The sequence below is a fragment of the Rhineura floridana genome, chromosome 11, assembly GCF_030035675.1.
Source record: "Rhineura floridana isolate rRhiFlo1 chromosome 11, rRhiFlo1.hap2, whole genome shotgun sequence".
Taxonomy (NCBI): Eukaryota; Metazoa; Chordata; class Lepidosauria; order Squamata; family Rhineuridae; genus Rhineura; species Rhineura floridana.
The window spans coordinates 42,978,770-43,094,189 of NC_084490.1; the positions used below are offsets into that span (position 1 = coordinate 42,978,770).

The 115,420-nt window shown below is 44.7% G+C and overlaps 1 protein-coding gene across 5 annotated transcripts; it reads right to left on the minus strand.

The window, feature by feature from the left end:
• Positions 1-18,967: 18,967 nt before the first annotated feature.
• Positions 18,968-111,671, minus strand: NGFR (nerve growth factor receptor). Of its 5 annotated transcripts, none has more exons than XM_061588785.1 (10): positions 111,489-111,671; positions 110,722-110,934; positions 106,551-107,378; positions 76,224-76,362; positions 46,633-46,992; positions 43,128-43,208; positions 40,386-40,469; positions 34,744-34,960; positions 28,568-28,728; positions 18,969-26,242 (listed from the first exon to the last, which is right to left on the minus strand). In XM_061588785.1, exons 3-10 carry the CDS (start codon positions 106,614-106,616, stop codon positions 25,941-25,943), a joined length of 1,410 nt encoding a protein of 469 aa, XP_061444769.1. In that variant the 5' UTR covers positions 106,617-107,378; positions 110,722-110,934; positions 111,489-111,671; the 3' UTR covers positions 18,969-25,940. The 5 variants fall into 5 exon arrangements, with proteins under 5 accessions (XP_061444772.1, XP_061444769.1, XP_061444770.1 ...); XM_061588786.1 differs by having other exon boundaries at positions 40,386-40,466; positions 43,128-43,211; XM_061588784.1 differs by having other exon boundaries at positions 43,128-43,211.
• Between the last annotated feature and the right edge of the window lie 3,749 nt (positions 111,672-115,420).

Sequence of the window (115,420 nt, forward strand, 5' to 3'; positions counted from 1 at the left end):
ATAAACACATATGCTGTTATATTCTCTAATCCAGAAGCAGCCAAGGTGGTGCCCTCCAGATGTTATGGGCAACAATTCCCATCATTCCTGCCTATTGGCCATGCTGGCTGGAGCTGATGGAACTTGTTGTCCAAAAATCTGGAGATCACCATGTTGGCTACCATGGCTCTAATCACTGTGCTACACTAGCTCTGACTTCACTTGTGCATCTTCGGGGGTTTATATCTTATTCCAGATGCTCAAGGAAAAAAGCCTCGTTCTAATTCATAGGAACATAAGAACATAAGAAGAGCCTGCTGGATCAGCCCAGTGGCCCATCTAGTCCAGCATCCTGTTCTCACAGTGGCCAACCAGGTGCCTGGGGTAAGCCCGCAAGCAGGACCCGAGTGCAAGAACACTCTCCCCTCCTGAGGCTTCCGGCAACTGGTTTTCAGAAGCATGCTGCCTCTGACTAGGGTGGCAGAGCACAGCCATCACGGCTAGTAGCCATTGATAGCCCTGTCCTCCATGAATTTGTCTAATCTTCTTTTAAAGCCATCCAAGCTGGTGGCCATTACTGCATCTTGTGGGGCAAATTCCATAGTTTAACTATGCGCTGAGTAAAGAAGTACTTCCTTTTGTCTGTCCTGAATCTTCCAACATTCAGCTTCTTTGAATGTCCACGAGTTCTAGTATTATGAGAGAGGGAGAAGAACTTTTCTCTATCCACTTTCTCAATGCCATGCATAATTTTATACACTTCTATCATGTCTCCTCTGACCCCCCTTTTCTCTAAACTAAAAAGCCCCAAATGCTGCAACCTTTCCTTGTAAGGGAGTCACTCCATCCCCTTGATCATTCTGGTTGCCCTCTTCTGAACCTTTTCCAACTCTATAATATCCTTTTTGAGATGAGGCGACCAGAACTGTACACAGTATTCCAAATGCGGCCACACCATAGATTTATACAACGGCATGATGATATCGGCTGTTTTATTTTCAATACCTTTCCTAATTATCGCTAGCATGGAATTTGCCTTTTTCACAGCTGCCGCACACTGGGTCGACATTTTCATTGTGCTGTCCACTACAACCCCGAGGTCTCTCTCCTGGTCGGTCACCGCCAGTTCAGACTCCATGAGCGTATATGTGAAATTAAGATTTTTTGCTCCAATATGCATAATTTTACACTTGTTTATGATAGCAATCAGGGCCCCAGGGCCTGTAGCTCCAGGGCTGGCCACCCTTTAGAACCGGCCCTGATAGCAATCATGGCTGGCTCCAGGCATGGTGGGGCCCTTGGGCATCAGCCTGCCCTGGGCCCCTCTGCTCCCCTTTTGTGATCCGTGGCAGGAGCCACACCGCGGATCGCAGGACAGGAGCTTCCGAGCCGTCCGCCATCCCCCGCTTCACCTACCTTTCTCTGCTGTTTTTTGCAGCTGCGCACACTGCACACGCGGGGTTGCCATCAATCAAGATGGCAGCCGAGGTTTCTGTAAGGGGCTGAAGCCTCTGCTGCCATGTTGGTTGATGGCACGCAGTGCGTGCATTGCTGCCATCAACCAAGATGGCAGCAGAGGTTTCAGCCCGTTACGGAAACCTCAGCCACCATCTTGATTGATGGCAACCCTGCGCGCACTGCAAAAAACAGCAGAGAGAAAGGTAGGTGAAGCGGGGTGGTGGTGGGCGGCTTGGGCGGCTCATGGAAGGGGAGTGGAGGGCCCCTCACGGGCGCCTGTAGCTCCAGGGCCCTCGGGCCAGTGCCCCACCTGGCCACCCTTTAGAACCGGCCCTGATAGCAATTATAGCATGTGAAAGGGGGTTAGAGTTGTGTCACCTTGCAGGTGGGGGAAAAACAGATTCTATTCACATTTAAAGGTGAATTTACCTGATTTGCACTTTTTGAAAGAAGATGAGAGCCAAAACACACCCATCCTTCAAAATTTGCACTTCACCAAATTTTGTAATGTAGTTCTCCAGCCAAGTAATGTGTATAGAAATGCATATACTACAGTAACAATAACATACAAAAACATCAGACAAAAATTAATTATATTAGGGGAGATTGCTTGCAAAAATATGTATATTAGGCAAAAGGGCATACAAATATATATATATTAGGAGATTTTTTTAAAAAAAGAATTGCAAACTGATGTGGTAATGTGAGGACCTGAACTTAAGACTGGAAATATGAGAAACGGAGAGAAACCGAAACTGAGAGATTCCCCCTTCCCTAGTCACTTGTCACTGGTGATGTCACAGTCTGGATCCCAGAGGTACCCATCGCACTCATGTCCATTCCATCTCACAACGTGTTCATGGTCACATTTGGCATGCTAGTTTATGGAAAAATTATTTCAGAGTCATTGTGAATACTGAGAAAATGTGACAGACATCCATCTTTGAGGAGAGACATCTGGATTCTCTCTGTAAGCACTGCACATTGATTGTGTGGAAAACAATGAACCTCAGGAAAAGCTGTAAAGAGACGCAGGCAAACCTCATGAATGGGAGCTATGAATTTATATGCTGCGTACATCTATATCACAACAGGCACCAGCTTAGAAGAGGTATTCTTCAGTTTTTACAAGAAACTATATTCAAAATAATTGATTTTTTAAAAAATGTCAGCTAAATCAGGGGTGCCTTTATAGTCAATCAAAGTTTTTAAACTGATTAATCTAACCCAGAGGTTCCCAAACTGTGGTCTGTGGACCACTAGTGGTCCGTGAGCTTCAGGTGGTCCGTGGCGTGTTCACATTAAATACATATATTGATTTTTAATTGTATTTTTATTGCTTCCTTTATTTCTTAAATTGTACTTGATTGTCTTACAATTTGAATTCTATGGAATGCAAACTGTAATACAATAAAATACATTATAAGCAATAAAAGAAGCAGTAAAAATACCATTAAAAATGAAACAGCATCTAGCCCAGCACATTAAGACAGGCAAAAAAATCAGTGAATGGTCTGCAAAGACCATCAGCAATTTTCAAATGGTCCATGGGGGGGGGGCGGGAAGGTTGGGAACCACTGATCTAATCAGTTAATTAAGTAATGATTTTACCCCTGCTTATATGTTATTCTTGTTTGTATCTCGTTAATACGTTTCTTTGGTTAAGTTATTTGAAATTCAAATCTGGAGAACATGAATTTTTATTTTCCCATGTGCAGTGCGCTCAAGTTAGGAAAATGTGGTGAAAATTCATTTCCTCCTAATCTGTTTTCAGCTTCTACTCTGCATCTGCTCAGAGAAACTCTTGACTTCCTGCATTTGAGCAAGGAAGCCTGGTATTTAAAAGCAGGTTTCAGACCAAATCGTAGCCGGACTTAACCGCCAGTCATTAAGTTTAATTTGAGCCAGGGTTGACCACAACTTAGGCGAAGAGTGACAAGGGCCCACCTTGCTGTGTCCTGACATTGTCCACCACATCAAGACTTCCTTGCTCTAAGCGGCCCCCATGTTTATAAAGACACCAAGCCAGGTCTTTGGGGAGCAGAGTTTAACTCTGGTCTAGCATGCAGCCGACATGCCCCCGCCTCTGTGGGCTTTGCAAGTGACCTGCTTTGCATTATTGTGGAATGTATGCTCCCTTCCACATGTGGCAGACAGATTGCGCCTCGGGGCATGGGGTGGCAAGCAGGCGGCTCTCTCCAGCTTCTGATGCGCAGGGCTTGCATCCCTTCCTTTCTCATCTCTTCCTCCCCCTTCCCTCCAAGGAATAAATACAGAAAGTGGGAGGGGGCGTCAGGAGGTGAATCCTTCCTGTTCAGTTGCCAGTAACCTTCTGGGATAATACGGTCTTGCCCTATTTACAGTCCATGGTTTTCTGTCATTACCTCTTTCTTCAAGCCTCTGTTTCTCCCTTTGCACATCCCCACAGGAGCACAGGAAACTGCCGCGTACTGAGTCAGACCATTGGTCTATTTAGCTCAGTATGGCAGTGGCTGTCCAAGAATTCAGAAAGGGGAAATCCCTAGTCCCACCTAGAGATGCCAGGAATTGAACCTGGGACCGTCTGACTGGCAGCAGCAGTTTGCCGGGATTTCAGATTGGGGTGTCTCCTGGTCATACCTGCAAATGCTGAGGACGGAACCCTGGGAACTGTAGATTACCTCTCATAGAGCTACAATTCTCAGCACCCTTAACAAACTACAGTTCCCAGGATTCTTTGGGGGAAGCCATGCACTTTGGGAATGGGAATGGGCTGCCTTCAAGTCGATCCCGACTTATGGTGACCCTATGAATAAGGTTTTCATGGTAAGCGAGGGTTTACCATTGCCTTCCTCTGAGGCTGAGAGGCAGTGACTGGCCCAAGGTCACCCAGGAAGCTTCATGGCTGTGTGGGGATTCGAACCCTGGTCTCCCTGGATGTAGTTCAACACTCTAACCACTACACCACACTTTAAATGTATGGTGTGGATGTGACCCTCCTGACATGCTGGCTTTGAGTTCTGACATCTCCCTTTTTTACAGGATGCATCAGCGAAGGAACATAGGAGGCTGCCTCATCCTGAATCAGACCATTGGTCCATCTAGCTCCGTACTGTCTACACTGACTGGCAGTGGCTCTCCAGGTTTCAGGCAGGGGACCCTCCCAGCCCTTCCTGGAGATTGAGCCTGGGACCTTCTGCATGCAAAGCAGATGCTCTGGCACTGAGCTATGGCCATCCCCACGAGTCCCCTTGGGAGGATACAATGCTCGCCAGAACATCAAAGCCTCATAGGTCATATAAGTAGACATGATAACCAGATGGAGTAGTAAGCACTGCTTGAGCACTCAGCAGGATCTCTGTCCCTGAGAGCTTGCAGTCTGCATTAGAGACGTCAGGAGTGGAGGAGCAGGTTAGGGTTGCTGTGTGTGCGCATGTGGGGGGGGAGGAGGAGGTGGGGAAGACAAAGGAAACACAGGCATGGCTACGGCACTGAAAAACGAGGATGCAGAGGAGGGACCTGAAAAAAGAGAAAGGTTGTTCCAAGCATATCATAGAATCATAGAATCATAGAGTTGGAAGGGGCCTTGTAGGCCATCGAGTCCAGCCCCCTGCTCACAGCAGGAAATCCACAGCTAGAGCATCTCCCGCAGATAGCTGTCCAGCCTCTGCTTGAAGACATCCAGCGAAGGGGATCCCACCACCTCCCTAGGCAGTCGGTTCCATTGCCGAACCGCCCTTACTGTCAAGAAGTTCCTTCTAATATCCAATCTGAATCTACGCTCCTGCAACTTAAAACCATTAGACCTAGTCCTACCCTCTGGGGCAGCAGAGAACAAATCTGTACCCTCCTCTATGTGACAGCCCTTCAGGTACTTAAAGAGTGCAATCATATCACCCCTCAGCCTTCTCTTCACCAGACTGAACATGCCACGTTCCTTCAACCTTTCCTCATAAGACTTGTTCTCCATACCGGCTATCATCCTTGTCGCCCTCTTCTGAACCCGCTCTAACTTGTCTATATCTTTCTTAAAATGAGGCGCCCAGAACTGAATGCAGTATTCCAGATGAGGCCTGACCAATGCAGAATATAGTGGGACTATTACTTCCCTCGACCTGCAAACTATAGCTCTGTTTATGCAGCCCCAAACCGCGTTTGCCTTTTTTGCCGCAGCATCACACTGCTGGGTCATGTTCAACTTGCGATCCACTACAATTCCAAGGTCCTTCTCACACGCACTACTGCTAAGCCGGGTATTTCCCATCCTGTACCCGTGCATTTTGTTTTTGTGGCCTAAATGCAGAATCCTGCATTTGTCTTTATTGAATGTCATTTTATTAATTTCAGCCCAATTTTCTAGTCTATCCAGGTCCCTTTGGATTTTATTCCTGTCTTCCATTGTGTTAGCTATCCCTCCCAGTTTCGTATCATCCGCAAACTTCATAAGGCTTTCCTCCACCCCATCATCTAAGACATTGATAAAAATGTTGAAGAGTATCGGCCCCAGGACAGAACCCTGTGGCACTCCACTCGAGACCTCCTTCCAGTCCGAAGCAGAGCCACCGATGACCACTCTTTGAGTACGGTTTTCCAACCAGTTGTGAATCCACCTGACAGTATTTCCATCTAGTCCGCATTTGACTAGTTTGCTAATCAAAAGGTCGTGGGGGACTTTGTCAAATGCCTTGCTGAAATCTAGATAGATGACATCTACAGCATTTCCACCATCTACTAAGCTAGTGACCCGATCAAAAAAAGAGATGAGATTAGTTAGACAGGATTTTTTCTTGACAAACCCATCCTGGCTCCTTCTAATCACAGCATTGTCATCTAGATAGTTGCCAATGGACTCTTTTATTATCCGTTCTAATATCTTTCCCGGTATTGAAGTCAGACTGACCGGCCTGTAATTCCCCGGATTTTTTTTTTTACCCTTTTTAAAAGAGCGGGACGACGTTTGCCCGTCTCCAATCCTCCGGCACCTCTCCCGTTCTCCAGGATTTCTCAAAGATGATGGCAAGAGGTTCCGAGAGTACATCCGCAAGTTTCTTCAATACTCTGGGATGCAGTTCATCAGGCCCTGGAGATTTGAACTCATTTAGGTTAACTAGGTATTTCCTGACTATCTCCTTATCAATCTCGAACTGCAGTCCCGACCCCTTACTGAGATTGCTACCAATGCAAGGTTGCACACTGTTCCCTTTTTGGGAGAAAACAGAGGCAAAATAGGCGTTGAGCAGTTCTGCTTTTTCCTCGTTATATAGAGCAGAAGGGTAAGAACCCCAAGAGAAGATGATGATGCTTTAAGTTGGATTCCTGCATTGAGCAGGGAGTTGGACTCGCTGGCCTTACAGGCCCCTTCCAACTCCGCTATTCTATGATTCTGTGATCCTATGTGCGGGCAGCAGGGGCAGCCCAAGACATTTTGCTGCCTGCGGTGAAAGACATGGAACACAGGAACATAGGAGGCTGCCTTATACTGAGTCAGACCATTGGTCCATCTAGCTCAGGACTGTCTACACTGACTTGCAGCAGCTTTCCAGGGTTTCAGGCAGGGGTCTCTCCCTAGAGATGCTGGGAACTGAACCTGGGACCTTCTGCATACAAAATGGATGCTCTGCCATTGAGTTATGGCCAAGGGGACACCCAGGAGTGGATGGAACTGGCTTCTTTGGTTCTCTTCGTTTCTCATTGTCCCAAACTGAAAGACCGTTCACATTTCTGCAGCATTTTGTCATTTTTTAAAAAACAAAATCTCACAAAAATCCATCAACGTTTTAGTGTGAATTTCCCCTAATATACACATTGGTGTATGCAATTTTGCCTAATATATACATTTTTGCAAAGCAATTTTTTCTAATATAATGCATTTTTGAATGTTATTTTCACTAATGTATGCATTTGTATGCACCAGGGCCAGCGCCAGGCATTACTGGGCCCTTGGCCACCAGCCTGCCCGGGCACATGGCTCCTGCCTGTTCTACCTACCTCTCTCCAGTCTCTTACTGCTGTGTGCACTGCACATGCAGGGCTGCCATCAACCAAGATGGTGGCTGAGACTTCTCTAAGGGGCTGATGCCCCTGCTGCCATCTTGGTTGATGGCACACATGTACAGTATGCTACATTCTGGTTCCTGCCGCAGCCCACAGCAGCCTGAGGCAATTGTCTCACTCTGTCTAATGGTAGGACCAGCCCTGTGTGTAGAATGCAGAAAGGAAGGAGTGAAAGGGGGCATGAACTAGGAGATATAGTCATGAGTGGGGGAGTGAGGGCTAGAACCTTGACACTGATATATAAATTGAAACACCACCCAGTAGCAGCCATTTCATCAAGGCCCCAAGTGAGGGAAGGCAAGCCAGGCTAGTCAGTAATATATCTGCCTTACGCCCCCTCTTAACTGTCACCTGGCAGCAACCATTCCATCAGAATACCTGAACTGTTTCCATTCCAGCTGATCGTTATAAAAACTTTAGGAAATAATGCCTGAGCTTGTTCTTTCCTCCTCCAACCTCATCTTATTTCCTTTCATGCCATATTTCTTAAATTGTAAGCTCAAACGCACCATTTTACTACTGAGCTTTGTAAACTGCTCTTTGTGGCTTGAGCAGCGGTTGTTTTTTTAAAAAGCTTAAAATAAATAAACAAATATGAACAAAACCAAATGGTTCTGTTCTACTAAGCATTCCCTTAACATTTATCATCGTTTTGAAATTCTGTTAAGCGTTATGCTTCCCTTAGCAGAACTCATTCAGTTCTGGAACTCTTTCTGAAGATCTAAAGTAGATCCACTATAGCCTTTGCTGAGGCCAGCTTAAAGGCTGTGTCAGTTCCAATGATATCAACACTCCAGAGCCTATGGATTTTGGTAAGGTCTGTGGCTTGTATAATGGGGATGAGACTGTATGCAGAGACTGCTGCCTTGCTGCGCCTGCAGAACAATGCTTGAAAGGAACTAGGGCAAGGTCATCCTATCCAAAAAGGAACTAGCAGAACGGAACTAGTTCAAGTTCATCCAAATTAACTTTTTAGAACATAAAAAGTTTATCTTTGGCAAACTAATTTCAGCATTCAGAATGTTGCACACTGCTGTGGTGAAAAAGTAAATTAGGGGACACGCTCAAGAAATAAAATGTCTGGCAGATAGAATGTGAACAGGTGAAGCTTTCCCTGAAATTGTCTTTCCATACTAAAAAAGGTTACCTTGTTGAACATGTGCCAGTCACACAAATATTAAAGGCACACGGCATCATTTGCTTTGTTCCTGTACCTGTACTTAAGAACATTAGAAGAATCTGCTGGATCAGGCCAGTGGCCTATCTTATCTAGCATCCCGTTCTTACAGTAGCCAACTAGATGTCTATTACATGGGAAGCCTGCAAGCAGGTCCTGAGTGCAGCAGTACTTTCCCCTTCTGTGGTTTTTAGGAACTGATATGCTGAAGAATACTGCCCCCATCATAGGAGGGGCTTCTCGCTGCAAGTTGTTACAGAACTACAATTCTCAGAGTTCTGGGAAGAGGGACTGACAGTGTTAAACCACTCTGAGAATTGTAACTCTGTGAGAACAGCAGCCTCCTAACAACTCTCAGCACCCTTCACTACACTTCCCAAGATTCTTTGGGGAAGCTGTGACTGTTTAAAGTGGCATAATAATGGCATAAATGTATGATGTGAATGTGGCCCAAATCTGCCCGATAAGCCTTAGGACATTGCCTCCATGTTTTGCTTTCTAACTTTCTTTATAAACGTCTGATTGACTTATTTTTTTAAAAAAAGAAAGCTTAGAGTCTGGGCCTGCTTGAGGAAGGGGCAGGAGTAGGGTTGCCAGGTTCTTGGCCTGAGACCGATCCTGTATCTTTAGGAGAAGAGAAAGTCAGCCAAGTGCAGGTGTGCTTGCAACTCTGTAATGGGAAAAACGACAAGGTGGGATTCTCCCTCTCCCCTGCACAACTTTTAAAGATAGAGAAGACCTCTTGGTTGCCAGGCCAGATGTGAAGATGAACTACCAATTGTTCAACCCTAAAATGAACTTTATTCACCTTTAGTTCCCCCAGCAATTATAGGAACTACTTTCAGGTGTAGTACAGATAGCACAGAACTAGTGCATTCCACTGTGGCAGAATGAATGCAGCTTTGGGTGGAGAAGGTGTCATTGCTTCAGTACAGGCTGCAGCCAACACTTGGGTCTTGAACACTTCCATGCATGGGTGGTGCATGGGATCTCTCTGTACAATGGGGGCTACACGATATCAAGCGGCTGCCAAGGTGCAGGAGCAAAGCACTTGGAGACTGTAGCTGCTTCAGGCAGACTGTGGCCCATACAGTGGAGATCAGTATGTCAACTGACAAGGGGGGTGGTGAGAAATGGCCTGGTCTGCATATCTGCCTTTAATGGAAGCTTTAGGGACATAAGAAACTGCCCTATATTGAGTCAGACCATTGGTCTGTCTAGGTCAGTTTTGTCTACACACTGACTGGCAGTACCTCTCCAGGGTTTCACTCAGGAGTACTTCCCAACCTTACCTGGAGATGCTGGCTCAATAACCAAAGACCTTCTGCATGCAAAGCAGATGCTTCACCATTGAGCTTTGTCCCTCCCCATCTGCAGAAATCAGCAAGGAAAGCTTTTCATGGGATGGGTGGGGTAGCCCCGTGCGCTGCTTTACAGAGGACAATCCTGAATTCAGCAGTGATGAATCTTTTCAGCCCGGCAGGCCAGTCCTCTACCTTCCCCCTACACACTGTAGGCCAACTTTGACAGGTGAGCGGGACCACCCATCTCTCAATCATCTGATGTCATAATGACATCTGGTGATTGATAGGTGTGTGATACCACTCACTTGTCAAAGTTGGCCTGTGAGGGTGTGTGTGTACGGGGAGAGACTCAGCCTGAAGGATTTAACTTCTTGTGCATCATGTGCTGATGCATGGGGTGGGGGTTCAATCCTGCTTTCTTCAGGGACAGCAGCTGCATCTCTACCTGCTCTACACATGACATCAAGCGTGGGACAGGTGGGCTTTGTTTGGGGAAAATTTTTCCCCACAGGCCAGAGGTTCCTCACCCCTGCTCTAGTTGAAGGAGTCTTCTGTTTAATGGGCTGGCTGGTCCAAACTGGTTTAAACCAAAAAGAGCCATAAGAATGGAGAGCAGGGGTTTTGAGAACCAGGCTACATATTACACTGTAGCTGCAGGTAGCATTCGTCTGATGTTGACCATCTCCACTGCCCTCAGGAGAGGATGGTTTGCAGCAGGCAGTGCTTCACACTTTCCCACCAGCCATTGTCCTCTTGAAGCTCACCCTCAGCTGCTTTCCTTCTCCCTCTAATTGTAACCCCGACTAGGATCCCTTGAAATTAAAATAATTCTGGTACCAGGGCAGAGCCTAGGATGTGGTTTGAGGGCTGTGCAATGTGGAATCCAGGTCTTAAAGAGAGGGGTGGTGTGACAACAGGAGAGGAAGCAATTTCTGATGGCAAGATTTTAGCAGATCATTTTATTTCAGAAAATAAAATTTGATATCTGTGTAAAAAGCCTGTTCCTTTTATAAAAAGGGGGGGGGGCTATAGCCTAGGATGGGATTCTCTTTCTCATGCCATGTCATTTCCTGAAATTCTCTCCACTGTCTAATAATGGGTGACCCACCGGATCTGATTACTTATTATGAATCCAATTGCAGCAGATGTAAGATTAAGGACCTGTTTATTCTCCTTTTCCCAAGGAACCTATAAAACTGCCAAAGGGGGTGTGGCTAAGTCCCACCATACCCCTTTTACTCTCCTTCCCTTTCCAAAGCTGATATTAACTCCATGCTCCTTTTCTGCCTCTACTGTTCATGTTTTTGCCTCCCACAATAAGACATTGATCCAGTTTCCATGGAGGTCATATTATGCAGCCCATCTCTTGCCTGCAAGGCCACCTGGTCCTAGGGATGGAAAGAGCTGTCTGTTTTGGTTCTCTCCATTTATTATTTTTCCAGTCTTAAATCCAGTTGTCCACATTTCTGCAGCAATTTGCAAATTTGTTTTAAAAACATCCTCATGAAAATTCCTCAGCATTTTAGTGTGAATTTCTCCTAATCAACACACTTTCGTATGCAGTTCTGACTGATGTAAAGGGCTATGCACTGGATTTGGTCAAGGCATTCGGAGTGAGTTGGGCGTAGTACGAGTCGGGTACAGACAGCCACAGATTGCTATGGATTGGGTTGGATGACCTAGGGCAATCCGTGGCTATCAGGGGGTGGGGCATCAGCAAAGAAGGAAAGCCAGGCAGGGTGGGAAAACCCTGCAAAAAGGCCAAGGCCTACCTCAGATCCGGGAGAAGGGAGGTGCAGCTTCCTGCCTGCCTGAGTCCTCCCCCCCGCACATCGATTCCCATGCTGAGAGGCAGTTCTGCATGCTGTGAGTGATGCTCTGCAAGCAGCTTTCCTAAAGGAAAGTCATTGGCTGAACATCACCTGTACAGAATTGCCCCCTCCACCCAGCATGTCATCTGTCCAATTGTGCAGCATATGGATTATACTACGGAAGGCCCTTTCCTTTAGAAAAGCCGTTTGTGGAGCATCACCAACAGGTATTTGGTGAAGGGCTTGATTCTGCAAGGTATTGCAATGCCTTCCCCCACCCCAGGTTCAACGCCTCTGCTGATCCTAGCGGTGGGGGGTAAGCATAACAGCACCCTGCAGAAGTAACGTCTTGATCGGGAGGGAGGTCTCCTTCCCCCACCCCTCTCTTAACTATATGTTTAATTAGGGTTTTGAAATGTACTTCAACATTAGCCCTGCCCCCAAAATTATTCAAGACTGGAACCAGGGCAGGGCAGGGGGGAGTGGTCCCCAGGTCAATCCAGGGCACATTGACCTGATGCCTCCTGGATCAGAGCCACAGAGTGGAGGAGAATGCTGTACACAGCCCTACTAATGTACACATTTTTGCAAGCAAGTAAAATCCATTTTTGCATGTTATTTTCACTCATGCATTGATTTTTATGCACACTTTCCCCTATTATAATGCATTTTTTTGTGAACATTGGTTGGTTGGAGAACTACATTGCAAAATTCAGATAAGTGCAAATTTCAAAGGATAGCTGCGTTTCAGTTCTCAGACGGAGTGGTATTCAGAGCTAGTCCTACTCAGGGTATTTAAATTAATAGACACAGCTAACTTAAGTTCATTAATTTCAACCCCCCATTCCTGTTTTGCTCCTGCTCTTCTGTCTCCCATCTTGGAGGATGCACTCCTCCTGTTCGTCATTCTTTGGTCTGTGTATCTATATCTCTCCATGTGTAATACACACACATGCACAGAGCCCCTCCAGACTGGTGGCTTTCTTTTTGCAGGGCTGTATTCTGCAACATGTCATTGACGCAGTCATAGCGCATTAATGCTGGTCCGTCCACACCTCATTCCGCTTTGTTAGTTGTTCTGCGATGCTTCTCCGATGTTACTGCACTACTGCCGTCTCGAGGGCGACAAAAGCCCCCAGAGTATTTGTGGTACAAAAAGTTACAGGATTTCAGCAGGACGTTGTGGGGCGTACACTGACTGGAGTCACAGCAGTATGACAGCCCCAAAACTTTTGCAAACAGTGCTGAAAGTGGGATTGCCTCTAAGGGCCCTGATGCCACCATGCACAATAAAAAGGGCACCTGGAGGGGCCCATAAAGCAAAGAAGGAAAAAGAGAAGCACATGCACACACTTTCCTCAAAGAATATATACTCCTAGGGCAGGAGTGGGAAATCTTTTTCAGCCTGAAGGTCACATTAGCTTCTGGGCCTCCTTCTGGGGACCCACATGCCAGTGGTGGGCGGGGCCAGAGGCAAAAATGGGCGGAGCAACAAATATAAATTTTCCCTTTGTACAATAGGCTACTTTCTACACACCCTCACACACCCCTCTCTATCCTCCTTCCAGGCAAGCAAGAGGCATGATCAGAGTTCAAGCACACGTTCCAGCCAGGCAAAAAAACGGGGGCGCGCGCGAAGTAGTGTCAGTGAGGTATGTGGCTTGGGGAGAGGGGAGTGTCCCTGGGAGCATACCAGGGGCCAGACAGAGAGCTGTGGAGGGCCACATTTGGACCCCGGGCCTCAGATTCCCCACCCCTGCACTAGGCTAGATAGAAATGCAGTGATGTACAGTATGTACTGCTAGAGAAAAGAAAATGCAAGGTAAGGAATATTAGGAAACAGTCTGAAAATAAAGCAGCAAGTTATCATGTACGCAGTGATGAGCAAAAGAGCGCTTACCTGTATGGGTTCTGAGGCACTCCCTTCTAAATTATTTCATCCATATTTAAAATATTTGGGGAAGGGCTGTAGTTCAGTGGTACCGCATCTACTTTCCATGCAGCAGGTCCCAGGTTTGATCCTGCCATCTCCAGGTAGGGCCGGGAATGTCCCCTGTCTGAAACCTGGAGAGCTCCTGCTAGACAACACTGAGCTAGATGAACCAATGGTCTGACGTGGTCTAAGATAGCTTCCTAATATTGTGACTTTGGTCTATGCAGCAAGAGGGTATTGGCACAAAAATAGGTGGGGGAGGCAGAATGAACAATGTTTTCAGCAACCACCATAGGGCACAGTGCGGGCAGATGACTGCAGTGAGGTTGCCTTCCCCTTCCTCTTCCCCTCCTTGAGCAGCTTGTGAGAGTTGCAGAGATGTGTGTCTCATCACTGATGTTTCAGAAGGTCTGCATCAAGCATCACCTTCAAGGGCAAATAGGAGCCAGGGTGGAGGTGGCATAGATATTTGGCAGGGGGCACTGAGTCAGGCCAAGACCACATTACAGATTGTGCAACCACAGCTGTTCCCACCCCCCAGTAAAAGTAGTCAAGTTGTGCTGCCCATTAGCTACTGGGCCAAGTTCAAGGTGCTGGTTTTGGTGTACAAAGCCCTGTGCAGCTTGGGACCAGGACACCTGAAAGACCATATGTAGTTTGATGAACGATGAGAGGGTACGGGGGGGGGCAGGGAGAGACAGAGACCACATAAGCTCTTTTGGAATTTCTGGGGGTGTTTAAACACTGGGTTTTGGTATTGCCACCAGTGTGTCAGATGTTGTATAGATGAGAGTCTCTGCCTTCTAGAAGTTTTATACCAGATTTATTTATATCTATATTCATATCCTACCTTTTTCCTCCAAGGTGCTCTAGGTGACGTGCATGGATCTCTCTGCCCCTTCCCATTTTAATCTTATAGCAATCCTGTGATTAGGCCAGCCTTTCCTAACCAGTGTGCCTCCAGATGTTGTTGGACCACAACTCCCATCAGCCTCAGCCAGCATTGCCAATGGTCAGGAAAGATGGGAATTGTGGTCCAACAACATCTGGAGGCACACTGGTTGGAAAAGGCTGGGTTAGGCTGAGGGACAGGCCCAAGATTACCTAATAAGAGCTTCATGAGTGAATGCAGATTTGAACCTGATCCTCGTTTTGGCACTCTGACTGCTACACCACACTAGCTTGTCAGTAAAGATGGGCATGTTTTCCTGGCAATTGAGTCCAAAGAACATGGGAAATAATAGAGGATAAAGTGCCTCTGAGCCTGTGCAGAGGGCTCTCTGAGTGCAAGCACGACAAGTCCTTCCCCACGTCTGCGATTATGAAAGACTTTCCGTTTCAGATCTGCTTGTAAATTGTTCAGTCAAGATAATAACCCCGAATTAAATGGCCTTCGCTATCTCTTAGCGTGTAAACAAGATGTAAAACAAAACTCCCCCGTAAAACAAGGAACATCTGGTGAGCTGCTTCTCCACCTCCTCTCATGGTCATTGCCAGTTCTTACTGTTTATATTCCCTTCCTGTGGGAGGTTTGGGGCTTAAGAGGAAATGGGTTAATATAAGTACTTGCTTAACATCATTCACAATCACAACTCAGGCTGGTGTTGGAGGGTTGGTTCCCTTCCCCACTAGCTTGGCATGTTGTGTTCTTTTTCTGGATAGCAGGAGGATAATATTTAGGCATATAAATGTGCACAGAGACATATACCCAGCTTGTTTTAATATCAGGGCTCAGTGAATTTTGAATGACAGTGACACCTCTGAGCATGTACAGAGGGCCATTCTCTTGTTACAGTCAGCAAGTTACCATTGTCAATTCCCCTCACATTTAGGCTTAGGAGAAAGCCACAAAGTATGGCATACAACAGGGAGGGGAGACCTCAGCCCTGCAGACTAAATGTGGCTCTCCAGGCCTCTCTGTTCAGCCCTCAGGACTCTTCCCAGGCAGCACACTCTCCCCAGGCCACACCCCTTCTTCTTAGATCACTTTCCTCATTGGTCTTCTTCCGTACCCTCTCTGAATGATTTTGCCGAGCTCAGGTTTGGGGAACCTTTGACCCTTCCGATGTTGCTGAACTATAACTCTAATCATCCCTGGCCATTGGTATGCTTGCTAGGTCTGATGTAGGGATAGGTGAGAATTTCCATTCAGTTCACATTTCAAGCTGAATTTATCAAATTTACACTTTATAAAACACTATGAGAACCAAAACACAGCCATCCTTCGGGATTTGCACTTATTTGAACTTTGCAATGCAGTTCGCCAACCAATGTTTACAAAAATGCATGTGTTAAGGGAAAGTGTGCATGAAAATGAATATATGGATGACAAGAACATGCAAAAATGCATTATATGACAAGAAATGGCTTGCAAAACTATGTACATTAATCAAAACTGCCTACAAAAATGTGTTTATTAGGAGATATTTCACACTAAAATGCTGGAAAATTTTCCTGAGGATTTTTTTTTAAAAAAAATCACAAATGGTTGAAGAAATAAGGAGAACTGAATTTAAGATTGGAAATATGAGTAATGGAGAGAACCAAAATTAACAAATCTTTCCATCCCTAGTCTGATGGAAGCTGTAGTTCTGCAACATTGGGTGGAACAAAGCCCAGCTGGAAGTGTTCTTGAAGCACAGTACTGCATCTTGCTTGCCTGAATGGAGAGATGCCTATGAACCTCTGATGTTTGCATGATTGGAATGTTGCCTTCTGTACACAAAAGCAAGAGTCATCTCTGTTGCTCCACCCACTTTTGCCGCTGGCCCACCAACTGTTGATATGGAGCCTCTGGAAAGTTGATCATAAAGCAATGCAGCCTTTCGTCTGAATCAGGCACAAATGTTTAAGAAATTCAGTTTCAATGAATTCAAATGCAAAGTGACCCAATCTGCACCTCCTGGCTTAACGTGCAGATTGGAACAGAATTATTCTTTGGATTTTGCACTTCTCTGAATGTGGTGATATAGTTCTTGGCTCAAAAAATATATGAAAGTCTGCTCAAAAATTGTATTTAGTATGAAGTGGTTTTAGAAATGTGTACATTGAGATAAAATGTGTATTTAAATAATAATTTGTGATAACATGCATATTTAAATAATATTTGAACATACTTTTTGTGCAGATTTCTTTTCTCCTCTTCTTAATCACAGATGAAAGTGAAAACAGGATGAATGAACACATGTGAAATTGATAATGGACTAGAAATAGTCTGACTGTCCATTCATAGATCACATCCACACCATATATTTAAAGCAGATTTAAAGCACACGACTTCCTCCAAACAATCCTAGAGATTGCAGTTTACCTCTCACAGAGCTACCATTCCCGGCACTCTTAACCAACTACTGTTCACAGGATTCTTTGGGGGAAGCCATGTGCTTTAAATGTGCTTTAAATGTATGGTGTGGGTATGACACTACTTTGACGTTCAGCTGTAGTCCTGCTTTTGCGCTTTCCTCTTTAACTTTCAACAGCATTCGTTTCAAATTATTACTGGTTTCTGCTAGTAGTATGGTATTGTCTGCATATCTTAAATTATTGATATTTCTCCCTCCAATTTTCACACCTCCTTCATTTATGTAACTTTAAAGTTAACAGTGAGGACATTGAACTTGTCAAGGATTATCAATACCTTGGCACAGTCATTAGCCAAAATGGAGACAATAGTCAAGAAATCAGAAGAAGGCTTGGACCAGGGAGGGAAGCTATGAGAGAACTAGAAAAGGTCCTCATATGCAAAGATGTATCACTGAACAGTAAAGTCAGGATAATTCAGACCATGGTATTCCCGATCTCTGTGTATGGATGTGAAAGTTGGACAGTGAAAAAGGCGGATAAGAGAAAAGTAACTCATTTGAAATGTGGTGTTGGAGGAGCGCTGTGCAGATACCGTGGACTGCGAAAAAGACAAATAATTGCTGTTAGAACAAAATAAACCAGAACTGTCACTAGAAGTTAAAATGATGAAACTGAGGTTATCATACTCTGGACACATCATGAGAAGACATGATTCACTAGAAAAGACAATAATGCTGGGAAAAACAGAAAGGAGTAGAAAAAGAGGAAGGCCAAACAAGAGATGGATTGATTCCATAAAGGAAGCCACAGACCTGAAGTTACAAGATCTGAACAGGGTGGTCCATGACAGATGCTATTGCAGGTCGCTGATTCATAGGGTCGCCATAAGTTGTAATCGATTTGAAGGCACATAACAACGACACTACTTACAGGCTGCCTTTGAGTTCTGACATCTCCCTTTTTTATTTGACGCATCAGGCAAGAAACATAAGAAGCTGCCTTATACTGAATCAGACCATTGATCAATCTAGCTCAGTACTGTCTGCACTGACTGGCAGCAGCTCTCCATGGTTTCAGGCAGGGAATCTCTCCCAGCTCAACCTGGAGATGGTGGGGATTGAAATTGGGACTTACCTCATACAAAGCAGATGCTCTACCACTGAGCTATAGCCTTTCCCCAAAGAATTTGGGGATGAAGATGATTTGGCACCTGTTATGATGATCCTCCTGTTGGACACATGGCACTACCAGTTGAAGAGATGAGTACACCATTCATATGCACAAGGGAGGACATGTCATGCCCCATAGCAGGTTCTTTGTTTTGGGAGAAATTACTTCTAGCACTGGATCTGGATAAACCACCTGTTGCAGTTCAGCCTCTGAAACTAAGCAGATTTGGACCTGACCAGCAAGTGGATGAGAGACAAGAGACCACCCAGGTGCTGGAAGCGCTTCAGAGATTATGCCAAGCACTTTGGATGAAGAAGACAGATGCAAAGCATAAAATCGCAATTGTGCTATTGTATGAAACTGCAAAGGAGCTGCCCTTAGAAGTGACCCACCTCTAGCCAGTCACATGCCAGTCCTGGGAAATCTTACACTGGCTCATCAGTTAGCGTAAATGTGCTTGAACATATTATATTAGTCAATGCAAGCAAAGGGGTCCAGGTCATTTATCCCTAAAAGCAAACATCTGTGTCTGAACTGGGCTGTCTGGAACAGATGTATGCACATTAACTATGTTTACCTAAATCTGCTCCATTTGTTTATTTTGATTGCAAAGTAAACTTGGAGGGGCTACAGAACTTAGAAGCATTTTTGGGTTGTCAGTTTTGTACAACGAGGGGAGGGGAGGGATGCGAAATTTTAAGCCGTTTGGAGAGTCACAGATGTGGCTAGAAAAGGCCAGACTGAGACCAGTCCAGGCTGAAAATAATCTACCTCCTCCTACACCCGATCACTGGAATACATCCAAGATGCAATGAACACATAGGTATGCATATTTATTCACATCTGAACAGTACACAGTTACAGTTGTCCACACAGCCACTACAAAATCATCTAAAATCACACAGGTGCATTCACTTTCTCCCCCACCCCCATCATCCCCCTGGAGTCATCCATCCATGCAAACTGAAAAGCAAGGGGAATGGGCCTTCGGACAATCACAGTGAAACCTACTGACCAATCCAATGCTTCTATTACAGAAATATTTATTAGCAGTAACAATGTTCTAATAAACTGTTGTTTGCATTACTGGCAAACCATGGGACAGGGTAATAACAGCTTTAAAAAAATTAAAATCCCATGCGTTGCAATAAAGAAATGAAAAATATAAAAGGCAGCAATTTTTTTAAAGGTAGTAACTTTGGCTATTTTTCTTTTAAAATAATTCTTTCTTCCTTTCTTGCTTTCTTCTTCACTATGAAATTCTTCATCAAATTTAGAAATATGCCAACAAAGTTTTATGGGGAAATGTAACTTTCCAATGTGTTTCTGTCTTTCTTTCATCGAAATATCTTTTAAGACTAAGCATGGCTTTGATATAGAAGTGCACTCTGTCTGTCCTTGTTAAATCAATGTATTCAATATAATTGGCCATTCTGCAACCACGTTTTGTAGATTCCACCACGACCCCCCCATCTCCTCCTGTCTCTCCTCTTCTCTCCATGGGTGGTTCTTAGCTTCAGAATTTGCCACCTGTTGACTTCTAGGATGGAAAAAAACATTTGGTTTTGTACTCCAGCACTGATTGATCTACCCTGGCTGTAGGAATAAATACTGTCTACAGAAATACCCAGCTATGGTACACCAAATTGATATTCTGCAAAGTCTTTATTATTAATGAATACTTTTCATTCAGTCCGGTGTTTTTTTGCATCTACCATGGAACAGCTGCCTCTTTGCCTGGCCTCCTTGTATTGTCATGCAACGACTCGTGACATGTCATCATGCTGCTGTCTGTTGCCCTGGCCACACCAGCCAATGATGTGAGGCAAAGGCAGGGAAACATGCAGGATGATGACATTACCACAAGGCACCATAGTTCGGTGGTAAGGCATCTGCTTGGCTATTATGAGAACAGAATGCTGGACAAAATGGGCCTTTGGGCTGATCCAGCAGCCAGGCTCTGCTTATGTTTTTGTGTTGTCCATGACATCTCAAGGATCAGGCAGCAAGTGATGGAAAACACACCCTGTGCTTGAGAGATGCCACTAACCAGAGCAGGGACAGTCCTGGCCAAACGAACAAAGAATGTGGCATGATTTAAGGTGACTTCCTATGTCCTATCAAATGACGTGGTGCCCTATAACAGGTGTTACAAGGAAGAGACATGGAACAATGGCAGCTTACTGCCACTTTATAATGCCTAGTTTGGCCCTGAGGGACATGTTGAAATTGAGTACACAGAAAGTGGGTTTTATTTTGTTTTTGAACTCTTTCAGTTAAGAACATAAGAAGAGCCTGCTGGATCAGACCAGTGGCCCATCTAGTGGCCCAGCATTCTGTTCTCACAGTGGCCAGTCAGATGCCCATGGGAAGCCCGCAAGAAGGCCCTGAGCACAAGAGCACTTTCCCCTCCTGTGGTTTTCAGCAACTGTTATTCAGAAGCACTATGGAGGCAGAGCATAGGCATTGATAGCCTTATCCTCCATAAATTTGTCTAATCTTTTAAATTGGTGGCCATCACTGCCTCCTGTAGGAGCAAATTCCAGAGTTCAACTATGCACTGCGTGAAGAAGTATTTTCTTTTGTCTGTCCTGAATCTTCCAACATTCAGCTTCATTGAATGTGCATGAGTTCTAGTCTTATGAGGATGAAAAAACTTTTCTCTGTCCGCTTTTCCCACACCATGCATAATTTTATACACTTTTGTTATGTTGCCTCTGACTTGCCTTTTCTCTAAACCGAAAAGCCCCAAATGCTGCAGCCTTTTCTCATACGGGAGTTGCTCCATCCCCATGATCATTCTGACTGCCCTTTTATGAACCTTTTCTAACTCTACATTATTCATTTTGAGGTGAGGCGACCAGAACTCTATACAGTATCCCAAATGTAGCCTAGAATTACCCTGGAAAACAGGACACGATTCAAAATGTATTGGGGATTCTTTATAGGCAGAAAAATGGTGATGGCTGCTGGTCCCGATGGCTATCTCCAGGTTCAGAGCCAGTATGCCACTGAATACCAGCTGCTAAGGAGCAACAGCAGAAGAGAGCTGGTGCCTTCATGCCCTGCTTGTGGGTTTCCCAGAGGCATCTGGTAGCTCACTGCGGGAAATGGGAAGCTGGACTAGATGGGCTCCTGTTAAGATGTTGTATGCTATCTATTTTGGTATGCCACCATAGGTGTTTTACTATAGGCAGTGTCTTCATGATCACACCCTGTTCAGCAGGAGTGCAGGATTTTTAGCCCTCCAGATGTTGCTGAATGACAACTCCCATCATCCCTGGCCATTAGTCATGCCTGCTTGGGCTGATGGGATTTGTAGTTCAGCAACATCGGGAGGGTCCTCCCTCCTGCTGTATGTAATGCAAGGCTCTCAGACCAAATTCCTCCTCATTGCACTACCTGGGGAAAGGTATGCTGAGTCATAGAAAAGTGGCTCCCACCTTTAAAACCTCCAGCCAATGTGTATCTCGGCTGAACTTCTGGCTAGACCTGGATATACTTCTTTGGCACTTTTGGCTCACTTGATGATGTACAAGATAAGAAATAATGGGCTTCTCAGCATGATTTAGGGAACCCAGTGGCTCTGCTCATCTCTGCCTAACAACAAAGAAGTCCTGTACAGTTATGTAGAGGGAGTTTTGCTTCCATTACCATTATTAAGGACCGTGCTAAAGTGATGGAATGCTGCAGTATATTACTGAGGTAAGAGGATGGTAGTATCTTCATCATGACATGTCTTTAAGGATAGGGTGGCCTGAGCATGTGGCTGGATCTGTTTCAGAATGTTCAGTTTCATGAGTTCACATCCAATAAAATATCCACTTGCATCTGTCACAGGTTACGACAGCGGGTAGCCTCTGTCAACAACAACAAAAAGTTGTTCAGTAACTTGCTACTGGTTAAACTTCAGGCTTCTCCAGATGTCCTGTTTAATTCAGTATTCATCCAGATTTGCTTGCTCAGAACTTGTGCAGAGGCTCAGTGATGTTGGCTCTTTATTGGGCATTTGTTCTGATTTATTTGCTGGCACGTACTGTTCTTCTGGCAGTTCCATGCTCGTATGTTACCACATGTGTTAATCAGGGGGACTAGCTGTGTCCACTGGGAATGCTACCAAAGTTTGCTATTAACAGAGCCTATGCTGGAACATACTGTTCTTCTAGCTGGGGTGGAATGGGTCCCAAAATGAAACCAGGACTTACGAGAATCTCTTGGCTAGTCCACAGCTTCTGTTAATTTCTGATCAGTCCCTGAGACAATTCTAGGCTTCTGTGCACATTAAGGTCTCACTGCGTTGCACAGGCAATCTTACTGGCAACACGGGGTATCAGGGATTCTTCAGATGCTCATTGAGGCCTAATGTGGCTCTGAGGCATCCTCTGAGCCTCTATACCCATCTGCAGAGATGCCATGCAACTGCTGACTTCATCCAGATCACGGCAAGTTGGAGGCCTTTTGTGCATGTACATTGAGATCTTGCAACTGGACTGGAATGCCATTTTTTTGCATTCTAGAATGTAGACCAGAAGGTACAGAGGAATCTGGAGGTGGGGGATGTTTCTACTGAAGCTTTCTGGGATTGGAAACCAATGCTTCTGCCCATTGGTATTTTAAAGGGTTTAACATCAAAGCTGTTTTACACCTGTTTGGTTTGAATATATGAAGAGGAGGCTGGTCTATTAGGGCACTGTCCCACCAGCCTCTGTCTGCCCTCAGCCAGCCACCAACTGCCTACACTGGCTGTCAGCTTCCTCCTCCTCAGCTTCAGTGTGGCCCCTGCAGAACTCAGCAGGGAAGAGAATGGGGATAAACTAGAATTTGTTGGCTTTGTTTGTCATTGGTTCTGCCTCTACCTACTGTTGGACTTCCTGCCTTCCACCCCACCAATCTCAACGAGCACCAGCCACCACTGAATATGTGCTGCTATTCTCTCACTAATAGTGGTTGAATACTCTCCAATGTACTATTGTTATATTCACTGATAACAGCTACTACAGAGTTGCGTGCACACTCTGGCAAGGAGTTACAGCTACCAGCATTGTGCTGCCTGTGTTAAACCTATGGTCAAAGTTGGCCACAAATAGGAAGCCCAAGAGGCTGTGTTTTGTGTTGTGTGCAGAAACAGACCCAATGGAAACGGGGGAGACTCTACACGCTGTTGTTTGGAGTGATCTGAATTTCTCTGGCACTTCTATCTTGCCTTCTTTCTACAAGCACGAAGATATGGTGATATTCCCACAAAAAAGGGGCAACTTGGCTGAGATGTGCCTCAAGGGACAGAGCTGCTCAACAGTCATGCCCGTTCGAAAGAAGCTCGAACATTTTGCATGATCATTGTTCTTCTTTTGGGTAGTCACTGCAAAACAGAGCACATTTCTCCACCAAAGGAAGAGGAAAGGGTGTCCTGGGTGGTGGTGGTTAAATGGCCACCAAACTGTATACCCAAAAGACCTTCTGACCAAGGCTATAATGAGGATGAGCTCAATGGTAGAGCAGTGGCCCTGCATGTAGAAGATCCCAGGTTCAATTCCCTATGATTACATCCAAAAAATAATCCCAGGTAGCAGAGCTGGAAAGAGCTCTGTCTGAATCGTTGGGGGGGGGCTGCTGCCTGTCAGAGTAAACAATATTGCAATAGATGGACCAATGGTTTGTCGCAGAATGAGGGAGTTTCATGTTTTCTTGGGTAGTCCGTTCTAAGCAACTCAGGATTCCATTTCACACTTGGCTGCCACTTCTTCTGGCTTCTTCTTCTACCACCTCACACTTTGAGATTCTGGTCATTTGGTAGAAACTAGCATCTTGTAAATGGGAGGGTTAATCTCAGTTGTCTGACGATTTTTAAAAAATGAAAAAAAATCCCTTTTCCTCACTATGTTTTTGGGCATCACTCCTTGAATTGCCACCCAATTTTGCCTAAAGCAGATTTTCAAGGCAAATTGGGAAGTTCCTGTTCAGGCAAAGCATCCAAGCAATTTCTGAGAGGAGTAAATGCATTTTAATTGGAGTAGCAACTTTTCTCAGAGGGCTGCCAGGCATATACCCTAAATCACACCCAAGTCATCTTGGCAGCTGAGGCTGGCAAATAGCTTTCATCTGGATTGGCTTCCATCACTTCCTAAAGCTGCAGTGTGTGTGCGCGTGCGTGCGTGCAAGCATGCTTGTGGTAGGATCTCTTATCTGCATAGTTCCAGTTCAGAGAGACAAACAGGAGCAGTGAAATGATCTCCTTTAAGTAAATTGTTCATAATGCTACAAACTTTCCAACACCTCAAGTTCTTCATCAGGCCTATACAGGTCTTGTAATATATATCAAGGAGGCCCCAAGGACTTCTGATTGTTTCTCTTAGCTTATGGAGACCTCTCCCCTTGTGTTACTTTTCGGACCCCTCTAATATTTATGAAAATGGGGGGTAGAACAGTAATCCTTAAAGGTTTAGCAGCCAACCCAAATCAAGCTCTGAGGATTGCTCGTAAGTCTTTAGTGTAGAACCACGAGCACCCCTCTCTCCACCTTATGTCTTAAGGCCACCCAGGGGGTTACTTTGCTCACCCCCTTTTTAATGCAACAGAGGTAATGGCTTTAATAACCCACAGTGATTGGTTCACTAGTCTGAGAAAGAATGCAGAGCATAGCTTTTTATCCTGTCTCACCAACACAACATCTGGGATAGCACAGGAGGTGGCATCTGGCCTGGTTTCTGGATCACAGTGGTTAATAATTCACACTCATCCATGAATGCTATTTGCGCTGTTGCTTTGTTTGCTTTGGCCAGCTCTACTCTCCACTAAGTATGGCTTATAACCTCTTTTAAACTAGTGCTGTCCAGTTTAGGACTCAGCTAGCTTTGATCAAACCCAGGAAGAGAGTGACAGAACTAGGTTCAATACGGCTTTACTGAGCTGCAAGGAATGCATCTTGAGCAAGGGAGAGAGACCAGGGACCCAAGGCAGGCTTGACGTTAGTGCATGGATGGAAATGTGGATGGGTTTCCCTTTAGGCTCCATCCATCTACTTCATGATTTGATCTTCACAGTGTCAGTTTTGACAAGCCCGAAATTGCATCCTTCCTCTCCTCCCCGAGATCCTCTCTCAGAATAAAGTCCTCATAGTGTCCTCTTCAGATCATGTATATCCTCTTGCTCCAGAGACCCCAATAGTCAGCCTCCATCTGCCTTCTCCAAGTCCATCAGCCACGCAACACATTCAACCGGGCTGCCTTTTTATTTCTTGGCTTGGGAGAACATGGCACCTAATAGGGAAGAGTCCATGGCTGAAGGTCAATGAGTGCATGTGCGGAAAGAGAATTCACATGGGATGCAGGGGGCATGAGATGGGCATTTAAAATTCAGAGGCACCTGAAAGAGAGAGGCCACCCAGCAGCACTGACTGGACACGAGTTCTGCCGAACCAGCAAAATGCTGTCAATCCAGGATATATTCAAAAACCCAAACACGCACACACAAATGGCATTTGTTCCAGTTACCTTCCTCCACATCTGTTTAGCATCTGACTGTCTGCTATTGGCAAGAGGTATTGAGTGGAAATACTAGGAGGAGGAAGAAGAAGAAGGGTGGAGGGAAAACCACAACCAAGTCAGGGCATACAGGATTGCTCTGACGCTCCCCAGAAACTATGGTGGTAATGGGGAGAACAGACTCCATTTCCCCTTCATGTGTTTTCTCCCAAGGGGCATCAGTGAGGAAAATGCGGGGTGGGGAATGGCAGAGGGACTAACCCACAGCACCTCTACCCTGTCTCTCTTGCTTCAGACGGGTGAGCTGGCAGTGGATTCACTGTAGAGGCTTTCCACAATGTCCCCCCTCTGGATTTTACGCAAGGCGGAATAAAGGGCATCCATGGTGGCGCTGTCTTTGCTGGACCAGTCGGAGAGCAGTGCACGGACAGGGTATTCCTCTTGCGTGAAGGAGTCTATGTGGTCCTCCTTGTAGCCCAGCTCCCCGGCCAAGTGGCGCCATGTCTCCTCAGTGGAACCGTTCAGCAGCTTTTCAACCTCCTCCTGCTTGTTGGCTGGCAGGCTGGTGTAAAGGTTCCCGTCTCCTTTAAGGCCTGTATTGAGGAAACAGGTGGGGGAGGGGGTGGGGGGAAGTACAAAAGGGTTATAAAGGGATGAAATCAACTTTCAGTCCAGGGAATGGTATAGTTTAGCCCCACCTCAGAAACCAAGCAGGCCTGGGCCTGACCACAAGGAAGCGGGCCTGCCCTAGCCAGAGGCAAGTGGGCTTGGACTGGACTATCAGCACCTACATAGGAAGCTGCCTTGTACCAAGTCAAGCCATTGGTCCATCTAGCTCAGTATGGTCTGCATTGACTGGCAGTAGCTGTCGGGATTTCAAACTGGAGACATTCCCAGTCCTGGAGATGCCAGGGAGCGAATTTGGGACCTTCTGCATGCAAAGCAGATAATCTAACACCGAGCTATGGTCTACAGTCCTCAGACATCTGCTCAGGGCCCACGTGATGCCTTGTCTGGGCTGAGATGACTCATCTGTCCATCCCCCACCCCCAGCTTGGTTTTACACTCAGGTTTAGCAGTTGGCATGGGCAGGATGCTCTCAATCCCCTCCCTCAATCCCTGGTGTCTTAAGGTATGGCTGGGAAAGTCTCCATGCCTGAAGTCCTGGAGATCCACTGTCAGTCAGTGTAGACAGTACTGAGGTAGGCAAACCAATGGTCTGGCTCCGTTTCAGGCAGAGTCCTACGTTCTTGTTCCCTCCTTGAGTGACCCACCGTCTCTTCTTCACTGCTACTGTTCCCCATTCACTTGCCTCTCCCTCAGCCTATTCACACCATCTCCCAGAAAGAAAGAAGGAGAGAGACGGAGGGAAGACAAGGCGGTGAAAAAGTTCCTGCTCTTTTTCCCAGCTCCTCTCGCTGCTTGCTCATCTGGAGAGGGCAGGAGAGGTAGTAATAGTTTGAAGGTGAAGCAGAAGGGCTGGGAAGCTCATGGGACCAGCAGTGTCCCCCTCGGGGGATGGGTCTCATAAGGTGCCCGACAGTGCCAACAGATGGCGCTGGCCCCAGCAAAGTGTCTTGTGGCAGTGGTGGGGGTGAAATATGGAGTGGGGATTATGATAGAAAGTGGGTCGTAGTTGGTGGTGGCAACATACAATGGCAGGCAACACACGTTGAATAAAAGTGCCTAAGCCAAAAAAGGAAAATCAATATTAACCCAGGAGTATATGCACACTTTATAGTCCCAGGAAAAAGATTACAGCTGAAATGCATCCAGCACTATAAACAGATCATTTCAAATTACTGAATTATAATTCATATGCAACATACTCTATTTATAATGAAGTGACTATGGCATAGATACAGGTTTAGTACTCTTGCTTATTTAAAAAATGTTTTAGTGGACATTATAAATTTGTAAAAGAATTATGGCACAATTTCATCTCAGCTCTTTTTGATATTTGAATAAAAGTCGTCGTCCCCCCAGCCACTCAAACATTGTTCTAACGACTACAAATATTTGCGTAACGTTAGAACCGGCCCTGCTGCTATCTATGCAGAAATCCATCCATCTGGAGTGAAAAATAATCTTGATTTCAAGAGGAAGAAGTTAGAGGGATACGCCTTTGTTGTTTGGGGATTAGAATTTCTATTTGTTTTGCAAACATCTAAATTTACAGAACCTATAATTTCAATTCCAGAACCCAAATACTTTGATTTCAAAAACATACACCCTAATATGAGTATGTTGGGACTCTGTGGAATACACACACACGTCTGTCTGTCTCTGTGTGTATAGATAGGTAGGTAAGTAGACATTCGGTCTGTGAATATTTATGGTGTATTTTGCTGTCCGCATATATAAGGGTTGTCTCCAACTAAGTCTTATTGAGAGTAGACCCACTGAAATTAATGTATCCAAGTTAGTCATGTCCATCAATTTCAATGGGTCTACTCTGAGTAGGACTAACACATGATACAACCTTAAGTTCTAGGTCCAAAACTGGATTCCCAAGGCCAGCCTCAAGTAGCCCTGTCCTATAATGCTCCCCAAGTGTGGAAATAAAAAAGTAATTCCCCAAAATTTAGATTGGCCTCTATGGAGTCTCTGGGATGTTGGGACAAAAGGGTTGGCCTCCTCCCCTTTTATTGTTGCCCCTTGTGTCTTGTTTGGTTCACCAGCTTGTATCATTTTACACTGCTTTATAGGTAAGACAGCCTGAACATGCTTGGCTCTCTGCTTGGGGTAAACTGTGGGGCTGGATTTCAGGGGAAGGGATCTACTGGATGGATGCTTCTTGTAACAGGAAGTTCGACTAAACCCAGTGCTACATTTTGGTGGCAACTGCTTCCCCTTCTTCCTGAGCCTTGCTAGCCTCCCTTTGCTTTTGTCCCTATTCAGCTTCAGCAGACCCTTGCCTTGCATTGATGCTGTCTGGGTCTGCGGCTGTTGATCATGGAGGCTTTGGCTGTCGACTGAGATGCCGCTGTCACTGTGAAGTTTCTCTCCTTCCGGCGAAGGCGTCTGGTTGACGGGGCGGTTGTTGGCTCCTTGCTTATTCTGCTTGCAGCTGTTCCACCTAGAGGTGAAAAGCATTTAACAGCTGAGCCTCAGATGCTCACGCCTCCTTTCCCAGCTCAAGGTACACCACAAACTTGGCATGACTGCCGATGGTAGATTCCTTCCTCCAGATCACAATGCTTTGGGTGTGGCGAGCCCAATCTTCTCAGGGCTTGCCCAGACAGATCTCATGGCAGGGACCATTTCACTAGTCCAGGCATGAGGATGTATTCATCTACACCGGCTCCTTGATCATCAATGCAGCTCATCGACAACAGAGATTGTGCAAGTCCAGAAGGCTGGCTACTTGTCCTTGTCTGGAAGGAAAAGCACTTGCATTTATCTCCCTAGGGCACTTGCAGGCCAAGAGCCGAACACTATTGTGCTGAACCAAGAGACCAAGAAGTCGCCCTCTGAGCATGGGTTTCAGATGACAAGCAGATCAGCAGTCTGTTGCAACCCCCAAAATGGTTAAAGCCATTTCAGGCCTACCTACAAATCTGAAAGTTAGCACTGATGTACTCCAGCTCTAGATACTGATGGACCTAAGAATGAGGGAGAAATTCAATTTAGTTTGCATGTAAAGGTGAACCTACCTAATTTGCACTTCCCGAAACAATATGCAAACTGACTCACGGCCATCCTGCGAAATTCACCCTTCTCCAAATTTTGGGATGCAGTACTCCAACCAAATAATGTGCACACAAATGCATATGTTAGAGGAAAGTGTGCATAATTGCACATATTGCTGAAAAAAACATCCAAAACATGCATTATGTGGAGAAATTGCTTGCAAAAACATGCACAGTAGGCAAAATTGCATAGAAAAATGCTAAAATGCTGATGAATTTTCACAAGATCTACCTACCTGTCTGTCTGCCTGTCTTGAACTTATGCAGAAATATGGAGAACTGTATTTGAAATTGGAAAAAATGAGAATCTGAGAGAAACCGAAACTGACAGATTGTCCCATCCCTAGGTGGGCCCTTTGGCAAGATATTCTCAGTTGGTCCCCCTTCCCTGAGTGGTCCACTTTCTTGCCACTTTCCATTTGCTTGTCCTCTCCCTCTGGGCCCAGTCTGTGTCGCTGCCTAGAAGGAGAGGGCAAGGCAAGGTAGCTCAGTGGTGGAGCATCTACCTTGCATGCAGCAGGTCTCAGGTTAAATCCCCTGCATCTCCAGGTAGGGCTGAGAGAGACTCCTGCCTGAAACCCGGAGAATCTCTGCCAGCCAGTGTAGACAATACTGAGCTTGATGGATCAATGGTCTCACTTGGCATAAGGCAGCTTCTTGTGTCCTTATGTTTCTGCTTCTTCCCCATGCTGTCCCAGCTGCATGCTTGGAGAGGACAGTGAACAGGCAACAACATCAGTAGGAGAAGAAGGGCCAATGCACACTGGAGGAAAGTAGACCCCCTGCTGAAGTATGGCTCTTGGGCACTGCCCAAGGATGCCATTTCCTGATGGTGGTCCTGTAGCTCAATGCACTGATTGTTTAAGTTGGGTTGCAAATTGGACATGGAGAGGGAGGCTAGGGCTAGCCTGTTCTTGTGCCATTAAAGAACAGCTTGAACTGCAGACATCTCATGGGGAAGTTTTTCATGCCGTGGAGAAAAACAATCACCTGCCATTTCTTTTCGATCTGACCATTGTCCAACGCAAGTCAAGCTGCACGTGGAATGTTCTACTATGAAAGACTTATCACTTCTACCCACACTTGAATCAGGCTTAGGTTTGGAGGATTAAGGCAGAGACACTTCCTGTAGCAGCAAGGAATATGCATCTGTGCTTTCAGAAAGAGGACTTTATTTATCAGACAAGCTCACTAGGATCTGTCAATGTCAGTTTCTAATTTTCTCCCAATCTTAAATTCAGTTCTCCACATTAGGGCAGCGCACAGCCCTCGTCATCCACCCCGTGACCTCGATCTGTGGGCCCCAAGGAGGGCCAAGGCCCTGTCTTGAAGATGGGACCACCCACCCTACCCTGGAACCGTCCCTGAAGTTATTCAGGGATGGGTGTAAGGGTTTTTTTGAATTAAAAAATATGGTTGTGAAGGGGGGGGAAGGAGATGCTATGTCTCCTTCCCCCCCCCCCGAGAACAGGCGGATGCAAACAGCACAAGAACCACTTTGTGTCTGACGCAGGGCGCATTTTACTGTGGAACATGGCCCCTGGACCAATGAGAGATTCCTCCTCCCATCCATGCTTGCTCTTGCAGGATCACTAGTGAGCTTGGGCAATCCCGCGAGAACCTGAGCAGGGTGTAGTTAAGGCCAGGCCTTAGCCTGCCCAGCACTGGCCTCTTCCTTCACGCACTGGCTTCGAAGGGAGAACGTTGTTGGAGTGGACTCTCAAAGCCACATAAGAGGCCGGTACCTCTGGCAGCTGTTCCACAGCCTCCTCCCTCCAGAGGCTGGCGCCTAGCGCTGGATTTTGTCACTCACCTCCACCCCCATGCCCCGCTCCCTGATAGCCCTGGATCACTCTGGGATTCTGTACTTGACCCATATCTGAAGCTGGCTGAGGGCCAAAAGCCTCCAAACAGTCCTGATTTGTCTCAGGGCAAATACAGCCCTATTCCACATTTCCACATCAATCAGCATTTAAAAAAAAGACCTCACAAAAATTCATCAACATTTTAGTGTGACTTTTTTCTAACAAACATTTTTGCAAAACAAGTTCCTCTAATATGATGCATTTTTGTGTGTTCTTTTTGCTAATACATGCATTTTTTGTGCACACTTTATCCTAGTATATGGATTTTTGTACACATTGCTTAGTTGGAGACCTGCACTGCAAAATTCAGAGGAGTGCAACTTTTGAAGGACGGCTGTGTTTCAGTTCACCTACTGTTTTTGAAAGATTTTTTTTAAAAGGTAGCTTCACCTTTAAAAACAAACTGAATTGAATTTCTCCTCCATCATTATCACGGTACCTTACAGATTAACTGAAACACAGATCCTAGTCTGCGTGGAAGAGGTTATAACCTGAATTTCAGATGTAGGAGAGACATTTAAGAGAGGGGAGAAAGAATTAGGATATGTCATGGTAAGTTAATGGGTTCTCCAGTGAGAACTTTCTGCTTGAATTTGGAAGAGGGTGTAATTCTCCCCTCACAAAAAACAAAAACAAAACGGGAGCCAAAAAAATCTTCAAAATATTTGGAATGGAGTGCTACCATTTGTGGTGGCAGAAACCCTTTCTTTTCTTTTCTTTGGATAGTTGTGGCTAGTAGCCATCTTTGTTCTACCTCCACTGTTGGAGGCAGTACGCCTCTCTGTTTCAGTTGCTGGGAATCACAAGTGAGGATAGTGCTCTTATGCTTGGGTCCTGCTTGCAAGCTTCCTATAGGCATCTGGTTGGCAACTGTGAGAACTGGATGTTGGACTAGATGAGCCTCACTCATACGGTGGATTACGTTCCGGACCCCTGCTGTAAAGCGAAAACCATTGTAAAGCGGAACACATTGAATAGAATGGCGAGCGATGCCCGAAAACCGCCGTAAAAGTGGAACAAGTGCCATATGAGTGGGGCTTTAGTCTAATTGCATCTAATTGAGACCGCCGCATTAGCGAATTGCTGTAAAGCGAAGCACCGTAAAGCGGGGCCCTACTGTACAGCATTTTACAACAATGTTCACAGTTTTAAGCTAGGCCAGGAGATGACAGTAGTTGGCAGACAGCTGATCTGTCTGTTCTATGAGCCCAAACTATAGAGCAGGAATACATACAGAGGGTTCATGCTTATAGTTTACCTCAGGTTCAAGACATGTTTCTTTGCACCATATCTCTTCGGCTATACACACCCTGGCTGCCTCCACAATACTAACATAAGAAGAGCCTAGCTGGATCACACCACAGGCCCATCTGGTCCAGCATCCTGTTCTCACCCTGGCCAACCAGATGCCCATAGGAAGCCTGCATGCAGGACTCCAGTGCAACAACACTCTCCGCACATGTGTTTCCCCAGCAACTGGTATCTGGAGATATGCTGCATCTGATACTCAAGGTAATATAGCCATCACAACAAGTAGCCTTATCCCCCATCAATGTATCTAATCTCCTTTTGAAGCTGTCCAAGCTGGTGGCCAGCACTACATATTCTGGTAGCACTTAACTATACACAGTGGGCATTTGCTGTGGAATAGCCAGGTTTTGTTCACTCACTTTTTATGGAGCATTTGAATGACACTGTGAACAAAACTTCCTGCTCCATGTTTTCCTGATCAGCTTCTGCAGAGCTCAGAAGATCCAACTTTTTTTTACACAATGGAACAGCTGTGCAGTTTCCCCAGAAGTAGGTGATACATTGTACAGTTGTTCAGTACATAGCTTGTCTAATTATGGCCTGTGTAGACTGTTCTAGACCTTCTCTATGATCTCTTTCGCACTTTCTCCCCTCGTCTAGGAATCAGTTCTATCACTTTAACCCTTATCTTTCCAAATAGTATTGTCTTTACAGCTGTTTCTCTCTCCACCTCCCTGGTATGGGGGAATATCATGATCAGGAGTCTAATGAGAGGAGATGTAGTATTTAATCCTTTCCCTGAATACTATGGTCCAAATGCAGATCACCCCCCCTATACATATGTACCACATTTTGAGCTGGAGAAAGGGGAACTGCCCACCAGGCAACAGAATATTTTGAACTCCAGAGGCAGAGTTGCTGTTCCACTTACAACTTATAGCTGATCAGCACAGATTGGGTGTTGCTCCAATGTCCATGTCTGGAGGCACCCCCTGCGCATTCTAGCTCACGCTCTAATTTTGAAGGGCCTAATTTCTGGAAATGCAACAACATAGAAGAGAAATTCCAGGTCTGAGCATTAGCAACCGTCTCCAACTGACACCCACTGAAGTTTTGATGATAGTGGTATGTTGGCAAGCCCAGAGACTGCTTCCCCCATATGGCAGTTGTTGGGCTTTTCTTTTCTTTACAAAGATTCAAATAGAGAATGCCAAAAACCACACAAACAGCTTGAAGAGGAAGGAGAAAAGGTTTGTGTACTCTGCAGCTGCACATCAAGGATGCAGGAGCACCACCCTGCTTGCTCCAAAAGGGATTGAACCATTGTGAGCATTCCAAGAGAACACTCACAAAGGCTCAAGAGTTTTATGAACATTTTGAGCAAACACATAAGTGCCTGCTTCCACCGCCACTGCTGTTGCTGCCACCTCCTTCTCTTTGTCCTATGCTCTCTCCCAGTCAAAAAAACCCTTACTTTTGGGCATGAGAAAGGCAGAGGCGACTTAGGATCTAGTGAAGGATCTTTTCCTGCTGAGGACTGAACTGGGACTTGTGGTCCCCAGCAAGAAAGTGACAGTCTCTGCACACATTTCTGTTTGGGAAGATGGGAACTGCACACAAAGCATCTTTTTCTCACTGGGGATGCTGGGTTCACCACTACACACCAGTTCCCAACAGCTCCACCAGGACCAGAGAACACCCAAAGCTGCCTCTGCCTTCCCCTTGACCCAAAGTGAGGCTACGTACACACTAGCAAGACTGTTTTGTCTGGGTGCAGTTTGAAACGAATCTGTACCCAGCTGTACACATCTTTATTGTTTGATTGGAATACACCCAGCCCTACTGCTGATGGCAAAGCTTTTAGGACTGCCCACTGCAAAGTGTTTCCATTTGGATGCATCTCAGAATCACAACAGGTTGGCTGATCAAACAGTTTTGAACTCGGCGTGAAGCTGGCTTGAAGGGAAAATACATCCAATCTCAAAGAACTCAGATTTTGAGTAAAAAGGAGCCACGCTTCACTGACGCTCTGTGTTCACAACACAGATGGAGACACAATGAAACCAGTATAACTGCAAGTGGGTCCATAGCCTCACTTTCAAGGGAAGGATGGCTTTGGGGCCGAAGAAGGGTAAAGAGGAGATGGTGGAAGCAACTTGCAAGATTGAGGTAAGCCCAGGGCTGTGAGCAGAATTGGTCTTTGGGAGTGACCCTGACTGGATGCTGAGACCACCCCTCTTCTGCACGGAAGCTCTCCTCCTTTCTGAGTCTCAGGAACAGGCTTACCTCTTGAAAGCAATGTACGCCACCAACCCCACCACCACGGCTGCCAAAATGGAGCAGTACACGGGAATGAGGTTGTCTGCTGTGCCGCTTCGGACGACAGGCTGGGAGCTGCTCATGACCGTGGTTGTTGTAGCGGCCACGGTGCTACCAAAATCATCCAAGGTATCCAGATCATTTGTGAATGGAAAGGGGCTTTGGGGACTCTCCGGCTGAAAATCTGCAAAGACGAGGAAGCAAAGGGGCAAATGAGTAACTGACGTGATGCTAGGCTTCATTTCAGAATTATAGTTAACTTTGTGTGTGTTATTGGAAATGACTCCTTTGCATGTATGCCTATGTGCACAGCGGTGGTGGTGGTGACACCACAGACAGGAGAAAGTCCAGCCTTTGGCATATTAAAGACATGCGCAAATGTGCACACAGAGCTTTCTAGCTAGTGTGAGGATATCGTAATCTTTCGGATTATTTTCCCAAATTAGATCACTTCATGTCCCCTATGGGGAAGGGCTGTAACTCAGTGGTAGAGCATTTGCCTTGAATGCAGAAGGTTCCAGGTTCAATCCCCAGCATCTCCAGTCCACGCAGGGCTGGGAATTTCCCCTCCTGAAACCCTGGACAGCTGTTGCCAGTCAGTGTAGATGATACTGTGCCAGATGGACCAATGGTCTGACTTGGTATAAGGCAGCTTCCTATGTTCTTCATCAAGATGTTCAGTGCCAAAACTTGTGGGTTAAATTAAGATAAAGGGTTTTTCCCCCTCACTGGGATGCTATATGTGTTAATTAGCTTGATGCCAGTTTCCCTGCAAAATGACAGCTGTTAATGCAATTATCTCAGGAATTATCACCAAACTGCTACTGTAAAAGGTTAAAGGTGTGCCTATTTAACATATATCTAAGCTTTGATTATCACTGCCTGTAATTTTTGCATCTCAGTGCCATTCAGCTCCCACCTTACTATTTTCTCCTTTTTATATACCAGCCAATTACAATTTCACTTCAGGCCTCTGATAAAGTGGGTTTGAGTCCATGAAAGAGTATGCCATAATAAACATGTTAGTCCAGAATATGCCACAAGACTCTTTTACTGATTTTTTTCCTAGAAATCAGGTTGTGTTTGGGTGCTCACGTACCAACTTTCAGCTTTCTGGGTGATGTGTACGAGCAAAACAGTTTGGGCTTACACACCCTTGTTTTGAGGGAAAGATGAACAGATGTCTAATTCTAGAATTTCCTGGGAGACCAGGGTTCGAATCCCCACACAGCCATGAAGCTCACTGGGTGACCTTGGGCCAGTCACTGCCTCTCAGCCTCATGAAAACCCTATTCATAGGGTCGCCATAAGTCGGAATCAACTTGGAGGCAGTACATTTACATTTAAGACGTCTTGTACTATGTGTGTACCAAATGTTACTTTTCTACATCATTTGGAAGTACTTTATTTTTCTACCCCTGTGGACAAGTGACTGAAGTGGAAACATTTTTATGTTTATAATAATATTAAAAGGTCAGTGGTTCCCAAACTTCTTTTCCCCCGTAGACCACTTAAAAATTGCTGAGGGTCTTGGTGGACCACTTAAACTTTTCTCTGCCTCTTGCAGCAACTGCAATTTGCTAGGCTTGACACTGAAGGGTTTTTAATTGTATTTTATTGCTTCTTTTATTTCTTTTATTGTATTTTATTGTATTATAATTTGCATACCATCGAACTCACATGGCAATACAGTGAAATATTATTTAGCCAGCAGGGATATTTCGCATTCCGCAATGTTAAATTGAAAACACCCCCATGCCATTCTGATGCTTCCCATAAGCTCATTTCAAAACAAAACCTTACAAAACTTATAGTCCTGAAGTCAGAAAGCTTGCTTAACAACCCTCTATGTTTTCATGGCGATACACAAAACAGAGAAAATCAAGAGTTCAAATTGTAAAAAGAGAGCGGAAAAAAACAGATCCCTTTGGGACTTTTTCTGTCAGAGTTCTCATAATCCGTTGAAATTTATTAAAAATCACCCATGTTCACAGCGTATCTGTAATCCTATTACTGACCTTGCCCCACACTCTGACCTTCATCTTCTGCAGTTTAAAAGTTAAAAAAATACCTAGCTGATTTTTAATTAATTCAAGAAATTTAGCACTGAAGTCAATGATAAGCAAGGGCATGCTCAGTAAGAACCAGACTCACAGCTGCTGGGCTTGCCTAATCAGGTTTGCCTAATCAGGGGGCCACACCCACACCAGACTTTGATTTCACTTGAGACAGTCATGGCTTCCCCCAAAGAATCCTGAGAAGTGCAGCTTGTGAAAGGTGCTGAGAGGAGACTCCTGTTCCCCTGATAGAGCTCCAGTGGCACTGGCCAGAGTGGTTTAACACTCAGCCACTCTTCTGGAGATTGAAGCTCTATGAGGGGAACATGGCATCTCCTAGCAACTCTCAGCACCCTTCACTAACTACACTTCCCAGGATTCTTTGGGAGAAGCCATGACTGTGTAAAGTGGAATAAAGGTATGGTGTGGATGTGGCCAGGGACAACTTTGGTTTAAATTTGGGTGGGAGACTACATGTGCCTGCTGTAGAATAAAAAGGTGGGGGAAATGCTGAAAAAGGATGATACTGTTCACAAAGTTTTCCTTTTGGAAAGGAAAGGGGCTTTCCGTCTGCCCAGTGTCCATCCACCCAATCTCCTCCCCTTTCCCTCCCCTCCCTCTTCCTCCCTCCCTGCCCCTCCCCCAGGTCAGTTTCACCTATCCTAAGCATGATTGCACAGGAATAAATACCATTGAACTCAAGCATGCAAATAATCAAACCTGCACTCCCCTCCTACTCCCTCCTATCCCTTCCCTCTTGCCCCTTTCATCCCCCTTCCTTTGCCCCTCCCTCCCCCTTCTCTATCCCCTTCCAATCCCCTCCTTCCCCTTCCCCCTCCTCCTCCTCCTCCTCCCCCTCCCCTCTCCACTCCCTTCCGCCTCTCCCCTCCCCCTGGTCAATTTTACCTATCTTAAGCATGTTATGTTATGTTATGTTTTATTTCTAGGTCACCTTTCGGCCAAATAGGCCCCCAAGGCGGCTTACACACAAATAAAAATACAAATACAAAATACAAAAAAACCACACCAATACAATTTACAAAAAAAAAAAAATCAAATAACAAAGTCGTAACATCTCTAAAAAAACAGGAGCAGCAAACCAAAAGCATTCATCTTCCTGGTAAAGGGCAGTCCCCAGAAAAATGTCACTAAGAGCAGGGGTGGAGGGCAAGGCAGGTGGAAAAGCATGCCCCTTGATGGTCCCAGCACAGTATCATCCCTGCAGCAGCACATCTCAGTCTGCAGCTCCTCCCGACAAGGCCCAGGCAGAGGGGTGGGGCAAGGCGGGTGGAAATGCTTGCCCCTTGATGGTCCCAGCACAGTCTCATCCCTGCAGCAGGGATTAAGCATGATTGCACAGGAGTAAATCCCACTTAACACAATAAGCATGCAAATGATAAGACCTGCATTTCCCCTCCTTCCCCTCTCTTCTCCCTTCCTCCTTCCTCCCATCCCCTCTTCCTTCTTCCTCGTCAATAACATGCAAATGATAAACCTGCCCTCCCCTCCCTCCCATCACCTCCCTTTTGCTCCTTCCCTTCCAATCCCCCCTTCCAATCCCTCCTTCCAATCCCTCCTTTCCCCTCCTTCCACTCCCCTCTCCTCCCTCCCTCCCTCCCTCCCTCATGGTCAGTTCTACCTATCCTAAGCATGATTGCATGGCCATAAATCCCACTGAACTCACTAAGCATGCAAATTATCAAACCTGCCCTCTTCCTCCCCTACCCCTCCTGCCTGCTCCCATCCTCCTCCCCTCTGCCCTTTCTCCTCCCCTACCCCTGTCCTTTCTCCTCCTCCTCTCTCCATCCCCCCATGGTCAGTTTCACCTATCCTAAGAATTACAGGGGAATAAATCCCATTGAACTGAATAAGCATGCAAATGATCAATCCATTCTCAGCAAACTTGCACAGGATCCCATTTCTTTTCAACCCCCCCCCCCGGATTAAAAAGCAGAGAAATTCACTAACAGGCAAAAAAAAACATGCCGTTTAAGAACATACCTACTGCCAACAGATACTTCTATCAAACTTTAAAATGCAGGGAAATTGGGCAGCTATAGTGAATGCACCAGGGGAGCAGGAGACCTGACCTCCTCTCTGAGATATTGGACTGCCCTACAAATCTGAAAAAATGCAAACACAATTTGGATTGGTCTGTCACAGTCCATTCCACTTCTTGTGTAGCTTGGAAGAATTTGGTAACGTGCCTCTGAGCATATGGTGAGTGGTGGCAACACCAGCCATCTCCAAAGATGGAGAATTACATTTTTGTATGTTTGTTGATGTTCTTCTTACTTTGCTTCTTTCCTGTGTTACTACTGTTTCTACACAGAATCTAACAAAAAAAAAATTATCTCCTTATTCATCCTAGAAATCTGTGTCAAATTTATTTTTATTAATTTCAAAGCCTTTTTATTGGTCAATGTCATATGATAGTGAAGATAGCCTTTTGTGTTTCAAACTGGAGGTTATGTTCTATTTCTATTTTCGGTGCGTTAACAGTGGAATCTGGACCTGCAGTTTGATGTAATATCAGACTGATTACAATATGTTGCTACCTAAGCAATGACTCTAGCTGTTGGAAAAAAATAAACTTGGCCAGCCCACGATGCAAGTTTTCAACCTGCTATGCTTTAACCACTCCACTTAAGGAAAGGTGGACATGGTCAATTAAAAACATAGAGCTCACCTAGAATTTGCTAGAATATATTTCACCTCCCAATGTTTTATCTTGTGCAAACTGAGACACGTCCTAATTTCCACTGGCGACTATTCTGCAGAATAGTCAGTGCCATTATTCCACAATTGTTTTTGGAACGTTTTTAGTGTTGCAAAGTGTTGCTGTACATCATATATTCACAGAAACAGAAGCAAAAGAAAATGATTTACAATAGGAAATTTCACTAAAATAGCAAAGTAAATCATACACATTTAAAGTGACTATCTGAACTATATCAACTGTCTTAATATTGTTGTTTCCTCCCTGCTAAAACAAGATCAGCACAGCACATTTTATTTATTTATTTATTTATTACATCACTGGCTTTCTTGGTACCCGCAACCGCATTCCACTGTATATATAAAAACCTGAACATAGAGCCATGACTTTTAGCTTCTTTAACTTCTACAGTGTTTCACCCACCCCACCTCAAAAACCTTGGTAATTGTAGCTTTCAGAGTGTGCTGAAAATTCCGCTTTAGTGATCTTAACCATTTCACACGGTTAACATTCCCAGCAGTTTCCTTCCATTCTGGGAGTTGTACCAACTCAGCAAAGGATTAACTGGTTCTTCTGGGTCAGAAGAAGGAAGTGGGAAGAGCCAGTGTGGCATGGTGGTTACAGTGGCAGAGTAGGACCTGGGAGACCAGGGTTCAAATTCCCACATTGCCATGAAACTCACTGGGTGATCCTGGGCAAATCACTCTCCACTTAGCCTACCTCACAGAATTGTTGTGAAGATAAAATGAGGAAGGGGGGGTGGTATGCATACCAACCTGAGCTCCTTGGAGGTAAGTTGGGACTTAAATATAATAAATAAAGAGCAAAAGTACCATGTTCAGCAGCTGTGTTGGCATCAGTGGTGGTGCTGGAATTTATCGGGGTTATAGTTGGCCTCCATCGTGGGTGAACAACTGCTGAGAAAATGAGAAAACTTATCAATGGAGTAAGAAATCTAAAGAGGTGTGACCATCATCAAAAGTCTCCATCTCCCTTTTGCGGGAGCTTTCCAATTCCAGCAAAAGTGATTTGTTGTCATTTGATACTAGTCTCGTTTGCTGCTTCTTTATTTTGTTGTATTGTAAATGGGATTTTAAATTTGTTTTTACTTTGAATGTCTCCCAGAGAACTCTTGTTTTTGGGTGGCTGATAAATGGAATAAACGGACAATCAAACTATCAGTACTGCTAAATATGAGATGCAAAGCATGTCAACTACCAAATATGGCCAAGTATCAACTGTCAAACATCAAATATTGGAATCAAAAATCATTGTGCGACCAACAGGGATATCAAATGCTTGAGGAGACTGTTTGGAGAATATTTGACATTGAAATTCACAAAGCAGATTACTGTAAAGGGAATTACAGGCAAAAATGAGCCAGAAGCCATTGTTGCACTTGGTCACATCCATTTCTTGCTACCTTTGTCTCCTTCTTCCCTTTCCTTTGTTTTATTTTTCACCCCAAAACCTCACCCTTGTCTCAATGTACACTACAAGCTCCTTGGGGTTGTGACCCATCTTTTGCTTATGTTGCTCTACAAAGTCCCATTTATACTGATGTTGCTATATTCAAATAAAACAGTCATAATAATTTATGGCAAGAGGGAAGGCCAGTAAGAAACACACACACACACACACACACACACACACACACCACTACATGCAACATATATTTCTGCATTTTTTGTTTGCAATTTGCATATCCAAATATCTTTCTCTTATGTAAAAGAGCTGCAGGTCACTCATTCCACACTAAATGTTGCACTTCTGGGGGATTTGGTGTGCCATCGCTAGTGTCTGTTGCTTCCTCATTCAAAGTGCTTCTGCTGATCAACCTGCCATTGCACTGGGATAAGGACTCAGACCTTCTCCATGAACCCTCCTTCATCGACCAGCTTGCTGTCGTGCAGGGGTAGAGCCCACGAGGTAAGGATGGATGGATCTGTCCATTTGGGGTTCTCTCTGTTTCTAACTTTTTCAGTATTCAGTCTGCCACATGTCCACATCAGTTTTTTAAAAAATCTTCAAAATATGTGTCAGCATTTTAGTGAGGATTTCTCCTAATATGCACATTTTTGTATCTAATTTTGCAGAATATACACATTTTTGCAATCAATTGCATCTAATATACTGCATTTGTCTAGGTGTTTTTCACTAATATAGCCATGTTTATGGAAGATTACTTTTAAAAAGTAATAAATTACAGTTACAGTTACATGGCCCACAAAAAGTAGTAATTACCGTTACAATTACAATTGCTCTGAAAGTAACTGATTACTTTACTTTTACTCAAAAGTAGTTGCTACAATTACATTTTAGTTACTTTTTTTAAAAAAATGCCTACAAGGTGCTGGCCTTGGCTGCTGCACATCTAAGTAGCCTAAAACAACATTAAAAATAAGCGCACACACACAGAGGGTAGTAGAATTTTTTCCCATAAGATTAACAGAATGGCATAACAGAATCTCACATCCCCTCACCCCACCCCCAGCAATGATGATACCCCAACACACATATTTTTTGTATATATATATATTGCCTCCAGCTCTTTTCTCGTTCCACTCCTGTCAATTTTTAAACAATTGTTTTCTCCACCCCGTCTTGCTCTCCACCTCCTCCCTCGTCGCCTCCTAAGCACCCACAGCGCATGAAGGAAGAACAACACTGCACAGAAGCCCAATTTGAAGCACATGATTTTTATTCACAAGTCAGAGGAGCAGAAGACTTCCCCTGCTCCCCCCCAAGTAATGCGCAAAAGTGATGCTGGAAACATTACAATTACTCCTCAAAAGTAATGAAGCTGCTACTCATTCTATTACCAGCAAAATGTAATGAAGTTACCCACTCATTACTCAAAAAAGTAATAAATTACAAGTAATTCGTTACTTGTAACTAGTTACTTCCAAGCTCTGAGTAAAGGAGATGTAAAGAATTTAAAGAGAGCTAAATAAATAAGGTAACTAAGTTATGTGTGCAGTGCATGTTTGAGAGAGAGGCAGGAGTGTGAGAGGGGGAAGGCACGGAAATAATTGCTTTGCTGGCTGCTAATGCTATCACTGGCTTTGTTGGTACCCACAACCGCATTCCACTGAATATATAAAAACCTAAACATAGAGCCATGACTTTTAGCTTCTTTAACTTCTACAGTGTTTCACCCACCCCACCTCAAAAACTTTGGTAATTGTAGCTTTCAGAGTGTGCTGAAAATTCCACTTTAGTGATCTTAACCATTTCACACGGTTAACATTCCCAGCAGTTTCCTTCCATTCTGGGAGTTGTACCAACTCAGCAAAGGATTAACTGGTTCTTCTGGGTCAGAAGAAGGAAGTGGGAAGAGCCAGTGTGGCATGGTGGTTACAGTGGCAGAGTAGGACCTGGGAGACCAGGGTTCAAATTCCCACATTGCCATGAAACTCACTGGGTGATCCTGGGCAAATCACTCTCCACTTAGCCTACCTCACAGAATTGTTGTGAAGATAAAATGAGGAAGGGGAGGGGGTGGTATGCATACCAACCTGAGCTCCTTGGAGGTAAGTTGGGACTTAAATATAATAAATAAAGAGCAAAAGTACCATGTTCAGCAGCTGTGTTGGCATCAGTGGTGGTGCTGGAATTTATCGGGGTTATAGTTGGCCTCCATCGTGGGTGAACAACTGCTGAGAAAATGAGAAAACTTATCAATGGAGTAAGAAATCTAAAGAGGTGTGACCATCATCAAAAGTCTCCATCTCCCTTTTGCGGGAGCTTTCCAATTCCAGCAAAAGTGATTTGTTGTCATTTGATACTAGTCTCGTTTGCTGCTTCTTTATTTTGTTGTATTGTAAATGGGATTTTAAATTTGTTTTTACTTTGAATGTCTCCCAGAGAACTCTTGTTTTTGGGTGGCTGATAAATGGAATAAACGGACAATCAAGCTATCAGTACTGCTAAATACGAAATGCAAAGCATGTCAACTACCAAATACGGCCAAGTATGAACTACTCTGCTCCTCTGGCCGACTTGCTTTTCTGCCTGCCATTTGAACACTGAAATTCAAATCCCTGCTCTGCCATAGAGTTTGCTTTGCAGCCTTGGGCAAGTCACTGTCTCTCAGGGCCAAATTTTGTGCAGGTCACTGCCCCCTTCCCGCCGCCCACAGTTCTGCAAAAACTCTTTGAAAACCTGTTTTGGAACACTCTTCTCTCAAACAGCTGTGTATATGTGATTTTTGTTTCCGAAAGATGAAAATAATAACTATTTGTTGCAGCCTGACACATTTTGCCCACATAACATTATGGGTATTTGTGGCAATTATCTGTACTCTGGCCCTTTGAATTTGGTTTATTTCAAGAGACTGAATCAAGCAACCCTATACAAGCAGGCAATGCTCTTCCCCCACACTCCTTTTGTTTGTTTATTTATTAGATTTATATCCCACTCTTTCTCCCTCCTTTAAGGCTTCCCATCCAACTGCTGACCTGATTCATCCCTGCTTAGCTTTATGGAATTTGGCCATGCCTAACAGAATGGCTGTTCTTTCCACTCTGCAGCCTGTGCATCCTCAACTTTTTCCCACCTGCAGCCCTGTTAGATCACAACAGTGCTTACTCATTGTCAGGGGATGTGACTTTGCATTTATTCCACCCACTGGCAAGGGAATTCTGGGCGTTAGCAGGGTGTACATACACACACACAGGGCCGGTTCTAAGGGGCAGCCAGGTAGGGCGCTGGCCCAAGGGCCCCTGGAGCTACGGGGAGCCCTCCGCTCTCCTTCCACGATCAGTGGAAGCATCCGCGGACTACCATCCTCCCACTATCCCCCCCACTTTACCTACTTTTCCGTTGTTTTTTGCGGCACGCAGATTTGCCATCAATAAACATGGCAGCTGAGGTTTCCTTAAGGGGCTGAAGCCTCTGCCACCATCTTGGCTGATGGCACGCATGCGTGCTACACCCACGTGTTGCTGCCACCAACAAAGATGGCAGCAGAGTCTTCAGCCCCTTAGGGAAACCTCAGCCGCCATCTTGATTGATGACAAACGTGCGCTGCCGCAAAAAACAACGGAAAGATAGGTGAAGCGGGGGGATGGCGGGTGGCTCTTAAGTTCCGCGGACCGCAGAGAGGGAGTGGAGGGGCCCAGGGCAGGCTGGTACCCAGGGGCCCAGGCACGCCTGGGGCCAGCCCTGCACACACATACATCACCTTTCAACCCCAGCCATTTTCCACTCATGTTCAAAAAGGCATGGTGAAAATCCCAAGTTATTTACCATGTGGGAACAGATTTGTGCTCTGTTTCCAATGATTTAAATGCTAAAATTGGTACCAACTTCACTGTGATGCTCCTTATCACGATCTTTGTCCAGATGTTTCACTTAGACCTGTAGTCAGGGGGCTACCCCCTTAAATTTTTCTGTCCCCCCCCAAAGTTTACATATATAAAAAAAATTAAATGTATTACAGAAAGAGATTAAGGGGTGCTAGCTGGAGAGCCGGAGGGCCCCCCAAAAACCAGAGAGTCTGGCCAAAAACCGGAGACCTGGTAACTCGAATTCAGGGCCAGCCCATCTCTACTCATAGCCAAAGTGAAGCAGCTGCATCAGGCAACAGATGCTGGGGCTATGTGGTGTGGCAGCAGTTGATCAGCCAATCCTCCTGTTCCTCAGCCCCAGCCAGTCCTCTCTCCGCGAGGGCAGAGCTGTGGGTAATGGGTAATGACAGAGGCACCATACATTTCAAGCAATATCATACCACTTTAAACAGTCATGGTTTCCCCCAAAGAATCTTGGAAACTTTAGTTTGTTGAAAGGGGTGCTAAGAGTTCTTAGGAGACTCTTATTCCCCTCACAGAGCTATAATTCCCATGGTTCCCTGGGGATTGACTGTTAAACCACTCTAGGATCCTCTCTAAAGGCCTCCAGAGAGATCTTCTATCCTTCGATCAGGAGAAAAAAAATGCTCTGTCTGCTTTTTACAGACCACTCTCTACCAAACAGAGAGGGTTGCAGCCAACTAAGTTCTACTCAGAGCAGACCCATCAAAATAAATGGACCTAAGTTAGTTGTGTTAATTAACTTCCATGGTTCCCTCTGAGTGGGACTAATATTGGATACAGTCCAGAGCTTAATTGTCTGATTGTATTGTGAGATAAAGTTGCAAGGCCTGGTGGGCCACTTTTTGTGGCTTAGCATGCCAAATCTGGCCCGCTGACCCAAAGTTAGCCACCCTTGGTGTATAAGATTGTAGACTTAAGCTACTGCTACCAGGGGAAGGCAGAACAATCCTGATGCAAGCGAACAGAGGAGCCCAAGAAGAGAAATGTGTACAGGCACAGAGGAGCCCAAGAAGAAGAGACCATTGGGGGACTGATAATGTTGCAATGTGGGTGACTATCTGCTGTGCTGGCTCCATGAACATGTTGAAGAATAAAAATTGCAAGGGGAAAGTCTGTAATCACAGCCTCCTCCCACCCACCAGCTCTACGCCTTTGCACACAGTTATACAACTTTGCAATTTGCTTCACCCTCTGATTTGTTTATCCATTCAAAGCATGAATCAAAGGCTGAATTTTCAAGGAGACATTGATTACTGGCAAGACTAGGAAGCTGTTGGCTTGCCTCTCCTTTCTCCCAGGAGAAAATATTTTTTACATAAATAATAGCTGAGTTCAGAGTTCGTGGAGAATCACAAGGCCTACCTACAAGCATGAGGCCTCCACACGTAGAGTGAATGCACAGATTGGTTTTCCCGGGGCACCTGCACAGCACCAACCTCCCCACCTCCATGCCATCTTCCTCTCCTTCACAGTAAGCAAGAGCAGCACCAGTGCCAGGAGGCCAGGTCAGCACTCCCGCTTGTCCCTGCTAGCTGCTCCTCCTCCCCACCGGCCGCTCCTCACCAAAATATTTCAAAATGCCTAGAAGTCTCCAGTGATCTCACCTCTAAAAGAAAGCCAAAGAATAGTAGTGCTGCCCTTAAAACTTTTCACCGCTCAGGAAAGTGGGGAGCATGTAACAACATTATATGACTGACCCTTATTGTTCAGCAGTTAGAATTCACCAGCGCCAGCCAGCCCAGTTTTAGCCTGTTACAACCATTACCTCTGCACTTAGCATCTGATGTTGCGGTACACTCCTCACTGGTGACCTCGTCCTCTTCACACATGGTGCAAGGCAAACAGGGGTCAACGTGGTTAGCTTCGTCAGAGTAAGTCCCAAGGGGGCATTTCTCACACCAGGTGTTCTGACTCTCCCCGCAGGCGTACACGAGGCCAAAGCCCACTTCGCAAATTCTGCACTTTTTGCACTCGTTGCTCCTCTCATCCCGGTAGTAGCCATAGATACATCTGCAGACGGTGTTGTCTGATTCCACGCAGGGAGCTGACATGCCTTCCAGCCCCACACACTCCTTGCAGGGCTTGCAGGGCTCTGTGATGCTCACGGTGTCTGAATAGGTGACACCTGGAATGCATCAGAAGGAAAGAACAGAAGTGAGTGACAGTCCCTCAATAAACTGACAGTCCACTGACCAGAGCATAGGGACAGACAAATCTCTTGATTTTGGTTTCTCTTCATTTCTCTTTTTCCAGTCTTACATTCACACATAAGTCACACGTACACTTAAAAGTCCTCATGAAAATTCATCAGCATTTTAGTGCAAATTTCTCCTAACATGCACTTTTGTAAGTATTTTTGCCTATTATACACATTTTTGCAAGCAATGTTCCTTAATATATTTTATATATGTTATTTTCACTAATATATGCACTTTTATGCACACTTTCCCCGAATATGCACATTTTTATACACATTATTTGGTTGGAGAACTGCATCACAACATTTAGGGAAGTGCAAATTTTGAAAGATGACTATAATTTGGTCTGCATTTTGTTTCAGAAAGTGAGAATTAGGTAGGTTTGCATTTAAATCCTAAGGAATCTGACTTTCTCCCCCATCCCTACCTGTGTATGGCTGCAGGGAAGAGTGGGGTGGCCATGTTGACTCTCTTTAGCAGGAAGCTAAGGGGAAGCGGCTTCAGCAAAGGCTCTATTTTGGTCCCAAGGCAAAACCAGCCTAGGCCCCCAGAGCCCAATAAGCATCTCAGCACACGCTGAGTTTCAATTAGAGCTACAGACAGATTGGAATAACTGTCTGCTTTGATCTTCTCAAAGGACGTGTGTGGTGTCAATGCTTCTTTGCCCCACCATGCTTTGGTACACAACCATTGACCTTTCACACTGGGCACAACGGGTTGTATAACATGTTGGTCCTGCTTAGAGTAAACACATTGAAATGACTAACTTCGACCTATTCATTTCAATAGGTCTACTATCAGTAGGACTTTGTTGGCTACACAGCCCAAAATAACCTACAGAGCAATTCTGAGACATGAAAGTTGGCTTAAGTTAAGCCAGCCCAAAGTATGCCAGAGCCATATCCCGTTCAGGAGTGAGGCTACTGCCAGCTGAGCAGGCCAAAGCTTGGCAGAAGTAAAACAAGCCTGTAAAACAGAGTTTGACTCAAACAACCCTTTTTGCCGGTATAATTTCAGGCAGGTTGCCAGGTCATATGATTGAACAGAGCTGGGATCCAGCATAAACTCCCCTCCCCGCCCAGTCCTGCCCCCAGAATGCCAATTTTTGAGAGATATGCTAGTCTCAGCTCACCCGGCTGAGCTAGGATGAGCAAATTAAGCCTGCGTATCTCCGGCTAAGCAAGTTGCGCCAGTGTAGTCTGGCTGAGCTGGGAACCAGCCAGCTCAGCAAGAGATCTGCTAGATCCTAACTTGCTCATCCCAGCCTATCTTGGATTTGGATTGTGCCTCGAGTCTGCAGAGAGATTCCTGAGCCACCATCTAAAGACTGCAACATATTTCAGAGATGGGGCTTCTACCATGACCTGTACCAGCAACATTTATTTTATTTTTATTTTTAACATCAGATCTGGGGAAGTGTCCTGAGACACTTGAAAGTGAGCTCACGACTTTGTGATTTAGATTTGGTCCAAATATTATGACACTGTTTCTTGTTTTGATTTTTTCCCCCTAATGCACCAAAATGTGTCTACAAACCTCAACTTTCAGCATTTTAGGGAGGGTCAGAATCCCTTAAAACATTTATTAAAGAATAAGTAAAATTGCATAATTGAAATGATAGCTCTTACCGGTATAATCCTATACATGTTTATCATAACTAAGCCTCAGGTGACTTCAGTGGGACTTGCTCCCATATATGCATATGTTGGCAAGTAAAGGGTTCCTGAGAGTATTTTTCCACAGCAGAGTTACAAGGCCAAGAAGCACAGAGTCCGTGCAGATCTCAAGGACAAGTATCCAAGGCAACCAGCTGGCCTTATCTATAAGACTTAGCAGATCTGGCCAGTCGGTGTGGGGGTCGAGGAGTTTGTATAGAGAGAGCTTGTGATATATTGTCAGTAAAGTAACTCTTAAAACTTATTACTTGTCTGGCTCATTGCTTCAACTGGCATCTAGCCTGTCACTATACTGTTCTGCATCCTGGGCATCTGCTTGCGCCAGATACAACATCCAACAAGTGGTAGCAGAGGATGGTTACCTGGTGCTGATGGTTACCTGGTGCTGAGGATTGCAGAAAAGCGGCAGAGAAAAGCCAGAACTGCAGACCAGCGAGTAAAACAGCAGAAAGACGGAGAAACCAAAAGCTGAGCTGAAAGCTGTGAGAGAGCCGTGGGAATAACTGACTGAAGGACAGAGGTGAGAAGCTCTAATTACAAAGGCGGTGAACTGTGAAAAGTGAAAGTATGTCTATTACGTTATCGGCCGGGATTCCCTTGGAAAGGCTGACAGGGAAAAATTATGGCACTTGGAAACAGAGAATGTAGGCTTTTCTAGTGAAAGAAGACCTGTGGAAAGCTATCGCAGAAGACCCACCCGCCGGGGTGCCTATTCCAGCGGATTGGAGAAGGCTGGATGAGAGGGCAAAGGCGTTAATTGTTCTTGCTATTGATGATTCTCAATTACTGCACGTGCGTGATGCAACAACAGCTAAGGAAACCTGGGAAACTTTAAGAAATATTCATGTGAAAAAGACTGCCAGTTCTAAAATATATCTTGCCAGAAGATTGTATCAGATGCGCTTATCTGGAGATACAACCATGTTAGAGCATTTGTTGGAAATAAACAGACTGTTTACTGAGTTGTCAGAACGTGAAATTGAACATTCTCAAACGCAAAAAGTGTATATCACATTATCTTCACTAGATTCATGTTATGATAGTCTGGTGAGCTCTTTGGAAGCAATGGACAATGCAAATCTCAATATGGATTACATAGAAGGAAAACTTTTACAAGAATTTCAAAGAAGGCAAGAAATGGCAAAGCAAGAAAGGACTGAGTCTAAACACGTGGAAAAACAGAACAACAAAGCTGCACAAGAGAGACTGTATGGACAAAAGGCATGTTATTTTTGTGGTTCCAGGCAACATCTACAAAGGAATTGTGAAGCAAGAAGAAGAGAAAGAGGAAGAAAACCATGTGTGCAGGTGATCTATGCTAGTAAGAATAAGCAATGTATTAACAATGAGCAGGGAAATAACTGTAAAGATTTATGGGCAATTGACAGTGGGGCAACAAATAGTATAATCAAAGATAAATCCATGTTTCATACATTTTGTGACGTAGAGGATCATGTAATAATGGCTGATGGATCTAAGAAACAGATCAAAAGTAGGGGAACAGTGAAATTAGCAGGTTTCAATACCATTATGACTGATGTGCTGTTTGTTCCTGATATTGAATGCAACATTATGGCTGTGTCGAAACTCAATGAAATGGGGTTCAATGTAATGTTCAAAAGGGGTTCAGTGCATGTAATGAGAGGAGGAAAAATATTCATGAAAGGAATAGTGAGGAACTCATTGTTCTTCTTACATGTGAAACAAACAAATCATGTACTCATGTGTGCTAATAAGAAACCCCATAATAATTGTGTTCATTTATGGCACAGAAAACTAGGCCATATAGGATATGAAAATGTGGTGAAAACAACAGAGAACAGTAATGATGTGACATTGAGAAACTGTGAAAAATATGTAGACTGCCACGTGTGTAAACAAACTAGGGCAGTTGTGGTTGCAAAGAACAAAGAAGCCATGCCCAGTACAAATGCACCTTATCAATTAATACACGTGGACTTAGTGGGGCCATTTCAACCTACTCAGGGGGGTGCAAGATATTTCCTGACAATAGTTGATGATTTTTCAAAATTCTGCACTGTTTATTTACTAAAAGCTAAAAGTGAAGCTGCAGAGAAACTGAAAAGATTTATTACAAAAATTGAAGTGCAGTTTGGTGTCAAAATACAGAGAATAAGATCAGATCAAGGAGGAGAGTTCTTAGGACACTCTTTTACTGAATACTTGGATAAAAGAGGAATAAAACAGGAGTTAACAGCCCCTTATAGTCCTCATCAGAACGGGTTAGCTGAACGCTGGAACAGGTTGCTTCAGGACTCAATAAGATCAATGCTATGTGACTCCTCTTTAACACAAGGTTTCTGGGGAGAGTGTGTTCTGTATTCAGCTTACATTCAAAACAGAATATTCCATAAGGCCACTGGAATGTCTCCTTATCAGAAATTGTATGACAGAAAACCCAGATTAAAACATTTGATTAGGTTTGGAGCAGAATGCTGGGTACATGTTCCCAAAAATAAAAGGACAGGGAAGCTGCAAAGGAGAGCAGACAAAGGGTACATGCTGGGATTTGAAAACACGTATTACAGAATTTGGATGCCAAAACAAAGGTCTGTGGTGTTAAGCAGAAGCGTGCAAGCAATAGAGCAGGATTGGGAAGAGAAAACATATGTGGAGTTGGGAAACACTGAAGTTAGTAGTGAACAAGAACAGGCAGATACAGTACCAATAAAACAAGAAGAAACAGGCAGCAGTAGTGAATCAAGTTCTAGCTCTGAGAGAGAAACTGAGGAATCGCCTGACACAGACACAGACACTAAGGCAGAAATACAACCACGCAGATCAGAGAGAACAACCAAAGGTATTCCACCTGTTAGATTTAAAATAAATTCCATTAAGCATATAGACTTCAGTAACTGGAAAAAGTGGGATGATGGGAATCATGAAAAATAATTGCTGAAAGAAATATAATGAAAATGATGCTGAGATTGCAATGGAGTAACTGTATTACAAATGATGCTGATGTAAACTGAAGAAAAGAAATGTATCATGTGGAGAAATGTAATTTAAGTGACTGCAAGAAATGTAACTGTAATTGTGATAACAAAAGTTAGAAGAAACATGAAAGATGTAATGTAAATGATAAAGGTTTATGCTATGGAAAAATAGGTGGGGGGTGTTGGCAAAGAAAGAGTGCCTGAATGTATTTTTCCACAGCAGAGTTACAAGGCCAAGAAGCACAGAGTCCGTGCAGATCTCAAGGACAAGTATCCAAGGCAACCAGCTGGCCTTATCTATAAGACTTAGCAGATCTGGCCAGTCGGTGTGGGGGTCGAGGAGTTTGTATAGAGAGAGCTTGTGATATATTGTCAGTAAAGTAACTCTTAAAACTTATTACTTGTCTGGCTCATTGCTTCAACTGGCATCTAGCCTGTCACTATACTGTTCTGCATCCTGGGCATCTGCTTGCGCCAGATACAACATCCAACAGCGTGTACAGGATTAAGCCCCATTTAATTTAACTGAGTAGACATGCACAGAATTATGCTGGAAAAGTGGGGTGGAAAACCACAGGCCTGGGAGCCAAATGCAGCCCCCAAGGCTTTCTATCTGCCCTCGGGACTCTCTCCAGGTCAGGTCACACTTTTTCTGTACAGGTCACACTTTTTGATATGAAATGGGATGTACTTTAAAAATGTAACATGGCTGAGGCTCTTAATTTTGTTTCTTGTTAGGATGGTTATTGCAAGAAAATGGAAACATTTAGAGGGGTTAAATAAGGATTTATGGGACAGTCAAAGCTATTGCTGAAAACTAACTCAAAAATTAAGGCACAGCAGAGGAGAAACAAAAAAAGATTTGTTTTCAACCATGTGGCAAAACATTATTTTATATGTAAATGATGCCAAGAATGTTTAAATGCCTCCAGTGAAATACACCACTATTTGGAATTCTTAGTAATTCTTCAGCTTCAGGTGAGAATACCATAAGACCCTGAGAACGACATCCTGATGCTTACAAATAAAACAAATCTTTTAAAAAGGACATATTACTACCCTCTAATCTCAATAATAATAATTCTTCCCAGGGATTATGAATGCAGCAATTCAAATTTGTATCTTGTGTGAATGTCTGTTTATTTTTAATTCTCATTCAATTGCATTTTTCTCCTTTATTTCCTTATTTTTAATATGTTATTACGTTTTTGATTAAATACATAAAAAGAAATATACAAATAAACATCCTACGGGACAATTTATATTGTGTTGATACTTGTGTGTCAAAAACGAAATAAAAATGTATCTTTTAAAAAAGAAGATAAAAGTCACATCTATTCTCCACCCATCACTGGCATGTGGCCCCCAGAAGGTTTCACACTAGAGAATGTGGCCCTTGGGCTGAAAAATGTTCCCTGCCCCTGCTGTAAAACACCAAAAAGACCTTGGAAAACAGAACATTTTTGCCTGGTGCCTAAAGGGTAACAGAGTGAGCACCAGGAGAACCTCTCTGGAAAGGGAGATGCACGTACATACACATACTTGAAATCAACAAAAGCAGAGGGGGAATTTCAACATGATAAATTGAAAAGAAAAAAGTCACAATGCAAGCAGAACATGAAAGAATAAGGACTGAGTTGATCCAAAAAAATATATATCAAATTACTGCAAAGCATCTGGACTTATTCAAACCAATATTGCACCACTGTTTACAAAAATTAATAAAAGACAACCAGCCTAATGCAAAATTTTGTCTTCCCTTTCTTCCTTGCCTTAACTGCATGCATTTGGTAAATTAATTTTGACATCTCAAAAGGCCAGCTCCAGACACTCTTGGATGAGACCAATTATCTGGATCCAGATAATCCGATTATCTGGATTCCGACGGATTTGAGGCCTGGTTTTGGCGCGGAAACAGCCTTGGTCGCCCTGTATGATGACTTCTGTCAGGAGAGAGACAGGGGGAGTGTGACTGTTGATTCTTCTTGATCTCTCAGCGACTTTCGATACCATTGACCATGATATCCTTCTGGGAAGACTGGCTGAGTTGGAAGTGGGAGGGACTGCATGGCAGTGGTTCCGCTCCTACTTGGCAGGTCGGCTCCAGAAGGTGGTGCTTGGGGAACATTGCTTGGCACCCTGGATTCTCCAGTATGGGGTTCTGCAGGGGTCAGTTCTGTCCCCCATGCTATTCAACATCTACATGAAATAATTGGGTGTGGTCATCCGGAGCTTTGGAGAGCCTTGTCATCAGTATGCTGATGACACACAGCTCTATTTCTCCTTTTCATCTTCTTCAGGTGAGGCTGTCAATGTGCTGAACCGGTGCCTGGCTGCAACAATGGACTGGATGAGGGCTAATAAACTGAGGCTCAATCCAGACAAGACTGAGATGCTGCTAGTGGGTGGTTCTTCTGACCGGATGGTGGATGTCCAACCTGTCCTGGATGGGGTTGCACTCCCCTTGAAGGAGCAGGTTCGTAGCTTAGGGATTCTCCTAGAACCATCTCTGTCACTTGAGGCTCAAGTAGCCTCGGTAGCACGGAGTGCCTTCTACCATCTTCAGTTGGTCGCCCAGCTATGCCCCTATCTGGATAGAAATAACCTGGCTTCAGTTGTCCATGCTCTGGTAACCTCTAAGTTAGAATACTGCAATGCACTCTATGTGGGGCTGCCTTTGAAGACGGTTCGGAAACTGCAGCTTGTGCAAAATGCAGTGGCCAGATTGGTAACAGGGACCAGACAGTTCGAACATATAAAACCAATTCTGGCCTGCTTGCATTGGCTGCCTATATGTTTCTGAGCTCGATTCAAGGTGCTGGTTTTAACCTATAAAGCCTTACACGGCTTAGGACCACAATACCTGATGGAATGTCTCTCCCAACACGAACCCACCTGTACACTACACTCAACATCAAAGGCCCTCCTCCGGGCAGGGCCCATGGGGGGGGTGTAGGGGGTACATCTTACCTGGGCCCGGGGTCAAAAAGGGGGCCCAGGAGCCAAAGGAGGGGAGCTCCCTTTTCCTCTCTTTGTTATGTCATTTCCTGCTGGCTCCCATTCTGCAAGCCTGCTACAAATGGTGCTTTTTTTTCTTTCCCCCCAACTTGTGCAAAAAAGCATAACATTGTTCAAACAAATATTTGTATTTCTGTTGGATTCTGAAAATAAAAATAATCAAACTTGAGGATTTTTTTCATTTTTTATGAAACTTACTCTGGAAGAAACTGAGCATGCTCGGTGGCCAAGGTAACAAGAGGAAGAGATACTTTGACCTTAAGAGGGCATAGTCATTAGGAAGCTAGATTAACCCTTCCCCTTTAGTATGAAAGGAAAAATGCGGTTTGAGGGCTCATATAAGGTAAGCAGTGTGAACCTTTAAACCCTATCACGATGAGAAAATCATCTCTCCAAAATGTATTCTCACAAATCAGGAGCCCAGAAAAGAAAAGACAAGAAAGAACGAGAGGAAAATGAAAAAAGGGGTCAAGAAACGCTCTTTCAATTTGGATTAAGTGCGGCTTCAAAACATTTTTCATTGAACTCACCTACAGAATTGGAGCAAGAAGAAACTGTTGGAAACCTCATCCCCAAACAAGGAGCAGTTGATTTGGGTAATCATGCACAGTATTTTGATGAAGGGGCAGATGCAGAAAATGAAAATGGAAAACAGAAAGAAACAGACATACAGACACATGTGGAAGTGAATTTGGAAGATTAGAGGAGTAATCATAATGTAGGCCTTGACACTGGATGTATCACAACTGAGTTTCCATCTCAAAAGGAAATAGAAAAGTATGTTATGAATGGTCACATCCCTCTGCCTAAAACATTCCCAAAAGACACCTGCAATCAAGTGTTCCCAGAAAGCATACTGAAATTTCAAAGCACTAATGGAGAACTACATGTAAGAGACTGGCTTGTCTGGAGTCAACAGAAACAAGCTTTATATTGCTTTGCATGTCGATTATTTTGGCACAAGACAGTCAAGACTAGCACTTCTGCATCTAAGTCTGCACTGGTATCTGCTGAAGGCTGGGATTCTAATGGGAAGTGGCGGAAACTTTCCTACAGGATCCCAAAACATGAAAAAGGCAATAGTCACAGAGAATGTTACCTAGCTTGGCGAGAACTAGAAAGGCGCCTGCTGTCTGAGACAGGAGTTGACATCATCTTCGAAGCGTCAATCAAAACTGAAGCTGTGAAATGGTACAACCTTTTAAAGCTCATCATCGATGTTGTACTCTTCTTGGGAGAACGTGGTCTAGCATTGACTGGTTCATCCCATCGAATTGGTGATTCAAACAATGGAAACTTTTTAGGACTCATGGAACTGCTCTCCAGGTGGGACCCCATCCTTCAGGAACATGTGCTAAGTATAGAGGAGTCACAGAAAAGGAGTGAGCGGCTTCAAGTTCATTATCTGTCCCCTGACTCACAAAATGAATTTATTGCAGAATGCTCGAATCTTGTGAAACAACACATTTTGCTTGAGAGGCAATCTGCAAAGTACTTTGCAATAATAGTAGATTCCACACCAGATTCTTCCCATATTGAACAAACATTTCTTTTGAGATACGTACTTTTAAAAGAAACGCAGTATGAGATTCAAGAAAGATTTCTCAAGTTTGCAGATTGTAGCAACAAAAGAGGGGAAGAAATTGCTCAGTTGATAACTGATACATTGAAAGAACATGCTATTCCTCTCCGTGATTGTAGAGCTCAAGGCTATGATAATGGGGCAAATATGGCCGGAAAATACAATGGCGCACAAGCAAAAATACAAGAACAATGCTCAACAGCAACTTTTTCACCTTGCGGTTGTCACACACTCAACTTATGTGGAAATGATGCTGCTGAATGCATACCTGAAGCAATAACCTTTTTCAGAACAATTCAAACTGTGTACCCCCTGTTCAGTTCCAGTGCTAAGCAGTGGGAATTACTACAAAACCGTATTGGTTGTTCTCTTCATGGTATGTCTGAAACAAGATGGTCAGATCATGTTGAATGTGTAAAGCCTTTTGCAGCTCACTTGCCTGGCATTAAATTAGCACTGGAAGACCTCCTAGAACTAAATTTGATGGCCAAACCAAGAAATGAAGTCCGAGTTTTATTATATGTGACATCTTTTGCCTGTGTGTTAATGTCAGCCGTGTGGTACAAAATATTAGCTGGCAGAGATATTTGCAACAAGGTCATCCACGCTAGAGATGCCACACTGGATGATGAAGTAGCAAACATAGAAACTCTCCTCATAGAGCTGACAAAACTTCGAAAGAACTGGAAATGCATGTGGAATGAAGCCAAATTGGTTGCGTCAAACCTAAATATAGAAATAAAACTCTCCCGTAGATGTGATGGAGTTAGGCGCAAGAGGGCAAGGCCACATGATGGCAGCACACCTGATGCTAACTTGGAAGAAATGAATGACACAGATGATACTCCAGAAGAGGCCTACTTCAGAAAGTGTGTGTTTTACGTTTTGGTAGACAATGTTATAGCAGGATTAACTGTCCGCTTCAATGCTGTTAAGCAGTTGGCAGAAACATTTGATTTCTTGTGGAAATATCTCACCATGGCCAAAAGTGATGTGGAGAGAAAAGCTTTATCTTTATCAGAGTAATATCCTGCTGACCTTAATGGTGATGATTTTGGAAAAGAAATGCAACATTTACCCTCAGTACATAAAGCAAATTTTGTAAATGCACAGTTAAAGCCATTAGATCTGTTGAACTTGTTACAGACTTGGAGACCTGTTTCCAAATGTTTGTGTTAGCTTAAGAATACTATTAACAATTCCAGCAACAGTAGCTTCTGGAGAGAGGTCATTTAGCAAACTTAAGCTAATTAAAATTATTTAAAGTCTACAATGTCTCAGGAACGTCTTGTGGATTTGGCCAGGCTAAGTATTGAATCAAACATCGCCAGAACAATTAATTTTCATGCTGTGATTTGAAATTTTTTACAAAAAAAGGCCAGGAAATCTCTCTCTTTTTAAAGTAAATAGTAAGTTTATCTACCTTGTTTCAATGTAAATTCTCCTTATCTGTATTGTAGCATAAACAAAGATGTTCAAATTAAATGTGCTTTCTTATCTCTGATCCTCTTTTATTTTATTTATATTTATTTATATTTATCGTGGAGGGAGTATAAGAGCATAAGGCCTTAAATGCAGAAAATTAACAGAGCGCTTCACTCCACCCCTCTCTCGTCTTCCATACCCTTTTTGACCTTACAGGCTACAGCTCATGGCATAAAACCGTAGTGGATAAAAACAGAACGACTAATGGAGAAGGTAAGGGGCCCAAAAGAAACTTTGTACCCCCTGATAAAATTCCTCTCAGAGGCCCTGCCTCCGGGTGCCTACTCCGAGGGAAGCTGGGAGTCTGGCAACAAGGGAGAGGGCCTTCTCAGTGGTGGCCCCCAAATTATGGAATGATCTCCCTGACAAGGTGCACCTGGCGCCAACACTGTTATCTTTTCAGCACCAGGTCAAGACTTTCCTCTTCTCCAAGGCATTTTAGCATTTGTTTTTAAATTGCTTTTTAAAAAAGAACTCCAAGCATCCAGCATTCAAATGTTGCCAGAACACAGTATATACCTGACATCCCCCCGCCCCCCAGTCCTCAGTTGTCATCCTGGAAGTGACTTTGAAGGAAACTCAGTTCTCACCACCAGGGAGGTAAGGAGGCTATAAAAGACTGGGAATTTCAGAGGTATACTGTCTCTGAACATGGAGGTTCTATTTAAATCTCATGGCTAATAGCCACTGATAGGCCTACACTCTACAAATGTGTCTAAAACCCACTTAAAGCTGTCAATGCGAGTAACCACTATCAGATCCTGAAGCAGTGAATGCCATATGTTAATTATTTATGGTGCAATCCAAACCCAAGAATCACCAGGATGAGGGGGTGTTTTTTAATAAGTGGATCTCTGGATAAGCCTGGGCTTACCTGGGCCTCAGCCAGCTGAAGTTTCCCTTTCCAGCTCAACTGGAGCTCAGCCGAAGCCAGCTCTGCCAAGTCTGGGTAAATTCCCAGAAAGCAGCATTCCAGGGGTGTGGCAGAAGTGGGACAAGGCATGGGGAGACTTTTAAGGGCTTGTTTTCTCTTTCCCAGGCTCTGAGGCCGACTCAGCTGGCAGTAGCCCAGCTCCTGAACAGGGTTTGGAACAGGGGTAATTTACTCCAGCTTAATTTAGGCTGACATAAATTATCCTGGCTTCCTACAATTTGGATTGGTCTGCTATTGTATGAGGGTCCTTTAAAGAATCCTGAATGTACTGCCAATCAATTTTCTTGTATTGATCTTGAGATATGGTATAATGTAAGACAGGGAGGGGGGAAATCTGCTTCTCCACATCATGCATACTTTTATAACCTATGAAAGGTCTAAATTACACATTGTTGTTGTTGTTATTGCTGTTGTTAAATTTATTTCTACCCTGCCTTTTGGCCAAAAGGCCCTCAAGGCGGCTTACAAAAAAATAGGCACGTATAAAAATACATCAACGAAGGCAATACAATTTACAAAAATTAAATAACAAATAACATTATTAAAGAAAAACAGCAATTACAACATTATTAAAAAACAACAATTACAATTTATATCCCTGCAGATGTTGCTGGACTGGATTGGATGTATGCATTGTCACCTATTCCTACAAATGGAACCTGAGAAACAGTGAACAGTCACCTATGCCATGAATAATATCAGAAGTAGATAGGACAGTCATTGAAGTTGTTAGGAGTTGCTGGCACCTTTAGTTGGATTATGAAAAGTTGCAATTGCACAGATTGTTTCTGAAATCTTCTCTGCAAGCTCAGCATAAATTGCCGGGAGTCTTCTGATAGTGCTGTTGCTAAATACACAATCAGCAAATGCCTGCTTCCATTGTATTTGCTAAATAGACACAGTAGATGGGTAGGCGGAGGATGTGGATCTAGATCAGAATCATGACAAGGAGCAAAAGGTTCAATTCCTTCCCCCCCCAACCCCTCTCACACTGTCATCTCTATTGTCATCTGTGCCCCCCCCCGTTGTTATTCCGATTGGCCCTGCTTGCTGGGGCTGATGGGAGTTGTAGTTCAGCAACATCTGGAGAGCCACCGGTTCCCCATCACTGGCCTAGAATGTAGGGATAGAGTGTGTGTGTGCACCCAGATGGATAAAACAGGCTCAGTTGCAACCATAGATTCAAATAACTTGCCTACTCTGGCTGCAAGGCCTTTTGGTAAAGCAAGTGTAGCAATAACCCCCAGCTCTTCTAATCATGGTCCCCCACCGTCATTTCCTCCTCAAATTAAGGCATCCCAATGTGACTCCTGAAAGAGGGGGGAAAGACTGTTTAGAGTTTGCATAACTATGCCTGAAGGCAAAATTCACTCCCTGTTCATGGCTGCGTAGTTATAATCACCTCATAACAATAAAATTAACCTGACTCCTTCACAAAGATCTCATAGGATGAATCACACACCAGTGAGTATTACAAAGTGCACTGCATTGCCTAAAGAGGCAATATATTATGATTTAATGGGGGAGTTAAATCAGCAGAAGGAGCCTATGCAAACACACCGACTTCAAGTTAAAATAGTTTATTTCAATTTCGCTTTGGCTCCAGTGAGCCTGTCTATATGGAAAGCAGGGCGCAGACCATATCCAGTTTCATGTGTACTGGAGAGGGAGGGAGGGAGGGAGGGAGGGAGGGAGGGAGCTGAGACTGGAAAGAGTAGTACCTGGATAATAGAATTGCCAAGTTCATGCCCCCAAAGGGCCCCTGTGAAGATGAGCTGGCCAGACCTGTCAGGACCATGTCAGGAATACTAACGCTCAGGATGAGACAAGGCACTCTGCAAAAGTAGAGCAAGCAGCCAGGGCTCAGGACTGGAGTTCAATAAGGAGGAGTCAATCAGAAACATGTAGGTAGCCTGAGTACAAGTCTTCAGAGTCAGATGAGAATCAGAGTCAGGAGAGAGTGCTGCTGCACTCAGGTCCTGCTTGCGGGCTTCCCATAGGCACCTGGCTGGCCACTGTGGGGACAGGATGCTGCCCGGTTAATCTTATCTTTTTTATATATAGTGTTACTAGTGGAGTGGATTGTGGGAATGCTGTGGACATAATTTGTCTTGATTTCATCATAGTGCCAACATTGCAACTCAGTAGAATCCTGCTCCATAACTGAAGGATCACCTTTCTCCACATGTACCTACACAGACCTTGAGATTTTCTATAGAGGCCTTTCTCCAAATGCCTCTAGTGCCTGAGTGACGTATGGTCAAGAGAGGGAGGAAGGCTATAAGGAAGAGGGTCTTTCCTGTGGTGGTGCCCCAGCTGTGGAATGCCCTTGTCAGAGAAGGTCACTTCACTGACACCTACTTTGGTGACATTTTGGCACTAGGCAAAGACCTTTTCTTTTCCCAGACTTTGAAATCCATTTTAACTTTAAGCAGTTTTTACTGTCTGTGTTTTTGTGTATGTATGTATGTATGTGTAGATCTAGAGATCTCCAGAGATATAGATGTAATACTAGCAGCCTTGTACCTGGCGCTGATCAAAAAGTCTAAGAAACTAAACAATCACTGCACTTTCGAAAGGTTCAGTCCGTCATCTTGATTCAAAATGATGTTCCATTGTACCTAAGCAGAGACAACAACCTGTTCCTTGATCTCAGGAATGATAATGCAAAATACAATATCTTAAGAGGTGTCCAAATGCATAGCAAACAGACTGGGCTCAACACCAGTGGGGGGGGGGGGAAGAAAGGTCAAAGAAGGTGAGGGACATGCAGCACCCTGTGTGATCTACACAGCCATTTCATGGAAGGCTTCAGCATCATTACCATGAGGTCTTCCTTTCCTCCAGTCTGTGTGGTGGGGGCGAGGAAGGAAGGAAGGTGAGACCGGACAGAGGGAGGAGGGAGGGGGAGGTGCCTTGGTGACATGGGCAAGGGCAAGGGGAGGTGTCCTGGGGACATGGAGCAAGGGGAGGGGAAGGGGTTGGCACTCAACTCAAAGCACACGAGGCAGAACCCTAGTAGTAGCATTTATACTTTTATTGCTGTCTCAATTATTACTAAGTTTTATATTATTTAATTTCTTGTTGTGAGTCACCCTGAAAACTTTGCTACAGAGCAACCTATAAATACTGTAAGTAAATAAATGTTGATTTGGCAACCATACATTGCTGCCATTTCTGTTTCACAGTGGAGAATGGGAAGCCATGTTTGATTAAACATCTTTTTCCATCACTTAGTTGTGGGAAAGGATTAGGATTGTGGTGTCCAATATAAACATTTGACAATGATGCCAAAATTGCTGACTTTCCATTGACCCTACTCTCCATTCCTGCTTCTTTGGTTTCAGCTACACTCTGTAGGGAATTAAATCCTATATGTAAATCAATCTTTCTCTGCCCTGTCCCACTTCCCAAACTTCCTTGCCTATTTTTCTCATCGAGATCGCCCTCACCATTGTTCCCGAATGGTGTCTGAAGAATAAGTATTTGTTTAAAAGTGGTGCAGGAAGATGAGTGCTGACCCCTCATGTAACCATGTTAGAATATTAGGCTGCCTCCAGACTGTCAGTATTTTGCAGGATGGGTTCAAGCACATACTGGAAATTTAGGTTTGCACATAATAACAAAGTGCTACATCCCCTTAGCACAACAAATCCACTTAAAAAACAACAGACTTTTTGTGGTTTTGTAAAGTGACAGGGAAATGCATTCAAAAGTGGGATGAATGAATGATTAATAGGAAGACATGTACTCACCCCACAAGCAAAACAGGATGAATACTCAGTAAAGCATGGACAAAGGCTGCATCCACACACCATACATTGAAATTACTATTATATCACTTTAACAGTTATTCTAAAGAATCCTGGTAACTGCAGTTGAGGGTGCTGAGGTATGTTATTCCCCTCAAAGAGCTACAATTCCCAGAGTTCCCTGGGAAATGGGACTGATTATTAAACCACTCTGAAAATTATAGCTCTCTGAGAGGGATAGGGGTCTCCTAACAACTCTCAGCACCCTTAACAAACTACAGTTCCCAAGATTCTTTGGGGGAAGCCATGAGTGTTTAAAGTGGTATCATAGTGCTTTAAATGTATGGTGCAGATGTGGCCATAGTCCCACCGCTGCATAAGCTTTGAGCAAGCAAATCAGGATGAATGCTGATAAACAGATCATCTGAAGGTGTCCTTAGTTTCAGTTGGTTTCTCTAAGGTAAAGCACAAAGGCTGAAATTCTATACACATTTACTGGGAGTAAGTCTAATTGAATTCATTGTGATTTACTTCTGAGAAAACCTGTACAGGGTTGCACTTTAAGATGATTTTTAATGGATCATTTTCTCTTTGTGGGAAATGTGCAACTTTGGGGGTCACACAAAACTCTTCAGCTGGACTGGTATTAAAGGGGCTTGTGCAACATAAAAGTTTGCATACCTGCATGTTAGTTTTTAAGTAAATGGAGATGACCGCTTACCAAGCTGTAAAAAAGTCCTCATGAAAATCAGCAGCCGTTAATGCACATTTATACTAATATGTACACAGTCATACATAATTTTGCCTAATATGAACATTTTTGCACAGCAGGCTTCCCTTTTGTAATGTGTTCTTGTATGCTGTTTTCACCAATATATGCATTTTTATGCACATTTTACCCTGGCATGTGCATTTTTGTACATACTACCTGGCTGGAGAACTGCACTGTAACATTTGGAGAAGTGTGAATTTTGAAGGGTGGGTGTGTTTTGATTCGCATGTTGGTTTTACAAAGTGCAAATTAGGTGGACCCGTTTATAAATGCAAACTGAATTCTGATTTTTCTCCAGTTTCAAGTTGAGTCCTTGTGAGGTATATTACTACCCTAATCCACCACTGAGTTCTTCCTCTGTGCTTTCACAGCAGTCCAGCTCCACCACCCCTCCCACCCAGCGCACCATATTAATCTTTAATTAGCTGTGTGATCTCTTGAGGACATTCTTGGGAAATAGCCATTTTCCTGCTGAATGGCAGGATGCAAAAAGTCACTCTTCAGATTGAATGCCTCCATCAAAACACGCCACGCTCTCATTTAAACTTGCCCTTTGCTGTCACTATCAATGAAACAGTGGCCTTTGTCACTGCCCTCTTGGTCACCCCCCCCCGAAATCTCCCTTGCAACTCTAGTTGGGGGGAAAGAACTAATAAGTCCAAATTGAAGGAAGAAACATTTGGGTTAAATAGGAGGGGTGTTTGAAATGAGATGAGACGTGAGCACTGAAAAAGAAATGTTATGAAAGACTTCAGTCTTCTTAGGGAAGGGCCCCTAGCTCAGTGGTAGAGCAGAGGATCTCAGGTTCAATCCTTGCTATTTCCAGTTAAAGGAGGGGAAGGGCTGCAGCTCACTGGCAGAGCATCTGCTTTGTATGCAGAAGGCTCTGGAGGTTTAATTCCTGCTATCTCCAGTTAAATGATCAGGTAGCAGATACTGGGAAAGACCCCCATCTGAGATTCTTGGCAATCCACTGCTCACAAGAGTAGGCAACGCTGGGCTAGCTGTGCCTATGGTCTGACACACTATATGTGGCTCTGGGAACTCTCTTTTGAGTTGAGCAAGACAAAAGTTTCCTTTAAAAAAAAGGGGGGGGAGCTTTGTATGTTCCTCCAAGGTTGGTTAGATTAGGCAGCTAAAGGCAACCTAGTCCAAGACTCAGGTCAAGGTAGGACACAGAGATGTGCTGAAGAAGGGTGCCAAAAGAGCAAATGGCTCCAGATGGCTCAAGCAAATGAGCCACGCTACATTCAGTAACAAATCCGAAAGGAAGCAGGCCAAAATCTTTAGCCCTTGGAGATCGGGGGGCATGGGCGTGGGGGAGATTCCTTCCTGCCCCCATGTCTCCAACAGGGTAATCAATCAGAACCCTGATTATGAGTGGGGGGGACCACCTATCAAAGAAATTACAGTCTATGTAACTGCCACCCACCCTGGGTTAGATCATCGGTCTCCCCTACCACAAGGTCTTCCGTCATCTTTTATTGTTCTTGTAAATGAGACATCCCCTTCTACGTGAGCCGTGTTTACTGTATGTATATCAGTGCACCCTAAGAACAGTCTGAAGGCATTTTGATTTATTATATCCCACTTTCTTTCTTACATGGCACAGGTACAGTTCCTAGGCAATCTTTCATCCCAGACAATGGTGGCTGGTGCCTACCGAGACTGGTAGGGCGGAAGGCAGAGAGAACATCAGTAGGTGGAACCAGACTCAATGACAAGCAGAGCCAACCCATTCTAGCTTTGGCCCCGTCCTCCTCCTTGCTGAGATCTACAGTGACAACACTGAGGCTAAGGAGGAGGAGGCCGACTGCCAGGGCCACCTCCTGGTCAGGATGGAAGGAAGAAGGCAGAATGGTGGAGCTGGCTGACGACAGGCTGAAGTTGGTGGGGCAGTGCCCCATTCACCTTACTGCACTGTTCCTCAGTCTTTGGTTCTCAGATGTTGTTGGACTACAACTCCCATCAACCCCAGCCAGCTTAGCCAATGGCCAAGGATGATGACAGTTGTAGTCCAACAACATCTGGGGACCCAGGGTTGAAGAACAGTGCCTTAATGGTCCAGCCTCCACTGAGCCCTGCTCAGCTTAAACAAGGCTGCAGCACCATGTGCCTTTGGACCATGCCAAGCAACTGCTAAAGCTATGGAGGTCTGGCCTTGAACAGTACTTGGATGATGAAGCACTCAGTGATGGGAGGGTTTACTCTTCCCTCCTCAGCTGCAACTCTCCTTAAAAATGCCCCTCCATTTTGAATTAGGCTTGAAATAAGCTTTCTGTTGGCTCCAATAGACTTCCCCCCCCAAACCTAATTGCTGCAGGGGAGAGGTGAGGTGAGGAAGGGACACCACAGGCTGGATTGGAAGGCCCCTGGGCAGGGGGAGCCAATGTGGGGCCTTCCAGATGTTGCTGGACTACAGCTTCCACGATCCCTGATCATCAGTCTTGCTGGTTGGGGTTAATGGGAGTTGTAGTCCAACCCCATTGGCTACCCCGACCCAGGGGCTGCGTCTGGCCCTCAGACCCACAGTTCCCTACACCTGCATTAGTCAGTGAGATGCTGCTGCCAGGGAGACAGGGGATGTTGACGGACTGAGCTGCATATACCTGTCTTGCTAGCTTGCTGTCCTCCGATGCCAGGAAACACTGTTCTGTCCCCCAGTGTTTGCCTCAGCCAGCAAAAGGTCTTCCGCTGACCCTAGGGTCCCCACCACCTGAAGCAGGGAAACCTGCGGTGCTGACTCGTGTCAGAAGACCAGGCAGATTTATGTGGAATTCATTTTAGGAAGCATACAGCAAATCAGGGGTGGCGAACTTGTGGCTCTTCAGAGGTTGTTCGATGACAGCTCCCACTATCCCTGTCCACTGGCTAGGTTGGCTGGGCCTGAGGGGAGTTGGCGTTAAAAGAGGTCCCTGAGATCTGGTTGAGTGGAGAGGCCGCTTTGTTGGATATCTTGCTCTCCTCTGGGAATAATTAGGACCTCAAAGGAAAGGCCTCCCTAAATGTGTAAATATACTGCCTTCAAGTCGATTCTGACTTATGGCGACCCTGTGAATACGGTTTTCATGAGGCTGAGAGGCAGTGACTGGCCCAAGGTCACCCAGTGAGCTTCATGGCTATGTGGGGATTTGGACCCTGGTCTCCCAGGTCATAGTCCAACACCTTAACCACTACACCACACTGCCTCCCTGTTATTCTTCTAATGTGACAGAGACCCCTTCCACCTAGAGCCCACTCCAAGGCAGGAGAGACGAGATCGTTTTTTGTCTGAGCATTGAATGCTTGGCATAAGAGAGACTGGGATTGGAAGCACGCCACCTTTTGGTTTTCTGCTCCTCCAGACAACCTGTTTATTCAGCATCCATCCTGATTTGCTTGCATAAAGCTTACATGGTGGTGGTTAGACCATGTCCTGTCTTTATTGAGCATTCAGCCTGGTTTGTTTGCATTCAATCAGCTTTCATCCTGATTTTCTTGTGGGGTGTTTTTATATTGTTTCTGCAAAATCCCAGTTCCCCCCAGACTGCTGATACCTTCCTCTTGTGCATGGATTGTGCTGCTTTGACTACAGAAGATTCAGTATCATGGAGGATAAGGCAATCAGTGGCTACTACGAGCCATGGTGGCTATGTTTTACTACCTCCACTGTCAGCTTATTTTACTTATTTATTTATCACATTTATGTCCCACCTTTCCTCCAAGGAGCTCAAGGTGGCATACGCACCTCTCCCCCTTTCCGTTTAACTTCACAACAACCCTGTGAGGTAGGTTAGGCTAAGGGGGAGTGACGGGGCCAAGGTCACCCAGTGGGCTTCAGGGCTGTGTGGGCATTGAACCCTGATCTCCCAGGTCCTAGTCTAACACTCTAACCACTACACCAGACTCTCCCCCCCAGTTGCTTGGAATTGCAAGTGGGGACAGTGCTGTTGCACTCTCGTCTTGCTTGTGGGCTTCCCATAGGCATTTGGTTGGCCACTGTGAGGACAGCATGATGGTCTAGATGGGTCTGATCCAGCAGGGTCTTTCTTATGTTCTAGTACTCAGAGAACTGAGTCTGCTATTAGTATGATTGCTCTGAGTAAGGACTATGGCCTGGTTCTAGGATAAGTTTGATACTAAATTTATTAAAATACCACTGGCATTATTTTGTCCCTGCCTACTACCCCTCTCACTGACTTGGCACAAGAACTCTAAACAGCTGCTAAACCCCTCCTTGCTCAGCTCTCTGGAAGAACCATGGTTTTACATCCAGCGTCAGCTCAGCGGTTGGAGCAAACAGCTCCCATTAACCTGGGTAAATCCTTCCATCAGGCTGAATTATTGATGGGGCCCATTAGACAGGTGCAGTGGAGGGGAAGAAGGCAGCGTGCTTGGGGGAGGATAATGGATGGGCCCCATGGGCACCTTTTCAGGGTGGCGTGGAGTAAGACAGAAGTTGCTCAGGTGGTGCATCAGGCCCGACTCAGTGTGATGATGGATGTCAAGGGGAGAAGGATATATAATAAACCCTCCTGCTGCCCTCGGTAGGGCATTGCCAACCCTCAGGATGGGGCACAAAAAGCTAGCAAACGTCAGCACATAGAGAGTCCAGAATTCCACTTCCCACTCTCCCATTCAATGCAAGGCAGTTGTGGAGCTGAAGAACCCTGCTGGAAAGCAGCACTCTCTTGCCCTAAATCCCTGAGTTGTGTGCCTCTAAATAAAAGTTGCTGGGGATCACAAGTGAGGCATGTGCTGTTGCACTCTGGCCCTGCTTGTGGGCTTCCCAGAGGCATCTGGTTGGCCACTGCAAAGACAGGATGCTGGACTAGATGGGCCTTTGGCCTGACCCAGCAGGGCTTTCCGTATGTTCTTGCGTGTGTGGCTACTTCATGATGAGGGGAATGCAGTCTGCCTATGCTCAGAGACATACTTTCTTCATGAACTTTGAAGGGCCAGGATCTGGCATTCAAAATGGGTTCTGAAGCCAAACCTCAGTTAAATTAAGTCCCCACCTCTTCTAGAAATTCCGTAACTAGGTCTGGCTCCAGATTGGAGAGGGAAGGCATGGGCAAGTTGTCCTTAGTGAGGCCACCATAGTAGCATTGTGGGGGGCCCTGTCAACACCTTCCACTTACTAGCTTACAACCGGTGTGCCATACTAATGATGCCAGCCAATGATAGAAACAGGCTTCTTTGAAATCCATCTAGGCCCTTGTCTTCTACCCTTCAGGAGCCTATTTCTAAACTGTACTCTCTCTCTCTCTCTCAGTCTCTCTCTCTCCCCTGACCCTGCTTTGCTTAATATCCAGCCTAATGAAGAGTTCTGGAGGACTCAAAAGCTAGCTCACTGTTTAGTGATTATTATTTGGAGGCGGGGATTAGTCCCAATAAAGGTTTTGCCTGACCATGGATTTGGGATTTCCTCCCCCTTATGGCCCAACATAGCTTCCTTTGCTTTCTGTGCTCCTTCTAACCCCCTCCCCCCTTATCATTTTGACCTCACACAGGGAAAACCTCAGAATCATTTATTTACCTTTGGCTTTTTCTTTCTTTGGGTTTTCAGCCCTGCGGTGGAAAGAGCTTGGGAGCAGCAGAGATGCACAAGGATGTCACAAGGTCAGATATGTGCACAGTAACAGAAAACAGGAGCACATGTGTTTATGCCCACAACCACCCACATGCAGCTTAGTGGTGTGAGATACACACCCACAGTGCGGTAGTTCCAATGCGGTAGACAAATTGTAAATCTGCTAGTTGCAAGCCTTCTTCCTACCCATCTGCCCAAACAGAGATCCCAGATGAGAGAGGAAATGTTTTCATTCAGTAACATCCTGGAATTTGAGGTTGGGGTAGGGGAGGGAGTGTGTCTCCCCCCAGAACACAAGCCAGGCAGGCCTGGCTATACCTCTGAAGTTAGGCATGTGTGTGACTCCATGACTGGATGCAGTCACTTCACCACCATCATTGCCACCTGTCATTCCCGTGCAAATCCATTCCAGGAGACCCCTCATGTAGAGCCCTGTGTCTCTGTGCACATTTCATCTGCTAGATTTGAGCACAAAGAGGCATCTGTAGTTAGGGATACCAGAGAATTCCATCGAGATGGGAAATGGGATTGGAAATTGTCAGTTCATGTGCCCGTCTGCAAGCAGGAACAGAAATCAGGCAAGGGAATGCAGTTGGCATTGGCTGTCATCCCTTTTTTCAGTCTGCAATTCTCTGCTGTTACTTTTTTTCAGGATCGAAATGATATGTTACTGATCACGCACACACATGGCCCCAATGTAATGAATGAGGTCTAATCAGGTAATGACAAAGTAAGTAATTATGTTGCTACATTTGGCCACATCAAACAGGGAGCCTAATAACACTGTTACTGCAGAACCCAAACTGCAGGAAACTGCGCTGCATATGTTGGACATGAGGCAGAACAGAAAACGATGCCTGTTTTACATCCCTGTTTATACCAAAATACCTTGGTGGCAATTTGTTACTCGTTGGGTTTTCTTGGCACGTGTTCTCTACTGGTGCTGCTGACACTCCACACTGTGATGTATAAAATCACAGAGTGGAAGGGGGCCTAGGCGGCCATCTAGTTCAACTCCCTGCTTGATGCAGGAAATCTAGAGCCAGGGCATATACACAAGAGGTAGCTGTCCAGCCCCTGCTTGAGGGCTCCCAGCAAGGGAGAGCCCAACACACCACCAGATCATGGGTTCTATTTTTGAACTGTTCTTATCATGAAGGCATTTCTCCTAATGTTCATCCAAAATCCGTCCTCCTGTAACTTAAAGCCCATTATATCTAGTCCTTGCCCAGTGAGACAGGAGAGTACAAAGCTTTGCCTCTTCTTCATGAGTGATTAGTAATGAACCAAGGCAGCGGTGGGGAACTTCAGGCCCAGGGGCTAAATGCAGCCCTCCAGGCCTCTCTGTATGGCCCTTGGGACTCTGCCTAGGCCACACACCCTCCCTAGCCATACTTCCTTCCCCCAGGCCACATCTGTCATTGGCCCTGTTTTGCAGAGCAACATAGGCAGCTGTGTTACACTGAGTCAGACTACTGGTCCATCTAGCTCAGTATTGTCTACACTGGCTGGCAGCAACTCTCCAGGGTTTCAGGCTGATAGTCTCTCCAAACTAGTATCTCCCAGGAAATGCTGGGGATTGAACCTGGGACCTTCTGCATGCAAAGCAGATGCTCCGCCACTGAGCTATGGCTCTTCCCCATCCTCCTTGAGTGTTTTTGGCTGGGATGGGCCCTTGAACTCTGATCATGCCTCTTCCTGTGAGAATGTGTACAAACTAGCCTATTGCAGAAAGGTAAAATTTACATTCATTGCTCCTCCCATTTTTGCCTCTGATCCCACCCACCACTGTAATGTGGCCCCCGGAAGGGAAAGTGGCCCTTGGCCTGAAATAACACTGTACTAAGGGCAAGGAGACTGACATTAAATTCCAACTCAGTCTTGAAGCTCACTATAAGTAGTGGCAGCTGTTGGCTCCTATGTTGGTGGGGCAGGTCAATCTGCTCCAGGTTTTAATCTGAACTTTCAAGGAGCTGAGCTCATTTGGATGAAAACCCACAGCGGATTCCACTGGTCCACTGACATGGGAGCCACCAGCTGCCACTGACTATAAAGCCAAGCCAAGACTGTGTCTGCCTGAGACAAAGGACAAAATGGCCCTCTCCCTCACCCCAAATCCCATGTATAGGAGCCAACTGGATTGGTTGGACAGCAGGCTGCAGGTCACAGACAGCTCTCTCCTCCAAGACCTTATCAATGATGTCCACCCACTAATATTCACCATGTGAGGTGACTACCACACTCTGCCAAATGAGAGGGCCAGCCCTGTCGACTTAGCCTCTAGTCACTGTCTCTTAGCCTGGCCTACCTCAGAGAGCTGTTGTGAGGATAAAACAAGGGAGGAAGAAGCTAAAGTACATAATAAAATACTGCTCTTGACACATATAGTTAAGGACAGGGCTTGAAGGGTGCTGCATTGCTATTGTCTAATTGTATTATTTTAAACTGAGTTTGAATTATTTTAACTGTATGTATGAATGGTTTTAATACTGTAAATAGTTTAATTCTGTTTTAATCTAGACTTTTGTATGTTTTTAATTATATGTGTTCTTTTATCTGGAAGCCGCCGTGAGTTCCAGTTTTGGAAAAAGGGCGGGGTAAAAATAATGATAATAATTATATATATATATATATAGTTGTGTTTTCTTCTTTCACCTAAAGATGTGCCTGCATAGTTGTCTCCTCCACCTGCCGGTGGTAATAACGTTCAGAGAAGTAAGAATATAGAAGGATAACTACATTTTGGTTTGTGTATTGTAGGACGTGGAACCTTTTCGGGCCCAAGGGCCGCATTCCCTTCTAGATAACCTTCCAAGGGCCAAGGGCGAGTGGTAGTCAGAGCCAAAGGCAAACTGGGTGGAACAATAAATGTGAGTTTTTACCTTTGTACAGTAGGCTCTACACCACACCACCCTCCCCTCTCTATCCTCCACCCAGACAAGCAAGAAGCATTATCAGACCTCAAGGACGCATTCCAGCCAGGAAAAGCTGGGCTGGTGAGGGGTGTGGCATGGAAGGGTCCCAAGGGCCAGACTGAGAGGTGTACTGAGGCTGCATTTGGCCCCTGGCTGAGGTTGCCCATCCCTGATGGGTCAGGAAGTGCGTATAATAAATTTCTCCCTCGTTTCTATTGGTAGTTGGGATGGGACACAGGATAAGACGCTGGAGGTATATTTAAGCAGTCCTGATGAGATGCAATTGCTGGCCTGGGTGGATGTTTAGAGAACTGACTCATCTGGAAGTTGGTTTCATTTCTCATGGCCGTGTGCTTATTTCTCTTTATTGATTTCCCCTATCCGGAGTCAGCTTTCAGCCGGAATCCCCAGCGGCCCTGCTGCCATCTTGGCTTCGCATGCATTTCTGCCAGCACGCTTATATGCATAAAAGAAACATTAAAACAAATGACTGCAGACAGAGTAGGTTGCATGCAAGATGCAGGTGAATTACTCAGCCCCGAGCAAGACTCCCCAGCAAGCCCAGAGCCTGGATGGCAGCTTGGGCCGCAATGAAAGTTTGTGGACTTTCTTCTTTTAATCATAATTTTAAAAGCACAGTAGCTTCTTCCCTTTTCTTTCCTTCCTTTTTGCCCTGCCAAATGCCAATACAGCAACTCTTCCAAGGTCAGATTATCAGCCTGGTATTCGATACCCAGCATCTCTGCTGCCATTCTCTGCTGAGGTTAAGTAGCAGCCATTGATTTTGCATGGGAAGGTTATTTTTAGTTTATTTTTAACCAGTGCTGTGAGGAGCAGAACAGACTGTAGGCACCTGGTGCTTCTGAGGGCCTGAGAAGTCACTGTCTGCTTGTCCAGACACCCTGGGATTGCAGAAGGAGCTCAGCTGCAGCTTCCTCCCATAGCAGGCTCTGTTCCTATTCAGCCTCGAGAACATTCGGATTGGCCACTCCAAATAAACAAAGCAGCTGTCATTGGCAGAGCATCTACTTTGCATGCACAAGGTCCCAAGTTCAATCCCTGGCAACTCTGCGTAGGAGTGGGAAAGACTCCTGGCCTTAGGGTTACCAACCGTACTCTTTTAAGAGTACATGTACTCTTTTTGAGATGGTGCAACAGCATACTCTTACTTTTCACTTATCAAAGCCAAATGTACTCTTTTTGAAATGACAAAATGATGGTAACCCTACCTGGCCTGAAACCTTGGAGAGCCATTGCCAGTCAGTGTAGCCAGGTAGATCAATGGTCTGGCTCAGTGCAAGGCAGCTCCTATATTCCTAACATGATCAGTTGCTCAGTTTGCACACCTGGCCATGAGCCTCCAAAGATCAGTCAATTTGGGGGTTAGAAATATAATTTTTAGTGCTGCCCCCAAGTGGAGCTGTTGAAGGAAGGGAGCTACTAGCAAGTGAGGAGGGACACATCCGCACTGTAGGGGCCAGTCATGGGCCTGTTCTTTCAGCTGACTATAAACCCCAATTCCATAGGACCCCTCAAAAGGAAGTAAAGGACCAACTCAAAAGGACAGGGACAACTATGGAACTTCCTGATCTTGAAGAGCCTCTGAAGCCTGTCAGTTATTAATTGATTGATCAATTTGTTTATTTATTAGTTTATTTATTTCTAAGTGCTGTACCGAGAAACAGTCCCTATCGGCAGGCTCATAATCTAATAGACACAAAAGGAAAAAAGGAATGAGGAGGGAAGAGGAAAAAAAGCAAATTCAGGAAGTCAGAGCAGATATATCTTCCTCGTAAGGAGTGGGGAAGCAAGCTCCCTGCAGCTGCTCCTTCTCTGGTTGATGGACAAGGTCAGGCCAGTCTTCCTCTTGCCATGATGTTTTGCCCGGGAGACAAGAGATGCAACCTCTCAGTGGTCCTTGGTCCCCTGGTTGATGGCATCTTTTTTGGGTTGTTTTTATAAACCAGATTTAATCTAGAAGAAGAGGCTTTCAATATTTACTTATTCTTATTTATTTGTATCCTACACTCCAGTCTATCCAAGGAGATCACAACCGCATTTTGGGGTCGTTCAAAGGATGATGATGGTGGAAAGTATATGACTTGTCCAAGGCCACCCAATGGGCTTCATAGCTGAGTCGGGATTTGAACTCAAGGCTCTTTGGTCCAAGGCCAGACAGAGTTACATCACATCTCAGATAAGACGAGGGTGAAGCAGCCCATTCACTGAAATAATTCTTAACAGTTACCCAGAAGACATTCTTTGAACATAAACACCACTCAAAAGGATTTTCTCACAAGTGATGGAACATCATCTTCTTGATTAACAAGAAAATCAAAGTAGATAGTCAACTACAGATTTATCCTGTGCTAAGAAAACACCCTCAACTGAACATGCGCTGATTATCCTAAATTTGACAGATGCAGGTTTGGGGGGTCTAGTAAGAACACAACACACATTGGACTATGCTAACATCTCAGGATGGTCTCCCAAATACAGACATAGGAACATTATATGACACATTTACCAGAGGCCAGCACCAATAACCAGGTGACCAAATATCCATCAGAAATTTTGTTTACCAGAACTTATCTACCAGAGAAGCAGACATTTGAAAGCACAAATACAGATGACCAGACCTGAGACTGGTAGGCATATTTTAGCACCTGGCCAACAATCTGAACAATGCTGGATTTATGCACAAACTAAGTAAGCTACGGCTTAAGGCCTCAGATTATGAGGAGCCTCTCATACAAAAACATGATTAAATTTTAAGTTTTACTTTATTGGCTAAAAAACCCAGTCAAACAGACATTATTGTTACGATATGGCAAAAATATACTTAATGGTGACACAATTATTTGTCAAATTGTGTTTAGAAATCTGTGCAGAAATAACTATAGTTTATATCAAAATTTTATTAGGCCAGGTAACTGCTCTTGTGTTGCTGTACATTAAACGTTTTCATATATGCTAAGGAAGAAATCATAAGGTATTTTCATTTGAAGGTATGTCATATGCAAATAGGCTTATTGCAAGATATGTGTTTTAGTTAAATTGTTAGGTTTTTAGTTGCATCCTCGCCTATACTCTCATATATATGCATATATAAAACTTTTATTATTTCTATTTTCATTGTCCCTTCTGTTAAGAGTAATACACATTCTTTTGATAACGCTATAGGGCCCCTCGGCATAGCTTAGGGGCAGGGCCAGCACCAGGGCCAGGCATGTGGCTTCTGCCTGTTCTACCTACCTCTCTCTGGTCACCTATTGCTGTGCGCACTTCTTCCTACCCATCTGCCCAAAGAGAAAGAGGTAGGTGGAGCAAGCAAACAGGCGGGCGGCCTAGAAGCTCCCTCCCTGTGATCTGCGGCAGGGACTCTGCCGTGGATCGCAGGACAGCACTACTCTCCCACCTGTACGAGGGGCCCTTGGCCAGGGCCTGACCTGGCTGTCCTTTGGTGCTGGCCCTGCTTAGGAGCTCAACATGTCATAATCTGGCCCTGGATCTATACCTGGAGTGTAAAACCTTTGGCCCATGGGCCGCCTACAGCCCTCTGCCTAACTTTATGCAGCCTGCAGAGATAGGGCGGCATAGAGAGAGGGGGCGGGGTGGGAAAGGGCTTTATACAATCCTGCTGCAACACTACAAACTTCACCCACTTTTGGCTCTTGCTTTGCCCACCATCAACTGCAGCAGCCTCCAACTGACTTTTCCCAACAGCCCTTCATAGGAAAAAGGATCCCCACCATGCTCTTTGGCCATCTTCTCTTTGGGTGCTTGACCATTAGAAGTGGTCTCCCGAGTCCAGATGTTGTTGTTGGACTGCAACTCCCATCTTCCATGGCCACTGGCCATGCTTGTTAGGGCTGACGGGAGTTGGAGTCCAGCAACATCTGGAGGGTGCCATGTTGGCTACTCCTCGTTTAGAGGAAAGGGTTCATGTCGCTATTGTTAAATCAGTCCAAAACAATGCAGTGTTTAAAGTGAAGCTACTGCAAAGTCTAAAATCTTTAACTCTGTGAATTGCCATGTGAGCTATTAAGGTAAAAGTATTCACATTTTAAGCTGCCTTTTGCTGTCCCTATCCCCTCTCCTTACTCTCTACCTAAAAAAGAAAATCTGAAAAAGTGATGCAGCAGTTCAGGGTTCAAGACAGATAGAGGAGTAGGGAAGAGCTATAGCTCAGTGGTACAGCATCTGCTTTGCATGCAGAGGTTCTCAGGTTCAGTCCCCAGCATCTCCTTCAGGTAGGGCTGGTAAAGCCTCCTGTCTGAAACCCTGGAGAGTCACTGCCAATCAGTGTCAGTCAACAATACTGAGCTGGATAGACCATTGGTCTGACTTGGTAAAATGCACCTTCCTGCTTTCTTCTCAGAACCCTAATCCAGAACCTGCAATGCCTCTTGGTCCACCTTTTGTATTATGATTCTAAAGCATGATGTTCTGCACATTCTCCAGGGATGGGGAATGATGCTCTTGCATTACTTACTGTCCAGGCATGGTTCACAGACAGTTTGGTTTATCCCACAGGGCTGGGCGACCCCTTCTCCAATATTACAGGCTTTGCAGCATTCTCCACTGGCAGTGAACTTCTCGGAGGGGCAAGCTTCCTTGGCCCATGCTGTACCCTGTGGAAAGATGGAAGCAGAATGTAAGGGGGTAGGGGTTACTCACCTCCTGAGATTGGATACATAAACACAAATAGGGCTCATCTACACGATGGTTTACTGTGTGTTTGCTGCTACTCACATCTCCTTTAAATTTGCATGGTTCAAATGACGTTATCGGCAAACAGAAGCTATCACACAATTTCCCTCCTGTAAATCCGTACTAACCCAATCCACTGATAATCCAAAAAGGGAGGAAAAAACATCTTCACCCCCTTTCTCTATTGCTTGCATATGCTTTGCTCTGATGCTTTTAGGTGGGTGTGTCAATCATTCCCCTCTCCACGCCTACTCCCTTCTCCTCCTTTTATTCATTTTATTTCCTGTAGGCTGACAAACAACTTCCGGTTGCTCTCCTCCATTCTCCTGGCCTTTTTTATGTTGCTGCAAATGGTGCCTTTATTTTCTTTCCCCCCTAACCTGTGTACAAAAGCATTTAACTGCTCACACAAAGATTTGTATTTCAGCTGTATCTTAACAGGGAAAGCACAGATATTTGCACTTCTGGGTTTTTTTAAAGGAACATTCTGCAGCTATAGAATAGACTGAGCATACTTGGTCACCTAGCAACTAGAGGGAGTGGAAATGTATAATTAGAGGGTGGGGCTGTGATGTCCTTCCCTGGTTCTCCCTGTCAGGTTCCCACTAGGCACCACCAGGGACACCACCAGTCAGGACCGTCTTTTATATGGTTTCTCACTCCACTCTAGCACAGATCTCACTAGATCCCACTGCTAGGCAGCACCACCAGTCACTTCCTGTAACCAATACTCCCAGAGACTTTGCCTAAGTCTCTCTATAGCTTGTTACTTTGTGACTGTGTGCCTATGCTGTTCCCAACCCCCTTGTATCTTTATATATAAAGCATACAACTCTGGGTTGCTCTGGATACTTGACTTATTACAATATCTCCCTTCACCGCTGCCACCATTAGATACAGTTTCTGTTCAGCCTTGGTAATTACCTTGCCCTCCCTTCTGGTCTGTATATTCCCCCAGCCAAGGATCAGGCCTTTGGTAAACCAAATAAGTATTTATTTACTAATACCAGGAAATAACAAGATTACTTAGGATTGTTTAACAAGCGTATGGTTTCATTTAGTGTCACTCTTTATGTTTCTGTTCATTTATATACTTTCTAAATATCAGCCAGATATAATCCAAACCTCCCTCAGAACTCTGCCAACCAACCCTCACCAAACGACCTCACTCCAACCAACTCAACTTCTTCCCCCCTCATCACTCACAAACCTCCATTTATACCTTCAGCCAGCCAGCCACTCAGCCAATCATCATCCATCATACTTCAGCTTCTCACCCATGTACTCCCCCTTTCTCTCTCAGTCAATTACCATACATCACCTAACAGACCCGCACTTACCATATTTACAGATGCTAACTTACAGGAACATCACAGGGGCCACAAGAAAATGTGAGACTAATCCTCCCCACAGGAATGTCTACTTGTGTGAATGGGAAAAAGCAATTAGCAGCTAACGTTTGATGTAAATGAAAGCGAAGGTAAAAGAAGTGTATTTCCTACAAAGAAATGTTCCCATGTAGATCAGCCCATATACATATATGCTTGTTGCCATTGGAAGGCAAATAAGATCGTTATGGTATAGTTTCCTTGCTGAACTAGGAGACATCAGGCAGCCCAAACACTGATGCACTTAATCAAGACCAGGTGAAATGGGACACTCCCAGACAACCTGTTTTATGAAGCATTCATCCTGATTTGTTTGCAGGGAGGTTAGACGATGTTGGCTATTAATTGAGCATTTATTCTTATTAGTTTACAGGGAGGTTAGATGATGTTGCATCAAGAAAATGTTAACACAGTTTCCAGTCCATTTCCCCACCACTTTCCTTATTGCAAAACGTTCAATTTTTTAGGAAGTGGGTTTGTTATATGAGCTCCAAATTAACTTTAATTGTACAATCTGAATTTACTGTTATGCAGTTGAATCCCACCCATAAATAGTGACAGTCTGGAAGCGCCCACAGTGATTTTAAAACCTTATGGGCTGTACATCACCTTGAGTATATCTAACAGAAAGTTTTAAAATTAATAAGTAAAATACTGTGCAGCGATTTCATTCATGCTCCCAATGGCCCTGCAATGTAGTTCATATAATATCCCCATTTTACAGATGAAGAATTGAGTGTGGGAGAGAATCATTTGCTGTAAATCTAACCATAGAATACAAGGCAGAGCAGCAATCTGAACTCATCTCTGCCTAATAGAACATTTTTATCTCCTACAACAGGTCAGCCCCCCTGTTTCTTTTCTCTCAAAAAGGCACATAGGGAATATATCAAGTCGTCATTGAGAGGATTTTTATTTATTTATTTATTTAAAGCCATTTTTACCCCACTCAGCCAAAAAGGCTCCCAGAGTGGCTTACAAAATATTAATAAAAATGACAAACAAGAGACTCCCTGCACACAGGCTTACAGTCTAAAGGATACGACTGGGAAGATTTTATTATTATTATTATTTAATTTGTATCCTGCCCTTCCTCCCAGTAGGAGCCCAGGGCGGCAAACAAAGCATTAAAAAAAAAGATGATAATATAGCTACAGCCTTGACAAGAAATTAAGCTTTAGAAGACAACTGAGTTCAAAAACACAATCCATTGTAACTGCCTGGAGCGAAGATGCACTTGCCTACTAAATATTACTGGCATAAAACTTTTGGGGAAGCAAAGAAACGGTTCTTCTTAATAACGCTCTCCCAAAGCATCACACATAAAATCTGGTCAGCCAGCCTAGCTACCAGCTGCTTAGATGATGTGGGCAACCAATACAGAATACCTTTGTGGCAGGAATAGCCGGTGTGGTAGGCAGTACCATGAAGCTGTCTTCCTCACACCGGCTTCGATGCCACTTACCTGGACAGTTTGGGGGTGAGGCAGGGTGACAGCAGCGCCAGTGTCAGGAGGACCACTCTGTCCCACACCACAGCACACCAGCCACTCCTGCTTTGAGGATATTTCCATTTAGAGTGAAAAGGCATTCTAATTGGGGGATCTTACAGAGCTAACCAGACTTCATGCACAAATAGGCTTATGAGAACACCAAAGTCACTTCCAGACACTCTGTTGAGCATTCATTGTGATCTGACCATTCACTGTGATTTGTTTGTGGGGAGGCTACATGACGTCGCATCATCAAGCAATTGTGATCCCATTCTTTCTGGTGCATTGTCCCATCACTTTCCAGCAGGAAGCGGGTTTGTTGTGCAAGAGCATGAAGGACCCGTCCATAAGACTGTATAATCTGCAGTGTTACAGCTTTGTGTCCTCATTAATTCACTGTTGTCCATATGCGCATTGCATCTGCATTAGAAATACCCCCAGAAAACCGATAAACTTTCTTAAACTGATAATCAATCGCACTAACGTCTATGGGCTAGGATGCAATGCCGCAGACTTTCCTGCAATAGCTGGTCCATGGGTGTTCCTCCATCAAATGCCAAGCCCCTTGTCAACTTCCCACCCTATAGCACATCCACAAACCTGAGCATGTGCGGCAAATAAAAAAAAGATATACGTTTCTGCGCTCTTCCAAAAAAACGTGCAAAAAGCAAACAACCGTTATGGACCAATCACTGAAAAGGGGTGGACTTAGGGGAGCGGCCAATGCTAAAGCAAAAAAAACCAAAACCCACGTGTATGGATGCTTGATAATCGGGTTTTCACAATAATCCGTCGACAAACAGGATATGCATGGATCTCGAGGCCACCAATCGAATATGGAAAACGCAGGTTTTGCAGTTAGGTACGGATGGGCCCCAAATCAATGTTAATAATAAATAAATAAATAAATAAATAAATAATGTAACCCAGATTTTCTGATGTGAAATTGAATCCTACCCAAAAATAGCAACAGTCCAGAAGCACTCTAGCTCTGGGATGGTTGTGTTTTTTTTTAAATCCTCTTCAAGAGAGGAGATTGAAGAAATAAAAGCAGCATATGTGTTGTTTGTGTTGGAAGTGGGGCAAGAGCAACTTCTGTTTTGTTCTTTTGTTTATGTTCCAGACGGGAGATAGAGTTAGGGTCCTCCAGATGGATAGGCTTGATTACCTTTACCTGTGATGCTCTGGCTTACTTACTTCCGTTGCTAGACTGATAGTCTTAAGGAAGCTTATCTGCCCCTCCTCTGATACGTCTTAAGGAAGCTTATCTGCCCCTCCTCCTTCCGCCCTCTCTTTTCTTCTCCAACTGTCCGGGAGAGAGGAGACACCTTTGTCTCTGCTCTCTCTCTCCTAGCCAACTCCCACGCCTGGGCATTGCACCTCCAACTTAGTTAATTAGAGCTAGGAATGCCTTTCTATCTACTATGTATTTCTATAAATGAAGTAGCTTTTCTTATTTTACTAAGTCTTAAGTCTCAGTGATCCTAATGCAGGGTAAAAGCCTGCTTTCTTAGGTAAAAGCGCAGACACGCTGGCACACTCGCATTTCAGATCGCTGTTATTCTCTGCTTAACTAATTTAGCACCACAACAGTTTGTGCTTAACCTTTTCCCACCCTCAGCTTCTCCACTCCCCCTAGCTGCTTTCTCCCCAATTGGGTTCAAAATGCATGTTTGCCTGCATTTGGAATCCCATCCAAGGTGGAGGACGGAGAAGCAGCTCAAGGAAAGAGCAGCTTAGAATGAAGGAGCTGCAGTAGGGGAATCCCTCCCATCCCACCACTTTGCCATTCAAATCATCACTCCACCAGCTGCTTTTCTTTCTTTCTTTCTTTCTTTCTTTCTTTCTTTCTTTCTTTCTTTCTTTCTTTCTTTCTTTCTTTCTTTCTTTCTAAACAAGACACCAACCAGGTTCTACACTAGTGACCCAGCGTCAGAAGCATCTGCACATGGACTGTGAGGTCTGTCAGTGGCCCACCATGGACTTGGCATAATTTGCAAGGTGCACTGGCAAATTACACTCAATTCAGTTTTTTTCCAGATTACTGATTGCAGCAGTACACTTTTTTCCTAAATTAAAACTGGGGAGACACATCGTGCTTACTCCCCAAAAGAGTGTTCAAGAGGTAAGATTGATCCACATCTACCTATCGGTAGCAGTGAGCTCTCACTATGACATAGCACTCACTGCAGGTGGGGCAGATGTACAATCTTCTCTCCCCTTATCTAGATTGAATTTGGTGGAAACCTGCTCTTCTGTTTTACACAGCCAAAGAGGCTGTGCGCAGTCCTAATTAGCTGGCTCTTATATCAGTCACAAAGACAACTCCCTCCCCTCTTCTTGCACCAATTTTGAGTGGCTCTTTTAGATATTTATTACAAAACAGCAATACAGTGCTAAACACACATTTGATCAGATAAACATGCAGAAAATGGACAGCCCTATGCCTCTTTGACAAACAGGGGCAACCTGCATCATAGCAGAGGCTTTGCACCTGTCATTTGAGGAAGAGTGAAGGTAGGGGAAAGTTGAACCCACTCTGCAGCAGAAAAACTGGTGCTTGCTCTGGCTTTCATTGCAATTATGCAGTTTAAGAATTACCTACCTATCCCCAGCATTTCTGCATGTCACTGATCTGGGCACTGATCTCCTGAATGGAAAGCAGCAAACTCAAGGCAATAACTCATACAGAGATACAACAGACAGCTCATTCTGCGGCATCTACATCAGGAGTAATGACTACACCCAATGCACGGACCTACCCACAACAGAGGCTGATGGGAAACTAGCAAGGTCAGAGCAAGGAATCATTCCAGAGATATAATGAGCAAACTCGTCTTGGATGCTTTAGGATGATGGGAGCCTTAAGCAGTTTATTTCTGGCAGCACACTAAAAGTTATCTTGTGACACATCAGCATGTCACTACATCCAGTGTGGGAAATTACTGTAATAAATCCTGGATCCAGCCACAGCTTGAACACATGAATCTGTCAGGCATGCCATGTGTTGAAACAAGCAACCGTGAGTTAAAACTTCTCAAACTGCAATACATTCACACTTGTAATCTTATATCTTAAGACGAAATTTTGAGTACTGATGAAACAAATCTAGTGAAAATGCAAGGTTTTTTTTAAAAAAATCTTGAATTTGAACTTATTATATATTCTTATATGATCTCCCCCCCCCCCCCAGTTTTACCCGTTATAGATGTTGGACATTTTATTTCAATAGGCTTTTCATGTTGCATCCAGAGGCACTTTATCCGGAGGATGAAGGCACTTTATCCAACAAGTAGAGGTGGGAGAGACATTTGATTCTGTTCACATTTTAATGGTATGAGAGTCTGACACCCTGATAACTATGTTTTGTGGGGGGCTTTGGTAAAGGATTGTTACACGTGTCATGGTTCTGACTGATATTTTGGCAGAGTGAAGGAAACACAAGGCTCCTGAGGAAAGAGATATATTCTCCAAAATGTGTAGAGCACGTAATAAATCATCTACACAGCACCAGAGCTTGTCTCCTTTTGTTTCGACTACCACATTTTAATGTGAACCTAGTTAATTCACACTTCCTGAAACAGTAGGGAACTGAAACACAGTTATCCATCGAAATCCACACTTCGTCAAACTTTGTGGTGCTGTTCTCCAACCAAAAAAATGTGTACAAAAATGTGTATATTGGGAGAAAATATGCACGAACATGCATATATTTTTGAAAACAATATAAAAATAAGTTACGTTAAAGAAAAGTGCTTGCAAAAATGTGTAGATCAGCCAAAACTGCATACAAAAATGTCTATAGGAGAAATGCATATTAAAATGCTGATGAATTTCCATGAGGATTTTTTTTAACCCAAACAAACTGCAGACGTGTGGCAAACTGAACTTAAGACTGGAAAAATGAGAAACTGAAATGGACACATTTGTCCACATCCCTCCCAATGCGTATTGAATCCAGCAAGCTTTCACAGCAGATGTAGAGAACTTTTGGCCCGCAGATGTTGCTGAACTACCAATCTCAGAAACCCCAGCAAGCATGGCTAATGGCCAGGAATAATGGGAGCTGCAAGTCAGCAACATCAGGAGGGCCAAAGGTTCCCTGCAGCTGTTTTACAGCCTTCAGATTTATCAGTGAGACGTTTAATTTTTTAAAGTATCTAAATAATTTTAATTAGACATTTGGATATTTAAAACTTGATGTATAGTAATAATAACACAAAAATTAGTTTAGCTTTACTTGCAAATTGCAAGGGGCAGGGCTGATCCACTAGGTCGAAAAGTTTAATACTGAATAGGCCAAGATAAGCTTTGAAAAAGGATACTAACAGTTCTACTAATAGCACAGTCCTGACTACTCAGAAGTAAATGCTATTGAATTCAATGAGGCTTGCACCCAGATACATGGAGTTTGGATAGCAGCCTAAGATAAGGATTTATGAACCATCTCCAAAGCAAATTGTCTAGTTATAAAGCTAGATGATGCTATTAATATATTTACTGAATATATAAGACCTGTCTTCCCACAGTTCTTCCGGAGCAGTGCATAACATGAGAAGGGACATTATCTTCCTAGGTATCCAGAAGCCCAATAATTGAAAATATATACTTCAAAGTGCTTTATAATCTGGTGCCAGGAGGATTCAGATGCATCTTCTGCCTCTTGGGAATAGCAGTTAGTTTACAAATAATTATTACTCTTTCTTAGCAAGACAGCAATATATCCAAGGGGTTGTGTGGTTAGGCTGCAGCCTCTAGGGTGTTGCAGAGGTAAAATCAGCAACAGAGTGAAGTAAATTCTTCTGGGAGGAGAGTAGGTGCTTTTCAGTTTAGTACGCATTGGCTTGTTGCCTTTTTTTTTTTCTACAGCCGCTTGCCTTCCTATATAGCATGGACGGGGAACGTCTCAGGCCTGAGGGCTGAATGCGGCCCTCCAAGCCCCTTTTTCTGGCCATTGGAACTGTCCCCAGGCATTGCACCTGAAGCATTTCTGCCTGGCCAGAAGGTAGCTTTGAACTCTAATGCTTCTTGCTTCTCTGGATGGAGGATAAAGAGGGGTGTGTGTAGAAATTACCCTATAGTTATTCCACCCACATTTGCCTCTGACCCCCCACCCCCCACTGGCATGTGGTCCTTGGAAGGCTGTCCACAAGGGAATGCAGCCCTTGGGCTGAAAAAGTTTTCGCACCCATTATATAGCAACAAACGTTGACTAACTTAGAAGACACAGGTGGCAGTGGTACATCAGCACAGCCGGGAATTCCCTGTAGGCGAGTGAACAGGCTGCCAGAAGAAGGACAGATCACTCCATTCCTCCTCCATCACTGCCCTGCTCCATTTCCATACTTGCTGTGGAGGAAGGAAAGCCCATTCCTCCACAATCAGCATCAGGATTCTGCATCAGGATTTTTTTTTCTAGCCTGAGAAGACAAAATAGCCCTAGTTTCTAAGGCTGTGCAACAACTGCAGCCAAACCCTGAACTGATTGGGCCGATTCAGGTCGATCCAGGATTTGGCCGGAGTGGGTTGAGGCAACCCCAGATCACGTGTTCTCCTTCTCCCCCCCCCTTTCCCCGACCGCCGTTTAATTAGGGTTCAGGGCCTGGATCTGAGTCAGATCAGCTCTGGATCATTCTGTGCTGGATTGAGCACCAAACTGGATTGGGGGGCCATGCACTGCCCCATTTGTTTCCATTCTGGCCATGGAGGAAGAATTCTTTCCTCCTCTGAGGTGAACATGAAGACACAGGCAACAGGCCGAGTAAAAAAAAAAATGGGCAGGCCAGAAATTTTTGTGGTCTAGTTTACAAGGCTGCATGAATGCTTCAGAAAATAATGCATTGAAACTTTAACCAGGCAGTTTAATAATAACAGAAAGAAAACTAGAAAAAAACTCATCAGAAAACCCAGAGGTTCTTGGCAACAATGATGAGAATTCTGTTGGATCAAGCCAAGGGTCTATATCTAGTCCACTCCTGTTTTTAACAATGGCTGCCAGATGCTTCTGAGAAGCCCCAAAGCAGGGCATGGATGGAGGCAACAGCCCTTCCACTTTTTTTGTCCTCCAGAAGGATTCTGAGGAGGAGGCTAAAACTCCAAAATGTGAAGAACAACCTTTCTTGAAACTGATGAAGAACATAACGGGGCCCATTTAAGGCCTGTCCTAAACATAACATAATAGGAAACCAAGATGCATGTTAGCTAGCTAAGACTTCCTGAACCATCTGAAGGCAGAAGAAATAGCAGCAGGGCATGAAAGGGAAGTCTATAAAAGATGACCAAACCGCACAGGCATTTAGCAAAAGCAAACAGGAGGGAGAAGCAACTGGATTTATCAGCTGCTTGGATATGAGGAGGAGGAACCAGAGGGCCTTGTCAGATTGATGCCAATGATCCAGACATACCTCTTGACTGGAAAAAGGCAAACCCAATCAGTGGCTCATACAGAGCCACAATGGGCAGGCCCCTCTGAAGACAGATTATCCTGCTGATTCTGCATCAAGAGTGCTTGAATGATTCAATCACACCCAGAGCAGAGATTTAAGACCTACCCACAGTGGAGAGTGATGGTAAGCTGGCAAGGTCAGAACAGAGAATCATGCTAGAGATGCAATGGGCAACCTCATCATCAGTGAAAACAGTGATCTGGGCTCATGGGGGCCTTCAGTTATTTAAGTAGTGCCCCCCCCACAGCTTGCTAACAGGCATCTCACAGCACACCAAAGTGCCTCTTTACATGCTCACAGTTTGGGGAATGACTATGATGATTCCTGCATCCAGCCACAGCTGGAACACATGAATCAGGCATGACTTTCAGATGGTATGGAATTGGCTAGTTATTCGCCATGTGTTAAAACTGACAGTTAATTGATTTCTCAAACTGCAGTGAAAGTTCTTTTCCTGAAATCTCTGTCGTCATTACTCATTTGTTGAGCAAAACCTGGAAGTCTTTCCTCAAGCAGTGCTTATCCCCAGGGCTTGAGTTTGGAGGAAGCAGGAAGCCCCTCCCCCCAGCTATTGGTTTTAGAAGGATACAGGTGGGCAAGATTCAACTAAAACTCTGGGGCAATCAGGGGCTGGGGCTTATGGATTTCATTACTATAAGCACTACCATGTCAGAGGCTGCAGTATTTTATACTAGTAAAGTGAAACTTTTATTGGTGAAACGAAATAAACCATCATTGCTCTTGTGGCTGGTATCTGGAATATGGATGGTCACGTATCACAGGCACCTACTGGACAGTATCTGTGACATCACACCCAATGCCTGTGACATTCTGTCAAGTCTCCATTAATGAAAATAAAATGTTTTATTTTGTGTGCTCCTGCAGCAAGCTAATGAGAGGGTGCTAATCAAGGGGGTGGGATCCCAAAGCAGAATAACTGCCTATTCTTCTCTGATTGTTGCATCAATGGCATGCTACACTTGCAAAACAACAACACCACCAGAATGGTAGAGGGGCACTAAGACGAATATTGCTATAGACCTTGCTAGCTGTGTGCCCCATTATACACATTGTGCTAAGTACCCACCATGCTGCTAAAGGAAGATAAACATGGAGTATCAGTAATAGCAAACACATTCCCTCTTCAGCCAATAAAAACATAATCATCAGGCTGCAGTCACCTCTCCCCCAGTCCTCTATCGGAGCTTTACAATGCTTACTTTCTAAAATGTCGTTTGTGCCTGTCTGGATGTCATATCCTCTGCCCTTGAAGTCCTGCTCCTAATCCCAGGTGTGTCAATATATAAAGGTGTCTTATCTTGAGTTAGGCTGATGCTCCATCTAAGCCACTCCAGCCTTCCCCAACTTGTTGCCCTCCAGATGTTTGGACTACAACACCCATCAGTCTCAGGCAGCATGGCCAATGGCTGGGGATGCTAGGAGTTGTAGTCCAGCAAACATCAGGAGGGTAACATGTTGGGGAAGGCTGTTCTACTTTGTCACCAGCTTTCCTGTGTTTCAGACAGAGGTCTCTTCCAACAGTGCTATTTAAGAAAGACTTTTTAAACTGGAAGTACTGAGGATTGAGCCTGGGGCCTTCTGCATGCAAAACATGTGTTCTACAACTAAGCCACAGCCCGCCTGTAGCACACAGACGGATGGCCAGCCTAACCTTGCTCAATCAACTGAGGACTGATGACATAAAAGGTCATATTGAGTACAGGGTGGTGTCAGGCAGTCTCAGTTTGCACATCTTCACCAAGGTGTGTGTGCATATGGGGAGACAAGTTGTTGTTACTTAGTGATGAGGGAAGAGACACACAGCATATGCTCAGAAGCTACTCTCCTTGTTATGCATTTGTTACTTTTTTTGTTAATTTTGCCTTGATTTTTTTAAAAAGTGATTCTGTTACCCATCTTGGATCTCAATAGGCCAACAAGATCAATGGTAGGGAGCCTGGTGCCCACCAAATATTGTTGGACAACAACTAGGGATGGGAGAAATATTAAATTCAGTTTACATTTAAAGATGAACCTACCAAAGTCACACTTTCCAAAACAATAGGCGAACTGAAACATAGCCATCCTTAGAAATATGCACTTCTCTGAATTTTGCAGCACAGTTTTCCAGTCAAATAATATGTACAAAAATGCATATACTGAAGTAAGCTGTGCATAAAAATGCATATATTAGTGAAAATAACATACCAAAAAGCATTATAATAGGGGAAATTGCTGTACAAACGTGTATATTAGAAGAAATTTGCACAAAAATGTTAATGAATTTTCATGAGGACTTCTTAAAAAAAATTAAAAATCTCACATTGATGTGGAAATGTGGAGAACTGAATTTAAGACCTGAAGAATGAGAAACCAAAGCTGACAGATTTGCCCATCCCTAACTACAACTCCCATCATCCCTGACCGTTGGTTGTGGTGGTTAGGGTTGATGGGAGGTGGAGTCCAACAACACCTGGAGAGCACCAGATTCCTCATTCCTAAAACAGATCTCTTATAGATAGATAGATAGATAGATAGATAGATAGATAGATAGATAGATAGATAGATAGATAGATAGATAGATAGATAGATAGATAGATAGATAGATAGATAGATAGATAGATAGATAGATAGATAGATAGATAGATAGAAAGGCTGCTTCGTGTTTTCCAGGGCTGAGCTCTAGTGTTGAAAATAGGTTCCAGTGCTCTGCACTGGCTGAAATTAAGTCCTGAAAGTCCAACAGACTTTGTAAACAGGAAGGTTATCTCAAGCAGGAAATGTAAGGAAGAAACTAGCATGGCCTCTTGTGTCAAATGTAACTTCCACTTCACAACCAGGTTTTTAAAAACAAGACTGCATCCTGCCTGTGCTCCAGCTTTGGGTTTTCCTAAGAGCCCAGTACCTCCCCTCCCCACAGATTATCACTCTTGGGGGAGCGCACATGTTAGGCATTAGGCCTCGTCCAAATGTGCTTGCTATTAACACTACTCCTGTTGACAAAGCCATAGGTATTAACCCCATAAAGCATTCTGACAGGTGGAACAAAACAAGGCAAGAGAGAGAAAGAGAGAGACACCTTTGCTGAGCCTTTAATTGTTTTTTAACTTGGACTCATGTTTTGACTGATCTCTCTCTCTCTTCAAAGAAATACAATGAACTGGGAAAAGAACCTTTAATTTTATGGAGGCTTTTTTGGTCATTGTCTCAAGAGGACTGGCCCAAGACATTTGGCTGCCTGAGACAGAACAGCAGATGATGCCCCCTTCCCACCTTGAAGGCAAGGTATAGGCCATGTCTGCACTGTACATTTAAACAGAGCTTGGAAAAGTTACTTTTCCAAGCTCTGCATTTAAAACAGTATTACACCACTTTAAGCGTAGTCATGGCTTCCCCCAAAGCATCCTGGGAACTGTAGTTTGTGGTGCTGAGAGTTGCTAGGAGACCCCTCCTCACACAGCAACCATTTCCAGCATGGTATAACACTCAATCTCTCTTCTCAGGGACCTCTGAAATTTGTACCTTTGTGTGAGGAATAGGGGTCTCCTAACAACTCTCAGCACCTTTAACAAACTACAGTTCCCAGGATGCTTAGAGGGAAGCCACGACTGTTTGAAATAGTATGATGCTACTTTAAAAGCATAGTGCAGATGGGGTCTTACTTCTCCATGCTCCACTGTACACCAGCTCTCATTGCTTCCAAATAATTAAAAAAAAATAAAATGTAAGGCACATCACAAATCAATTTAGGCACAGAACAGCAGACGGGAAGGAAGAGTTGTGTCTCATGATGGCTAATCATACTGTAATAAATCATTCCATAGGATCTTATTATATTCAGTCCATAAAGCAAATGTAATATCAATGAAAGTGCAACTTGAGGGAAGAAAACTATCCTTGCAGGTGCACATAACTGCAACCTTGAGGGAAGTCATGTGGATTGCAAAAAGCAAATAAGAAAGGATCAGAGAACACGGATGGCCGATTCATACTTGTTGGGAGGACCACACAGGGCAGCTAGCAGGCCACAGCTAAACCATGCTCACACAGGGAGGTGCCACTTGTGTGAACCAGCATCTATGTGTGGGGGCTGAATTATTATTATTATTATTATCTTTATTTATTCCCCGCCCTTTTTCCAAACTGGAACTCAAGGCGGCTTCCAGATAAAAACAAGTACACATCATTAAGAACCTATAAAAATATAAAACATATAAACATATAAAATCAGCATTAAAACAGGATTAAACTATTAAGATGTTAAAACCAATTACTCTTAAAATACTGCAACCCAGTTTAGGAGCATACAGGCAAAACAATAACATACAGCATCCTCTTCAGTCACTACCCTTAAAACCTTCAGTTCCAAAGGCCTGCCAGAAGAAAAAAGTCTTTAGCTGTCGGTGGAAAGACTGCACAGAGGAGGCCATTCTTGCCTCCCTAGGGAGGGAGTTCCAGAGCCTAGGGGCAGCCACCGAAAAGGCCCTATCTCATGTCCCCACCAGTCGCACTTGTGAAGGTGTTGGGATCGTGAGAAGGGTCTCTCCTGAAGATCTCAGGGCCCGGGCAGGTTCATATAGGGAGATGCGGTCTGACAGATAGCCTGGACCTAAGCCATATAGGGCTTTATAGGTCTAAACCAGCACTTTGAATTGTGTCCGGAAACAGACTGGCAGCCAGTGGAGCTGTTGCAGCAGGGGAGTTGTATGGTCCCTGTAACCAACCCCAGTTAACATTCTGGCTGCAGCTGGTTGCACCAGCTGAAGTTTCCGAACAGTCTTCAAAGGCAGCCACATGTAGAGCGCGTTACAGTAGTCTAAGCAGGATGTAACTAAGGCATGCGTCACCATAGCCAGATCAGACGACTCCAGGAATGGGCACAGTTGGCGCACTAATCTTAACTGTGCAAAAGCATTCCTGGCCACCGCAGAAACCTGGGCCTCCAGGTTTAAGGCTGAGTCCAGGAGCACACCCAAACTGCAAACCTGCGTCTTCAGGGGGAGTGTAACCCCATCCAGCACAGGCTGAACCCCTATTCCCTGATCCACCTTTCGACTGACTAGGAGCACCTCTGTCTTGTCTGGATTAAGCTTCAGCTTGTTCACCCTCATCCAGTCCACCACTGCTGTCAGACACTGGTTTAGAACTGAGACAGTTTCCTTGGAATTAGGTGGAAAGGAGAAGTAGAGTTGGGTGTCATCTGCATACTGGTGGCACCGAACCCCAAATCTCCGGACAACCTCTCCCAGCGGTTTCGTGTAGATATTAAATAGCATGGGGACAGAACTGAACCCTGAGGGACCCCACAGGCCAACGGCCAAGGAGTCGAACAGGAATCCCCCAGCACCACCTTCTGGGTTCGACCCTCCAGGAAGGAACGGAGCCATCGTAAAACGGTGCCCCCAAGTCCCATCCCGGTAAGGCGACCCAGAAGGTTACCATGGTCGATGGTATTGAAAGCCGCTGAGAGGTCCAACAGAACCAACAGGGACACACTCCCCCTGTCCAGTTCTCTGCATAGGTCATCTACCAAGGAGACCAAAGCCGTCTCCGTCCCATAACCAGGTCTGAAACCAGACTGAAATGGATCTAGATAATCCATTTCATCCAGGAATCCCTGTAGTTGGGAGGCCACCACAAGCTCTATTACCTTGCCCAGGAATGGGATATTAGACACTGGTCGATAATTATCCAGAATAGAGGGGTCCAGGGAGGGCTTTTTCAACAAAGGCCTTACAACTGCCTCCTTTAGGCACATTGGAACTCTGCCTTGTTGTAGGGGGGCATTGGCCACTTCCTTCACCCACTTGGCTAGGCCACCTCTGGCACTTTTAATAAGCCAGGAAGGGCAAGGGTCTAACAGACATGTGGTGGGCCTCACCTCTCCAAGGATCCTGTCCACATCCTCGGGTTGTACAAGCTGAAAAGAATCCATTATTATTGGACAAGCAGGAGCCAAAGTTACATCCACTGAGCCAGTATCAACTATAGCATCCAAGTCGGAATGAATCTGAACGATTTTGTCTGCGAAGTGCCGTGCAAATTCTTGACAGCGGGCTGATGAGTGGTCTATATTATCCTCTCGGGGGCCAGAATGTAGGAGACCCCTGACCACTTGAAACAGCTCTGCTGGTCGGCTCCCCGCAGACACAATGGTGGCTGAAAAGAATAATTTCTTTGCTGCCCGCACTGCCATGGAGTAGGCCTTCAGATAGGCTCTAGCCCGTGTTCGGTCAGACTCGCTCTGAGTCTTCCGCCAATGTCGCTCTAGTCTCCGTCTCATTTGTTTCATCATCATCAGCTCCCTGGTAAACCAAGGAGCTGGTTTGGCTCCATTCCGTGAGAGGGGACGCTCAGGAGCGATCATGTCCACCGCCCTGGCCATTTCCCCATTTCAGAGGTCAGCCAGAGCTTCAACAGAATCGCCTGCCGAGGTGACAGGAAAAACCCCAAGAGCTCTCAGGAAACCATCTGGATCCATCAGCCTCCTGGGGCGGACCATCCTAATTGGTCCCCCACCCCTGCAGAGGTTTTGAGTCCCAGTGAGTCTAAACCCAACCAGGTAGTGATCTGTCCATGACAACAGAACTACAGAGAGTTCCTCCACACCAAGATCACCATCATCCCATCCAGCACAGAACAAAAGGTCCAGAGTGTGGCCAGCAGCACGAGTGGAACCAGATATTACTTGGGACAGACCCATGGTTGTCATGGAGGCCATGAAATCCTGAGCCACTCCCGCCAGAGCGGTCTCGGCATGGATGTTGAAGTCCCCCAGTACAACGAACCTAGGTGATTCCAACACCAACCCCGAGACCACCCCGGCTAGCTCAGGAAGGGACACTGTTGAGCAGCGGGGTGGGCGGTACACCAACAGAATCCCTATTCTGTCCCGGCCGCCCAACTTCAGATACACACACTCGAACCCTGAAGACTGTGGGATAGGGCACCTGGTCAGGGGAATGGTATTATGATAGACCACTGCAACTCCACCTCCCCGCCCCCCCAGGTCTTGCCTGCTGCTGTACAGAGAATCCTGGTGGACAAAGCTGAGAGAGATTAACCCCCCCATCTTCATCCAACCAGGTCTCTGTAATACAAGCCAGGTCGGTGTGCTCATCCAGTATCAGATCCTGAATGGCTGTTGTTTTACCATTCACCGACCTGGCACTCATAAGCAGCATTTTCAACCCAGGGGGGTTATCACCCCGGCTATCCAGACTACTTGGGTGGGGAGACAGCTTGGGGGCAACCAGCACCCTGTTGCACACCCATCTCCTCTGATGACATAACTGTCTCCCCGCTCTGTATCTCCCTCCCTGAATAATATGTATCCGCTGCAATTTTCATGGTCATAGTTGCATTTTTTCAAGAGCCACCAAGCAGACAAGCCCTAGGAAGTTACCTGATCATAAGCCACAAATATAGTGGAATAATCTTTAGCACAATAAACACCTCCCCCCTTTCCCTTTCTCTGTTGGTCTACTTAAAAAGGCAGCTAAGTCCTACCGCTGCCACTGATTCACTGTGAAGCCTTGGATAAGCAACCTCCTCTCAGCCTCACTTCTCCCATCTGTAAAGTGGGCATAAACAGTAGCCAGCCTCACTGGGTTGTGGTGACAGTGAATACAGATTATACAACAAATAGCAAATTATTACATGGACTCTCTAAACAATAAGTACCAATAACAGCTGCAATTTGGGATGGTTTGGGGAGCTTTAATTTTTGCCCCCCATATGTAAAGCAGAAGGTGTTCATAGGGCCATAACTAACTCCCTGTAGATTGATTCATTTATTTATTTTCTTTCCCTTCCCCCTTCAGTCTACCATGTGAAGAGTTGAACTGCTATTCTAGATGAGAGCCTACTGTGATTTCCCTTCCCTTTCAAGATCTCTTAAACACAGGGAGGGAAGTATTCATAACTTATTGTTTTTTTCCCGTAGACGTGCGATTTCCGACCTTAGGGTCGTTCTACTTGAACAACAAAAATTCACAAGGACAGTTGGAACGAACGCCTGCAGAGCTGGGATACATTCCCCAACTTGATTGTATTTCTCATGCTGAGGATAAGGATTTAGGAGGTTTCTCCCATTTGCGCTCCCATGGCAAATTTGTGTTGTGGCCGTATGTCCTGCTTTACAGAGGGCAGTCAGGGCTGACAGAGGACAGACTTCTGTTTGAAGGAGTCCAGCTTAAAGATTTATTTATTTATTTATATCCCACCCTTCCTCCCAGTAGAAGCCAAGATGAAAACCATTAAGAAAGGGGAGCAAGCAGGAGCCTTGAAGTTGCCCATCAAAGGCTGTAGTCAGCTAACCGACTCAGAGGAGACCCACTGAAATGAATGACCCTAAGTTCAATGCCAGCCCTACTCAGAGTAGATTCAGAGAAGTTAATAGACATGAACAGGACTGAACTGAATAAAACCCATTTTTTATTAAGTTCAGTGGGTTTACTCTGAGTAGGACGAGCACTGAGTACAACCCCAACAGTTCCTACCTATTTTATTAATCACATTTATATACCACCTTCCCTCCAAGGAACTCCAAGTGGTGTAATGTACATGGCTCTCCCCCCTCTCCATTTTATCCTCACAACAACCCTGTGAGCAGTGCTGGTTTTAGGAACAAGCCAAGTAAGCCATGGCTTAGGGCCTAACATTAAGAGGGGGGTCTCTAAATATATTGGAGATAACTAAGATGTTTTATTTTAATTGAAATCGCTTTGGCTTCAAAAAAACCCTTTAATACAAAACCCACCCACTCAAACACCAGGAATAATCTCCGCTAATCCCCTCCTCACTACTTTCCCACCACTCCATATATCGCCACAGAGTAGGGTTGCCAGGTTCAGGGCCTGAGACTGATTCCTGTATCTTTAGGAGAAGAGAAAGTCAGCCAAGTGCAGGTGTTCTTGCAACTCTGTAATGGGAAAAACCACAAGGTGGAATTCTCCCTCCCCCCTCCACAACTTTTAAAGATACAGAAGACCTCTTGGTTGCCAGGCCCGGCCTCCGAAAGGTCTTCTGTATCTTTAAAAATTGTGGAGGGGGGAGGGAGAATTCCACCTTGTGGTTTTTCCCATTACAACATTGCAAGAACACCTGCACTTGGCTGACTTTCTCTTCTCCTAAAGATACAGGATCAGTCTCAGGCCATGGACCTGGCAACCCGAATTACAACACATGGGGGAGGGGGGGGCAATGGCCTATCCATCTAATCTGAAGACCATTTTAACAACTACTTTTTTAGTATTATTGGCCAAGCAAAAAAAAAAGTAACTTCAACAATGAAGATAATTTTTGAAAGTGGATGTCAGAAGATAAAAAAGCAGCAGCAGTGTGAAGGGCAGTTAAAAAAATTATCGAAACTTGGCAGTTACTTCATTACAGCTGTAGAGAAGGGACGCCGTATTCAAGGTTACTTTGCTGCTTCCATTTACTAAGTGCTATTTTGTGTCATGTTCTTGTGTTCCTTTACATTAGAAGCCTTCAATTTCATATATGCTAAGTAAGAAATCATAAGGTGTTTTCATTTAAAGGTATACAATACAATAATGCATGTAGGATTACGTTTCGTTTAGAATACCAGTATTAATTTTTCATTACAAGCTACGTTGTACTTCCATTAACTAAGTTCTAATCTCTGTAACTCTTCTCGTGTTTCTATAAAAGTCTTCAGTTTCTTATACGTTAATCAGTAGTGTAGCGGCAAATTCAGAAATGCAGGGTCGCTTCATGATAGCCACAGCCACGCTCCCTCCCATCCTTTTTTTCTCCTGCTGGGTTCTGAATGAGATCCTTGTTAATGCCTTCTCCCGCACAACAGACATCCCTAGGAGCCAATCTGCATGAAAGGGAAGAGTGTTAGCTACTGAGAAGAGTCTTAGTGGCTGACTCACCTCCTTTCACTGTGAGTAGCTCCAAGCAGCAGTACAGGACAAGGAAGCATGTTAGAAGACTCTTCTCTGTGGCTAATATGCTCCCCTTTCATGCTAATTAGCTCTTATGATGCTGGAGTCAGAGGGAGCCTGCTGGGACCCTGCTCTGAAAAAAGTAAAGGTTCTAAGACCCCCCCCCGAGTCCCCAGATGACTACATCCCTGACGCTAATTAAGAAATTATAAGGTATTTGATAATGCAACTGCAGCTTTTTGCAAGAAGTATGTATTATTTAGTTGTTTTTCATTGCATCTTTGCCTATGTATATATGCAAAATATAATGGTTTACCATTTATGTTTTCATTACCCTGTCTATTATAATGTAATACATTTTTTCTCATTTTTTATGGTGTGAGGTCTCTGAATCCTGACATGGCTGGCCCAGGATCACCCAACAAGCTTCATGGCTGAGTGAGGGTTCAAACCCTGGTCTCCCAGGTCATTGTCCAACACTCTTAACCATTACACCACACTGGCTGTCAGTCTACTTAGACAGCAGACTGAACAAACACACAGGTCACCTGGTCTCAGCCTTTCCCCAGGATGGCGAGATGAATAGATTTCAATTACAGTAATCTAAGTTTTCATCTATACATAGCAAACGCAAATTTTATCTATATATAGCATATGCAAATCTGTGTCCTCTTTTTCTGGTGATGCATAAGTGGACATCTTAGTTCCTCCCCGCCACTCCCAGAGAATTTTTAAGTAATGCATCTGTAATGTTTAGCACTCTAGTTAATGAGATGCACTTCTGTCTCCCTTCTATCTTTGGGTCTCATCCCACTAATAATTTCATCTCCACTGTACCGCAAGCCCTGTGAATTATACATCCAGCACCCTCTCAGTTTGTGCATCAGATGAAGGGAAGCTGTTGCCAGTGATAGCTCTGGCCACAATACATCAATTAGCCTCTAAGGTGCCGTAAATTAATCCAAAGTGTCAGGGGGTGCCTGAAGCAGTCTCTGTTGCGGGATGCAGCATTGATGTTATCAACCAAAGCTCATTTTATGTGGTATAGAAATGATAAAAGGTGGAGCATGGCTTAGGAAGAAGGTGAGCAGACTGAGCTTGAAATGCAGCACAGAGGTTAGAGTGCCAGACTAGAAGATCCAAGATCAAATCTCTATCCAGCCATGTAGCTGACTAGGTGACCTTGGGTCAGTTTATTGATTGATTGATTGATTGATTATTGATTATTTGATCTATATCCTGCCCTTCCTCCCAGCAGGAGCCCGGGGCGGCAAACAAAAGCACTAAAAACACTTTAAAACATCATAAAAACAGACTTTAAAATGTTTTTAAAAACATGTTTTAAAAAGCTTTAAAAACATCTTTTTTTAAAAAAAGAAAAGAAATGGTTTAAAAACATATTAAAAAGCAATTCCAACACAGACACAGACTGGGATAGGTCTCAACTTAAAAGGCTTCTTAAAAGAGGAAGGTCTTCAGTAGGTGCTGAAAAGATAACCGAGATAGCACCTGTCTAATATTTAAGGGGAAGGAATTCCAAAGGGTACGTGCCACTACACTAAAGGTCCATTTCCTATGTTGTGGGAAGGGACCTCCTGATAAGATGGTATCTGCAGGAGGCTCTCACCTGCAGAGTGGAGTGATTGACTGGGTATATAAGGGATAAGATGGTCTTTCAGGTATCCTGGTCCCAAGCTGTATAGGGCTTTGTACACCAAAACTAGAACCTTGATCTTAGTCCGGTAGCTAATAGGTAGCCAGTGCAATTCTTTCAGCAGCAGGGTGACATGTTGGCGATACCCTGCCCCAGTGAGCAGTCTCACCGCCGCATTTGCACCAGCTGCAGCTTCTGGGTGAACCTCAAAGGTAGCCCCATATAGAGCGCATTACAGTAATCCAGCCTGGAGGTTACCAGCCCATGGACAACAGTGGTCAGGCTATCCCAGTCCAGAAACAGCTGCAGCTGTCTTACCAACCAAAGCTGATAAAAGGTACTCCTAGCCACTGAGGTCACCTGGGCCTCTAGCGACAAAGATGGATCCAGGAGCACCCCCAGACTCCGGACCTGCTCTCTCAGAGGGAGTACAACCCCATCCAAAGCAGACAACTGACCAATTATCCAAACTCGGGAACCACCAACCCACAGAGTCTCCGTCTTGCTAGGATTCAGACTCAGTTTATTGGCCCTTCTCCAGCCCACCACTGAGTCCAGGCAGCAGTCCAGGAATTGCATGGCCTCTCCCAATTCAGAAGTTGCAGAGTAATAGAGCTGGATATTGTCAGCGTACTGCTGACACCTTGCCCCCAAATCTCCTGATGACAGATCCCAAGGGCTTCATATAGATGCTAAACAGCATGGGGGACAAGATGGTACCCTGCGGCACCCCACAGCACAACTGCAAGGGGGCCGAAAGACAATCCCCCAATGCTATTTTCTGAAAACAATCCTAAAGATAGGGTCGGAACCACTGTAAAACAGTGTCTCCAATACCCATCTCACCAAGTCAGCCCAGAAGGATACCATCAAAAGCCACCGAGAGATCATGTAAGCATAACAGGGTCACACTCCCCCTGTCCTTCTCCTGATAAAGGTCATCCATCAGGATGACCAAGGTTGATTCAGTCCCATAGCCAGGCCTGAACCCAGACTGGAGTGGGTCAGGATAATCTGTTTCATCCAAGAGTACTTGCAATTGCTGCACCACAACCCTCTCAATCACCTTCCCTAAGAAGGGGGTATTTGCAACTAGGCGGTAGTTGTCACATACCAATGGGTCCAGGGTGGACTTTTTCAGGAATGGTCAGATCACTGCCTCTTTCAGGGCAGCTGGAACCACTCCCTCCCACAATGATGCATTGACCACACCCTAGATCCACTCGGTCAAACCTCCATGGCAAGCTTTAATAAACCAAGAAGGGCAAAGGTTGAGAGGATACATTGCTGGCCGCATTGTCACAAGCACCTTGTCCATGTCATCAGGCCGCATCAACTGAAACCATTCCCAAGAAGTTGCAGCAGATGTTGCACTGGACAACACTGGGAACTGCCATGTAGCTCACTGGGTGACCTTGGGACAGTTGCTATATCTCCACCTCACCTATCTCACAGGGTTGACATGAGGATAAAAGAACAAAATGGGGGAAATATCATAATATAGTGATAAAGTGCATGCTTGGCCTGCAGAAGTTCCCAGATTTGATCCCAGCATTCTCCAATAAGTAGGCAACAGGGCTAGCTTCGATTCTGGCCTGAGATCCTGGAAAGCCACTGTCAGTCAACAGTGGTGGGTCAGATGGAGCAACAGACTGACTTGCTATAAGGCAATTTATACGTTAAGGTTTTCCCCTCCCACTTCAGCACTACCCCCTCCATATTTCATGAACTCTTTTGCTTTTCTCTTCTGTGTGTGTGTGTGCACATCTAAATGTTTCTCTTATTTTGTTCTAATCATGCTTATTCAGAAATAAGTCCCATTGATTTTAGTGGAATTTATTTTCAAGTATTATGATTTGCATCCTTTGGTTTAAGGGTAGGGACCATTTGGCCCATTGGCCAAGTTTGGCCTACATGGCAATGTCTTCCAAACCACGCCTATCTGTTCAACATCTCATATATGTGACATCAGGTGTGGGGCAGGTAGAGATGTGGGTGGTTAAGTTGTTGGATGCCGGGGAAGTGCTGGGCAAGGGACATTCCCAGGTGGGTGGGACATCCCTACTGACAATCATCTGATGTCATAATGATGACAGGTGATTGACAGGTGGGTTGTCCCACTCACCTGTCAAAGTTGACCCACAGGGATGGGGACAAATAATGATCTGGCCCACTGGACCAAAAAGGTTCCCCACCCATGCTTCCATCCTTTCTAAACTGTGTACTGCCCTTAGGGAAGGGGTTTGCTGCCTCGTTCCAATTTGCTTGTATTTCAATAGTCTGTTGTTTGATCCTGATGCACCCTCTTTTCGTTCCCACTTGCTTTGGCACTTGCCGCTTCAATCTGCCGGGGGGGGGGTTTGGTTGCAAAAAAAATTACGTGATTTTTAACTTAAATGCTTATGTAAATTATCACAGTGCTCCATGTAGTTTATTTTTTCCTATTTAGCATACCTGCACACTGTTACAAATGCATCCTTAGAGGAAATAACGAAGATAATTACGTAAAATCAGGAATTTTTTAAAAAAGAAATCAGACAATTACAGTCACAGTCCACCTCAAAAAATCCATACCAATTAGAGCTGCAGCCTGCCACAAGAAATCAGTGCCAGCCCGAAAAGATAGCAGACTGTCGAATTCCATTAGAATCCGGTACTAACTCCCATTTAGCGGATATTCTCCCCCATCCCTAACTGCCCCTCTTTGAGGCTGGAGCACACATCTCACCCAGCACCTCTAGAAAAACAACCAGAACACAATAGGGTTACATTCAATGAATGTACAGTCTGTGTACCTGTGTACATAAATAGCTGAAGCTGTACTGTACACTTGCAAAGTGATTCACCTGTACTGCTCTATGAGTCTGCAGTTGGTATACCTGTGTGTACGCAATGGCTGAACTGTACAAGTCAACAAGTATACACTCCTTCACACAAATGCTTGTGTTATGTGTAGATGCCGTTTGTACCTATGCTCAGTGTAACATCTGAACAAGCCCAATCCTGTAGAGCAAGCCATTCCCACCCACCCCAGTCAGTCTGTCTTACTGGTATTGTGATCCCCTGTGCTATGTGGCACTAGAATATTACACCACTAACACCAGATCCTCCAGATAAATGCTGTTAGAGGAAAAACAATAACATCCCATGCTTTTATTCTCTTCTGCAAAAGGCCACACATGTCTGTCCCATAGAGCATCATGAATAGTTTGAAACAAACTACCTTTTCTTTTCTTTTTGCAATCCTTGTTTTCTTCTTAGAAAAGATAGGCTAGCTTGAGATGACACATATAATTTGGCAGGCTTTGCAAACAGGACCATAGGCAGGAAAGCAGTGCTGTAGGAAGTTGCCTAATACCAGGTCAGACAGACTAATTCTGCCCCAAACCCGATATTGTCTCCTCTACTGTGATGGGCAAAAGCTCTCCAGGGTCTCAGTCAAGGGCCTTTCCCATGAGCTGCCAGCTGATCCCTTTTAACCGGAGACACCTGAGACTGAACCTGGGGGAACCTTCTGCAGAAAAAGCATGTGATCTACCACTGGGCTATGGCCCTTCTCATAAAGTTAGGGACATTGCTGGCTATCAAATTAGTGTGCGGGAGATGTTGCCTTTGGGGTGCAGTTCCTTTCTCTCTTGCCCACCCCTTATAACTGCTAGGCTCTCACTGGGTGCCTCCAGACTGTCCCTATTTTGTGGGAGGGATTCAAGTGCATACTGGGAAATTTAGGTTTGCAGATTTAAAGTAGATTACAGCCCTCCATTGCCCTAGCACAGCAATTCCACTTAAAAACAAACAAACAGTTTTTTTGTGGTTAGGAAAGCAACGGGGGAACACTCTGAAAAGCATGGGATAAAAGAATGATTAATGGGAAGATGTATAAACATCCTGCAAGCAAATTAGGATGAATGGAGAGCAAATGCTCACTCTCGTATAACCTCCCTGCAAACAAATCAGAACAAATGTTCAGTGAAGACCAGGCATAGTTTAACCTTTGTGTAACCTTTGCACAAACAAATCAGGATGGATGCCCGATAAACAGGTCATCTGGAGGAGCCCATAAGCCAGAAACCCTCAGAATCCTGAACATGCCATGTTGTTTTTTTCTTGCTCTGCTTGTGGAGCAGTAGAACGCTGTGAAGAAGGGTGTTGTGTAGCTCAAAAACTCCCCATCATTTTGAAGAAAAACAACAACAGATGATGCAACAACAGCCATCCTGTCATTTTTGCTCTGTGCTTCCTTTTTCAGCATGTATCATCTAGACCCCCCTCTGGCATGAGGGCGTTTCTCAGAAATTATGCATGTTAGACTTCACCACCACCCTCTCTTGAATTCAGCAAAGCTTACTTGGGAATAAACATGTTGTGGATTTTTTTTTTAATTGCATATATTCTTGATGCTTAGAGATATTTGAATCCTGGGATCTTTCTCTCTGGGTTTTGTAACCTTTTCTTTTGATAATATTTCTCAATGATGGTGAGTCACTTTCCCCTTAAGAAAAAGGATAGAGATGTCTGACTGACTTTGCTACAGGAGGTGTCCTCCCCCTGCCTGCCCCCCCATTCCAACTTATAAAGGGCATGGTGGCAACTCCAACTGCTAGACAGCACTGAAAGGAATGGATTGTACTTAGCTGTCCACAATCAGAGACTGTGCCTGAGGAGAAGATGCAGAGAAACTGCAGACAATGCTTAACTCATTACAAAAAAAACACTCTGAAATCCCAGGGTTTAAGTAAGATAGGAAGCCACAGGGTTGTATTCAACTTCAGCTAAGTCATGTTCAGAGTAGACCCATTGAAATTAATGAAACCTAAGTTAGTCATGTCTATTAACTTCAGTGGGTTTACTCGGAGTAGGACTAGCATACAATACCACCCACACCTTCTGCCTTTGAATATTTTATGCTTAGGACTCTCTCCTAGAAAACCTACATAGTGCCACCTCTCTCTCTCTTTCTTCAACTGCATCCTCCTAAGGAAAAAAAAAAGGGGGGGGAGCCAAAACACCTTTTCCATAAAGCCCTTGCATAACTCTTGCCAAATCTCTATCCCAAGTCTCAAAAGTACATGCCAACTGCTTTTCTGCATCTTCATTCCTTGTTCCCCTTGCCTCTTCCATGCCTCCATTCCCTCTGATCTCCCTCCACTAGACTGTAAGTTCTTTGGGGCAGAAATCTTTCTTCTTCTCCTCCCCTCCCCCCCCCCCCGGCTTGGTCTGTAAGGTGTCATATGCTTTGACCACTCATATCTTCCTTCCTTCCTTCCTTCCTTCCTTCCTTTTATTCATGTTCATTGGAAGCCCTTCCTCCAATCCCTGTTGAGGACTGGTTGGGATTAAGCAACAGCATGTGTAAATCTCTTATTTCTCTTCACATGCTCAAAGGCACACTGATGTATGCTTTTTCACACATTTCAGGGAAGAAGAAGGATCAGGGCCAGTGTGGTGTAGTGGTTAAGGTGTTGGACTATGACCTGGGAGACCAGGGTTTGAATCCCCACACAGCCATGAAGCTCACTGGGTGACCTTAGGCCAGTCACTGCCTCTCAGCCTCGGAGGAAGGCAATGGTAAACCTCCTCTGAATACCGCTTACCATGAAAACCCTATTCATAGGGTCGCCATAAGTCGGAATTGACTTGAAGGCAGTCTATCTCTCTATCTCTCTCGGAGTTGGGTCCTGTTTCAAATTAAGCACAGTAGGCACAATGTTAAGGAGGATGTTTAGGGCACCTCTGCCAGGATGCCCCCACAGCCACTCTTTCAGCCTCTGCCATGGGGCCAAACTATATCTTACAGTCCTGTCATCCGCCTCTCCCATTCAGTTGCCTAACCCTGAATGCCCATCACCCTCACAGCTCAGGATGTCAGCCTGTAAATTATCAGTCCTTTACTGCAGCAGCCATCCAGTGTTTCCTTTTTTGGCAAGGTTAATCTGATCCAAGGCTTAACCTTACACAGTAACTGTTTCCTGTCCAGAAATCAGTGAGGTAACAAAACATATGCAAAGTTCTCTCTCCACTGAATTACTATATCCCCATCCTGTATACCTAAAATTAATGGCAGTGGTGTCTGTCGGCTCCATGTCAGTGGGACAATGGAATCCACTCTGGGTTTTAGACAAGGACCTCCTCAAGGCGCTTAGGACAGCTCTTTGAAAGTTCAGGCTAAAATCCAGAGCAGATTCCACTGCCCCACTGACATGGAGGCACTAGCCATCATTGAGTTGTGGACAAAGATTTGAAGCCCATAGAGAAACACAGACAGGAGGTTAAAGAGAAGCATCTGCTTCAGGCTGCCTCCCTCTCTTTCTTGAAAGTTAACCACTATAGTGAACGGAAGGGGTAGTGGTAGAGCATCTCCTTTGCATGCAGAAGGTTAATCACCTCCAGGCAGGGGTGCGAGAGACCCATCTTGAAATCCTGAAGAGCCGCTGCCAGTTAGTGTAGACAATACTGAGCTAGATGTGGGCCAATGTAGAACTGACTGGGTCTAAGGCAGCCTCCTATGCTCCATAGCACTCCAGGCAAGCCGGAAAACCAGCCAGCCTTTCCCCCTCCTGGCTACTCATCCTAAATCCTCCCCACACCCCAAACTCAGCTCTTCCTCCCCCTCCCTGCTGTGATCTTTCTTCCTCCTCCTCTCCTGCCCTGTATGGGACAGCAGGTGACTGCATTTTGGGAGGGCCGCACCAAAGGGGGCTGCACACAGAACTGACTGTTCTAAGCTTCAAGGAAAAAATGTTTTCTAATGTAAGTGTTTTGGCGTTGGAGGAGAGTTTGTTGGAATATATGTGGTTCAACTCCAACTTGGGTTGAGGCTGCATGGGGTTAAAAAGGGTAGCTAGAGAGGAGATCTCTTGGTTGCTAGGCTATACCTGTCCTTTGATCTCCTGCTGTCTCTTCCTTCCTGCTAGAGTCTGATATGCAGAGGATGTTGATCCCAGTTCCTTCCCTCCTTCCCAGTCTTTCTTCTTTCTCTAGAGAGGGGGGCAGACATTTTTCTTTGTCTCTCCCTCTCTTCCAAGCATGAGGGCAAGCACTGGGATCAGTGTTTGCTGCTCCAACTTAGCTAGTTAGCTAGATATAGGACTCTTTCCTATCAAGCATGTACTTCCAGAATAAAATAGTTACTTCTTATTTTAAAGCTTAAAGTCTCTGACTAATTTGCAGGGAAGGTGGAATCTTTAGCAAAGATTCAAACGCATACACATAAGCTTGCTCAGTACTCTCCGTTCTCAGCAACTCTGGCGCAGTTCTCCGACAGAGTTAGCGCCCTGCCTACAGACTAAAAACACTGCTGTAACACAGGAGATCCGGACATAGGATCTCCCCCCCATATTTTTTTTTTAACAGTCACAGCCACCGTGGGGAGCAGGGGGTCTTGGGTCGGGATCTTGGCAGCGGGGGAGTTGGGGCTAACTTTTTCTGCTGAACTCCTTTCCCCCAAACTGTTTTCCCTGTGGAGTGAAATAGCACAGGCACCATAGGTGCACCTCTATGCTTTGCCTCCTGCGGCAAACAGCGTTTCGACTAGAGGGAGTGAGAATCATCGGATCAGAGTTTTACAGTTTGAAGGTACCTTGGAGATCATCTAGTCCAACCTAATGCAGGAATCTACAGCATCCTTGACAAATGGCCACCTAGCCTCAGCATAACTACACGCACCCCAAGAGAAGGAAGGGCAGCTGATTACGAAAACAGGATGGGGAGCAAGGGTTAACCCACCCACCCCACTCCAAGAATTGTGATCTCAATATAAAATCAAGCCTGGAGCTACTTTTTTTTTTTTAAGGTGGCGATCTTCGAGCAAATCTCAGTCTCCCCTACTTCACAAGGTTGTTGTGCGGCTAAAATGCCACTGACAGCTCCCGGATGGAAGGGTGTGTGAGAATCTGATATCCACTTTCAGTTTGGGTACAGGACTCTTTTGCGGCTCCTGTCTCTGGATAATACCACGATTATTTCGTCGTCGTCAGTACCATTGTCATTTTTCATCATTAGAGTTTAGCGACAGGATTAACGCAGAGATTCCTAGACGGCGGCTGTGATTTCTCGGAAGCCACTTCAAAGCATGCAAAAATCCTCCCTCGTTTTGTCAGCCCAACTCGAATCTAGTCCCAGTTTCCTTTGGAGTATCATGAAAGGCGAGACCGCCATACACCCAACTCTTTCCCCGCCAATGCGTCCCCGACGCCGCTGTTTCTTCCCTACCGCGCCCCCTGCGCTCAACAGAACAATTCCAAATGTCCCCGAGAAGGGTTTTAATGCAATACAATGCAATACATATAATTACGCACAGTATGTTTGAGAGACCGCAGCCGCACAGAGACATTTTTGGAAGGAGAAGACTCATTTTTTTCTTCTTCCTTTTCTCCTCCCTCACCCGACTCCTTTTCCTCCCCCCAACTCTCTCCTCCACTGGTCTGAGATCTCTGCTCTTTGTGGGGGTACTGTGTTCCCAGCCGGTGTGAGGTGTGGTTAGGGTGGGGCCAGTGAGCCTGATGGATGCCCTCTTGGGCCCACCCACCATTTCTAAGCCATGTCTCTTACGCATCTGGGGGAGAAACACACTCACTGGTTATCAGTCCAGTGAGACCGTATATCCGCGTCTACTCCGAAGTAAACCTGCTCGACTTCAGTGAGGCTGAAAGAGCGCAGCTCATGCCTACTCAGCGTGAGCCCGATGGGGATTACTTCCACCTAAATGGGGGTTAGGACTGCAGCCTGACTCCCAGGAAAGCGCGTAGAGGACAGCAGCCTAAACCGGTTGTCGCAAGCGGCGCCCACAAAAGTTCGTTTCGAGCCTTCTTTGCTTAAACACCCCCTCCCCACGGCTGATCTATTGATCTGCGCCTCTATTTCTTTCCCGGAAGGTTCATTCCCCCCCCCAAAAAACCCTGACACCCCAGTAGCAGAGCATCTCCTAGAGTCCAGTCGTCCCAAAAGAGACGCGCCACCCTCATCCCATCTCTGCACCCCAGACTGGACACCCCACTACCCCCCCAAAAAAGCACATCTCCCGAGCGCCTATGGGTGCCAGATCCGATCACTCCCTCCCGTCCGCACTTTCTCCAGAGGAGGAGCAGCCGATATCCTCTTCTACTCATCCCTTAGCTCTTTCTGTCCCCTAAAATGGGGTGGATGTCCGCTGGTTACAGACACACACCCGAGTCCCGTCTCTTCCCCCAGTTGCTCCGGAGGGCGAATCCACTCACCCCGGAAAGCAGCAGCAGCAGCAGCCAGCCCAGGAGGAACGCCCCCCTCTTCGCCTTCTTCTCCATGATCGTCAGAGCCGGCGAGAGGCAAAGGGGGGAAAGACGCCGGCAATCGGAGTGGGCGAGGTGGGAGGCTTATTCCACATCCCCTTCCCGGTGCTCCTCTGCTGTCTTGCCTGCGTGCGTGTCTGTGGCTCACGTTAGTGAGGGAGGTGCAAAAGCGGCGGTGGCCCCTATACTAGTGAGTGACGGAGAGAGCCGGGACAGCAGCACCTGCTTTCTGTAACTGGGAAGTTCAGCCCCCTTTTTTTATTATGAAAACGATCGATGCTCTCCTCCCACTGGCTGGGTGGCTTTGAAACACACACACGCACAACTAAGACATTAGGGCACCTCCCCCTTTCATCCTCCCAGCAAGAACTTAACAAAACACAGAGGAAATAATTTGGTTGTTATATTTCCCTTCATTTCATTTATTTTAAAAGCTGGCAGCGGCTGCTTTGTCTTTAATTCCGTCTAAAGGTTGGGAAAGGGTCAGGTTCCGCACACCCAGTGAGCTTGTAAAAAGTCACTTCAAAAGAGTCAGAGAGATCCCACCCCTTCTTCGTCCTCTTTCTCCTTCATGTCAGGCGGCATTGACATCCGACTGGAAAGCAAAAGTGGGGAACTTCAGGTTCCTTGGGCCAAATGCGGCCCTCCAGGCCTCTGTGTCTGGCCCTTGAGACTGTTTCCAGGCCACACCCCTTGCCAGACCTGCTTTGCACCCTCCTTGAGTGTTTTTGCAGGTCTGGACGGTGCTCTTGAACTCCAATAATGCCTCTTGCTTTCCTGGATGGAGGACAGAGAGGGGTGTGTGAATGCATGTAGAAACTAGCCTAATGTACAAAGGTAAAATTCACATCTGTTGCTCCGTCCACTTTTGCCTCTGGCCGCACCTACCACTGGCATGTGGCCCCCAGACTGTTGCCCAGAAAGGAATGTGGCCCTTTGTCTGAGAAAGTTTCCTTGCACCTATGGTGAAGAGTGGGAGGGCAGACAGGGGAGAAACTGACCAGATGAGTATGCATTCACCAAGGGGGTGATAAATCCAAGTGCTGGAAGTGGGACCTCAGAGGTCATCCAGACTGTACTCACATGAACTACTTGGAGCTATTGTTTTCTGTGCCATCCTTTCCCCAGTCTTGGAGCATGTCATAGCAGAGCTAGGAGGTGGCATTAAATGTCCACTTCAGATGGCAGATTTTGGGTACCATTAAACCCGGTGGAACTGAAGACAGGCAAATCTGCCTGGGCCATAAGACACATTTTCTCCTGCTCCAGCCCTGTAACCTACCCCCCACTGAAAATGGCACTTGCACAACCCATTCATGGGGATGCCTTATGCAGTGCCCCACCCTTGTCAATTAGTGGAAGGGGAATGTCATTTTGATTCCCTGCCTCCAGCATGTTCTTTCTCCACGACTTGCAAGAAAGCTGTTATAAACAAATACTGGTAAAATATATCTAAGAAACATGCAGGACAACATAGGAATATTTTTTGCATATAAGCAGAAAAGGTTGAAATTACAACCCCACCATGCTCAGAAGTGGCGCTGCTTCATTTAAATGATGCACACTGAGCATGAAGGCAGGTAAAGGGGTCTCCTTCTGGAATCTGTTGCCTGAAGCAACGGCTTCGTTGTTGTTTCATGGTAAGACCAGTCTTGTTTTTTAAACCTCTTCATTTTACTGCCAGGATTTTGAAAGATGTTTTCACGTTCCTGATCTCAGACAACTCCTTTCTGACCCCTCTGTAAGATCAATAATAACAGAAACAAGGATCTAATTGTCTGACTCTACAAAAATTATCCCTCTATGCGCAGACTCGCAGCTAACTGAATCTTGTCTGTCCTGCCTTGTCTCTTTAGTTCATGAAAGGCACTCCCTTCTCAGTTCCGATCCCTCAGCCTTGAATGGCTAAATTGCCCACTTGTTTAAGGACAGACATTTCAGACCTCCGGGACTCCTCCATCTCTCAACAAAGCATTTCTGGAGAGAAGAGATCCTGGGTGTAGCACAGAACATTGGAACATGACTCGGCTTGAACAGGCTCTCCAGTTGCTCATCAGACATTTTATGGCTTTAATTGTAGCTTTAATAATGAATGCTAGTTTGAATGTTTACTCAGAAAGCATTCTGCTTTCTTGGAAAACACTCTCTGAACCTGGGGCTGAGGATGGAGGAAATGAGACAGCTGTTTTTAAACACTGATATGCTCAGCAACATCCCCCAAATTGTTTCTTCTAGGTATACCTATAACATTTGGAAGAATGTGGAAATAAAAGGTTGGTTTACAAGATGAACGGCATCCTCTGGTATTTTGACTCTAATCTGAGCACTGAATGTGGCTGTTTCAGAACTTCCAAGCATCCCAGTCTAGAAATGTGCATTGCTTCTTGCGGCACATGCCATCCTCTACTGAGCTGCAAAGTGGAGGCAGTACATCTCTGAACAGCTGTTGCTAGGAAGCACAAGTAGGGATGGGCAAATCTGTCAGTTCCCATTCCTCTCTGTCATTTTTCCACTCTTAAATTCAGTTCTCCACATTTCCATATCACTTTTAAAAAAGTATTTTTTAAAAAGACCTCATTAAAGTTCAGCAGCATTTTTGTGTGAATGTCTCCTACTATGCACATTTTGTGTGCAGTTTTGTCCATTATACACATTTCTGCAAAGTAAATTTCCCTAAAATGTTGCATTTTTGTATGTTATTTTCACTAACATATTCGTTTTTATGCACACTTTACCTCAGCATATGCATTTTGAACATATTACTTAGCTGGAGAACTGTGCTGCAAAATTTGAAGAAGTGTGAATTTCAAAGGATGGCTATGTTTCGGTTACATATAGCTTTGGAAAGTTTGCTTTTAATACAAACCGAATCAAATGTCTTCTCCATCCCTATGCTACTTGTATTCAGTTTTACATTTCCTTAGTTTCAGTATACCACCCAATGCTTTTGCACATGCTTGATGTCACACTGCACCATTGATTTTATAGTTTAAAAAATGTACTGCTTAATATAATGAAAAATGAAATGGACTGCCTTCAAGTTGATTCCGACTTATGGTGACCCTATGAATAGAGTTTTCATGGTAAGCGGTATTCTGAGGTGGTTTACCATTGCCTTCCTCTGAGGCTAAGAGGCAGTGACTGGCCCAAGGTCACCCAGTGAGCTTCATGGCTGTGTGGGGATTCAAACCCTGGTCTCCCAGGTCATAGTCCAACACCTTCACCACTACATTACACTGGCTCTCTAATATAATAAAAGGCTTACATAAATCTCTAAGCAGTGTACATATGCAACCATGGAGTATGTGTGTTAGTCCCAAAAATACAAGGATGGGTTTGGGTTGGTTTTGCTCATAAGAAATAAGAATGGCTTGGCATGAAAAAGAATACTGCAACATCATTGGTGGTTTTGTACCAAACAGTAACTTACTTATGTACAATATTTATATGCCACCCAATAACCAAGGTCATCTGTAAAAAAATTAAAAATAAGAAAGATGTAAAATACAAATATGATGCCTAAAAACAGCATAAAACCAAAACAAAACCAGCAACAGGAGATAACAGTAATGTAAATAATTTAAAAGGCACTAGAAGCCTTTAAGATAGAAAAACCTGGTTAAAAGATAATTCAGTTGCAGACACAGCAAGAAGACCTTATGCTTGTTCCTGTAAACCTGCATTGTGAGAAGAAACAGAGAGGATTTGGGAATGGCTGTCAGAATAGTCAGATCCAGATTTGGAAGTGGTGGAGCTGCAGCATTTAACCCAAATTCTGCATTCATCACATTTCAGCAGCCAACGTAACGGTGAGCAGGCTGTGTTGCAGGTGCCACTATGAACGAGATCATGCTTTTAGCAGATTATGGGCAACCAATCTGGGGGAGACGGAGTTCTATTCAACTTTCAATTAGATTTCAAGTGGTCACTGTGCATCCTGAGAATAGGGGGAATCAGGCCTCAGAAGGATGGACACCAGATGTCAGATATTAAGTGAAATGACAAACCTGTTCCAATATAGGTGATTTTGTGAACTGTATAGCAGCCCAGTTTCCATGATGTGCCACTGTATGAATGATTTGTTGACATACAATTAAGGTTCTGTTACTAGAATACTTACCTATGAGGCTTCCTGGGTTTTAATGTTTCCGCGCTTTTTCTTCTTCTCTTCTGTAGTTGTTTTTTATGTTTGAGATAAAGAATTGAAGGGGACCAAAGGCTCTCAGGTTTGGACATTATAACTAGAATACAAGCGAAATTATTTCCTGTACTTGATATATGTAACAGTTATTGGCTCTTCTTTGGTTTTATTGTTGTATCACATGCTTCTTTTCTAGAAAACAAAAAATGTTAATAAAAATTACACACACACACAAAAGGATGGACACCATCAGACCAGCTTGAACAGATCTTTTGCCCAGGGCTAGCCCTACCATTAGGTATGGTGAAACAAGTGGCTCAGGCATGAGTGATGGCAGCCCCCTGCCTATTTCTTAGGATGGGTAAATCTCTCAATTTTGGTTCTCTACATTTGCACAAGTTTGTGAATATTTTTTTTAAGACTTCATGAAAATTCATCAGCATATTAGTGTGATTTCTCCTAATATACACATTTTTATATACAATTTTGCCTAGTGTACACATTTTTGCAAGCAATTCCCCCGAATATAATGCATTTTGTATGTTAAATTCCTAAGAACAACTGCTTTTCAGTTCACATATTGCTCCAGGAAGTGTGAGTCAGGTAGACTCACCTTTAAATGCAAACCAAACAGAATTTCTCTCCCATCCTTACTATTCCTTCTGAAGCTCCAGGCTGCATCCTTCTATTGGAGGACAGAGCTGTGCATGCCTTGTGGCCTGCCCTGCTCCCCCCAAAAAACTAACCTGCAGGTGCAGTGGAGACACTCTCCTCTTGCCAGCATTGAAATAAGATTCTACTGCCAGTCTAGTCAGCTTCTGTATATATGGAAAGACGGTGGGGACTCCATCTTGTTCTTCACCTTAAGGCAAAATGCCTTGGCAAAATGCCGTGAGCCAGACCTGTCTTTGCAGCTGCTGTGACTTCGACTGTTGCTATATCTACTGCAGCAAAGCTTGCTTTTCTTTTAACTGTGGTTAGAGAGCTGTACTGATTGTGAACAGCTGGTAATGGGAAAAGCTTGGATGAAGAAAGGTCTAAGGCTAGGGTGGCTGCTTACAGATCACCAAGGAAGAGGGCAAAAAAATGATACAGATCTGCATAACATATGCATACACTAGTCTGCATGTATAGATGCAAATTTAGAAATCATTACTGCAATTTACATAGAAGTATAACTCACCTTTGCGGGGAAGATTGTGACCAGGTGATTCATCTCCTGTCCAAGTGCTAACTGTTGATGGGAACTTCAAGGCCCTTTGTGCTCCCTTCCTACAGTGCAATGCAAGCCCAATATCCACTGGAATGAGAGTTTGAATTTGCCAGATCTTGGGTTTTCTCGGCTGAGCTGGAACTATAGCAGGGCTACAGCAGTGTAAGTCCCTCACCCGAGCTGAGCCGGAGATACCCCAGTGTACATCCTTTACACCAGCTCAGCTGGGGCTTGGCCTGTGGACCTTAAACCGGCATAATTTACACCATGTAAGTCTCTAAAAAGGGGCAGGGCAGAGCAAGGATAGACTTACACCTATTGCTAACCCTGTTCAGCTTGGACCCTATCCTCCAAACTTGGGCCCTCATCCACCTGCTGGTTCAGCTGGCGGTAGTCCCTCCTAGAGGCTCCTGAACAGGAGTTTGGAATAGGGGCAGCTTATGCAGGGCAGCTTCCTATAAATAGGATTGCTTTGCTAGAGTTCTTTGTCCAGGGCGTGTCCAAGACATTCTGCTGCCTGAGGCAAAGTACAAGATGGAGCCCTCCCCCAATTCTGTGTCCGGATCCAAGAGGACCAGGAGGTGAATCTTATTTCAACACTGGCAACAGGGTGTCATCCCTCACTGCACACCTAAGGGCGGCATGTTCCTTTAGGAGATGCAGGGCACATGCCGTTCTGTCCTCTGACACATCACTACCCCAGTACCTGCGGCTTGAGGCAGGCACCTCACTCTGCTTAATGGTAGAGCCAGCCCTATCATTATCTTTATTTGTTTATTTATTTATTATATTATACTTGTATACCACCCCATAGCCGAAGCTCTCTGGGCGGCTTACAGTAACTAAAAACATTAAAACAAATACAATTTAAAACAGATCTTATAAAAACAATTTAAAACACAATTTAAAAATTTAAACAGTATGAAACACATGCTAAAATGCCTGGGAGAAGAGGAAAGTCTTGACCTGGCGCTGAAAAGATAACAGTGTTGGTGCCAGGTGCACCTCATCAGAAAGATCATTCCATAATTTGGGGGCCACCACTGAGAAGGCCCTCTCCCTTGTTGCCATCCTCTGAGCTTCCCTTGGAGTAGGCACCCGGAAGAGGGCCTTTGATCTTGAGCGTAGTGTACGGGTGGGTTTGTAACGGGAGAGGCGTTCCATCAGGTATTGTGGTCCCAAGCCATGTAAGGCTTTATAGGTCAAAACCAGCACCTTGAATCGAGCTCGGAAACATACAGGCAGCCAGTGCAAGTGGGCCAGAATCGGTTTTATATGTTCGGACCGTCTGGTCCCTGTTACCAATCTGGCCGCTGCATTTTGCACAAGCTGCAGTTTCCGAACCATCTTCAAAGGCAGCCCCACGTAGAGTGCATTGCAGTAATCTAATTTGGAGGTTACCAGAGCATGGACAACTGAAGCCAGAACTCTTTGAACCAGACTTGGACCAGACAGACTTTCAAACAGAGGACACCTTCAAACAGATGACTGTCCCCTGTAAAGTAAGACGTCTGACCACCCCTACCTGAGATAAATGGTAGGGAGTACTTATGGAGAGTCAGGTGGCAACAGAGGAGCCAAAGGTTGGCTCAACAACCAATGATGTATACAAATAACTCTCCAAGCCCTACTTGAGTATTTTGCAAGATGTGGTTGGACTCTTCTTCTCCTTCCCAGAATCTCTGTTCTTTGTCCTTTTTTATCCCTCGCCCTGTCACAAAATCAGACCCTCCTCCCTGTGCCCTCCTCAACCTTTATTTGATGGTCTTTCCTCTCAACTCTCTCCATCCAGCCAGTTTCTTCGCAGTAATGAGGTGGTCCAAACCGACTGCAGTAGCATCAAGGGTGGGTGTGTTTTTTCAGATGCTGATCATAAAAATCACTTTTTATAACCCTCATTATTGCCTGGGCCTTGCTGCCAGCAAAGTGGTATATAGTCTTTCAGCCTTTACTCCAATAAAGGAGAAAGCAAAGGGGAGAAAAAACCTTGGGGAGTGCGTATGTGGGCTGATCATCCATGGGTAATAGATCTCTTTTTCTCATTGGTGCACAACAGTTGTGAAGTGGGGGGGCATTGCCATGGGCAGCTTTTGCCTGCTTTCTTGCCAAAATTAACCATTTTATCTGGAATAAGGGCTTTGTTCTATTGATTGCTTCAAACTGGGTTTTCTCTCAAAAACAGGAACTATCGACCCACTGAAGCTTGCAGGGTCGTTGGTTTGTTCTGCTGTCATTATCTTTTTTGATAGGTCTGCCTGCTCTAATTAGCAACTACAAAAGGGCATTAATGGTATTGGGAGATGAGGGGCACTGCCAATCCCCCCCTGCAGAACTGTGGTGTATTTCATAATTCTTCTGCCTCCCTTCATAATATTAGAATGGCTTCCAATTAGGGCTGCAGCGCTTAATCAATTAACTGGTTAGGTTAATTCATTAAAAACCTTTTGATAAACTAAAAAGATGTTGCCAATTTTTCAGACTTCAGATTAAAAAATAATAATTATGAAATGAACAAACACTAAAAGTGAATACATGAACATCAAGACCTATTTTCAGTGTCAGGACTTAGCTTTTGAATGTCTAAAATAAGAAAGATATTGCCTCTCAACCTGTGCAGATGGACCTTAATGGATGTGAGAGATGAGGGATGGTGCCCATCCCTGCAGAACTGTGGTATATTTCATAATTTCCCCTTCATAATATTAGAATGGCTTCCAATTAGGGTTGCAATATTTTAATCAATTAACAGATTAGATCAATGAATGCTGCTGATTATACAGGTTGCATTTTTTTTTTAAAGTTATGATGGGGTCAAAGACTAGAGAGAAATACATGGGGACCGAAATCTATTTTCAGTGCCAGGACTTAGCTTTGGAATGTGTGAAAGATATTGGCTCTTGAGCATGTGCAGAGTTCATTCCCCTCATAACCAAGTAACTGCAGTCCTTCTACTCATTCCTGAAATATATTTATTTACAGTATTTAGTATCCTGAAATTTCATTCCAAAGTAACCCCCAAGCAAAGCCAGCCCTATCGTTAGGTAGAGAGAGGTGGTGACCTCAGGCAGCCAGTGTTGGAGGTCATGAAAAGGCAGCAGTTGTTAGTTCATGAACATATTATTGTTGCATTTTTACTGCCAGAGAGAGAGAAAAGTGTTTGGGGGATTTCCTGCCTCAGGTGCTAAAATAACTTGGCTGGTTTTGGTTGGATATTATGCACCTTGATGGGAGCAGGGGCAAAGGGAGTTCATTTGCTGCACCACCTCAGTCAGCAAAATATCTTAGGCTGTCTGCCCCCAAGGCAGCTTATTAGGAAACTTGAAAACAAAAATGTTTAAGAAGCTAATAAAGAACAATATTAAAAACCAGATAAAAACTCTTCAATCAAGCAGTGTTAACAACGAAAAAAGAAAGAACACCTCATCAAAACAATAACTATCACCCATATCTAACAGCAGCCCAATG

What these genes read in the sequence shown, in the direction of transcription:
- NGFR (XM_061588784.1), bottom strand. Translation starts at nt 106,616, where the DNA reads ATGGAGAAGAAGGCGAAGAGGGGGGCGTTCCTCCTGGGCTGGCTGCTG. An exon ending in CAACACAGCTGCTGAACATG is followed by an intron (nt 40,470 to 43,127) that starts GTACTTTTGCTC and finishes TCATTTTCTCAG; the next exon opens with CAGTTGTTCACCCACGATGG. An exon ending in GCGTACATTGCTTTCAAGAG is followed by an intron (nt 28,729 to 34,743) that starts GTAAGCCTGTTC and finishes TTTCACCTCTAG; the next exon opens with GTGGAACAGCTGCAAGCAGA.